The sequence below is a fragment of the Salvelinus namaycush genome, chromosome 8 (assembly GCF_016432855.1).
Source record: "Salvelinus namaycush isolate Seneca chromosome 8, SaNama_1.0, whole genome shotgun sequence".
NCBI lineage: Eukaryota > Metazoa > Chordata > Actinopteri > Salmoniformes > Salmonidae > Salvelinus > Salvelinus namaycush.
The window spans coordinates 29386859-29531037 of record NC_052314.1 but is presented as its reverse complement, the minus strand read 5'-3'; the positions used below and the strand labels follow the sequence as shown (position 1 = coordinate 29531037).

The 144179-nt window shown below is 40.4% G+C and overlaps 1 protein-coding gene across 1 annotated transcript; it reads left to right on the top strand.

Moving 5' to 3' along the window:
- The first annotated feature begins 42661 nt into the window (after positions 1-42661).
- On the top strand, positions 42662-136719 carry LOC120052093 (BMP/retinoic acid-inducible neural-specific protein 3-like). Its single transcript, XM_038998945.1, has 7 exons — positions 42662-42939; positions 85331-85521; positions 85721-85905; positions 101297-101402; positions 101779-102015; positions 113365-113587; positions 135603-136719. Exons 1-7 carry the CDS (start codon positions 42662-42664, stop codon positions 136717-136719), a joined length of 2337 nt encoding a protein of 778 aa, XP_038854873.1.
- The last annotated feature ends 7460 nt before the right edge of the window (positions 136720-144179 follow it).

Here is a 144179-nt window from a genome sequence, read left to right as displayed (position 1 = left end):
TGTTGGATCAGTAAACTGATTGTGTTTTGTTTACTCTTTTTTAACTGGTAAGAGTTCACCTTAGGTTACCAGCATCCTGATATAACATTGCTTATCAGTCTGTGTGTGGTTGTGTGTGTTTGGGCAAGCATTCTGTTCAGAATCATGATCCCAACAACATTGACATCTTGCTGGGTCGTGGATAACGTCCTCCCAACCATCATGATGATATGAGGCTCCATGGCTGATTGTCTAGTTTTACCAAATGGTCAGGTTTTACTGTGCACATCTCCTCGGGCCATGTCAAGGGCATATACATGATGACACAACAACATACAAACCCTTGAGTTGATTGGCTTAGTAGTATTGAGGTACTGTACCAGTACACCTGCATCTGTGTGGTTATGACATTCAGATGGGGGTATGGTTCCTAATATAGTGAGAATACATGGAGGTATAGGGCTATGGTTTCTAATACAGTGGGTTTAGATGGAGACAGTGGGGCAGTATGTCTGCCTGAGGTCGGTAGGCAGTGGAAGGCTGGGCCAGATGCTGTTTGGACACAAACTGACAGGAGATTACATAGCCAGGCTGTAACAGAGCTTTATTCGCCATAGGTCACTGGTAGGATGACTGTACGACAACCCATCAGCTGTCACCAACACTGGGACAGAGATAGGTGGTTATTTGGTTAACACTATTTGGATAGTCCCCAAGTAAAAGATGTTCACCTGTCTTTAAATACCAGGACGTGTGAATAGATGAGTGGTGGAGTCAAGGTTGGGTCCTCCAGAAAGAGTGAAATGTTTTGTATTGCAGGAAAGTTAGCAGTTCTCCTCCGCTTCTACATTCCTAGAGAGGTGATGGACCTAAGTAAGTAATTAAGTAAGAAAACAGATAAGAAGTAATTAAGTGACACACACAAATGGTCAAGTGCTTTGTATTGGATCATGTTGTGTTTATTTTTAAGTCATGAAGATAGATATGATGGATGTCACTTTGTAGTTGAAGTGTCATACCAGTTTTGAAAAACAACAAATCACTTTTTAGATTAGTTAGTCACCCTCACAGTCGTTTAATCACGAGCTTGTTGTTTGTAACACGTGCACAAAGATGCATGATGCTACTAAAGTATATTGATTAAAAATAAATGCCTTGTTTAACCATATGATATACTTTGTCTTTCAATATAAAGAAAGGAGAAGTATGACTCAAACACCCATTAAGCCTAAGCAGTAACAAGTGTATTCTACATAACTTTGTCAGTCGTCAGATAATACATTTGATGTCTAATGACACCCCCAGCTTATAACATACTGATGTGTAGGCTACTTAGATAAAACTAGGTAGACATTGCTTGGGCCTTATTGATTCAAATAATTATTGGTTAGATGTATTACTACCACTACGCTGCTGTTCATTGATTTTCATTACCATCTTTCTATTTATCCTGCTACTGGTCAATATTAATCCTGTTTTACATTTTAGTCATTTAGCAGACACTCTTATACAATGCAATTTACAGTACATGAGCAATTAGGATTAAGTGCCTTGCTCAAGGCCACAGTTTGTTCAACTAGTCAGCTCTGGGATTTGAACCAGTGACCTTTCAGTTACTGGCCCAATGCTCTAACCGCTAGCTACAGTGGGGAGAACAAGTATTTGATACACTGCCGATATTGCAGGTTTTCCTACTTACAAAGCATGTAGAGGTCTGTAATTTTTATCATAGGTACACTTCAGCTGTGAGAGACGGAATCTAAAACAAAAATCCAGAAAATCACATTGTATGATTTTTAAGTAATTCATTAGCATTTTATTGCATGACATAAGTATTTGATACATCAGAAAAGCAGAACTTAATATTTGGTACAGAAACCTTTGTTTGCAATTACAGAGATCATACGTTTCCTCTAGTTCTTGACCAGGTTTGCACACACTGCAGCAGGGATTTTGGCCCACTCCTCCATACAGACCTTCTCCAGATCCTTCAGGTTTCCGGGCTGTCGCTGGGCAATACGGACTTTCAGCTCCCTCCAAAGATTTTCTATTGGGTTCAGGTCTGGAGACTGGCTAGGCCACTCCAGGACCTTGAGATGCTTCTTATGGAGCCACTCCTTAGTTGCCCTGGATGTGTGTTTCGGGTCGTTGTCATGCTGGAAGACCCAGCCACGACCCATCTTAAATGCTCTTACTGAGGGAAGGAGGTTGTTGGCCAAGATCTCGCGATACATGGCCTCATCCATCCTCCCCTCAATACGGTGCAGTCGTCCTGTCCCCTTTGCAGAAAAGCATCCCCAAAGAATGATGTTTCCACCTCCATGCTTCACGGTTTGGATGGTGTTCTTGGGGTTGTACTCATCCTTCTTCTTCCTCCAAACACGGCAAGTGGAGTTTAGACCAAAAAGCTCTATTTTTGTTACCTTTGATAATCTTCGGATGTTTGCACTCACGAGACTCCCAGTTACACAATAAATGTTCTTTTTGTTCGATAAATATTACTTTTATAACAAAAAAACACCATTTGGGTTGCGCGTTATATTCAGAAAACCACATCCTCGTTCCGTTCGACGAAATTTCCAAAAAGTATCCGTAATGTTCGTAGAAACATGTCAAATGTTTTTTATAATCAATCCTCAGGTTGTTTTTAACTTCTTATGGCTGCAAGGGGCAGTATTGAGTAGCCAGTTAAATCGTGCCCATTTCAAACGGCCTCGTACTCAATTCTTGCTCGTACAATATGCATATTATTATTACTATTGGATAGAAAACACTCTCTAGTTTCTAAAACCGTTTGAATTATTTCTCTGAGTGAAACAGAACTCATTCTGCAGCACACTTCCTGACCAGGAAGTGGAATGTCTGAAACCGAGGCTCTCTTCTACTCCCTGCCTATACATGGGCATGACACGTAAGAGTCTACGTGCACTTCATACACCTTCCCCTGGTTGTCAAGAGGCGGTGAGAGAAGAAATTTCGTGTTTATCTTGGTCTGAGGTGGAATTAAAGCTCTTTGTATGACGTGACCGTCCATTTCCTGTTTCTGGAGCGCGCGAGAGGGGACATGGATTTGCCTTCTGTTTAGCTGTCGTTATGGACGACTAACATCTCCGGTTTAGATTTTATTTGATACATGTGACCATATCATCGTAAAGTATGTGTTTTCAATATAGTTTAAAACTTCTTATGGCTGCAAGGCAAAGTGTTGAGTAGCCAGTGAAATCGTGCCCATTTCAAACGGCCTCCTACTCAAATCTTGCTCGTACAATATGGATATTATTATTCTTTTTGGATAGAAAACACTCTCTAGTTTCTAAAACAGTTGGAATTATTTCTCTGAGTGAAACAGAAGTCCTTCTGCAGCACTTTTCCTGACCAGGAAGTGAAATGTCAGAAATCGATGCTCTTTTCAACTTGATGCCTATACATGGTCTTGACACTTAGGAGTCTACTTACACTCCATACGCCTTCCTCTGGGTGTCAAGATGATGTGAGAGAAGAAATTTTGTGTTTATCTTGGTCTGGGGTGGAATACAAGCTCTTTGTATGACGTGACCGTCCACTTCCGGTACTCTGAAGCGCGCGACTTGGAAGTGCGATTGCCTTCTGTTTTGCTGCCGTAATGGATGACTAACATCTCCGGCTCTGATTTTATTTGATACATGTGACCATATCATCGTAATGTATGTTTTTTCAATATAGTTTAATCAGATTATTGACATTTTTTCGGGAGTTTTGCCGTGTTCCGTCCTCTGACTTTGATTACGTTGGAGAGAATTGTGCCACTCGGCTAGTGCCAATGCTAATTGAAGAGGGAAATTTGCCATTCTGAATCCAAACAACGACTCATCTGGACAGAGGACACCTTGTTCAACATTCTGATGAAAGATCAGCAAAAGTAAGACCCGCTTTATGATGTTATTTCATATATCTGTCGTGCATGTGAACTGGTCGTGGGCGCCCAAGTATTTCTGTCTATTGTGGCTATGCTAATATAGCGTTACATTTTGTTTTCGCTGTAAAACATTTAATAAATCGGAAATATTGTTTGGAATCACAAGATGCCTGTCTTTCAATTGCTGCACACTATGAATTTTTCAGAAATGTTTTATGATGAGTAATTAGCTATTTGACGTTGGTGTCTGTAAATATTATGGCTGCTTTCGGTGCAATTTCTGATTGTAGCTGAAATGTAAACTATGGTTTATACATGAAATATGCAAATTTTTCGAACAAAACATATGCTATACAATAAATATGTTATCAGACTGTCATCTGATGAATTTGTTTCTTGGTTAGTGGCTATTTATATCTTTATTTGGTCGAATTTGTGATAGCACCTGATGGAGTAAGAAACTGATGGAGTTAGAAAAGTGGTGTCTTTTGCTAACGTGGTTAGCTAATAGATTTACATATTTTGTCTTCCCTGTAAAACATTTTAAAAATCGGACATGTTGGCTTGATTCACAAGAAGTGTATCTTTCATCTGGTGTCTTGGACTTGTTAATGTGTGAAAGTTAAATATTTAAAAATATATATATTTTGAATTTCGCGCCCTGCACTTGAGCTGGATGTTGTCATAAGTGTACCGATATCGGGCCAGCCAGCCTAACAGGTTAATCAGATTATTGAAATTTTTTCGGGAGTTTTGCCGTGTTCCGTTCTCTGACTTTGTTGACGTTGGAGAGATCCGTGCCACTTGGCAAGTGCCCATGCTAAATCAAGAGGGAAATTTGCCGTTCCAGATAGGACACCTTGTCCAACATTCTGACGGAAGATCACCAAAAGTAAGAAACATTTTATGATGCTATTTCTAATATCTGTCGTGCATGTGAACTGGTCGTGGGCGCCCAAGTGTTTCTGGCTATTGTGGCTACGCTAATATAACGCTATATTGTGTTTTCGCTGTAAAACACTTGATAAATCGGAAATATTGTCTGGAATCACAAGATGCCTGTCTTTCAATTGCTGTACACTATGTATTTTTCAGAAATGTTTTATGATGAGTAATTAGGTATTTGACGTTGGTGTCTGTAAATATTATGGCTGCTTTCGGTGCAATTTCTGATTGTAGCTGAAATGTAAACTATGATTTATACCTGAAATATGCACATTTTTCGAACAAAACATATGCTATACAATAAATATGTTATCAGACTGTCATCTGATGAAGTTGTTTCTTGGTTAGTGGCTATTTATATCTTTATTTGGTCGAATTTGTGATAGCTACTGATGGAGTAAAAAACTGATGGAGTTAGAAAAGTGGTGTCTTTTGCTAACGTGGTTAGCTAATAGATTTACATATTGTGTCTTCCCTGTAAAACATTTTAAAAATCGGACATGTTGGCTGGATTCACAAGATGTGTACCTTTCATATGCTGTATTGGACTTGTTAATGTGTGAAAGTAAAATATTTAAAAAAAATATCTTTTGAATTTCGCGCCCTGCACTTGAGCTGGATGTTGTCATAAGTGTACCGGTGTCGGGCTGCACCCCAAACAGGTTAACATACATAATCGATACTATTTCAACCGGACCATAACCTATTCAATAAAAGAGATAAAGAAAATGGAGAGCTACCCCTCTCGCGCGCAGGAACTAATCAAAGGACACCTGACTAGTTTTGAAAAATCTCTCTCATTTTTTTAAATAAAAGCTTGAATCTATGTCTAAAGCCTGGTCACAGCCTGAGGAAGCCATTGGAAAAGGAATCTGGTTGATACCCCTTTAAATGGAAGAAAGACAGGAAATGAAACACAGATAAAAAAATCACTTCCGGGTTAGATTTCCTCAGGTTTTCGCCTGCAAAATCAGTTTTGTTATACTCACAGACAATATTTTGACAGTTTTGGAAACTTTGGAGTGTTTTCTATCCTAATCTGTAAATGATATGCATATTCTACGATCTGGACCTGAGAAATAGTCCGTTTACCTTTGGAACGTTATTTAAAAAAAATATATAATAATCTGACCCCTAGTGTCAAGAAGTTAAAGAAGAACTAACAGGTCTGTGAGAGCCGGAATTCTTACTGGTTGGTAGGTGATCAAATACTTATGTCATTCAATAAAATGCAAATGAATTACTTAAAAATCATACAATGTGATTTTCTTGATTTTTGTTTTAGATTCCGTCTCTCACAGTTGAAGTGTACCTATGATAAAAAATTACAGACCTCTACATGCTTTGTAAGTAGGAAAACCTGCAAAATCGGCAGTGTATCAAATACTTGTTCTCCCCACTGTACATGATTATTCGTTTATTAGTATGTTACCATTAGTATTTATATATTCCTGCTACAAGTCACTTTTCAGCCCTCTTTACTTATACAGTGCATTCGGAAAGTATTTTGACCCCTTGACTTTCCCCTTTGTTACGTAACAGCCTTATTCTAAAATGGATTAATTGTTTCCCCCCTAAATCTACACACAATACCCCATGACAAAGCAAAAACAGGTTTTTAGAAATGTACTGACACTCTTACACACACACACACCACTTATGCTTCTGCCATACGGTTTGCTATCATTACTTATCCCACTACCAGTCACTTTCTCCTAATCCCTGCCTACATGTACTTATCTCAAATGGTCCAGTATCCCTGCACACTGTAAAACATTTTTTTTTAATTAGTTATACTATTTTGATATTGAATACTACACTATTGGGTAGGGCTTGCAAGTGAACAATCCCTGTACTTGTGCATGTGAAAATTAAAGCTATTATGAATTCAGCTCCTCTCTCTCATACAGCAAGTCAGTTAAACTTTTTTGCTAAGACACAGTCAAAGGATTGTTCAGTGAATTAACCAAACCCCCACCGCAGTAGTGTCAGGTAATGATTTCCCTAATTATTCTTTAATTCAATTTTATATTATATTTCTCTCTGTCGCGCTCTCTCTAAGGCGTTCAGTGCTGATATCTTTCCTTCATGCTCGGCTAGCGTCTGCTCTAGTATATGGCCCTCTCTGTTTCTGCTCTGGTTCATCTATCTATTCTTCCCGTTTGCTTGCCGCAGTGCAACGATATCTTTATTTTAACAAATCTCAGCAAATGTGCCAAGGATGAGCAAACCATCTGCGACTGGGATCCTTGAGAGCTAATATAGCATCATAGAAACTTTAATAAACTCAGTTGAATGTATGGAGGCATGAAGCATACATTAACACACAGAGAGACACAGAGACACAGAGAAAAAGGAACAATCTATACTTTAACAAGCAGTCTGTTTTCCCTCTCCCAAACCATTGTTGGGGGAATTTGCATAGGGCTAGCTGCCAGTGGATTTTCTGAAAGGCACCTCGCAGTGAGAAGAAACAAAACGTGGGGGAAAGAAATAAAGAGAGAATTCGAGTCAGGCTAAGAGAGAGAGAGCTGGAACAGGTGCAAATGTATTGGTCACAGAGGCCAAACAGAGCAGCCAGTGTGGAGCTAGAGGAGGCTGTGGTGTGAGGGGGAAAATAGTTTGTGGTCTGGAAACTGTGGATCCTACTTAGCACCACAAACATCAGTGAGGAGACTGCTGTATTTGGTCAAAGCAGAACCCTGAGCCTGTGTGAGTGGACTGCAAAGTCAGAGAGAGAGACAGAGAGATAGACAGTTTAACAACCCCTTTACAATCAGACATGAAAGCAAAATGTAAACCGCTAGAACTTTCCAGTGGTGTCAGCCCAAGAGAAATGGATGAGTTTGTAGTAATTGTGTGGGCCAGGTTTATTCTTTAAAAAAAATATTATAATAATAACTTTGATACAACAACAGGATATCTGAAAATCTTTAGCCAGGTGTTTGGTGTCTGGCATTGTATACTACAGCTTTAGCTTCAAAGCTCTGTTCAACAGTGCACATCACTTATGATTCTGCTGGGAGTTCAGTGCAGTAAGAATACCTGCACACAGTTAGCCACGCTCAACTCATTCAAGATGGAGACCGCATTATGGAAAACAGTGCCACGGTCCACTCTAGCACCTTTGTTATTGCTTGTGGACAAAACTGAAGTGATCGAGGTGTGTTGAGCAGTGTTCAAAAAAACAAAATCAGTACATATGCTGCTGTTCTATCGCGCGTGCAATTAATGTCAGAGGGAAAAAACAGTGTTCGTTGTCGGCAGTAACTTCTTTGTTGTTGTAATATCCCAAACGAACGTGGCAGTTTCACCGTTAAGGATTCCAGCTTTAAAATGAGATTAAAAATATACTCCTAGTTCCTCAGTCTCTCCCTTCTCTATACTTCTCTCTCAGATCTATGACAAGATTCAAGTTGATGAACCAAGCAGGGTAGCCTTTGTCTTGCAATGCTGCCTGATCTCGTGAGCTTCTATAAATGGAAGCTCACGCGATCAAGCTGCTTTGTGAGGTTAGAGCAGTGTTGTAACTTTACTTTCATTAATCTGATGACTTATTTATCTAAATCAACTAACTATGTTTAATTGTTACCCGATTAAATGAATCATGTAACAATTGACTCGCTAGGATTTGTGGCACCACGAGAGCGGTTGTTTAAATTAAAAGGTTTTTACCTATCACATCCATAAAACAGTCAACGTATTAATCATAACCTCATATCATTCTGAACAGTTGTAACCTTCTGCATCTGCAAAAACCCCAGCCTAACTTATGATTCAGTACTACACAAATTGGTTTAGTTATTTATTTACTAGCTAAGTAAATGATAACACAGATTAAACATACACACTTAATACATTAGAAACAGGTCCCTAGCGGACTGACAATATTGTGGCTTGCTACAAAAGAGATTGAGGGTGAGAGAAAATGAGGGGCAGAGACATAATACGAGAGAGTAGTTTGTAATACATTGCACACAAACTGATGCCCGTTTGGAGTAAGACATCATGAATGTATCAATGTGTTGTCACGGCAGCACAAAGTGAGTGATAAGAAAGCTTGCAGCATGCAGATTTTGTGGAGATGAAAGAGAGATAGAAGCTCATTGAGTTCCTTCTTCAGATTATTTTTGTCTCTGAAATGGGTTGTGTTAAACAAAAAGGGACAGACGGTTTAATACGATGCACACCAAGCTGACAGAAATCTATTTACTGTTACCAGACAACTCTGGAACTTTGTTTCTCCCACTGTTAACTTCATAATTGCAACCAACAACTTGAGCAGGTAAGGCCCAGGCACCATTATTTACAGCTGATGTAAAGTGGAAGATAGGAAGTTAAACGAATGTTAACTGCATGCTAGTTTTAACAAAGTTTAAGACATTTGTCCTTCAGGGATGGTTTCTTATTCGCAAATGAAGTATTGACATTTTGTGATTGGCAATGAAGATACTTTGTTTTGTCTGTCTGTGCGCCTGTGTAATGGGGGAGTTTTATTAGACTATTTGCGTGATGATGACCTTGTTTGAAGACATGTGTTAACCCCCCAAGCTAATGCCTAGGCTTTAGCTCAGGAAACTGATACCATTGTGATACTGGTGAGGTAACACATACAATGGGGTCCAAAGTTATTGACACAATATTGATATTTGAGCTATATTGTACGCTCAGAAAATAAGGGAATTCAATTATTTTGTACTAATACAATTGCTCAAAGACATATTACTTTTAAATAATATTTTCTAATATTTCTAAGTTGGGGTCAAAATTATTAACACTCGTAACGATTCCTATGAATCAAGTAATCAAAAGTTTAGTATTTGGTCCGATATTCCGAGCACACAATGCCTACATCAAGCTTGTGACTCGTTGCAGTTTATTTTGGTTGTGTTCCAGATCATTTTAAGCCCAATAGAAACAGATGGTGCATAATGTATTGTGTCATTTTGGAGCCACTTTTATCGTCAATAAGATTATAGTATATTTCTGAACACTTCTACATTAATGTGAATCCTACCATGATAACAGATAATCCTGAATGAATTGTAAATAATGATGTCTGTAACTTTCTCAAAGGGTCAAAGATCATGCTAATCTCCCCTGTTATTGTTAATGGTGAGAGGATGATCTTTGGCCCTCACTTTCTCATTTATCATTATTCACAATTCATTCAGGATTATCCATTAACTTCTACTTGCACACAATCCCGGAACCGGGAGCACCCCCATCAGTAAAAAAGCTGACCAGCATAGCCTAGCATAGCGTCACAAGTAAATACTAGCATCTAAATATCATTAAATCACAAGTCCAAGACACCAGATGAAAGATACACATCTTGTGAATCCAGCCATCATTTCTGATTTTTAAAATGTTTTACAGGGAAGACACAATATGTATTTCTATTAGCTAACCACGATAGAAAAAGACACAACTTTTTTTTCCCACCATTTTTTTCCTGCATAGGTAGCTATCACAATTTCGACCAAATAAAGATATAAATAGTCACTAACCAAGAAACAACTTCATCAGATGACAGTCTGATAACATATTTATTGTATAGCATATGTTTTGTTAGAAAAATGTGCATATTTCAGGTATAAATCATAGTTTTACATTGCAGCCACCATCACAACTCTCACCAAAGCAACTAGAATAACTACAGAGACCAACGTGAATTACCTAAATACTCATCATAAAACATTTATGAAAAATACACAGCGTACAGCAAATGAAAGACAAAGATCTTGTGAATCCAGCCAATATTTCAGATTTTTTAAGTGTTTTACAGCGAAAACACAATATAGCATTATATTAGCTTACTACAATAGCCAACCACACAACAGCATTGATTCAAGCCAACAATAGCGATAACGAATAAACCAGCAAAAGATATTAATTTTTTCACTAACCTTCTCAAACTTCTTCAGATGACAGTCCTATAACATCATATTACACAATACATATAGAGTTTGTTCGAAAATGTGCATATTTAGCGGCACAAATCGTGGTTATACAATGAGAATAGTAGCCAAGCTGCCAACAAAATGTCGGGAGAAATCTTGGGAGAGGCACCTAATCTAATCATTAACTAATCATAAACTTGACTAAAAACTACAGGTTGGACAGCAAATGAAAGATACATTAGTTCTTAATGCAACCGCTGTGTTCGATTTTTAAAATTAACGTTACTACGACATACAGCGTGCGTTAAAGCGAGACCACACCGAAATTAATGGCGGAATAGGAGTTTTACATTTTTCAACAGAACAACGAATTAACATCATAAATAGTTCTTACTTTTTGATGAGCTTTCATCAGAATCTTGGGCAAGTTGTCCTTTGTCCAAAAGAATCGTTGCTTGGTTGTAGATTGTCGCCTTCAACTTTGGAATTAGCAGTAAACATTAGCCATGTGGCCCAGACGTGCCCAACTCACTATAACGCAGCACAAAGAAATATCCGAAAATCGCAATATACTGATATAAACTGATATAACTCGGTTTAAAATAACAACATTATGATGTCTTTAACACCTATATCGAATATAATCAGAGCCGGATATATCTAAGGGCTATAACGGGAGCTTTCTAGAACGCCATCCTGTGGTCTGTCTTGCGTCATGGCGAATGTTGAAAAGACTGCATCCCACGTTCCAAGACCCTTTATATGGCCTCAGATCTGCCTAGCAACTCCATTCCAATTCTCACTATTTGCTGACATCTAGGGGAAGGCGTATGCAGTGCATGTCGACCAATAGAAGACATGCAAATTAATAAACTGACCCCAGAACAGCCTGCCTGATTTCAGATTTCTCACTTCCTCACAGGAAGTTTGCTCCAACTTGAGTTTTGTTTTACTCACAGATATAATTCAAACGGTTTTAGAAACTAGAGAGTGTTTTCTATCCAATAGTAATAATAATATGCATATTGTACGAGCAAGAATTGAGTACGAGGCAGTTTAATTTGGGAACGAAATTTTTACAAAGTGAAAACAGCACCCCCTATTGAGAAAAGGTTAACTACTTCAACCGAGACAGATGAACTTGTGAATACAATTGTATGTCTCTGTGTCCAGTATGAAGGAAGTTAGAGGTAGTTTTGTGAGCCAATGCTAATGCTAGATGGCAATTGTGCTAGCGCTAGTTAGCAACTTCCATCAAACTGCACGCAGATATAAAAATGGTATCCATGAGTTGGTAAAGTAGATAAAGGGCCTCATTGCCAAAATCTGTAAGTATCCCTTTAAAGCGGCAATCAGCAATAGAAACAATAACAATGAGGCTTCCTGCCCCTGGCACGGTGAAAAGCTGAGGGTTGGGGCTGGAGAATAATATACGTAAAGACAATCGCCTTTATGTGGCCTGATCTGGTGACACTGCAGGAACTTCAGGTAGCAATCAAACAAGAGGTTGAGAGTTCAAATCCCAAGTGAGGTTGAGTTCCAAGTGATGAACATACAACAGCATACTGTCCATTAACACCTTAATTTAGCTGTAAAAATACAGTTACTTGTTGAAGATTTACAGTATTTTCACTGTAACTAGATAAAATCCTCCAGGGGACCATGACACAAACATCTAACAATGCCCCAAAAAAGGTTATTGGGGACATCCCTGGAACAATCCGGGAATTAGACAAAACCTGCAGTGGACCATGACTGTTTAAATTGAATTAATGTCAATTATGCATTTTAAAGTAAAATATTCTCATTTACATTTGACACATGCGTTTTCACATTTTGTCACATGTAGTTTCATGGTATCACATGTAAACATTTTGCATCCCCATGTTGTCACATTTATTTAATGTGCTCAAATGTTGTCACGTGTATTTTTATGGTATCATATATTGCGTCCCATGTTGTCACGTTATCACATTAATGTCACATAAAGTCACATGAGATCACGTGTTTACATGTGTGCTGCCATCCCGTTGGAAGGTAAACAGATTATTTCATTATAGTGGTTAAGATTGACTTTCATTGTGTTCCATGGTGTTTATGGCCCCTAGTGGAGCTTCTGGTACTTAGAAAGACTGCACGAAAACAGGAAGTAGAGTAGTCATTCTACACACAGACAAGCAGCTAAAAACAACGCTACAGTGCAGTTATTTGTTTGTAAGTTCAATTCAAGCATATTGCTAGTGATAATAATATTGTTATTGACAGAATTGATTACTTATCAATGTTAGTTGGTTACATTTACTCACGCAAATTGCCTTCCCTTTCATGTATTGCCGTCAGCTGTATTAGTTTGCTTGTGCATCATGTAAGCGAATTGTAAAACATATTATACTATAGTTTTGTTAATGTTTCTAGTGTAATATGCTTTGTTATTGTACAGAGGTGTTTGCACATTATTAGAGTAATGAAAGGAGTTGGCTAGTTGCTACTCATATGGTAATCATCTATCTGGTTTGGCATCATGCCAAATACATGGTACCTTGGCATGTGCTTTGTATTTATGCAACTTCAACTTGAAATGTATAATGTACAGCTACAGTATATCATTGTGAATTGAAAACTAAAGTATATTATTTTCTGTATTTTGCAGTTTCATAAAAGTCACGCCGTGGGAGTTTTATTGAAGACTCAGTTGTTAGCTATCTGTCTAGTTTTGCATGGGAATGCAATTCCAGGGAAGAATAACATATGTTCACATGTGACATTAATGTGTGTTTCTGTAAGGGTCAAGCCCTTGATGTTACTAATTGCACCAATGCCTACTGTACTCTCGATTTACATTTAACAAGGAGAAAGAAGCCATTTGGATTGTCAGGTTCAGCATATCATCAACATTGTTTTCTATTTTCCAAACCCGTAATCACCTACATATTGTAATTCAGTTAAATGTTCTGCTTAATTGACTAGAGAAGTCTCTGTGTTCCACATAACATATTTTTACTGGTGAGTCAAAATCAGCAGTGTTGGGCTGACTCGGTACAGCCTAACTTTCAAGTCCATGTATGCCTTCCAGTATTAACTGTCTTCAAAAGGAAAGTTGAGTGAATGAATCTAGAGTACCTCACTTTCCTGTCTCAGAGTGCTGAAGATACTGTGAGGGTTCAAACAGTCTTGAAGCCTTCAGCAGGGAACTAGGGTGAACTAGAGTACATGTGCACAATACAATGATTTCACTTCAAACAAAGCTACATTCTGCACAATGAAGCACAGTGGTTTTTGATTAGCATAAAAAGCACAAAAAGGTATTTGATTACTAGAAAGGGAACAACAGATAACAATATTTTTCCAATCAGTAGTGTAGTATTTATCTAATAAATTAATATGATGAATTAATATAAATTAATATGTTAACCTTTCTGCGCACAGATCCCGATTACGGGATCATTTCGCTAAACAACCGCTGAATTGCAGGGCACCAAATTCAAAAATATTACAAAAAATATTTATAATGATGGAATCATAAGTGAAATATACCAAACACAGCTTAGCTTGTTGTTAATCCACCTATCATGTCAGATTTTGAAAATATGCTTTACAGAGAAAGAAATCCAAGCTTTTGTGAGTGTATCAATCAAGCTAGCCCCAAATTAGCATGGTCACGAAAGTCAGAAAAGCAATACAATTAATCGCTTACCTTTGATAATCTTCGGATGGTTGCACTCACGAGACTCCCAGTTACACAATAAATGTTATTTTTGTTCGATAAATATTACTTTTATAACAAAAAAACGCCATTTGGGTTGTGCGTTATGTTGAGAAAACTACAGCCTCGTTCCGGTGCTGAAAGGCAGAAGAAAATTCCCAAACGTATCAGATACAAAAATATTACTACAAATATTTATAATCATGCAATCACAAGTGAAATATACCAAAACACAGCTTAGTTTGTTGTTAATCCACCTATCGTGTCAGATTTTGAAAATAAGCTTTGCAACGAAAGCAATCTAAGCTTTTGTGAGTGTATCAATCAATGCTAGAACAGTTAGCCTTATATTAGCTTGGTTAGCTTGGTAACGAAAGTCAGAAAAGCAATAAAATTAATCGCTTACCTTTGATAATCTTCGGATGTTTGCACTCACGAGACTCCCAGTTACACAACAAATGTTATTTTTGTTCAATAAATATTACTTTTATAACAAAAAAACGCCATTTGGGTTGCGCGTTATGTTGAGAAAACTACAACCTCGTTCCGTTTGACAAAAATTCCAAAAAGTATCCGTAATGGTCGTAGAAACATGTCAAATGTTTTTTATAATCAATCCTCAGGTTGTTTTTAACAAACTTAATCGATAATATTTCAACCGGACCGTAACCTATTCAATAAGAGAGAAAAGGAAAATGGAGAGCTCCCCTCTCGCGCGCAGGAACTATTCAGAGGACACCTGACTACTTTTGAAAAATCTCGTTCATTTTTCAAAATAAAAGCCTGAAACTATGTCTACACCCTGGTCACAGCCTGAGGAAGCCATTGGAAAAGGAATCTGGTTGATACCCCTTTAAATGGAAGAAAGACTGGCCAGGAAACACTGATTTAAAAAAAAATATATCACTTCCGGGTTATATTTCCTCAGGTTTTCGCCTGCAAAATCAGTTTTGTTATACTCACAGACAATATTTTGACAGTTTTGGAAACTTTGGAGTGTTTTCTATCCTAATCTCTAGATTATATGCATATTCTACAATCTGGACCTGAGAAATAGTCTGTTTACCTTGGGAACGTTATTAAAAATATATATATATATATCTGACCCCTAGCGTCAACAAGTTAATAAATTAACATTGGATTTGGAGACCCAGCGATTTAGGTACCCAGACTAGTAAGGAATTAAACGTATTTATACAGTAGAAGTGATACTTTCATAATAACAATCAAGGGAGACCTGCCCTTGAAAAATTCCATAAAGATTGATTATCAAGAAGAGTACAGCAGATGATGAAGATGCCCTAGAGAAGGCTACAGGTCAAACGCCTTAATTTTAACAATAGAAGCTGCCATTGTAAGAGTTTCTGAATATTTTAAGCACATGATGATTTTGACCATAAATAAAGCATTCGGCTGTCCAACACACATCATCTAAACAAAAACAGATAAAGAAATAATGATGGCTATTTCTCTCCCATTTGTCAAACATTACATCAAACTTCATACTCATTATATTGTACATATCAAAGGATCCACTTGCAGTAAACCCCAAACAGTCCCTCTACAGTCATATTCAAAATGATAGGCACCCTTAAAACTTCTTATGGCTGCAAGGGGCAGTATTGAGTAGCCAGTTAAATGGTGCCCATTTCAAACGGCCTCGTACTCAATTCTTGCTCGTACAATATGCATATTATTATTACTATTGGATAGAAAACACTCTCTAGTTTCTAAAACCGTTTGAATTATTTCTCTGAGTGAAACAGAACTCATTCTGCAGCACATTTCCTGACCAGGAAGTGGAATGTCAGAAATCGATGCTCTGTTCAACTTCCTGCCTATACATGGGCATGATACGTAAGAGTCTACGTACACTTCATACACCTTCCCCTGGTTGTCAAGAGGCGGTGAGAGAAGAAATTTCGTGTTTATCTTGGTCTGAGGTGGAATTAAAGCTCTTTGTATGACGTGACCGTCCATTTCCTGTTTCTGGAGCGCGCGAAAGGGGACATGGATTTGCCTTCTGTTTAGCTGTCGTTATGGACGACTAACATCTCCGGTTTAGATTTTATTTGATACATGTGACCATATCATCGTAAAGTATGTTTTTTCAATATAGTTTAATCAGATTATTGAAATTTTTTCGGGAATTTTGCCGTGTTCCGTTCTCTGACTTTGTTGACGTTGGAGAGATGCGTGCCACTTGGCAAGTGCGCATGCTAAATGAAGAGGGAAAGTTGCCGTTATAAATCCAAACAACGACTGTTCTGGACAAAGGACACCTTGTCCAACATTCTGATGGAAGATCAGCAAAAGTAAGAAACATTTTATGATGCTATTTCATATATCTGTCGAAGATGTGAACTGGTCGTCGGCGCCCAAGTGTTTATGGCTATTGTGCTAAGCTAATATAACGCTACATTTTGTTTTCGCTGTAAAACACTTAATAAATCGGAAATATTGGCTGGAATCACAAGATGCCTGTCTTTCATTTGCTGTACACTATGTATTTTTCAGAAATGTTTTATGATGAGTAATTAGGTATTTGACGTTGGTGTCTGTAAGTTTTATGGCTGCTTTCGGTGCAATTTCTGATTGTAGCTGCAATGTAAACTATGATTTATACCTGAAATATGCACATTTTTCTAACAAAACATATGCTATACAATAAATATGTTATCAGACTGTCATCTGATGAAGTTGTTTCTTGGTTAGTGGCTATTTATATCTTTATTTGGTCGAATTTGTGATAGCTACTGATGGAGTAAAAAACTGGTGGAGTAAAAAAAGTGGTGTCTTTTGCTAACGTGGTTAGCTAATAGATTTACATATTGTGTCTTCCCTGTAAAACATTTTAAAAATCGGACATGTTGGCTGGATTCACAAGATGTGTACCTTTCATATGCTGTATTGGACTTGTTAATGTGTGAAAGTTAAATATTTCAAAAAAATATATTTTGAATTTTGCGCCCTGCACTTGACCTGGCTGTTGTCATAAGTGTACCGGCGTCGGGCTGCAGCCATAAGAAGTTAACAAGTCCAATACAGCATATGAAAGATAAACATCTTGTGAATCCAGCCAACATGTCCGATTTTTTAAATGTTTTACAGCGAAAACACCACATATATTTATGTTAGCTCACCACCAAATACAAAAAAGGACAGACATTTTTCACAGCACAGGTAGCATGCACAAAGCCAACCTAACTAACCAAGAACCAACCAAACTAACCAAGAAACAACTTCATCAGATGACAGTCTTATAACATGTTATACAATAAATCTATGTTTTGTTCGAAAAATGTGCATATTTGAGGTATAAATCAGTTTTACATTGCAGCTACCATCACAGCTACCGTCACAAATAGGACCGAAGCAGCCAGAGTAATTACAGACACCAACGTCAAATACCTAAATACTCATCATAAAACATTTCTGAAAAATCGATGGTGTACAGCAAATTAAAGACAAACATCTTATGAATCCAGCCAATATTTCCGATTTTTTAAGTGTTTTACAGCGATAACACAATATAGCATTATATTAGCTAACTACAATAGCCTACCACACTACCGCATTCATTCATCAAGGCACGTTAGCGATAGCAATAGGCACGTTAGCGATAGCGAATAAACCAGCAAAAGATATATAATTTTTGACTAACCTTGATAAGCTTCATCAGATGACAGTCCTATAACATTAGGTTATACATACACTTATGTTTTGTTCGAAAATGTGCATATTTAGAGCTGAAATCAGTGGTTATACATTATGCTAACGTAGCATCTTTTTCCCACAATGTCCGGATATTTTTCTGACACTTTTTCTGACACACATATTCTGACCAAATAACTATTCATAAACATAACTAAAAAATACATGTTGTATAGGAAATGATAGATACACTAGTTCTTAATGCAATCGCCGTGTTAGAATTCTAAAAATAACTTCATTACGATATGCAGTTTACGTTATGGCGAGAGCGTGCCCAAAACCTGGCCGCAAACTACTAGTTCACATGTACGACAGATATATGAAATAACATCATAAAATGGGTCCTACTTTTGCTGATCTTCCATCAGAATGTTGTACAAGGGGTCCTTTGTCCAGAACAATCGTTGTTTGGATTTAGAATGTCCTCTTCTCCAGTCAATTAGCACGGAAAGCTAGCAAAGTGGCGCGAAGCTCTCCTTCCTGAACATACGCAGACAAAGCAACACGCCTAACGTCCCGAAAAAATTTCAATAATCTAATAAAACTATATTGAAAAAACATACTTTATGATGATATTGTCACATGTATCAAATAAAATCAAAGCCGGAGATATTAGTCGTCTATAACGACAGCTGTACAGAAGGCAAAACCAGGTCCCTTCACGCGCTCTCCAGAAAACAGGAAACTGGTGACACGTCATACAAAGAGCTTTTATTCGACCCAAGATCAAGTTATACACTCCATTTCTTCTCTCACTGCCTGTCGACATCTAGTGGAAGACGTATGAAGTGCATGTATACTGATATATATCAAGGACATTTATAGGCAGGCCCTAGAACAGAGCATCGATTTCAGATTTTCCACTTCCTGTCAGGAAGTTTGCTGCAAAATGAGTTCTGTTTTACTCACAGATATAATTCAAACGGTTTTAGAAACTAGAGTGTTTTCTATCCAATAGTAATAATAATATGCATATTGTACGAGCAAGAATTGAGTACGAGGCCGTTTGAAATGGGCACCTTTTATCCGGCTACTCAATACTGCCCCTGCAGCCCAAACAGGTTAAGGTCAACGGCATCATGAACTATTATCCAGTACCAGGACATTTTTGCCCAAAACCTGATTGCCTCTGCCAGGAGGCTGAAACTTGGCCTCAAGGTGATCTTCCAGCAAATAAAGAACCCCAAGCACACATCAAAATCTACAAAAAAGGTTTAATTGACCACAAAATCAACATCAGTTTCTGGACCACATTGAAAACCTGCGGTTTAAATTGAAGAGGGCAGTCCATAAACCCAGACAAAGGATACCAAAGATCTGGAAAGATTCTGCATGGAGGAAGGGTCTAAGACCCCCCCCCCCAATGTGTTCTCCAATCTCATAAAATGTTAGAAAAAGGCTCAGTGTCATTATCCTCATCCTCAGGTATTGAAAGATATTGAAAACAGGGGTGGCAATAAAATTGACCCCTATCAACAACAAAAAAATGTTTTTAATTACTTGATAAACAAAATCTCTATCTCGGGGCAATTCTATTGGTATAAAATAATGTAATTTTCCAATTTGTTTGAGCATACAATATAGCTCTGTATTTGTATTACTTATTTTATACAGTCTTTTTTTGCTCTTCTTTATAAAGTGTGACAATACTTTTGGACCTGACTGTATGTCTGTGCAGCAGCATGACTTCAAAGGCCTATTTTGGGATGTATATTCCTTTCAAGCGTCTGTACTGTAACCACCCAACATTCTGGCTTCACTGAACAAAAGATAAAACACATGGTACTGATCTGAATAAGTACTGACAAAAGCTGTCAAGAATCTGGCTAATTAAAATATCCTCTTTGGTATCTCTTCCCTGATTGCTTGTCACAGAGACACTTCAGTGGTGTTATTGAACAGTCTCAGTCTAAAGTGAATATTCACCTCTTCAAATGACTGCTTGGCAGAGCGTGCGTAGAGGAAATAGTGACACTTTATTGGAGGGTGTGCTTATAAGCTGTTTATCAAGATTATTATGTTATTTATTTGCCATTATTATCAAATAAATGGAAACTGACATTGATATACCAACCGTTTTTAACAAGCCAACTTTCATATCAATGTTATCCTCACTTCACTTGCATTTGCCCAGTGAAATGTTTTCTGCAAACAGCAACTTCTGCAACCCAAACCTATCCAGGCAAGTCCTTGTTATTTTGTTGAGCCACGGCGACCTGGAAAGAAAACCTATGCTTTCTGTCCGTATAATGACTCTACTTTGACACACTTTGATTTTCCTCTGAGATTGCTCTATTTCCAACTGTTCTTTCCATGGTCAATAAGATACAATCTATTAGCAATCAATTGCAAATCGCTTTTGACCTATGAAAAAAAATACCTTGAAGGTTCTCTCCACCATTGCATAGTTATGTCATGTAGAAACTAAACAGTACATGTCACCTTTTCATGCACCAAATAGAAGCAGGTGGACCGGCCATGACCAGAGCGGAACCAGACTTCTGGGTCTTATCCAAAGAAAGTGAAGAATCATAGTGAAGGGTCCAACATCTGTCTTATTATCAAAGGACCCAGTGTCACGGCCGTTGCTGGAAGAAGACCAAGGTGCAGCGTGGTGAGCGTAGAACATAGAAAACAAAACATAGAATACCCACCCCAAATCACACCCTGACCAAACCAAATAGAGACATAAAAAGGCTCTCTAAGGTCAGGGCGTGACAGTCCCCCCCCCCCCCCCCACCCCCCCCAAAGGTGCGGACTCCGGCCGCAAAACCTGAACCTATAGGGGAGGGTCTGGGTGGGCATCTATCCATGGTGTCGGCTCAGGTGCGGGACACAGACCCCGCTCCACCTCTGGCTCACCCCACTTTGGTGGCACCTCTGGTGCGGGGACCCTCGTTGCCGACCCCGGACTGGGGACCCTCTTTGCGGGCCGCGGACTGGGGACCCTCTTAGCTGGCCCCGGACTGGGCACCCTCGTTACGGGCCCCGGACTGGGCACCCTCGCTGCGGGCCCCAGACTGGGCACCCTCGTTGCGGGCCCCGGATGGCACCCTCGTTGCGGGCCCCGGACTGGGCACCCTCGCTGCGGCCCCCGGACTGGGGACCGTCGCTGGAGGCTCCGGACTGGAGAACGTCGCTGGAGGCTCCGGACTGTGAACCGTCGCTGGAGGCTCCGGACTGGAGACCGTCGCTGGAGGCTTCGTGCCATGACTCCTCACTGTAGGCTTCGTGCCATGGATCATCACTGGAGGCTTTGTACCATGGATTATCACTGGAGGCTTCGTGCCATGGATCATCAATGGAGGCATCATGCCATGGATCATCACTGGAGGCTTCGTGCCATGGATCACTGGAGGCTTCGTGCCATGGATCATCACTGGAGGCTTCTTGCCATGGATCATCACCGGAGGCTTCTTTCCATGGATCATCACTGGAGGCTTCTTACCATGGATCATCACTGGAGGCTTTGTGCCATGGATCATCACTGGAGGCTTTGTGCCATGGATCATCACTGGAGTGAGGAGACGTATGGGCAGTCTGGTACGTGGAGCTGCCACAGGGGTCACCAGGCTGGGGAGACATACAGGATGCCTGGTTCTGACAGCAGGCACAGGACTCACCAGGCTGGGGAGACATACTGAAGGCTTGGTTCTTGGCGGAGGCACCGGATACACTGGTCCGTGGAGGCGCACTGGAGGTCTCGAGCGTAGAGCCTGCACAACCCATCCTGGCTGGATGGTTATTTTCGCCCTGCACATGCGGGGCGCTGGCACAGGACACAATGGGCTGTGCAGACGCACCGGAGACACTGTGCGTAGAGCCGGCGCAGGATATACTGGTCTGAGAAGGCGCACTGGAGGTCTGGAGAGCAGGGCTGGCACAACCCGTCCTGGCTGGATGCTCACCCTAGCCCGGCAACTGTGGGGTGCTGGCACAGGATGTACTGGGCTGTGGACGCGCACTGGAGACACCGTGCACTTCACCGCATAACACGGTGCCTGACCAGTATCACGCTCCTCAAAGCAACTATCTTCCTCCAGACTCCAACCCCTCCAAACTCTTTCGTCCCTCTCCACTGCCAACCACTCCTCGCTCGAACGGTCCATGAATTCCTCCTCGGTCTTGGACTCACCCCTCAGCACCGACGCCCACGTCATCTGCCCCCCCCAAAAAAATTGGGGGCTGCCTCTCGGGTTTCCGTCCTGTCCTCTCCTCCTGACCACGCTGCTTGGTCTGTTTGTGGTGGGTAGTTCTGTCACGGCCGTTGCTGGAAGAAGAACAAGGTGCAGCGTGGTGAGCGTACATTTTCCTTTTTATTTCAAAATGTCGCCAACAAAACAGCAAACGAAAAACAACCGTGAAGCTTACAAGGCATTAGTGCCACAAACAAAGTTAACTACCCACAACGAAAGGAGGGAAAAAGGGCTACCTAAGTATGGATCCCAATCAGAGACAACGATAGACAGCTGTCCCTGATTGAGAACCATACCCGGCCAAAACATAGAAATAAAGAACATAGAAAACAAAACATAGAATGCCCACCCCAAATCACACCCTGACCAAACCAAATAGAGACATAAAAAGGCTCTCTAAGGTCAGTGCGTGACACCCAGTGCTACAGAGTTGGCTGTGTTCCTTTGTCATAGTCTGCACACAAACAGGGCTTTGGTGAAAACTGGTGTACTAGGCGTATGGGGATTATGGTGTCAGTTGACACATTCCCTATGGTAGTTTAATATCGATGAGGAAGTAATTGGTGTTATTTCAGAAGATTGGAGAGAAGGCACAACTTTAAGAGAATTCTATTTCTATGAGCTCAACTTTCTGAGAGCTGCTGACAAGTTCGAGAATCAACTCAGTCTTCCACTTCAGCCTGTGAAGAGACTGTGCTATGGGATTTCAGCTCTTCTTTGAACAGCACAGAATCAAGATTCAATATTACCTCTCTTGAACGTCTACAGGAAAGCATCATTTCCTCTTCCCTATCTCGGTGTGGCATGCTCAGTGTCAATCGCATCAATTCAGAGGAATAGCAAAAGTAGGCTAATGTTTGAGACCTGGATTAGCTTTCAAATTAGCTCTGAATAACATAGGCCTGTAGATACACCAAAGTGGTGTGATGATGATATTAACCATAGTCATAATCAATCCCCCTCTCCGCTCACTATTGTCATCATCATAGGGCTAAGCTGTGGCCTACAGAATATAGGAAGCATATACGTTTCTACACACACAACTAGCTAGGCCTGAACATTTGTTCATGTATGTGCTGCTCACATAATCCATCCACCCATGCACTTTATTCCACAGTATTTTTCATAGCATTTGTTTTTTGGCTAGTCGGGAAAGGCCTACCGGCAGCTTCATTTTGACATTGGGTCCTAGCACATCTCAATGTTATCTTACTATTGCATATTCATTACATGTGTTTATATCAACTATAATAATTTCATATTTGGAAATCATATAGTCGTTATTTTAATTTAAAAAATTTAGCCGCCAAAATGTAGTCTTCATCCAAACAGGAAGTGGCAAGCCTAAATTGGGAGATCCAAGGATATTAGTAGAAGAGTTCCCGGGGTTCAAACCAATAGCCTGACATGCTTGGTTTGAACCCAGGAACCCCTCTACTACTATCCTTGGAATCTCCCAACCCAGGTTTACCACTTCCTGATTGGACATACGTGTCAAAGATGGTTTAGTATGAAGCTATGAAGAAACTGCTTCTCCAATAGAAATCCCTGATCACACTTGCAGGCGATGTCATGGCAACGCTGGATAGCTAAAATCATGCGCAGAAACACACCATTGGGTCTAAAGGTCGTCTTGCGCCCAACTGTGCATGTGCAGGTCGTCAAAAGAAAGGCACTCCTTCGATATAGAGTTGTTTTTGACAAAAAGGAAAACGTGTACATTTTTCGCGTTCACAAGTTTGGAGTAATAACATGTTCAACTACTTAAGACATTGGCTCGAATCTAAGTTGTGCTTTTAGATTTAAAAAAAATTAACAACAAAAGAAGAATTTGTCACTTTGACTTCTCAAACCCCAAACCCCGGTACTGTCTGCTGTGTCTGCTTTACAAAGACTTCCCGGAAGTCTAGCGATGTTGGGCCTCTGGTTTTAGAAACTCTGTGAGCACGTTTTAGCGCCAACTAACAATTCTCATTTCAGAACAGGTTGGACATGTTGTGGAATTTTATTTTCATTATAATCATTATAACCTACTTTGACTGATTTATAATATGAATAATGTTATGTCATTTTGAATCTTTTGCAGTTTCAAATGGATTAACAGTTTTGGTTTATGGCAGTAGGGCCTATGGCTAGGCTACATAAGGGTTGGAGTAGCTAAGGTATAACTCCAGAGTCCATATTCTTGTCTATAGAGTTATGTATTGACACAAACTCGATCCAAAGATTGAGGCAGATACTATTTAATGATATAATATAAACATCTTTATTCAAGCAGCTGCATGGGAGATCTCTCTCTAATTTCACAGGGAAGAACTCAAAAATGCAAAGGCATGCAATGCTATTATCTGAGCATAGCACCATAGTAAACAAAAGAGAGAAAACATTTCAACCCTGCAGGCGCGACAGAAAACGCAGAAATAAAAATATAATTCATGCCTTACCTTTGACAAGCTTCTGTTGTTGGCACTCCAATATGTCCCATAAACATCACAAATGGTTCTTTTGTTCGATTAATTCCGTCGATATATGTCCAAAATGTCCATTTATTTGGAGCGTTTGATCCAGAAAAACACCGGTTCCAACTTGCTCAATCGTGACGACAAAATATCTCAAAGGTTACCTGTAAACTTTGCCAAAAAATGTCAAACTACTTATGTAATACAACTTTAGGTATTTTTTAAAGTTAATAATCAATAAAATTGAAGACGGGATGATATGTGTTCAATACAGGATTAAAACGATATGTAGCATGCCTTCTGTTTGATTGAAGCGCATGTCCAGGACACATGGAGTGCCTCGACTTCAAGACGGCCGTATTTCTTCATTACACAATGAAATAACCTCAACCTATTTCTCAGGACTGTTGACATCTAGTGGAAGCCGTAGGAACTGCAAGCAATTTGCTTAGAAATCTGGTTTCCCAACGAAATCTTATTGAAAGGACAGTGACCTCAAAAAAAAAATCTGAATGGTTTGTCCTCGGGGTTTTGCCTGCTAAATAAGTTCTGTTATACTCACAGACATGATTCAAACAGTTTTAGAAACTTCAGAGTGTTTTCTATCCAATACTACTAATAATATGCATATCTTATCTCCTGGGGATGAGTAACTGGCAGTTGAATTTGGGTATGCTTTTCATCCAAACGTGAAAATGCTGCCCCCTACCCTAGAGAAGTTAACTGTTAGCTCAGAATGAGTTTTTCAAAAGTTGCTTTTATGTTACAGAAGCCTCCAGTGACGTACATTGAAACTTGTGGCTTTTTTTTCTCAAAATAACTATGACTTAACGGACACATTTTCAAATACTTGTCAACAAAAACTCAGCAAAAAAAGAAATGTCCTCTCACTGTCAACTGCGTTTATTTTCAGCAAACTTAACATGTGTAAATGGTTCATTGAACAAGCATGGGAAACAGTGTTTAAACCCTTTACAATGAAGATCTGTGAAGTTATTTGGATTTTTACGAATTATCTTTGATAGACAGGGTACTGAAAAATGAACGTTTATTCTTTTGCTGAGTTTATATCACATTTAGGTGTGGGATGTTCACTGTATTACAAGGAACAATAGCAGGTATATTTAGCTCCAGCAGCTGGACTATTCTTTTCACGTTTCAGGTCAGACCCAGATGCAGACAGTGTTGAAGTAACAAAAGTTTATTACTAGTACAGGGGCAGGCAAAATGACAGGTCAAGGGCAGGCAGAGGTCAGTAATCCAGATAGGGTCAACAGGTCCAGAACGGCAGGCAGTCTCAGGGTCAGGGCAGACAGAATGGTCAAAACCGGGAAAAACGCGAAAACAGGAACTAAAACAAACAGGAGCAAGGGGAAAATAGCTGGTAGGTTTCACAAAACAAAACGAACTGGCAACAGACAAACAGAGAACACAGGTATAAATCCACTAGGGATAATGGGCGACACCTGGAGGGGGGTGATGACAAGCACAAAGACAGGTGAAACAGATCAGGGTGTGACAATTCTGTCCATTCACAATTCATCGATGGAAACATGGTGGCTCTCAAAACATCAGAAAGAGCTGGCCACTACTAACCAAGAGATTGTTTTTAAGGAAATTACCTCTGGCCACGATTTACAATTAAAACCAATAAATGAATCTCTTGCACTGCTCACTTCTCAAATGGATACCTACTCAACTACTGCATGTTTTGGAATACAGTCTGCATGTTTTTTGGTACAGGCTTCCTTTTTACTATGTCAATTAAGTTAGTATTGTGGAGTAACTACAATGTTGTTGATCCATTGTAAGTTTTCTCCCAATCACAGCCATTAAACTCTGTAGCTGTTTTAAAGTCACCATTGGCCTCATGTTGGGCTTTTGGTGGGGATTGGGTGAGGAATGACCAATGTGTAGGTTTCCCTGTGGGTCCTTAATTTTGTTTCAAATCCATGAGCTTATTAACACTAAAGATAAAAATCTAATCATTAATAATACCTATTTTCTAACAATGGCTAGCTATTTTCTCTTGGATTTTGAAAGGCCTAAGCTGTCCTATTAAACGTTCCAGCTGTCTTGACATCCTATTAACCTGTCTGGCTCTGGCGTTCCGCTAGCGGAACTCCTCCCACATTCCACTGAAAAGGCAGAGCGCGAAATTCAAAAGATATTTTTTAGAAATATTTAACTTTCACACATTAACAAGTCCAATACAGCAAATGAAAGATACACATCTTGTGAATCCAGTCAACATGTCCGATTTTTAAAATGTTTTACAGCGAAAACACCACATATATTTATGTTGGCTCACCACCAAATACAAAAAAGGACATACATTTTTCACAGCACAGGTAGCAGGCACAAAGCCAACCTAACTAACCAAGAACCAACCAAACTAATCAAGAAACAACTTCATCAGATGACAGTCTTATAACATGTTATACAATAAATCTATGTTTTGTTCGAAAATGTGCATATTTGAGGTATAAATCAGTTTTACATTGCAGCTACCATCACAGCTACCGTCACAAATAGGACCGAAGCAGCCAGAGTAATTACAGACACCAACGTCAAATACCTAAATACTCATCATAAAACATTTCTGAAAAATCGATGGTGTATAGCAAATTAAAGACAAACATCTTGTGAATCCAGCCAATATTTCCGATTTTTTAAGTGTTTTACAGCGAAAACACAATATAGCATTATATTAGCTTACTACAATAGCCTACAACACTACCGCATTCATTCATCAAGGCACGTTAGCGATAGCAATAGGCACGTTAGCGTTAGCGAATAAACCAGCAAAAGATATCAATTTTCACTAACCTTCATAAACCTTCCTCAGATGACAGTCCTATAACATCAGGTTATACATACACTTATGTTTTGTTCGAAAATGTGCATATTTAGAGCTGAAATCAGTGGTTATCCATTATGCTAACGTAGCTTCCTTTTCCCAGAATGTGCGGATATTTCTATTAGACTCTCACCTATTCTGACCAAATAGCTATTCATAAACATTACAAAAAAATACATGTTGTATAGGAAATGATAGATCCATTAGTTCTTAATGCAATCGCAGTGTTAGAATTCTAAAAATATCTTCATTACGACATAAGGCTTATGTTATAGTGAGAGAGTGGCCAAAACCGGGGCGCAAAACTACTAGTATACAGTTCGACAGATATATGAAATAGCATCATAAAATGTTTCTTACTTTTGGTGATCTTCCATCAGAATGTTGCACAAGGGGTCCTTTGTCAAGAACAGTCGTTGTTTGGATTTAGAACATCGTTTTTCCCTCTTGAACTAGCAAGCACACTGGCCAAGTCGCGCGATGCTCTCCTTTCTGAAAAAAGGCACACAACGCAACACGCCTAACGTCCCGAATAAATTTCAAAAATCTAATAAAACTATATTGAAAAAACATACTTTACGATGATATTGTGACATGTATCAAATAAAATCAAAGCCGGAGATAGTAGTCGCCTATAACGACGGCTTTTCAAAAGGCAATTCCAGGTCCATCTGCGCGCTCTCCAGAAAACAGGAAATGGATGACTCGTCGTGCCAAGAGGATATATTCCACCTCAGACCAAGATAAACACTTCATTTTTTCTCTCACATCCTCTTGACATCTAGGGGAAGGTGTATGACGTGCATGTATACTCATACGTGTCATGCCCATTTATAGGCAGGCCCTTGAACAGAGCATAATTTTCAGACTTTCCACTTCCTGGTCAGAAAGTGTGCTGCCAAATGAGTTCTGTTTTACTCACAGACAAAATTCAAACGGTTTTAGAAACTAGAGAGTGTTTTCTATCCAATAGTAATAATAATATGCATATTGTACGAGCAAGAATAGAGTACGAGGCCGTTTAAATTGGGCACGTTTTTCCCCCAAAGTGTAAATAGCGCCCTCTATCCTCATCAGGTTAATGCAATCGCCGTGTTAGAATTCTAAAAATAACTTCATTACGACATCCAGCTTAGGTATAGCGAGAGAGTACCCAAAAGCTGGGCGCAAACGACTAGTACAACATGTTCGACAGATATATGAAATAGCATCATAAAATGGGTCCTACTTTTGCTGATCTTCCATCAGAATGTTGTACAAGGGGTCCTTTGTCGGGAACAATCGTTGTTTGGTTTTAGAACGGCCTTTTTCCCTCTCGATTTAGCAAGCACACTTGCCAAGTGGCGCGAATCTCTCCATCGTCAACAAACTCAGAGAACGGAACACGGCAAAACTCCCGAAAAAATTTCAATAATCTGATTAACCTCTAACACCTCCCAAACCCGGATCCGGGATCCCCCCCATCAAAAAAGCTGACTAGCATAGCCTAGCCTAAAGCCACAGGGATATCATATAATAAAATGTTCATGAAATAACAAGTCCAAGACACCAAATGAAAGATACACATCTTGTGAATCCAGCCATCATTTCTGATTTTTAAAATGTTTTACAGGGAAGACACAATATGTAAATCTATTAGCTAACCACGTTAGCAAAAGACACCACTTTTTTACTCCAGCATTTTTTTACTCCATCAGTAGCTATCACAAATTCGACCAAATAAAGATATAAATAGCCACTAACCAAGAAACAACTTCATCAGATGACAGTCTGATAACATATTTATTGTATAGCATATGTTTTGTTAGAAAAATGTGCATATTTCAGGTATAAATCATAGTTTACCATTGCAGCCACCATCACAACTCTCACCAAAGCGACTAGAATAACTACAGAGAGCAACGTGAATTAGCTAATTACTCATCATAAAACATTTCTTAAAAATACACAGCGTACAGCAGATGAAAGACACAGATCTTGTGAATCCAGCCAATATTTCAGATTTTCTAAGTGTTTTACAGCGAAAACACAATTTAGCATTATATTAGCTTACTACAATAGCAAACATCACAACAGCATTGATTCAAGGCAAAAATAGCGATAACGTATAAACCACGAAAATATATAAATTTTTTCACTAACCTTCTCAGAATTCTTCAGATGACAGTCCTATAACATCATATTACACAATGCATATAGAGTTTGTTCGAAAATGTGCATATTTAGTGGCACAAATCGTGGTTATACAATGAGAAAAGTAGCAAAGCTGCCCAGAAAATGTCAGGAGAAATCTTTGAAGAGGCACCTATTCTAATCAGTAACTATTCCAAAACTTGACTAAAAAATACAGGTTGGACAGCAATTGAAAGACAAATTAGTTCTTAATGCAATCGCTGGGTTACATTTTTAAAATTAACGTTACTTCAAGCATACAGCGTGCGCTAAAGCGAGACGCACCGAAATTCATGGCGGAATTATTATTTGACATTTGTCAACATAAGTACGAATTAACAGCATAAAGACTGCTTACTATTAGCTGAGCTTCCATCAGAATCTTGGGCAAGGTGTCCTTTCTCCAGAACAATCGTCTTTGGGTTGAAAGATGTCCTCTTCTCCTGTCGAAATAGCAGCTAACGATAGCCACCCACTGGAGACGTGTCCAACTCGTGAAAGCGCATGACAAAGAAATCCCAGAAAATCGCAATAAACTGCTATAAACTGCTATAAGTCGGTTTAAATTAACTACCTTATGATGTCTTTAACACCTATAACGAATAAAAACATGACCGGAGATATAGAACTACTAAAACGAAAGCGTTTGCAGGACGCCATTGTGATGTCTTCTTGCGCCAGGCGCACCGTTGAAAAGGACGGTACTTCCGTTCCACGGTCTTATATAAGATCCCAGATTGCGCAATCCACTCCATTCAAATTCTCCCCGCTTACTGACATCTAGAGGAAGACGTATGCAGTGCATGTAGCCGGATGGCTTACATGGGGACTTATAAACTGACCTCAGAACAGGGACCTCGATTTCTGAAATCTCACTCCCTGACAGGAAATGTGCTGCAGAATGAGTTCTGTTTCACTCAGAGAAATAATTCAAACGGTTTTAGAAACTAGAGAGTGTTTTCTATCCAATAGTAATAATAATATGCATATTGTCCGAGCAAGAATTGAGTACGAGGCAGTTTAATTTGGGAACTCATTTTTACAAAGTCGAAATGGCGCCCCCATAGGCTCAAGAAGTTAAACTATATTGAAAAAACATACTTTACGATGATATTGTCACATGTATCAAATAAAATCAAAGCCGGAGATATTAGTCGTCCATAACGACAGCTTATCAGAAGGCAAATCCAGGTCCCTTCTCGCGCTCTCCAGAAAACAGGAAATGGAGGACACGTCATGCCAAGAGCTATTATTCGAGCCCAGATCAAGTTACACACTCAATTTCTTCTCTCACTGCTTGTCGACATCTAGTGGAAGACGTATGAAGTGCATCTAAACTAATAAATATCAAGGACTTTAATAGGCAGCCCCTAGAACAGTGCATCGATTTCAGATCTTCCACTTCCTGTCAGGAAGTTTGCTGCAAAAGGAGTTCTGTTTTACTCACAGATATAATTCAAACGGTTTTAGAAACTAGAGAGTGTTTTCTATCCAATAGTAATAATAATATGCATATTGTACGAGCAAGAATTGAGTACGAGGCCGTTTAAATTGGGTACGATTTTCCCCCAAAGTGAAAACAGCGCCCTCTGTCCTCAACAGGTTAAGAAACCATGTTGATATAGCAAGGCTTCAATAACCATTTGTACAAACTGGCTGCTTTTTCATCAGCCCCAAACAAATCTATAGCTGTAATCATAATGATACAACGGAAACTAAAAATCACCATCTTGGATGAAGGCGAAGACCAAGAAGACAGAATCACTTTCCTTAAATGTATCCATAATAGAAAGAAAATTGCCTTTATTAATGCGTAAGCTCCAAATTCATATGATTCTAAATGTTTTGATTCTCTGAACAGCACATTGTTAGAATTAACTGAATTCCATCTGATTATTACGACAGACATGAATGCCATTTAGGACATGCAGGATAATTCTAATACAACCAACAATCCACACACAACCAAGGCTCTCCATCATATACTCTCTGATTACAACCTCATTGATGCCTGGCGAGCACATAATCCCAGAGCAAAAGAGCACATTTTCAAACAGGTATAAATTATTCTCACGAATCGATTTCTTACTATTATCTACCTCTATTTTCTCTAATCAAGAAAATAGAAATTCGACATATGAGCTTGTCTGACCACCACGCTTACTACTGCCAACTTATAATTTCTGAATCTCCTAAAATAGCCACAAGATGGCTATTCAGCATTTCAGTACAACAAAATCTATTTGAAATTGAACTAAATGAATTCATAATGATCAATAAAAATTCAGTCGATGACCCTAGGAATCGATGGGATGTCAACAAAGTTTTTATAAAAAAATAATACAACAGCATTTGCATCTGCATTTAATAAAATCACAATTAAAGAAGATATCAGGTTTGGAAATTGTGTTAACTATGTTAAAGCATTCTCAACAAACACTCTTTTCAGACCAGGTTCTTACGACACTTTCGAAAGTCAATACAGAATATAATTTATTGATTGAGAGAGAGAGCAGAATTTGACATCCATCGAGTTAGACTCAACCATTACTTCCATGGTAATCATCTCAGTCGTTTACTGGCCAACAAGCTAAGCAGTAATGATCAATTAGCAACTATTGAATCTGAAACAAGGAAATTACTAGCAGAACCCAAATGAATCAAAGATTCTGCCGCTTCTACAAGGAACTGTACATCTCTGATTGTAAATCCACACCAAGCCAGACTAAGTCCTTTCTAAAATAATTAAAAACTCCTCTTCTCTCAACAGAGGAAGCCAACTCGCTGGGAGCCCAAATCTCGTCTCAATGAACTCAAAATGAAATTGAATAGCATGAATAAAGGAAAATCACCTGGATGGGATGGTATTCCCCCTGAGGTCTATTTAACATTGTGGAATCAATTAGGTCCACTATTGCTTAGCCATTCACAAAGGTTAATTTGGGAGAGATGTGAATACTGCACTGATTTTGCATTTATTAAAAAAGGTTGCCAACAAGTCTTCCCACTATCTTTGATAAACACAGATATTAAACTGTTTTCCAAAATATTGTCGTCCCATCTCGAGATTTACTTATCCAAATTGGTCCAAATGGACCAAAGCAGGTTTGTTAAAAAGAGTTTATCAGATAACCTCCATTGACTATTACATATCTTAGATGCAGCTCCTTGGGATGTATTATCTCTCAACGTAGAAAAAGCTTTAAATAGACTAGAATTCTCATATCTCTTTTATTTCAGCTTATGAAACATGGGACCAACACTTTACATGTTGTGTTTACATTTTTGTTCACTGCATTCGGAAAGTATTCAGAACCCTTGACTTTTTCCACATTTTACTACGTTACAACCTTATTCTAAAATTGATTAAATTGTTTTTACCCCCCTAATGACAAAGCAAAATCAGCTTTTTAGAAATGTTTAAAAATATATATATATCACATTTACATAAGTATACAGACCCTTTACTAAGTACTTTGTTGAAATACCTTTGACAGTGATTACAGCCGAGGATTCTTGGGTTGGGGAGTTTCTCCCATTCTTCTCTGCAGATCCCCTCACAAGCTCTGTTAGGTTGGATTGAGAGCGTCGCTGTACAGCTATTTTCAGGTGTCTCCAGAGATGTTTGATCAGTCCGGGCTCTGGCATGGCCACACAAGGACATTCAGACTTGTACCGAACCCACTCCTACGTTGTCTTTGCTGTGTGCTTAGTGTCATATTAGGGAGGTATTTATGTTCTTTATTTTTAATACATTTGCAAAAATCTTTCTATATCTACAGTACCAGTCAAAAGTTTGAACACACCCACTCATTCAAGGGTTTTTCTTTATTTTTACTTTTTCTACATTGTAGAATAAGAGTGAAGACATCAAAACTATGAAATACAAAAAGACTAACTTACATTGGCTGGGGGCATGTCCATAGGCAATTTAGGATCTACTGCAGGGAAAAATATTGCAGTAGATCCTAAATTGCCTATGGACATGCCCCCAGCCAATGTAAGTTAGTATTTTGTACCATTTAGCTAGCTAGTTCCTTAAACCTCTTGACGCTAGGGGTCAGATTATTATTATTTTTTAAAATAACGTTCCCAAGGTAAACTGACTATTTCTCAGGTCCAGATCGTAGAATATGCATATCATTTACAGATTAGGATAGAAAACACTTCAACGTTTCCAAAACTGTCAAAATATTGTCTGTGAGTATAACAAAACTGATTCTGCAGGCGAAAACCTGAGGAAATCTAACCCGGAAGTGATTTTTTTTATTTTTAAATCTGTGTTTCCTGGCCCGTCTTTCTTCCATTTAAAGGGGTATCAACCAGATGCCATGGCTTCCTCAGGCAGTGACCAGGCTTTAGACATAGTTTCAGGCTTTTATTTTGAAAAATGAGCGCGATTTTTCAAAACTAGTCAGGTGTCCTCTGATTAGTTCCTGCGCGCGAGAGGGGTTGCTCTCCATTTTCTTTCTTTCTTTTATTGAATAGGTTACAAACCTGACTCAGTTACACCAGCTCTGTCAGGAGGAATGGGCCAAAAATCACCCAAATTATTGCGGGAAGCTTGTGGAAGACTACCGAAACGTTTGACCCAAGTTAAACAATTTAAAGGCAATGCTACCAAATACTAACTGAGTGCATGTAAACTTCTGACGCACTGGGAATGTGATGAAATAAATAAAAGCTGAAATAAATCATTATCTCTGCTATTATTCTGAAATTTCACATTCTTAAAATAAAGTGGTGATCCTATCTGACCTAAGACAGGGAATTTTTAATAGAATTAAATGTATGGAATTGTGAAAAACTGAGTTTAAATGTATTTGATCAAGGTGTATGTAAACTTCATACTTCAACTGTATCTTCAGACATAAACAGTGACTGTCGTGGCTTTTGAGAGTTATGATGGCTTGCAGTGATGACTCAGAAAATCAATGCATTCAGTTGTACAATTGACCAGGTATCTCCCCCATACCCTGTCCCTATCTTGTTTTTAATCAGCGAAAGAAGTGCTACACCTGATGGAGAGAAACTGTATGACACAGAATGAGTTGCATTATGCGTGCTGTATGGTATGTCACGTCACAATTTTACGTACAGTGTCAGAGGGGTCCATTTTCTTCAATACTATCATTACCATGTCAATCAACGCTAGAATAGAAAAAAAGTTCACACCCCGGATTTTGATGCCAACAAAGTCACTACAGTCCCATTAGTTTTCAATGCAGCCTCATTTGAATGCCCCGGTTGCGCAACTTTGTACGGAATGGGGTTTAGTCAACAGTAGCCAGTTCTAGCTATATTGTCGTCAGAGAAACCCAGCCCTCGCTACAAAAATAAATAGCTAGCAAGCAACACATTGCTTGGTGTAATGATGTGCGCTGTGAGTCAGGAAGCAAGTTTAGGGAGTGAGTGTTTTGCCTACGTGTCCCTAGGCACTCTCATTTGTTGACTTCTGTAATAGAAAAAGCCTTGGTTTCATGCATGTTAACATCAGAAGCCTCCTCCCTAAGTTTGTTTTACTCACTGCTTTAGCACACTCTGCCAACCCCAATGTCCTTGCCGTGTCTGAATCCTGGCTTAGGAGGCCACCAAAAATTCTGAGATTTCCATACCCAACTAAAACATTTTCCAACACGATTGAACTGCCAAAGGGGGAGGAGTTGCAATCTACTCCAGAGATAGCTTGCAAAGTTCTGTCATACTTTCCAGGTCTATGCCCAAACAGTTGGAACCTCTAATTTTAAAAATGAATCTCTCCAAAAATAAGTCTCTCACCGTTGCCGCCTGTTATAGACCCCCCTCGGCTCCCAGCTGTGCCCTGGACACCATATGTGAATTGATTGCCCCTCATCTATCTTCAGAGTTCGTTCTGTTAGGTGACCTAAACTGGGATATGCTTAACACCCCGGCAGTCCTACAAGCTAAGCTAGATGCCCTCAATCTCACACTAATCATCAAGGAACCCACCAGGTACAACCCTAAATCCGTAAACATGGGTACCCTCATAGATATTATCCTGACCAACTTGCCCTCCAAATACACCTCTGCTGTTTTGAATCAGGATCTCAGCGATCACTGCCTCATTGCTTGCATCCGCTATGGGTCCGCGGTCAGACGACCACCCCTCATCACTGTCAAACGCTCCCTAAAACACTTCTGCGAGCAGGCCTTTCTAATTGACCTGGCCCGGGTTTCCTGGAAGGATATTGACCTCATCCCGTCAGTCGAGGATGCCTGGTCGTTCTTTAAAAGTAATTTCCTTACCATCTTAAATAAGCATGCCCCTTTCAAAAAATGTAGAACTAAGAACAGATATAGCCCTTGGTTCACTCCAGACCTGACTGTCCTTGACCAGCACAAAAACATCCTGTGGCGGACTGCAATAGCATCGAATAGTCCCTGCGATACGCAACTGTTCAGGGAAGTCAGGAACCAATACACACAGTCAGTCAGGAAAGAAAAGGTTAGCTTTTTCAAACAGAAACTTGCATCCTGTAGCTCTAACTCCAGAAAGTTCTGGGACACTGTAAAGTCCATGGAGAACAAGAGCACCTCCTACCAGCTGCCCACTGCTCTGAGGCCAGATTGAAGATGTTATGAAAGAGCTGCAAAACCTGGACCCGTACAAATCAGCTGGGCTAGACAATCTGGACCCTCTATTTCTAAAACTATCCGCCGCCATTGTTGCAACCCCTATTACCAGTCTGTTCAACCTATCTTTCGTATCCGTCCGAGATCCCTAAAGATTGGAAAGCTGCCGCGGTCATCCCCCTGTTCAAAGGGGGTGACACTCTAGACCCAAACTGTTATAGACCTATATCTATCCTGCCCTGCCTCTCTAAAGTCTTCGAAAGCCAAGTTAACCTCTAACGCCTCCCAAACCCGGATCCGGGAGCACCCCCATCAGTAGAAAAGCTGACTAGCATAGCCTAGCATAGCGTCACAAGTAAATACTAGCATCTAAATATCATTAAATCACAAGTCCAAGACACCAGATGAAAGATACACATCTTGTGAATCCAGACATCATTTCTGATTTTTAAAATGTTTTACAGGGAAGACACAATATGTAAATCTATTAGCTAACCACGTTAGCAAAAGACACCACTTTTTTTATTCCACCAGTTTTTTACTCCATCAGTAGCTATCACAAATTCGACCAAATAAAGATATAAATAGCCACTAACCAAGAAACAACTTCATCAGATGACAGTCTGATAACATATTTATTGTATAGCATATGTTTTGTTAGAAAAATGTGCATATTTCAGGTATAAATCATAGTTTACCATTGCAGCCACCATCACAACTCCCAACAAAGCGACTAGAATAACTACAGAGAGCAACGTGTATTACCTAATTACTCATCATAAAACATTTCTTAAAAATACACAGCGTACAGAAATTGAAAGACACAGATCTTGTGAATCCAGACAATATTTCAGCGATGTTTTACAGCGAAAACACAATATAGCGTTATATTAGCTTACCACAATAGCCAACATCACACCAGCATTGATTCAAGGCAAAAATAGCGATAACGTATAAACCACCAAAATATATAAATTTTTTCACTAACCTTCTCAGAATTCTTCAGATGACAGTCCTGTAACATCATATTACACAATGCATATAGAGTTTGTTCGAAAATGTGCATATTTAGCGGCACAAATCATGCTTATACAATGAGAATAGTGTCCAAATCCTCAAGCAATCTGTCCGGCGCCATCTTGGAAAGGCACCTATTCTTATCGAAAACTATTCATAAACTTGACTAAAAAAATACAGGTTGGACAGCAATTGAAAGACAAATTAGTTCTTAATGCAATCGCTGAATTACATTTTTAAAATTAACGTTACTGCGCAATACAGCGTGCGATAAAGCAAGGCTACACTGCAAGTAATGGCGTCTTATGCATTTGACTTTTTTCAACAGAACAATGAATTATCAGCATAAATAGTTCTTACTTTTTGATGACCTCTCATCAGAATCTTGGGATAGGTGTCCTTTGTCCAAAATAATCGTTGCTGGGTTGGAGAAAGTCATCTTCCACGTTGCAATTAGCAGTAAACAATAGCATGCGAGAGAGAGATACCCAACTTCCTACAACGCCAGAAAATGAAATACCCGAAAATCGCAATATACTGACATAAACTGATATAACTCGGTTTAAAATAACAAGATTATGATGTCTTTAAAGCCTATATCGAATAAAAATCGAGCCGGATATATCTAGGACCTAAAACAGGAGCTTCTAAAACGACATGCCAAGGTCCTCCCTGCGTCAGAGCGAAGAATCAAAAGAGGGGACACTGTGATTCCAATCAATTTATAGACTTTCGGATCTGCCTAGAGACTCCATTTCAAGGCCCTCTATTCGCTGACACCCAGGGGAAGGCGTATGCAGTGCATCTCAACCAATAGAAGACAGGCAGAGTTATACACAGGTCTGAGAACAGGTTGGAAAATTCTGCATTCTCAACTCCACATAGGGAAATTGCTCTAAGTCCAGTTCTGTTTCACGCACAGACATAATTCAAACGGGTTTAGAAACTAGAGAGTGTTTTCTATCCAATAGTAATAATAATATGCATATTGTACGAGCAAGAATTGAGTACGAGGCAGTTTAATTTGAGAACAAATTTATTACAAAGTGCAAATAGCACCCCCTATTGCCAAGAAGTTAACAAACAGATCACTGACCATTTTGAATACCACCGTACCTTCTCCGCTGTGCAATCCGATTTCTGAGCTGGTCACGGGTGCACCTCAGCCACGCTCAAGGTACTAAACGAAAACATAACCGCCATTGATAATAGACAGTACTGTGCAGCCGTCTTCATCGACCTGGCCAAGGCTTTCAACTCTGTCAATCACAGTATTCTTATCGGTAGACTCAATAGCCTTGGTTTCTCAAATGACTGCCTCGCCTGGTTCACCAACTACTTCGCAGACATAGTTCAGTGTGTCAAATCAGAGGGCCTGTTATCCGGACCTCTGCCATTCTCTATATGGGGGTACCACAGGGTTCAGTTCTCGGGCCGACTCTTTTCTCTGTATATATCAATGATGTCGCTCTTGCTGCGGGTGATTCCCTGATCCACCTCTACGCAGATGACACCATTCTGTATACATCTGGCCCTTCTTTGGACACTGTGTTAACTAACCTCCAAATGAGCTTCAATGCCATACAACACTCCTTCCGTGGCCTCCAATTGCTCTTAAACGCTAGTAAAACCAAATGCATGCTTTTCAACTGTTCGCTGCCCGCACCCGCCTGCCCAACTAGCATCACTACCCTGGACGTTCTGACCTAGAATATGTGGACAACTACACATACCTAGGTGTCTGGCTAGACTGTAAACTCTCCTTCCAGACTCATCAAACATCTCCAATCCAAAATCAAATCTAGAATGGGCTTTCTATTCCGCAACAAAGCCTCCTTCACTCACGCCACCAAACTGACCCTAGTAAAACTGACTATCCTACCGATCCTCGACTTTGGCGATGTCATCTACAAAATAGCTTCCAATACTCTACTCAGCAAACTGGATGCAGTCTATCACAGTGCCATCCGTTTTGTTACCAAAGCCCCTTATACCACCCACCACTTCGACCTGTATGCTCTAGTCGGCTGGCCCTCGCTACATATTCGTTGCCAGACCCACTGGCTCCAGGTCATCTATAAGTCTATGCTAAGTAAAGCTCCTCCTTATCTCAGCTCACTGGTCATGATAACAGCACCCACCCGTAGCACACGCTCCAGCAGGTATATCTCACTGGTCATCCCCAAAGCAAACACCTCCTTTGGCCGCCTTTCCTTCTAGTTTTCGGCTGCCAGTGACTGGAATTAATTGCAAAAATTGCTGAAGCTGAAGACTTATATTTCCCTCACAAACTTTAAACATCAGCTATCTGAGCAGCTAACTGATCGCTGCTGATGTACACTGTCCATCTGTAAATAGCCCACCCAATCTTCCTACCTCATCCCCATACTGTTTTTTTTTTTTTTTTACTTTTCTGCTCTTTTGCACACCAGTATCTCTACTTGCACATCATCATCTGCTCATTTATCACTCCAGTGTTAATCTGCTAAATAGTAATTATTTTGCTACTATGGCCTATTTATTGCCTACCTCCTCACGCCATTTGAACACACTGTATATAGACTTTCTTTTTTATATTGTGTTATTGACTGTACGCTTGTTTAGTCCATGTGTAGCTCTGTGTTGTTGTTTGTGTCGCACTGCTTTGCTTTATCTTGGCCAGGTCGCAGTTGTACATGAGAACTTCTTCTCAACTAGATTACCTGGTTAAATAAAGGTGAAATAAAAATAAATAAGTAAACCTGACAAACCGGCTGAGGCCTGAGAGCATGATGAGCCGGCTGAGACCTCCCCAGTTGCCTCGGTCGAGGCACGGGAACCTGTTCACCAGCTGAGGCATGGGAGCCTAACAATCCCGCTGAGGTATGGAAACCTGTCGGTTCGGACACCCGGACCCGACATCACCTCCAACAAAAAAAAATAAAACACACCCCCTGATGCTTCCCTTTGTTGAGGCGTCATTCTGTAATGATGTGCACTGAGAGTTGTGAAACAAGTTCAGGGAGTGAGTGTTTTAATAAATAAAGACAACATAATACAAAATAAGAAACATGAACAACGCACAGACATGACACAGGAACAGAAACAATGACGCCTGGGGAAGGAACCAAAGGGAGTGACACATATAGGGCAGGTAATCAAGGAGGTGATGGAGTCCAGGTAAGTCGGATGATGCGCAACGTTGGTGACAGGTGTGCACCACAACAAGCAGCCTGGTGACCTAGAGGCCGGAGAGGGAGCACACGTGACACTTGGCAAGCAACATTTACCATTAACTAGTTAGCTTTGGCAATTAAATGATATCTAACACATAGCTACATGTCATTAACTCAGAGCTTTAATATCCAAAACAATTCTTATCTTGGTCAGTCACACTGCATGTTGTGTTGTCAAACTAAAGGAGTAGCTAGCTTACTAGCTGTTTTACCTACTATAGCTCGGTAAAAACGCTTGTTTGCAGGCAGTTGAAGAAAATATCTTCTGATTATATAATCACATAAAAGGCCATTATCCATGAGAAAGATGTTTGGCGCTGACATCTGCAGAATATTCAAAATTGCAATGACTGCTCTGTCAGTTTGAGGTGGCTGGGGGCTTGGCTCAGGAACATTTCAAATTGTGATTGACAGTTCGGGAGAAATTTGTTCTTGGTTCATTTTTCTCTTTTCGAAATAAACATAGCTACTATGTTTCATAAGTGGCCTCAATAGCTGTATAGTAATGTTTTACTTTTGCATGCAAATCCCACTTTGGGAACCTAATGCCAAGGTACCAGATGTCAATAGACTCAACATTACAATTCAGCATGATACATGTGGTGCAAAAATATATTTAATTTACATATATATTTTTATATTTTTACATACAGTGATGTGCTCAAGTTATACATTTAATCAATATATTCTGGACATATATGTAAATATATTTTTAATTCCCCCGCATATATGTACATACAAATTTTCTCTGGGTACTCACATTTTTTGTCTGGGTAAGTACATTGACCATCCGTTCTGTTATACAGCCAGACCTAAACCATGCCTCTCTTATCTCGCTTCAGCCAATGGGGAGTGGAGGAGGCTCGGTTTAGGAATAACTTTCACATTTTAATAGTGCTAGAGAGCAAGCAAGCGAATATCACTCAGATGCATGCCACTACACTGACGGGAGTATAAGAAAGCATTGCACTGACTCGAGTGCACAGTGCTCCAAGTGAGTCTCTCCAATCAAATGTAAAAATCTATTAGAAAAGAGGACCATTTGGCTTTTTTTTGATGAGGAGGAGAAAGCAACCAGGTATTAGCGCTTGCATGCGTTGTTTATTCTATGGAACATCATAAATAACTTATTTTATCCCTGGAAAAACACAAGATTCACCTGCAGAAGGTGAAATTTGTTTTCCTTCGGTGGAACGAGCGACGTGCGCTTGTTCGACTGTCTGGTGCGCTGTGTTGCCTTCTCCTTCCTTTGGATTTTACATCATCGAGGGTACCCACTGGAGGTATGATGCAGTGAGAGGGGGATCCAGCCATTCAGGTAGATGTCGCTCACTTTGCTCATTCATCAACTTTCCGTGGCCTTATAGCGTATGCGCATCTGACCCAGTGAAAATAGATTTTTCTCGTTTGGTCTCCATCTCATGCGCGTTCTCCTGTGCATTGTGCTGATAACAACTTCACCGTCTGGTCTACCAGGGAGACATTGTAACAACTTCAGTGATCAGCTTTGTACAACACAGCTTGCAGAATCAGGTAAACAAGTATTTACTAATGTGTGAAAATACAATAGCCTATTAAATGTAGTCAATTTGACACCTGTGTAGAAAAGGCTATTTACCTAATTATTAGGCTGTGTATTGATGGGAAAACATTGAACATTTACAGTACACATTATACTATAGTATTTAAATTGCATCGTGGTAATTCAGGAGATCATCTTAAAAGGAGATAATTTTAAAAGCCTACTTGATTATTGAAAAATGTCAGGAAGACTACAGTAAAGCAGAAGGTCAAGAAATAACAAGCTCCTGAACCTACAGTATTTCACTAAGATCACACACAAACACACACGCAGTGACAACGTGTTAGCCTCTGTTAAATATTCTCATTCCAACACACACTCATCCCTCTCTCTAACATCTAACCATCCTTTCTGTCTCCATTCTTTCCTCCAGGACACTGGGAGAGAAGTTTGGGGAGAATGAAGAGTCGTCGGGTGCGGGGGAAGCATGAGTGGCCGGTGTATCACTGTTAGACGGGCGGCTCTGATGGTTCTATGGGAGTGTACAACTCTAAGCCTCCTCCAGTGCTGGGTGGTAGTGGCGGCGGCCGCGGGGGCCAGCCGTACTGGGGTTGGGGCCGCTGCAGATGCAGGGGGCTCCAGCAATGCAACGGGGCCCTTTGCCTGGCTCCTGTCTGACAAAGGGCCCTTTCATCACTCCCAGGAGTTTTCTGACTTTACGGAGCGCTACCAGCAAGGATTCACCACCAAATACACGATATACAGGTGAGTCTGGCTGAGGGGATTAATTAAAGATGGCTGCAAGGTTAAGTGATATATGTGTGAGATCATCGAGAGTTTGTTGAGCAGCAAGGTTCAGTGTAAAATTGACACTATGCTTTAGAGATACCTGTAAAGGTGAGATTGCTGCATGTGAGATTGCCAGCATGTTTGTAGTACAAAACAAATTGGTTTAGCCTTGCACCTACCTAAGCTGGCATGTACCTCTAGTTTCAAAATAATGGGAAGGGCGAGGCAGTTTGCAAAGTCTAACAGAGTAGCCTCATATATCGTAGCTCACAACCAGTGGTGTTTATCAATAACATGTACTGCTCTGACTACTGACAAGGTCAGGGGTTGAATACTGGGGTTGTTTGATGTAGTGAGTGCTGTACGCTTTGTCTCCTGTCCATACCCATAGTTTGTAGTTGTTTTTTCCATTCAGGTGCAGGGCGTGTTCATGGGTGTTTGTGCGATGTGTCCCAGGTGCGATTGTGTGTGCGTGTGCCAGGTCATATGAATAGTGTTGAGTGTGATGTTGTTGTGCATGGCATAGCTGGAACAGCATAGTGGATGATACCAGCTGAAGGGTCCTAATTGACACACACTGGTGTTTGGCAGCCGGCTAAGGTGACACGGCCAGGCACAGATGGGGAATGTAACACTGCGCTGGTTACTCTGATCTCTCTGTCTATCTGATCAGTATATTTATCTGTCTGTCTTTCTGTCTCCCTCCCCGTTCTCTGGCTCTGTGTACCTTCCCCAACACACACTCTCTGTCTTACACTCTCACACTCTCATGAATATTCTCCAGTGTTCCAGTGACCTTTTTAAGGTGGGACCAGGGAAAGGGAGTCAAGAGGAGTGTGATAGTGTTAACTCTCCCTCTCGCTCTGTCTCAGTGCCTTACTCCCCCCTGCTGGTGACTCTTAGCGCAGAGAACATTGGTGCCTCTGCCGACTCTGGAAGTGAAAGAGGAATAGTGTCTTAGCATTGCAACACCTCAGTGATTCTCATCCCTTATTGGGGATAAACTCTCCCTTCTCATGTCATAAACATAGTTATTTTAAGATAAGAAGTAGTACAGACTCTGAATTAACCATAGGAGTTGAATATTACTATGTAATATGTGCTTTTACATATTATATTATCTGTCTTTTGTATCCACATTGTTGTGTTGTTATGTTTGTGGTTGAGCCTATATAATGTGAGATAAAGACACCCTGAGTCGGCTAAACCTTTGAATGGAATATTATTGATGACATTCCTCACCCAGTCCAGGGATAGTGTAGTAGCTGTGGGTATTTGTCGAGAGCAGGGATTACTTTGGTGCTGTGACAGATTAGCTTTGTGACTGTCGGCCAAAACATGCCAACTCCTATACCATACAAATGTACAACATTGGTAGAATTAACCAAGAGCTACTGTATTTAATTTCCTTATATTTGTCTACATATCACCACACTTTAATTCGGACCATCCTCTCAGCGGAAAATGACCTTGACTCTGGTTGATCTAAGAAGGGATTGCGTGTAATTGGGGAGTAATTGCTGTTTAATTAGATACACAACCATGTTTGTTAGGAAGAGGCACACAGCCTTGATAAACCCCTACAAGATTGAATCATACACTAAATAGTATTTAATGGGGATATGAATGGTAAATGTAACTCTGCATGCTACCGCCTTTACAAAAAAAACACATGAAAAAATGTACGTGAAAGAAAATGTGGTTCTAGGAGACTCTTAGCGCAGAGAACATTGGTGCCTCTGCTGGTTCTAGGACACGTGATAATATACTATCTTCTTATGTCATTTTCCCAGTCAGACATGTGGTTTTCGGACACAAGTGAAGTTTCATATATTTGTTTTTCATGTTTTTGACTCATAAAAAAAATCCCACAGTGAATTTTTTTCTCTGTTTTTAACACTTCCCGCTACATCTAGTCTTTCATCCAAGGACCAACCCTGCTTAACTTCAGAGGAAAACCAGCAGTGGGATGCAGGGTACTATGTTGCTGGAATTAACGTGCCAAAACTTGCAAAAGGAAAAAGGCAGTGAAATCAAAACCAGGGTAACATAACCAAAGATAGGGAAAATTGCAGGAAAGAGGGTGGCATTTTTCTTATCGCATTATCATAAAAAAATAAAACATAAAATAAAAATAAAATTTGTATCCAGTTAAGAGAAGAAAAAAAATTATATTATTTCCTTGAACTATTTTGTTTCACTATCAGTACTTTGGGGTTTATGTTTTGCTTTCAACATCATTCATTTTGTTTGAAATACTAAGAATTTTGTCATCGACTTCAGAAATCTTGCTTGATATTAATGGCACAAACGTAACTCACTCACTAGAGGATTGCACCATATAATAACACAGTTACTCTATTAAACTATTACTCCTACCACAGTTTCAGTAAAGAGCTAAGATATGTGGCTGGAGAAATGCAACCACTCTCAAATCCATAGACTACGCTATTGGATGCAAGGACTGACCATCCATGATATAAACATTTTAGTTTTAACCATGTTTGTAGGCTGGTTGTTTACATTTACTTTGTTTGCAAACATTGAAGTAAAACAAGCTTATATTTGGGGTTCTGATGGGGTATGAAAGTTTAACTAAACTCATGAGGCATTTATATATTTTTTCTTCAAGAAGCAATGGGTTGATATTATTATCAGCTAATGCCTACCATTGTGATGCAGAGTTGTCATAATGCTTCAGCAATTGTACATTACACCGGGGCGTCAGTAGGCACAATTTAAGTAACCTAATATATGTCCCTTTAACTGCCCTGAATGCTTTTACTGATCCTACAGCTATTGTATGCAGTAATCATGTGCCTAGATGTATACTGTTAGCACTAAGCCGGTGTGCCCTAGGAGGAAGTCCACTGTGAGCAGCTCACCCTGCACTAACATAAAAAACATGAGCACATCTACTGCTGCTGAGCTTCCCAGTAAAGCAATGAAAGCAAGTAAGCATCCCAGAAGAAAAGTGCTCAAAATAGCTCACATTAATATATGTAGCTTAAAAAACAAGGTTCATGAAATCAATAATTTGCTAGTAACAGATGACATTCATATTCTGACTATCTCTGAAACTCACTTAGATAATATCTACTGACAATATAGTGGTGGCAATACAAGGTTATGACATTTATAGAATATATATATATGCCAATGGTGGAGGTGTTGCTGTTTTATATTCAGAACCACATTCCTGTAAAGATTAGAGAGGATCTCATGTCAAATACTGTTGAAGTAATATGGCTACAGGTTAATCTGCCTCACCTAAAGCCCATTCGGGTGGGAAGCTGCTATAGACCAACATGTGCTAACAGTCAGCATCTAGGTAATATGTGTGAAATGCTTTATAATGTGTGTGATATCAACAGAGAGGTATATTTTCTGGGTGATTTAAATATTGATTGGCTTTCATCAAGCTGCCCACTCAAGAAAAAGCTTCAAACTGTAATTAGTGCCTGCAACCTGGTTCAACCTGAACCTGGTTCAACCTGCCTGCAACCTGGTTCAGTCAACCTACCAGGGTAGTTACAAACAGCACAGGAATGAAATCATCAACATGTATTGATCGCATCTTTACTAATGCTGCAGAAATTTGCTTGAAAGCAGTGTCCAGATCCATCGGATGTAGTGATCACAATATAGTAACCATATCTAGGAAAACCAAAGTTTCAAAGGCTGGGCCTAATATAGTGTATAAGAGGTCATACAGTTTTGTAGGCATTCCTATGTTACTAAAGAATATATGTTGGTCCGTGGTGAGTAAAGATGAGCAAACAGGCACTGCACTTGACACATTTATGAAATTGATTATTCCAGTTGCTAATACAGTGCCTTGCAAAAGTATTCAACCCCCTTGGCGTTTTTCCTATTTTGTTGCATTACAACCTGTAATTTAAATGGATTTTAATTTGGATTTCATGTAATGGACATACACAAAAAAAGTCCAAATTGGTCAAGTGAAATGAAAAAAAACTACTTGTTTCAAAACATTCTTAAAAAATAACAAACGGAAAAGTGGTGCGTGCATATGTATTCACCCACTTTGCAATGAAGCTCCTAAATAAGATTTGGTGCAACCAATTGCCTTCAAAAGTCACATAATTAGTTAGATTGTACACAGGTGGACTTTATTTAACCATGATCTGTCACATGATCTCAGTGTATATATACACCTGTTCTGAAAGGCCCCAGTGTTACGCCATGAACTTAGTGAGACGTTTTATTTCTCTATCTGGTTAGGTCAGGGTGTGATTTGGGTGGGTGTGGTTCCCAATCAGAGGCAGCTGTCTATCGTTGTCTCTGATTGGGAATCATACTTAGGCAGCCTTTTTCCCACCTAATGTTGTGGGTAATTATTTATTTTCTGTGTGTGTTTGTGTGCGCCACGGTTGCGTCATGTTCGGTTTCTGTTTACCTGTTTTTTGTGAAGGTTTCACTTCAATAAAAGATGTGGAATTACATGCACGCTGCGCCTTGACTCATCTATGACAGGGAGTTTGAAGACAGCGATCGTGACACCCAGTGTCTGCAACACCACTAAGCAAGGAGCACCACCAAGCAAGTGGCACCATGAAGACCAAGGAGCTCTCCAAACAGGTCGGGGACATAGTTGTGGAGAATTACAGATCAGGGTTGGGTTAAAAAAAATATCAGAAACTTTGAGCATCCCACAGAGCATGATTAAATCCATTATTAAATAATGGAAAGAATATGGCACCACAACAAACCTGCCAAGACAGGACTGCCCAACAAAAGTCACAGTCCAGGCAAGGAGGGTATTAATCAGAGAGGCAACAAAGACACCGACAATAACCCTGAAGGAGCTGCAAAGCTCCACAGCGGAGATGGGAGTATCTGTCCATAAGACAACTTTAAACCGTACACTCCACAGAGCTGGGCTTTACGGAAGAGTGTCCAGAAAAAAATACATTGTTTAAGAAAGAAATAAGCAAACACATTTGGTATTTGTGGGAGATGTGGGCATGTGGGAGACTCCCCAAACATATGGAAGAAGGTACTCTGAGCTTTTTGGCTATGTCTGGCGCAAACGCAACAACTCTCATCACCCCGAGATGACCATCCCCACAATGAAGCATGGTGGTGGCAGCATCATGCTGTGGGGATGTTTTTCATGGTCAGAATTGAAGGAATGATGGATGGCACTAAATACAGAGACATTCTTGAGGGAAACCTTTTTCAGTCTTGCAAAGATTTTAGACTGGGACGGAGGTTCACCTTCCAGCAGGACAATGACCCTAAGCATACTACTAAAGCAACACTCAAGTGGTTTAAGGGGAAACATTTAAATGTCTTGGAATGGTCTAGTCAAAGCCCAGACCTCAATCCAATTGAGAATCTGTAGTATGACTTAAAGATTGCTGTACACCAGTGGATCCCATCCAACTTGAAGGAGCTGGAGCAGTTTTGAAGAATGGGCAAAAATCCCAGTGGCTAGATATGCCAAGTTTATAGAGACACACCTCAAGAGACTTGCAGCTGTAATTGCTGCAAAAGGTAGCTCTACAAAGTATTGACTTTGGGGGGTGAAAAGTTATGCACACTCAAGTTTTATTTTTTTGTATCTTATATCTTGTTTGTTGCACAATAAAAAATATTTTTAATCTTCAAAGTGGAAGGCATGTTGTGTACAAATGATACAAACTCCCCAAAAATCTATTTTAATTCCCGGTTGTAAGGCAACAAAATAGTAAAAATCCCAAGGTGGGTGAATACTTTCGCAAGCCACTGTAAGCATGCAACCATTTAGAAAATGACTGTAAAACTTTTAAATCCCCATGGATTGATGAGGAATTGAAAAATTGTATGTTTGAGAGAGATGAGGCAAAAGGAATGGCATATAAGTCTGGCCGCATAACCGATTGGCAAACGTATTGCAAATTGAGAAATCATGTGACTAAACTGAATAAAAAGAAGAAGAAATTAAACTATGAAACCAAGATAAATGAAATGAAGAATAATTGTATAAAGCTTTGGAGGACCTTCAATGAAATTCCGGGATAAAAGGCTAACTCAGCTCCATCATTCATTGAAACAGATAGCTCATTCATCACAAAACCAACTGATATTGCCAACTACTTTAATGATTTTTTTCATTGGCAGGATTAGCAAATTTAGGCATAACATGCCAGCAACAAATTCTGACACTACACATCCAGGTATATCTGACCAAAGTATGATAGACAAGCATTGTAATTTTAAATTCTGTAATGTTAGTGTGGAAGAGGTGATAAATTATTGTTGTCAATCAACAATGACAAGCCACCGGGGTCTGACAACTTGGATGGAAAATGACTAAGGATAATAGCGGACGATATTGCCACTCCTATTTGCCACATCTTCAATTTAAGCCTACTAGAAGTTGTGTTCGCCCTCAGGCTTGGAGGGAAGCAAAAGTCATTCTGCTACCTAAGAATAGTAAAGCCCTCTTTACTGGCTCAAATAGCCGACCAATCAGCCTGTTACCAACCCTTAGTAAACTTTTGGAAAAAATAGTGTTTGACCAGATACAAAGCTATTTTAAAGTAAACAAATTGACAACAAACTTTCAGCATGCTTATAGAGAAGGACATTCAACAAGCACAGCACTTACACAAATGACTGATGATTGGCTGATTGAAATTAATGATAAAAATATTGTGGGGCTGTTTTGTTAGCCTTCAGTATGGCCTTTGACATTATCGATCATAATCTGCTGCTGGCAAAACGTATGTGTTATGGCTTTACACCTCCTGCTATATTGTGGATAAAGAGTTACCTGTCTAACAGAACACAGAAGGTGTTCTTTAATGGAAGCCTCTCCAACATAATCCAGGTAGAATCAGGAATTCCCCAAGGCAGCTATCTAGGCCCATTACTTTTTTTCAAGCTTTACTAATGAATTGCCACTGGCTTTGAGGAAAGCCAGAGTGTCTATGTATGCGGATGACTCAACACTATACACGTCAGCTACTACAGTGACTGAAATGACTGCAACACTTAACAAAGAGTTGCAGTTAGTTTCAGAGTGTGTGGCAAGGAATAAGTTAGTCCTAATTATTTCTAAAACTAAAATCATTGTATTTGGGCAAATTATTCACTAAACCCTAAACCTCAATTAAATATTGTCATAAATAATGTGGAAATTGAGCAAGTTGAGGTGACTAAACTGCTTGGAGTTACCCTGGATTGCAAACTGTCATGGTCAAAACATATTGATACTACTACATTAGCTAAGATGGGGAGAAGTATGTCTATGATAATGCACTGCTCTACCTTCTTGACAGCACTGTCAATAAGGCAGGTCCTACAGGCCCTAGTTTTGTTGCACCTGGACAGTCGTGTGGTCAGGTGCCACAAAAAAGGACTTTGGAAAATTGCAATTGGTTCCGATCAGGCCAGCACGGCTGGCCCTTGGATGTACACAGAGAGCTAATATTAATAATATGCATGTCAATCTCTGGGCTGAAAGTGGAGGAGAGATTGACTTCATCACTGCTTGTATTCATGAGAAGTGTTGACATGTTGAATGCCCCGAACTGTCTGAACTACTGGCATACAGCTCGGACACCCATGCATACTACTTACAAGACATGCCACAAGAGGTCTCTTTGCAGTCCCCAAGTCCTGAACAGACTATGGAAGGCGCACAGTACTAAATAGAGCCAGAACTACATGGAACTCTATTCCACATCAAGTAACTCATGCAAGCAGGAAAAATAAGATTTAAAAAACAGATTTAAAAAACATCTTATGGAACAGCGGAGACTGTAAAGCAACACACACATAGGTGCATACACACACACACACACATGATAGCATACACACTATACACACATGCACGTGGATTTTGTACTGTATATATGTGGTAGTGGTGGAGTAGGGGCCTGAGGGCACACAGTCTGAATGTATTGTAATGTTTTTAAAATTGTATAAACAGCCGTAATTTTGCTGGACCCCCGTAAGAGTAGCTGCTGCCTTGGCTAATGGGGATCCATAATAAATACAAATACAAAATGTATACGTTTAAAAAAATGTTATGTAGAAACTAAGTATTGCCCCTTTAACAGGCAGTGACCTTCATATAGCAGAACTACACTACAAAAGTATGTGGACACCTGCTCGTCGAACAGCTCATTCCAAAATCATGGGCATTTATATGGAGTTGGTGGCTATAACAGCCCAGTCTTTTGGGAAGGCTTTCCACTAGATGTTGGAACATTGTGGGGACTTGGTTCCATTCAGCCACTCAAGCATTAGTGAGGTTGATCACTGATATTGCTTCCAGAGGCAGTTTGGATCTCGATAGTGAGTGTTGCAACCGAGGACAGATCATTTTTATGCGCTAGGCGCTTCAGCACTCGATGGTCTCGTTCTGTGAGCTTGTGTAGCCTACCATTTCTCTTCTGAGCCGTTGTTGCTCCAATACTTTTCCACTTCACAATAACAACACTTATCGTTGACCAGGGCATCTCTAGCCGGGCAGAAATTTGACGAACTGACTTGTTGGAAAGTTGGCATCCTATGATGGTGCCACGGTGAAAGTCACTGCGTCAGTATGGGCCATTCTACTTACAATGTTTGTCTATGGAGGTTGCATGGCTGTGTGCTTGATTTCATACACCTGTCAGCAATGGGGTGGCTAAAGTAGCCGAATCCACTAATTTGAAGGGGCGTCCACATTTTGGCCATGTAGTGTATGTCTCCATTTGAATCTGATCCATCAACCTGACCCACAAAATGTATTCATTGCACTGTTCTGTGAATGTCCCGCAAAATTGTTCCCTTGTCTCGCATTTGGACATTTTAGATGTGGTCACCCTAATTCTACCAGTGGAAACATTGTTTCTGCCAAATATTAACACCATCTTTTCACATGTGAGGAGAATAACATTATTTCACATTCATATGTGAAAATCACATGTGGAAATGTATATCTGCAATTCCACAGTTTTTTGACATGTAAAATGGCAAATGTGATTTTCACATGTGAAACTGCAATTCAAATGAGGGGAAAACATGTTATTCTCCTCGCCTGTGAAAAGGTGGTGCTAACAGGTGAACTCTTTTTTCACTGTTTTAAATTTAAGCTCGACATGTGAAAACAACTTTTTATTTTTTTATTATGGATGTCCTTCTACGGCAACAGCCACTCCTCATTGCCTATATAATATAATACTATATTGTCTTTCAAGAGGGACATCATTTTCACAGACTCCTTAAAATCACAAAACATTGTCACACATCCAGTTTCCAATCACATCCAGTTTCCAGTCACATAACATTTACTGCTTTAAATGGTTAATATGTAGACTCATGATGTACATGTGAGAGCATGACCTCTTCTCTGCCTCAGGACAGTCACAGTAGCGTGTCCCTGTAGCTCGGGGAGTCGTGACAAGGAGCTCATAGAGCACAGGGCTTATTGTTTCTGACAAGTGCGTGATGGCGGAAGTTATATGGGGCAGAGGTCCGTGGTGGTGTCTCCGCTGCCATGTCCACAGCCATTGCCTGTGTGTGTGTTTGTTTGTGGAGCAGAGGTCCGTGGTAGCGTTTATTCCAGAGCCTGTGCTTTGTGTCGGTGGTGACAGAGCTTTCATTCTCAGGGACAGCTGAGTGAGGAGTGTTGATGGCACACTGATCCAGAAATGTAGCCCATACCATACATTCATTCTTTGTAACAATTAGGTCTTTCATTGCTTTAAACTAGTACCTAGTTCATCTTGATCATGTGTTGTTCCTTATCAATCAATCAATCAAACGTATTTATAAAGCCATTTTTATATCAGCCGATGTCACAAAGTGCTATACAGAAACCCAGCCTAAAACCCCAAACAGCAAGCAATGCAGATGTAGAAGCACGATGGCTCGGAAAAATGTCCTAGAAAGGTAGGAACCTAGGAAGATACCTAAAGAGGAACCAGACTCTGAGTGGTGGCCAGTCCTCTTCTGGCTGTGCCGGGTTGAGATTATAACAGTACATGGCCAAGATGTTCAAATGTTCATAGATGACCAGCATGGTCAAATAATAATAATAATCGCAGTGGTTGTAGAGGGTGCAACAGGTCAGCACCTCAGGAGTAAATGTCAGTTGCCTTTTCATAGCTGAGCATTCAGAGTTAGACAACAGGTGCGGTGGAGAGAGAGAGTCAAAAACAGCAGGTCCGGGACAAGGTAGCACATCTGGTGAACAGGTCAGGGTTCCATAGCCGCAGGCAGAACAGTTGAAACTGGAGCAGCAGCACGACCAGGTGGTCTGGGGACAGCAAGGAGTCATCAGGCCAGGTAGTCCTGGGTGATGGTCCTCTGGGAGGGGAGGAAAAGGGAGAGAGAATTAGATGGAGCATACTTAAATTCACACAGGACACCAGATAAGACAGGAGAAATACTCCAGATAAAACAGACTGACTCTAGCCTCCCGACACATAAACTATTACAGCATAAATACTGAAGGCTGAGACAGGAGGGGTCGGGGGACATTGTTGCCCCGTCCGACGATACCACCGGACAGGGCCAACCAGGCAGGATATAACCCCACCTACTTTGCCAACCACAGCCACCATACCACTAGAGAGATATCTTCAACCACCAACTTACTACCCTGAGACAAGGCTGAGTATAGGCAACAAAGACCTTCCCCACGGCACGAATCCGAGGCGGGCGCCAAACCCGGACAGGAAGATCATGTCAGTGACTCGACCCACTCAAGTGACGCACACTCCTTGGGACGGGTTGGAAGAGCGCCAGTAAGCCAGTGACTCAGCCCGCGTAATAGGATTAGAGGCAGAGAATCCCGGTGCAGAGAGGGGAACCGGCCAGTTAGAGACAGCAAGCATGGTTCGTCGCTCCAGTGCCTTTCCGTTCATCTTCACATCCCTGGGCCAGACTACACTCAATCATAGGACCTACTGAAGAGATGAGTCTTCAATAAAGATTTAAAGGTTGAGACCGAGTCTGCGTTTCTCACATGGATAGGCAGACCATTCCATAAAAATGTTGCTCTAAAGGAGAAAGCCCTGCCTCCAGCTTTTTGCTTAGAAATTAAAGGGACAATTAGGAGGCCTGCGTCTTGTGTCTGTAGCATAAGGTATGTACGCTGGGCACTTGAATGGAGGCACTTGAATTTGAGGTGGAATTTTGACAATTGGCTGCCCCCTCCGGCGCCCCTGATCAGCTACTACACCACCCGCGGCACCCCAGTCACCAGCTCATAGCGTTGCTGCAGTCCCCCCCCCCCCACTCCATTTCCGCTTCTCCCGAAGTTCACTCCACTATCCTTGGTAGCTATGGTGATGTGTGTGCTTATATGGGATTATCCAATTGTGAAACATTAATAAAAATGAATCTGACAAAAAATATATATATTTTTGTGTGTGACAAAGACGATTAGTGATTAAGGCAGTAGCCTAACCTAGCCTGTTAACGTTAGCTGTCTACTACTAGTCGATAAAATTTGAGCTAAAGGTAATCTATGGAGATTTGAAATAATTTGCTACCATGTCTAAGAGACAAAAATGATCAGGAAGCGAATAGTTTAAAAAACTATGAGTAAAGAGGCACAATCTCTAAACCCAAGAAATTCACTGGTGAAATGTATCAGTGTGCAGCAATGTCCATCAGCCTGTCTGGAGAATGACAAGCCTTCTAGGACAGGCCATTCATTTGCCAAGAACGACAAGCCCCTGTTCGCTGATTCTAGCAGCGAAGAGGGCAAACCGGAGGACTCCGAGCCATGCACTTCCACCGATGATGACAGCTCTCTGGCTGGACAAGAACAGGTGGTTGCACCAGGCCTAGCCACACCTTCAAACAATGCCGGCGAAGACCCTACTATCTTGCCAAAATCCTCCAGCCCCTTCTAATTTCCTTAATTTTGTCACAAGAGTCAAATACTTTCTGTGGCACACATCAGAGTCAAATACTTTCTATAGAACAAACTTCACGTCAGGATAGGCAACCAAAATTAAGAATTAATGTATGTGTGTTATATTAAACATAGAGGAGGGAGTAAAATGTAGGCAAGCAATAAACATTTCAGAACAACTTCTAGTTGAATAAGACATGGGAGAGATGACAAATTTTGGCAGAGACATTTATTTATACACTTGAAACAAATAGCCAAACCGAAAACTGCAGACATTACTAGTGCCTCCCCCGCGATCAAACTGCCATAAAAAAAAATGAAACGCAGCCTAACGTGATCATTGACAGCTGCCTTGAAGGACACAAATAAAAAATGGGGGGGTTCTGGCAGGGGGGAGATTTTCAGCACTACACCGGCCCTGTATGTACGGCAGGACCAAATCGGAGAAATAGGTAGGAGCATGCCCATGTAATGCTTTGTAGGTTAGCAGTAAAACCTTGACATCAGCCCTAGCCTTCTCTCTTTCTAGTTACATGGCAAAAATACAGATTGAGGCCTTCAATCAAACTGAGGACAGAGAACTATGTGTGCACCAGACTGGTCAAGGCTTTTTGCATACATGGCTGTGAGATGTAAGTTACACAAAAAAATGTTTTAGGTTGTTTGGATGACCCACTTGCTGAGTTACAGGCATTGGGTCAAAAGTTGGGTTCTTTTCTGTAAATACAGCAAGGTTGGGCTATGGATATTTGACCCACCCAGTGGGTTAATTCTCCCGCCACCAGTGTGTGAAGTCCACCAGAATGCTATTCTAGTTCTAGTTAGTGTGACTGAGGAGTGGAAAGCGGCTAACGTTATTTCGACAGACAAATGGTGTTTTGGCTGACTGAAAACGGTAAGTAAAAAACTTTACTAATTATGAATTTTATTCGGGTTAAATAGGTTGTCTTATCATAATTAGGTTGCTAGCTTACGTTAGCTTGAGAGTTAGATAGTTAACTAATGAGCCATTTTCTATGCTAATGTCTCTGGCTGTGTTAACGTTAGCTAGCTTGCTAAGGTTAGCCTCAAGACCATGCTCGTGTCGCACGTTTACTGAAGTGTTGTGGCAGAATATAACAAATGCACGGCTTTTGACGACATTTGGCTAGCTAGCTAACTATGTCAGTGTTCACTCGATAGCTATGTTACCTAGCTAAGCTAGCTGGCTAGCTATGTTACCTAGCTAGAGTTGACTTATTCTCCATATGGGTTAATTTAACCAAGCTATTTGGCAGGCCTATATCGTGCTTGCATGGTGATTGATTGAGTTAGTTAGAGTTACTGTACTGGTTTTCTGACAGTGGCAGCTGTGAAGTTGAGGAGGATGGATGCAAATTCTGTTAGCTAGCTAACGCTAGTTTACCTTAAATTTGATGTAGCCAAGTTAGTTTAGCTAACTATGTTTCTAACATTAATTTATTTCTGTACTTAAATGCAGAGGTCAAGGCCAATGAATGTTTCCAAAGTTTGAGGGTAAGTAAAACTGAAAAAATCATTTTAGAGAGTGGAGACAGAAGGGGGAAACAGATTTTCATTGACCCTGTGTAAAACAGCATCTACATCTTCCACATTGTCATCGATAACCAATAGTACAACCTTAATGGAAACTTAAAAGACTTAACTTCAACAGAGCCTCTTGCACGGAGCCCAAACCGGTTGCGCGCGTGCGCTATCGTGCATAAATTTATTTTGCCCCCCCCACACCAAACGCGATCACGACACGCAGGTTAAAATATCAAAACAAACTCTGAACCAATGACATTAATTTGGGGACAGGTCGAAAAGCATTAAACATGTATGGCAATTTAGCTAGTTAGCTTGCACTTGCTAGCTAACGTTAATTTGTCCTATTTGGCTAGCTTGCTGTTGCTAGCTAATTTGTCCTGGGATATAAACACTGAGTTGTTATTTTACCTGAAATGCACAAGGACCTCTACTCCGACAATTAATCCACACATAAAACGGCCAACCGAATCGTTTCTAGTCATCTCTCCTCCTTCCAGGCTTTTTCATCGTTTAATTTATATGGTGATCGCATCTAAACTTTCATTGTATTACCACGACTACTGGCAAAACAGTTCGTCTTTCAATCACCCACGTGGGTATAACCAATGAGGAGATGGCACGTGGGTACCTGCTTCTATAAACCAATGAGGAGATGGGAGAGGCAGGATTTGCAGCGCTATCTGCGTCAGAAATAGGAATGAGTTCTATTTTAGCCCTTGGTGTCGCAGACGCTCGTTGGCGTGCGAGCAGTGTGGGTGCAATAATTGAATAACATGGATTTCTACATTTATTTTGCGACGCTCGCGCACGTCTGGTCAGCATGTCAGAACCTTGCAGCCACTTTGGGACTAGATACATTACATGCACAGCTACCCAAGATAGTCTGGCCATTTTACCATACTTGCTTTATTGGTCATTTGCACAAATATTCTTTCACAGTGACCAACCTGACACGCAACACACATATCACAGGCTGGGAGCAGCTCATAAGCACATAGGGGTAAACTGCCTTGCTCAAGGGAACAACAGCAGTAGGTAGTGTAGAGATATTGTAGTTGGTAACTCTCTGGCTGACGGATCACTCCCTGCAGATTTCCCCACAGGCAGCTCAGGGGTTTGAAAAGGGGACTGCCTTTCTAACCTTGAAGCTTTGGGTGCCGCTATTAATTTTGCTCCTTCCTCAAACCCTTGCATTTGTTCAACCAATTGACCTGGCTTATTAACCCTTTCCTCAAAGTATTTAATCTAGAAATGTGTGTGAAACTATCAATTACAATCTCCCCTAGAGGTTAAGTCTAGCGCTGAAGAGCTTTAGGCCGGTAACTGATAGTTCGTTGTTTCGAATCCCGAGCCAGCAAGTTGGAAAAATATGCCGTTCTACCCTTGAGCAAGGCAGTTAACCCCCAACAACAACTGCTCCCTGGACACCGAAGACGTGGATGTCGATTTAAGGCAGCCCCATGCACCTCTGATTGGTCTGCCAGACACATTTCGGTTTAATGCATTCAGTTGTGCAGCTGATTAGGTACCCCCTTCCCTTTTTACCCATTCTTTTGCAGCAGAAGAGATGGACCAGGAAACGCTCTTGCTTTTGGACGATTCAACTATAGCCTGAAGGTAAAGGAGAACATAAAAGCCTTAAACAGTAGCCGGGTCTTGCCAGGTACATATTGAAAGATTTGCTGTGTTTTTTGAAAACTGATTGTTAGAAGGAATTTATAATTCATTGAATACTTTGTGCTCACAATAGTCAAATGTGAGAGATGGCAGCCCAGATGACCAAGTGGCTGAACAACATCTGGCTGGCAAACCAGGTTGCGGAGTACATGAAGGAGATTCCGATCCAGAGGGCTCAGTGGAAAAGACAGAATGGGGCCAAGACAGTCGAGATTGTCCAGGAGTATCCACGTCTGCTGGATACTACAGGCATGGTGCGTTCTTTTTTTTAACAAAAACATTAGATTTAAATCTTAATCTGTTTGCTGTGATTAACTAGCCTGGCTGACACCGCCCACGTGACTCACAGCGCAGGGAGAGCTGTGACTAGTGATGCACCGATATGGCATTTCTGGCCAATACCGTTATCCAATATTTTCCTTGCCAAAAAAACGATACCAATAACCGATATTTAACTTTTTTGGCTCCTTTTAAGCATTTGAGTACAGTTAAATAGTTAACACACACACACACATGGATGCAGTGTTCTAAGGCACTGCATCCCCAGTGCAAGAGGTGTCCCTACAGTCCCAGGTTCGAATCCAAGCTCTATCACATCCGGCCGTGATTGGGAGTCCCATAGGGCACAATTGGCCCAGCGTCGTCTGGGTTTGGCCTGGGCAGGCCGTCATTGTAAATAAGAATTTGTTCTTAACTGACTTGCCTAGTTAAATAAAGGTTACACACACACAAACACACACCACACTAACCCAAAAATTATTTTGTTGCCATTTACGTATGCCCGCATTACCAGTAAAGCATAATCAAAAACAATTTTTCACTTACTTGCTGTGCTGTTTCGTTGTTCATTTCTTCAGTCATTTCATTCTCAACCAGGATTTCTATGGTACGCCTTTTGGGTCTTTGCGTGTCAAAAAAGATATGTGTCAAATAAGCTTGAAGACCAATCAGGATCTGATTATGACTGCACATCACATAATAATTTAACGCGTTCATACATTTTTTACATAGTTATTACACTTTCACTCGTATTTCATATGTTACACCGATTCATTGATACGTATGCTGTGATGTTGGTAAAGTTCTCGCGCACCAACAGTGCTGGTCATTAAAAAAAAAGCTAGCTAGCTCATGGATGCAAACAATGTTCTTCCCCAAAAACATAGCAAAACAACATCAGTTTCAGTAGCTATAGTTAGCTAGCTAACTGTATAGCTAGGTGTCATCATCTAAAATAACCCTAATTTATAAGACGGTTCTTATTTGATTAATGGTGGTCGGACCCATCTGTGAAGCTAGCCACAATAAGGATTAGCCACAATAGTGGACGTTGCGGTTAGCCTTCAAAATAAAAGTATGGCATAATTCTACTATTTGTATTCATTTGCATCCCTGTCAATTACATACTTTTATTTTAATGTAATATTTTATAATAATTTGTAAATGGTTTTTATTGGTTCTCTCAAATGTTTTTTTATTTTCTCTGGTTTGAGTCCTGTCATTGTTTGGATTTGGGCTGTGTGTGGCTGTGGGTGTTTGAGTGAGAAAGACACAGAGGAGAGCCAACCATTAAAAGCACAGCCCCCTTCATTATCAACGCAGTGTGCCGACAACATCAAAGAGCCTTTTTGCCATTAAATTCCCATGAACCGAATACAAAAACAAATAAGTTAAATGGGTTTCCAACACATTTTCAACTCTACTGATGGTTTTGTCACAAGCTGGTCTTAACACATGCGCTCTAGCCATCGTCTCGCACATACAGTGGGGGTAGTCTATCTACATTATGAGATTCTTCTGGATAAAAGTGATTTATTATTTGTATTTGTCAAACGGCATCCAAGCATCAATCATCAAATCACCAGAATAAGACCCTTAATATTTATTGGAAATCACCTTGCACATTCAACTTGAACATCACCATCCTGTGAAGTTCATCATCATTTATTTAATCTAGCCTAATAAACTGCATGCTTTCCCGAGTCATAGTGAGAGGATCACACAACATATCATTGCTTGACTCCAAGTTTATTTCGATATGATGGTTATTATATTAATATTTGCGCATAAAGGAGTTTAAAAAAATGTATCCACCATGTCTAATGAACAAATTGTCTGTAGGCATTTATAAAATTGTACTGGCATTTCAGTCCGGTCATACATTTTTTTATTGCATTAGGTACTTCATGAAATGATTGGCTGGAAACGTGGTTAGTGTTGTGTAAATGAACCTATGAGCCCCAGCCCCAAATTAATGGAAGATGTAGGCATAAAAAAGGGATCTGGTGTTGATTAATGTAAATCTCTATAAAATATACAAAATAAATTGTGTATGTGTGATAGCATTGTCAGTGTGCCTCCATGCTTTGCATAAGTCCTCAAATTCTAAAATCAATTGATTTCTCTGACAGGTTGGAACCAACATGGTTGAGACCAACATGGTTGAGTACCTGCACCAGGTGGAGGTGACCAGACCCTAACCATTTGTGTTGGTTTATTGGGGACTGCTCACAGATGTTTACAGTCATTAGTGAACCGGCATTGGAGCAAGGTACTGTACACTGCTTGGGGCACTAGATGTGTGCTTCAAGTCCTATTATGTGATTGATATCAACTTTGCCACTGCCCTATTATGGGAATTCCTACAGACCACGGTGTATCAGCTGCCAGGAACAGAATCCCCTGCAGTAAGACTGTAGGGAGAATGTCTTTTTTCCACTGAACAATAGTGGATAAGTATCTGCTCTTGTATATAGTGTGAGAAGTGACAGGAGGAAGCACAGCCCTCTGGCTGATGTGCTCCTGTGAATTAATAGATCGATGGACGGGCCATGAATGTCTCATTCCAATGTTAATATGCTCTTAAGGCACTATTTATAGCTCTGTTAAATTGACTTTTAGTTTGTTTAGTGCATTTGTGCCTGATTTTTGCCTACAGTACTGTATGTGGCTCATTTATTCAACTACTGAAGTGTGTTCTGGTACGCTTTCATTCTATCACAACAATTTGTTTTTTAAGTACGTACAAATGTTACATTTTGTGGATTTTGAAAAGTGCTTTATGAATGAAATACAGTTAAATAATGAGTTGTTAGTCCATGTTCTTAGAGTGACCTTCAAATGTAATATTTGACACTTGTTCTGTGTAACAATGTTTTAACTCAACTCAAATGTAGACCATTATTGTATGGCAAAATAGCATGGTGTGTGTGCTGTCACCTAAAATTGCCGAAGTGTGTCAGTGAATCTCTATGGATTAGCTCTGGCACTGTCTGAGAGACAGATCTGTGTTAATACCACTTAAAACAGACAGTGTCACTTTGCAATCTGAGAAAAACAATCTGAGTATGCACATCAAGTTCAACGGAGGTTTAGTCTGATGTTTAGACTGTTTGCTTCATTAAATAATATAAATACATTTTAATCAATCCTATCTTCTGAAATAATACATATTTAGACAATAGGGCCTTGTTTCAATGTACCATTTAAAAAGTGAATATATTCTTGTACATTTTCTGACGTCATGTAATTTCTGAAATACAGGCAATACAATGTTGAATTTCAATTAATTAATTTCTATTTTGATTGTGTGTGTAGGAAAGGGAGGGGTGGGATGTTAGAGAGGCAAATATGAAAGCAAAATTAAAATTAGAATGACACTGAAAATAACCCAAGGCTTACATAAATTACACAGCTGCTGGGCAATCCCCCAACCTAATGTGCTGGGTTTATGTCACAACCCAATACACTGGGTTGCAATATAGTCCAATTTACCCAGCAGTTGGGCCAAGTGCTCAACCCAAGGCACTGGGTTAGAAGCAAAACCCAAACCCGCTCGGTTGAATTAACCCAATGTTGCATTTGTCCAATATTGACACAGCGCTGGGTTGTCGAAATTACCCAAATTAGGTTATTTTTAACCCAGCATTTTTTTGAGTAATAATAATTCATTTTGGAAAAATAATATGAATTGCCATATTAGGCGTAACTCCAATCTCTACTTTTTTTAAGATGCCAAAATCAGTAATTGTTTTCAGTATCCTAATTTTCTTTTGTTTTTCTTATTGTTTCAGTGCATGCGTTCAACAAGCATTGGAAGAATGACTTCTCCAAAGTTCAATCAAAACGGAATTGTTCTGAACTGGGTTTGATTTAGTTTTTGTTTTAATTATTACAATTGTGTTAATTATCTTTTAAACTTCCATTGGTTAATCTATTGCTCAGTTATCACTTGACTCATGTAAATAATTGTCACGTTCCTGACCTGTTTTCTGTTGTTTTTGTATGTGTTTAGTTGGTCAGGGCGTGAGTTGGGGTGGGCATTCTATGTTTTGTGTTTCTATGTTTAGGTCGTTGGTAATTAGCCTTATATGGTTCTCAATCAGGGACAGGTGTTTGACGTTTCCTCTGATTGAGAACCATATAAAGGTAGGCTGTTCACACTGTTTGTTTGTGGGTGGTTGTCTTCCGTGTCTGTATGTTTGTTCGTACCACACGGGACTGTAGCGTTTGGTCGTTCGTTTGTTGTAGTCTGTACCTGTTCCTGCGTTCTTCGTGTTATATGTAAGTTCTCATGTTTAGGTCAGTCTACGTTCGTTTTGTTATTTTGTAATCATTCCAAGTGTTTGTTTTCGTGTTCGTTTTCGGCAGTTAATAAATTCATTATGTTTTCAAAACCCGCTGCATTTTGGTCTGATCACTACTCCTCCTCTTCGGAAGAAGAGCCTTTTATTTAGCCTTGTAGTCTATAATTATTATTTTTAGATTGTGTGGATGGCATGAGTTGCATGGTAACGTATAGCTTGATAGCTCTTTTGGTGTGTGCATGCAATTTGGTGACTGGGGGTAGTGTAATTTTCATATTGCAGGCTGGCTGGTAGCTGGAAGTACAGTTGAAGTTGGAAGTTTACATACACCTTAGCCAAATACATTTCAGCTCCGTTTTTCTCAATTCCTGACATTTAAAAATTCCCTGTCTTAGGTCAGTTAGGATCACCACTTTATTTTAAGAATGTGAAATGTCAGAATAATAGGAGAGAATTATTTATTTCAGCTTTTATTTCTTTCATCACATTCCCAGTGTGACAGAAGTTTACATATACTCAATTAGTATTTGTTAGCATTGCTGTTAAATTGTTTAACTTGAGTCAAACGTTTCAGGTAGCCTTCCACAAGCTTCCCACAATAAATTGGGTGAATTTTGGCCCATTCCTCCTGACAGAGCTGGTGTAACTGAGTCAGGTTTGTAGGCCTCCTTGCTCGCACATGCTTTTTCAGTTCTGCCCACAAATTTTCTAGAGGATTAAGGTCAGGGCTTTGTGATGGCCACTCCAATACCTTGACATTGATGTCCTTAAGCCATTTGCCACTTTGTAAGTATTGTAACAACCCTGGGTTTATAAGCGCGGAAATCGACTCTGCCGCACGAGCATGCTTTTGCGGCACAGTCGAGAGCGCGCTGGACTTCGGGCTGGAAGGTCGAGGGTTCGAGACCTGCTCCCTGCTGTTTCATTACATTGGTGTCAGAAGTGATCGGACCTTGCATCCACGACAGTGCGTGTGCTTGGCCGGTGAGCGCGTTCCTGTAAGACGTAGAGTCGCAAGCTAGTGCGAGGACGCGCTCCTTGAAAGGAGGGAGTAGTGTAACGACCCTGGGTTTATTAGCGCGGAAATCGACTCTGCCGCACGAGCATGAGCATGCACCACAGTCGATAGCGCGCTGGACTTCGGGCTGGAAGGTCAAGGGTTCGAGACCTGCTCCCTGTTGTTTCATTACAGTATGCTTGGGGTCATTGTCCACTTGGAAGACCCATTTGCGACCCAGCTTTAACTTCCTGACTGATGTCTTGAGATGTTGCTTCAATATATCCACAATTTTCCTTTCTCATGATGCCATCTATTTTGTGAAGTGCACCAGTCCCTCCTGCAGCAAAGCATCCCCACAACATGATGCTGCCACCCCCGTCCTTCACGGTTGGGATGGTGGTCTTCAGCTTTTAAGCCTCCCCCTTTTTCCTCCAAACATAATGGTCATTATGGCCAAACAGTTCTATTTTTGTTTCATCAAACCAGAGGACATTTCTCCAAAAAGTATGATCTTTGTCCCCGTGTGCAGTTGCAAACCGTAGTCTGGCTTTTTTATGGCGGTTTTGGAGCAGTGGCTTCTTCCTTGTTGAACGGCCTTTCAGGTTATGTCGATATAGGACTCGTTTTACTGTGGATATAGATACTTTTGTACCTGTTTCCACCAGCATCTTCACAAGGTCCTTTGCTGTTGTTCTGGGATTTATTTGCACTTTTCGCACCAAAGTACGTTTATCTCTAGGAGACAGAACGCGTCTCCTTCCTGAGCGGTATGACCGCTGCGTGGTCCCATGGTGTTTATGCTTGCGCACTATTGTTTGTACAGATGTACGTGGTACCTTCAGGCATTTGGAAATTGATCCCAAGGATGAACCAGACTTGGAAGGTCTTGTCGGATTTCTTTTGATTTTCCCATGATGTCAAGCAAAGAGCCACTGAGTTTGAAGGTAGGCCTTGAAATACATCCACAGGTACACCTCCAATCGACTCAAATGATGTCAGTTAGCCTATCAGAAGCTTCTAAAGCCATGACATAATTTTCTGGATTTTTCCAAGCTGTTTAAATGCACCGTCAACTTAGTGTATGTAAACTTCTGACCCACTGGTATTGTGATACAGTGAATTATAAGTGAAATAATCTGTCTGTAAACAATTTTGGAAAAAATGACTTGCTCAAAGTAGATGTCCTAACCGACTTGGCTAAACTATAGTTGGTTAACAAGCAATTTGTGGAGTCGTTGAAAAACAAGTTTTAATGACTCCAACCTAAGTGTATGTTAACTTCCGACTTCATCTGTAGCTTTATTGGGAAGGTACAGGTGTAAATCCTGCAATTTCTGTTTCCTAAATATTAAAGCATTTTTTACTCGTGCAATTATACATAGAAATGTGGCAAACTACTGTTTTGCTTGTGGGATAGAGTGCCCTTGCACCAAAGCATCACTACTTGTTAAATCACCCCGATCTCATTCTGCAATTTGGGTGACTCATTTGTTTGTGGACACTGAGGTTTGAGAGCAAGCACTCCTTCTTCAAGGAGTGTGCCAGAAAACGTGTCAGAGCCACCAGTTACTCCAATCTTACTTAAGCAGCAGCCAATTGTTTCCACATAGCATTGAAGTTGTTGGTGTCATGAATTAATTTGAGGAGCAATTATATAACAACGCCATTCAGGGAGCTGTACATTCAGAAGGGTTCACAAAGCAAAGCACTGCAGAGGTGTCTAAAATTGTATACAAAGTAAAAACATACACTGAAGGCCATGTTGTAATTGGAGAAAATGATGACGGATACACATTTGGAAAGATCTCAATGATTCTGGTCACAGAATCACAGGTTCCTTTAATTGTTGGGGTGTATCAGTCTGTGTCACTGGTCGATCTGGGGGTTCATTTTATACCAGATTCTCTGATTAATTATGTGTGTGTTAATAAAGATAGTCTTAGTAATTATTAACCACTAACAGTTTATAAAGTGTCAGGTTTCTCTATTGTTTCCCTGGATCACTCAGTGTGTTCTCCTTAAACCAGTGTAGGCATGGAGGGTCTTCAAGATGCAATTAAACACCAATTGCTCGAGTTGGAGACAGAGATGGTGAGATCTTTGTTAGAGCATCTGAGGGCAAGTGTTGGAGTCGAGAATATTAACGACCTTGAATATGTTCAGCCGGAGAACATAAAATACCATTTGACGCCAATATAGTGCCGGGAATTGCTTCAGTCCTTCAACCAAAGAGGTGAGATCTTGATTGATAAATGTAACATATTTATGTAATTGTTATGAAAAAAGGTGTTATTTAGAACCTAAAATGGTTATTTGGCTGTCCCCATAAGAGAACCCTTTGAAGATCACTTTTTGATTCCAGGTACATGTATAACCCTTTTCATTCCAGGTAGAACCCTTTCCACAGAGGGTTCTACATGGAACCCAAAGGGTTCTGCTTGGAACCCAAAAGGGTTCTCCTATAGGGACAGCCAAAGAACCCTTTTTTCTAAGAGAGTACACACACACACACACAAGGTTAAAAATGTTCTGTAAATAGTTAGTTTGTTTGCCCTCAAAATAAATGGTTTATGCTATGAGGTAGCGAGGCATATGCAATAAAAGGGATGGAAATTACAAAAATACATAAATGTACAAAAATATACAAATGTTTCTGTAAATTGTTTGTCCTCTTGTGCTGGTATGGAGTGCAGCGCATAGCCTAACAGTTTATTTCTTTGTATTTTTTAAAAGAAAATTAAGATTGGATAGGATCTGTAACAATGGATAGGACACTTATTCTTTTCACCAAGTTATTGCTCTGCGACCACTTCAATACTCTTGATTGACAGCCACTTGAATCAAGCTCTCCTGAACAAGGGTAAGAGAATTGTCAACTTTTTTAAAAGCCAAAAGCCCAAGTTGAGAAGAGCGATCCAGTGCCTGCTGAATGAAATCGACAGTTAAATAAAAGGCAGCCACTGCTGCCATTCTTTTGTTGATGACCCACTTCAACGAGAAGGACGAATCTCTGTTCCTCTTGGCAAATGTAAGGAAATGTTTTTATACTTATAAAGTTTATATGATTAACGGTTTTTATACTGCACTATTACACATTATTTGAATATTTTTTATATGTATGTTTTGTGATTTTAGGTCACTGTGAATCGGGTTGATGTCGAATCGCAAATTCCTTAGCCAGACACAACAAGGCTGATCATGCTTGGTAATACATTTATTTGATTTAAGGTGGAACAGAATATAGTATCTATAGTATTGTGGTACCTATCTAGAGATGTCTAGTAAGTGTACACTAACACCCTTACTTTTGTGAATTATAGTATGCTCTATTTGGGTTCCACAAAATGGATGGTGTCGATCAAGGGGAGAGTGGTCTGTGTTTTGGACAGTGAGACCAACTTTGCTGCTGCCCTCTGTGCTCTTCAGCACTTTCTATGTTTTTAACATAGAATACCAGGAGTCGGCCTCTGCACCCTTGGAGCTGATACAGAGGTAAGAATTGAACGTTCACTGATCCAGCACTTACTTTTAGCATTTATTAGTTAGATTGCAATTATATTTCTTAGTGTTATTTTTTCAATGCCTCAACTGATTTAATATATTCTATGTTGGGTTGTGCAGGTTCCTGGTTCGAATATACCCTGAAGGAACCAAATGCACGGCGAAAGCAGGAGTGAGCCGCAAGACCGGAAAGGTTGTTCAGAGGAAGCCATTGCCAATTGATCCACATGTTACACGCTTTCTCGCAGACCTGAAGGAGTTTGAGTGGAAAAACTCCAACATGTAAGTACACAAACACACACCTGATGAACACAAACTTTATTTGTCATCTGCCTTTTTACCCAGCGAGTAATAGTAGTAGTATTGATAGTAGTAGTGATAGCAATAGTAGTAGTAGTGATAGTAGTAGAGATAGTAATAGCAATCTCTCTCTTTATATTCTTTATATTTCCATGTTTATCCTAGTTGACGTATCAGACCTACGGAGGATCAGAGTTTCAAAGATTAGGGTGATAATCTGCACGCCAACAAGATTTATTCAAGACTTTTTTGCATCTCTCATTCTCTCAGAAATCCTGCCATGCAGGTTGGGTCAGCAAATGATCTGCTTGCGCTCTCCCGGAGCATGTGTTGGCTTGCGGTAGGTAGCGTGCTTCTCTGGCTCCAGTCTAGCCCTGCTTGCTCCTCTCTATCCATCCTTCTCTCTCAAAGACAGGCAGGCAAGCAGTTCTTGTTATAGTTTTTTTGTAAAAATGTCTCCCTGTTGAACTGTTTTCCTATTTTTCATTGATCTGTTTAGATCTTTTTTTTCTTACATAATCCTGTATTTTCAAAAATGACCTATTCTGATGTCTTGGTTTGTGTATGGTGAAGTACATTATTGGCCAGTATTTGTCAATGTTCTTATCACTGTATCTCTCTGTCTCTCTCTCCCCTACTATCTGGAGTTGTAATGTTGCTCTTTTCAAATGTTGTTCCTTGTGGTTAAAGTGCAATTCATGTCATGAATTTGAATAAATATATATATGTACATGTTTTTTTGTGTTTTTTTTTACAATATTACATTTCAGGGAGCTGTCTTAAAAGGCAATCTGCAATGCTGCTTAGTACTGTAAAATAATTGTATATTACTGTAGGTATTTCCCTGTAAATTTACAGCATTATACTGGCACCACAGTTGCCAGTTTAATACTGTAATTTTGCTTTACAGCAGTGATGCTGTAATATAGTTTCCAGCATGATTTTCCTTACTGTAAAACATATTACAGCATCCCTGCTGTAACTTTACAGCATGGATGCAGTAATATGTTATGTTACCTCATCCCTATGTGTAAAATAGTAAATAATGGTTATTTGTCGTAAATTATTGGATTGTCATGAGGAGTAAAACAAGGCTGGCTATCTGCGGTCTCCATATCTCATTTTTATGGCCATTAAAATGCTAGCTATTAAAATCAGATCCAACATGAACGTCAAGGAGGGTTTCCAAATAAAAATAATCTAGGGCTTCCAAATAAAAGTGTCAATGTATGCCGAAGACTTTCACATTTCCTCTTAAATCTGCAATCTGGATCCCTGCACAGTCTCATTGAAGATCTAGATCACTTCTCCAGCCTCTATTGGATCGTTAAATGAGAAAACTTTTACAATACCCTGTAGTTTACCAATACAATTGGCTAATGGTGAAGTAGACATACTTGGTTTTTATATCCCTAAAGATATAAAGTATCTTACCACAACAAATTTCAATGCAAAGTTAGCAAACATTTACAAGATCCTGCAACCATGGAGCGGTAGATGCCTTTCTTTTGATTAAAAAATCACCCTGATTAACTCTTTAGTCCTATCACAGTTTAGTTTTTTACTTATGGCGCTGCTTACTCCAGACAACTCTTTTCTTAAATCATATGAGCAAAAAATATAAAATTTAATTTGGAACGCTAAGCTAGACAAAATTAAACGTGCCTATTTAAATATTGAATATGAGTTTGGGGGATTGAAATGATTCAATATTAAAACATTGAACCTCTCACGGAAAGCTTCACTCATACATAAATTATACTTAAACCTAAATTGTTTCTCTAGTAGATTACTAGGAAAGGCTCATCCTTTGTTCAAATATTGCCTCTTTGCCTTTATACAGATGACAATTTCAAATTTTCGGTTAATTGAAAATTAAACCTTGTTCAAAGTATGACCCTTTCTTAAACAAGCCTTGCAAATGTGGTTACAGAAAGACAGGTTGCAAACTAGCTCGACAGAGATTTTCGATGTACCGATTCCATGGCACATGGCGTATGAACTGATACACAAAAAAATGCTTTATTCAATGCTTCGAGTTTTGCAATTTAAAAAGAATGTTATATATATATATATATATATATATGACATTCAAAAATCTCAGCTATGCAGATTTTGCTGCAAAGAGACAATCATTAGATAATTTATTCTGGTATTGCGCCCATGTAGCTTGTTTCTGGTCACAGGTTCAGGAATGGGTAAAAACCACAACATTCATTTAAAATTAACCCTACAAATAGAAGTATTGGGCGTTTTGGAAAGGCATAGTCAACAATATAATAATACTCAGAAAAAAAATATGAATCTTTAATTTACAATCTGTGGATACTATGCGATTATAAAAGTTCCAAATTCTTGAAAGACATCACAGCACAGTTGAAAAATGTATAGAGGGTGGTCTTCGGAGATAGGTTGAATGGGATTAATAAACTCATGACCAGTAATAGTTATTCATGAAAACACTATAATATACACTGAGTACCTCTATGTAAAATGTGTGTAAAATGTATATGTAACAGAAAAGTAATTTTTCTCCTCCGAAGAGGGGGGACAAAAGGTGAAAATGCACATGTGAAAGTTGCTCTAGGTCACGTGATGAGGTCAAATGGTCAAGACGTTGGCTTCTCAAGTTAGAGACCTGAGTGCTAATCCCGCCGGTTACAAAAGCACACGTGAAATGTATAATATCAGTCATGTAAGAAATTACAGTAACGTAAAAAATGTAATGTGATAAATCCATGTGAAAGTTCACACGTGTCTGAAAACCACATCTGAAAACCACGTGTTTTCCCATGTGACATTTTTCAAGTGTCCACAAAACACGTGTCTGAATATTATTTTATTTATCAGTGTGCAAAATTTCCACATGATTTTGTATTCGTATTTATTAGGGATCACACACTTCCTGGGGTCCAAACACATTAAGGCACTTACATCACAAATAAAACAAAAAATAAAACAGTACATCATAAAACATTATTACACCACTAAATATCTACAATACAAAATGTATAATACCAAGATACAACAATATTACAATGTACGTGTGTGTAGAGTGCGTCTGCTAGCGTGTGAGCATATGTGTGTGTCTGTACCTGTGTGTGTTTGTCTCTTTGCCTTTACACACTGTTCCATAAAGTGTATTTTTTATCAGTTTTTTTATCTGATTCTACTGCTTTCATCAGTTACCTGATGTGGAATAGAGTTCCATGTAGTCGTGGCTCTATGTAGTACTGTGCGCCTCCCATAGCTAATGAAGAGACCTCTGGTTGCATGTCTTGTGGGGTACGCTTGGGTGTCCGAGCTGTGTGCTATTAGTTTAAACAGACTGCTCGGTGAATTCAGCTTGTCAACACTACTGACGAAGTAAATCTCTCTTCCACTTTGAGCCATGAGAGATTGACATGCATATTATTAATGTTAGCTCTCTGTGTACATTTAATAGCTAGCCGAGCTGCCGTGTTCTGAATCAATTGTCATTTTCCTAAGTCCCTCATTGTGGCACCTGACCACACGACTGAATAGTAGTCCAGGTGCGACAAAACTAGGGCCTGTAGGACCTGCCCTGTTGATAGTGTTTTTAAGAAGGCAGAGCAGTGCTCTATTATGAACAGACTTATCCACATCTTAGCTACTGTTGTATCAACATGTTTTGACCATGACAGTTTACAATCCAGGGTTACTCCAAGCAGTTTAGTCACCTTAACTTGCTCAATTTCCACATTATGCATTACAATATTTAATTGAGATAGAAGGTTAAGTGAATGACTTGTGCCCTATGCATGCTTTTAGTTTTTTAAATATTTAGGACTAACTCATTCCTTGCCACCCATTCTGAAATGAACTGCAGAACATTGTTAAGTGTGGCAGTCATTTCAGTCGCTGTTGTAGCTGACGTGTATAGTGTTGAGTCATCCGCATACATAGACACACTAAACCTTCACCCCAGTGTCAGGTCCTGAGCGCTCTGGAGCAGGGATCAAGGATCTCTCTGTACTTGGCTCCGTTCATCTTTCTCTCAATCCTAACTAGTCTCCCAGTCCCTGATGCTGAAAAGCATCCCCACAGCGTGATGCTGCCACCATCATGCTTCACCATAGGGATGGTGCCAGGTTTCCTCCAGACGCGATGCTTGGCATTCAGGCCAAATAGTTCAATCTTGTTTTCATCAGACCAGAGAATCTCATGGTTTGAGAGTCTTTAGGTTCCTTTTGGCAAACTCCAAGCGGGCTGTCATGTGCCTTTTACTGAGGAGTGGCTTCCGTCTGGCCACTCTACCATAAAGACCTGATTGGTGGAGTGCTGCAGAGATGGTTGTCCTTCTGGAAGGTTCTCCCATCTCCACAGAATAACTCCAGAGCTCTGTCAGAGTAACCATCGGGTTCTTTGTCACCTCCTTGACCAAGGCCCTTGTCCCCCGATTGCTCAGTTTGGCCGGGTGGCCAGCTCTAGGAAGAGTCTTGGTGGTTCCAAACTTCTTCCATTTAAGAATGATGGAGGCCTCTATGGTCTTGGGGACCTTCAATGCTGCAGAAATGTTTGGCACCCTTCTCCAGATCTGTGCCTCAAAACAATCCTAACTCGGAGGTCTACGGACAATTCCTTCGACCTCATGGCTTGGTTTTTGCTGTGACGTGCACTGTCAACTGTGCCTTTCCAAATCATGTCCAATCAATTGAATTTGCCACAGGTGTACTCCAATCAAGCTGTAGCAACATCTCAAGGAAGATCAATGGAAACAGGATGCACCTGAGCGCTCATAGAATGGGTCTGAATAGTTATGTAAATAAGTTATTTGCAACAATTTCTAAAAACCTGTTTTTGCTTTGTCATTATAGGCTATTGTGTGTAGATTTCTGAGTTATTTTTTATTTAATCTGTTTTAGAAGTTTGTATCGCAACAAAGTGTGAAAAAAGTAAAACGTCTGAAAACTTTCCGTAAGCACTGTATGTAAATAACGTATTTGTCTATCATTGTTTATACATTTGCAAAATCTTCTGAAAACTTGTTTTCGCATTGTCATTATGGGGTATTGTGTGTAGATTGATAAAACAAAATGTATAATCTATTTTAGAATAAGCCTGTACAGTGCCTTGCAAAAGTATTCACCCTCCTTGGCGTTTTTCCTATTATGTTACATTACAACCTGTAATTTAAATGGCTTTTTATTTGGATTTCATGTAATGGACACACACCAAATAGTCCAGATTGGTGAAGTAAAATGAAAAGAATTACTTGTTAAAAAAATAATAATACGTAAAAGTGGTGCGTGCCTATGTATTCACCCCCTTTGATATGAAGCCCCTAAATAAGATCTGGTGCGACCAATTACCTTAATTAGTTAAATAAAGTTTACCCATGTGCAATCTAAGTGTCACATGATCTCAGTATATATACACCAGTTCTGAAAGGTCCCAGAGTCTGCAACACCACTAAGCAAGGAGCACCACCAAGCAAGTGGCACCAGGAAGACCAAGGAGCTCTCCAAACAGGTCAAGGACAAAGTTGCGGAGGAGTACAGATCAGGGTTGGGTTACAAAAAAATATCAGAAACTTTGAACATCCCACGGAGCACCATTAAATCCATTATTAAAAAATCTAAAGAATATGGCACCACAACAAACCTGCCAAGAGAGGCCCGCCCACCAAAAATCACGAACCAGGCAAGGAGGGCATTAATCAGAGGCAACAAAGAGACCAAAGATAACCCTGAAGGAGCTGCAAAGCTCCACAGCGGTGATTGGAGTATCTGACCATAGGACCACTTTAAGCCGCGCACTCCACAGAGCTGGGCGTTATGGAAGAGTGTCCAGAAAAAAAGCCATTGCTTAAAGAAAGAAATAAGCAAACACGTTTGGTGTTCGCCAAAAGGCATGTGGGAGACTCTCCAAACATATGGAAGAAGGTACTCTGGTCAGATGAGACTAAAATAGAGCTTTTTGGCCATCAAGGAAAACGCTATGTCTGGCGCAAAGCCAACACCTCTCATTACCCCGAGAATGCCATTCCCACAGTGAAGCATGGTGGTGGCAGCATGATGCTGTGGGGATGTTTTTCATCGGCAGGGACTGAGAAACTGGTCAGAATTGAAGGAATGATGGATGGCACTAAATACAGGGAAATTCGTGAGGGAAACCTGTTTCAGTCTTCCAGAGATTTGGGACTGGGACGGAGGTTCACCTTCCAGCAGGACAATGACCCTAAGCATACTGCTAAAGCAACACTCAAGTGGGTTAAGGGGAAACATTCAAATGTATTGAATGGCCTAGTCAAAGCCCAGACCTCAACCCAATTGAGAATCTGTGGTATGACTTAAAGATTGCTGTACACCAGCGGAACCCATCCAACTTGAAGGAGCTGGAGCAGTTTTACCTTGAAGAATGGGCAAATATCCCAGTAGCTAGATGTGCCAAGCTTATAGAGACCTATCCCAAGAGACTAGCATCTGTTATTGCTGCAAAAGATGGGGGGGGGGGGGGGTGAATAGTTGTGCACTCTCAAATGTCCAGCTTTTTTGTCTTATTTCTTGTTTGTTTCACAATAAAAAATATTTTGCATCTTCAAAGTGGTATGCATGTTGTGTAAATCAAATGATTCAAACCCCCAAAAAATCTATTTTAATTCCAGGTTGTAAGGCAACAAAATAGGAACAATGCCAAGGGGGGTGAATACTTTCGCAAGCCACTGTAACTGAACACATGTGGATAGTCAAGGGGTCTGAATACTTTACGAATGCACTGTAGGTTTTTACATTAGCAGACTATGATGTGTAATTTCAGAAGCCACACTGAAGTCTAACAAGACATCTTCCACAATCTTTTTAACAGCATATCATCTGTCATTTCTGTAAGTGCTGTGCTTGTTGAATATCTATCCCTATAAGCGTGCTGAAAGTGTGTTATCAGTTTGTTTATTGTAAAATAGCATTGTATCTGGTAAAACAATTTTTTTTCTAAAAGTGTACTAAGGGTTGGTAAAAGGCTGGATGGTTAACTATTTGAGCCAGTAAAGGGGGCTTTACAATTCTTGGGTAGCGGAATGACTTTTGCTTTCCTCCAGGCCTTAGGGCACATTCCTTCTAGTCGGCTTAGATTGAAGATATGGCAAATAGAAGTGGCAATATAGTCCTCTATTATCCTCAGTCATTTTCCTTTCAAGTTGTCAGAACCCGGTGGCTTGTCATTGTTGATAGACAACAATAATTGTTTCACATCTTCCACTCTCATTTTATGGAATTCAAAATGACAATGCTTCTCTTTCCTAATTTGGTCAGTTATAGTTGGATGTGTCGACGTTTGTTGCTGTCATGTTTTCCTGAAATTTGCCAATCTTGCCAATTATTTTTTATTTTAAATAGTTGGCAATATGAATGGGTTTTGTGATGAAAGAGCCATCTGATTCAATGAATGATGGAGCTGAGTTTGCCTTTTTTTTTTTTATGTCATTAAAGTGCTCCAAAGCTTTTTGCTAACATTCTTTATATAATTTATCTTTGTTTCATATGACAATTTCTTCTTCTTTTTATTCAGTTTAGTCACATGATTTCTCAATTTGCAGTATGTTTGCCAATCAGTTCTACAGCCAGACGTATTTTCCATTCCCTTTGCCTCATCCCTCTCAACTATACATTTGTTCAATTCCTCATCAATCCAAGGGGATTTAATAGTTTTTAGTCATTTTCTTAATGGGTGCATGCTTATTAGTAACTGGAATAAGCAATTTCATGAATGTGTCAAGTGCAGTGTCTGGTTGCTCCTCATTACCAGTGGTGAGAAAAGTACTGAGTTTTCATACTTCAGTAAAAGTAAAGATACCTTATTAGAAAATGACTCAAGTTAAAGTGAAAGTAACCCAGTAGAAGTCTAAAAGTATTTGGTTTTAAATATACTTAAGTATCAGAAGTACATGTAATTGCTCAAATATCAAAAGTAAAAGTGTAAATCATTTCATATTCGTTATATTAAGCAAACCAGACGGCACCATTTTCTTGTGTTTTTTCAATTTACGCATCCCCAGAGGCACACTCCAACACTCAGACATAACTTACAAACAAAACATTTGTGTTTGTGAGTCTGCCAGATTGTAGGAAGGAGTGAATTGGACCATTTTCCTGTCCTGCCAAGGATTAAAAATGTAACGAGTACTTTTGGGTGTCAGGGAAAATGTATGGAGTAAAAAGTACATTAGTTTCTTTAGGAATGTAGTGAAGTAAAAATAAAAGTAGTCCAAAATATAAATAGTAAAGTAAAGTACAGATACCCCCCCAAAAATACTTAAATAGTCTTTTCACTTAACAACTTTTACACCACTGCTCATTACATACCACAGACCAGCAAATATTCTTTACACCATCAACATTGGAATCATTACAAAACGTATTGTATGTGCTCATACACTATATTAATTAGGCCCAGCCTTTGGAACTTTGGTTTTCCTAGATATGGCTACTAAACTCAGAAAAAAAAGAAACGTCCCTTTTTCAGGACCCTGTCTTTCAAAGATAAGTCGTAAAAATCCAAACTTTGAAAACTTAGGACACTAAAGAGGCCTTTCTACTGACTCTGAAAAACACCAAAAGAAAGATGCCCAGGGTCCCTGCTCATTTGCGTGAACGTGCCTTAGGCATGCTGCAAGGAGGCATGAGGACTGCAGATGTGGCCAGGGCCATAAATTGCAATGTCCGTACTGTGAGACGCCTAAGACAGCGCTACAGGGAGACAGGACTGACAGCTGATCATCCTCGCAGTGGCAGACCACGTGTAACAACACCTGCCCAGGATCGGTACATCGGAACATCACACCTGCGGGACAGGTACAGGATGGCAACAACAACTGCCCAAGTTACACCAGGAACGCACAATCACTCCATCGGTGCTCAGACTGTCTGCAATAGGCTGAGAGAGGCTGGACTGAGGAATTGTAGGCCTGTTGTAAGGCAGGTCCTCACCAGACATCACCGGCAACAACGTCGCCTATGGGCACAAACCCACTGTCGCTGGACAAGACAGGACTGGCAAAAAGTGCTCTTCACTGACGATTCACAGTTTTATCTCACCAGGGGTGATGGTCGGATTCGCATTTATCATCGAAGGAATGAGCGTTACACCGAGACCTGATCGATTTGGAGGTGGAGGGTCCGTCATGGTCTGGGGCGGTGTGTCACAGCATCATCAGACTGAGCTTGTGGTCATTGCAGGCAATCTCAACGCTGTGCGTTACAGGAAGACATCCTCCTCCCTCATGTGGTACCCTTCCTGCAGGCTCATCCTGACATGACCCTCCACCATGACAATGCCACCAGCACCGGATCCCAATCCCATTGAGCACATCTGGGACCTGTTGGATCGGCGGGTGAGGGCTAGGGCCATTCCCCCCGGAAATGTCCGGAAACTTGCAGGTGCCTTGGTGGAAGAGTAGGGTAACATCTCACAGCAAGAACTGAGGAGATGCACTGCAGTACTTAATGCAGCTGGTGGCCACACCAGATAGGGACAGTTACTTTTGATCCCCCCCCCTTTGTTCAGGAACACGTTATTCCATTTCTGTTAGTCACATGTCTGTGGAACTTGTTCAGTTTATGTCTCAGTTGTTGAATCTTGTTATGTTCATACAAATATTTACACATGTTAAGGTTTCTGAAAATAAATGCAGTTGACAGTGAGAGGACGTTTCTTTTTTTGTTGAGTTTATATTGTGATCACTACATCCAATGGATCTCGATACTGCTATAAAGCATATTTCTGTAGCATTAGTAGTGATATGTCATGACTGGCCTGTTCGGGTCAGGTTACCGTGGACCATACTACAAGAGACATATCTCACACCCACCAGAGGGGGAGAGATCGAGAAGTATGGTGGGCGGTTTTATGACACCTCACGCCCATTGTAAATCTTAAGGCAGCAGACAAAATCCTTTGTCCTCTCAGTTTGGAGGAATGGAATGTAATGGGCCTATGGAGAACCTACCTCAGAACAGTAACATGCAATAAATGGACTTTGGGACAATATGTTTTCCCAGTCAAAATGGTAGTAATGACGGTAGATGGAATATGAAAATGAATGTAGTTTTTGTTATGTTATTAAAAGTTAAATGACGATATTATAACAAAAACATTGTAACTTGACGAGTTTTCACAATATGTACCTGATGTTTGCATAATGTACGTTGTGTGGAAAATGTCCAGATCAAAGATAATGTTTTTATAAAGATGAAATGTGAAGTTAGTTGTCTAAATTGGATCTGAGTAAAATCCAGACCTTGCCTTAAAGGATGAAACGCCCATTTCTGACCCGAGCGTCTAAATCATGTGAGTTAAGAATTAACATTATAACTAGGTGACCAGGAGCTGCAGCCAAGGTCCAATTAGTTGTAAACCCAAAACGCAAAACGAGGTTGAAGAAGACAAAGGAACCTTTTAACAATCTATGCTATGGATGAGTAGCTGTGTCTAAGAGGGTTATTAATTGAAGCAGGACCTCCGGGTTACCACTCTCCAAGGAATCCCAGTTACACACACGGTTACAGTGCTTTCATTCTCATGCTGGCACCACCTATATGGCTGATTAGCCATCCTCAGAAGACCACTCTTTCAGAACAAGAGCGAGGAAACAGACCACTAAGAGAAAGGACACCGACATCGTGTGGACAATCAGAGAGTTACACCTGTTAACAACAGAAGTGTTGCCATCAGAGGAGAAGTGGGAACTTGGTCCACTGATACCCCATCGGAGACCTTCGACACTTAATTACATCATTATATTCTTACCCATAAGAGTGGCAGTTCGGGGCAAGGTTAGGGTTAAACTAAGCATAGTTTACAAATGTACCCAAGTGTGCTTTTCTATCGTGCACTCTTTCTCTCTCTTTTGAAATACCCATTTTGTGTAACACATGTCATATTGTGTTGGCCCGCTAGTGACCTGTTTCATTGTACTAAGTTCTAATCAATAGCCAAGACTGTGTGTTTGTGTATTTGTATCTTATACTATAATTTTAGCTTGTTAGTAAATAAATAATGAACTCAATTGGTGTGGTACAGACTTATTTAGTGGGACTCGGTTTTGTGCAGAATCCCAGATTATGCGACGTTTAGGATGAGACTCTAGAGGAAATTAATTAATTAGCGACTGTTGTGAAATCGATATTCTGATCTTCTTTGAGTTAATTTGGGAAATAGAAACTCAATAAAACCAAACTTTCCCATGGTGCGCCAGGTTACTGAGTTAATAATTACCTGATTCATTTAATCACTTAATTATCAACAGTTAATCATCCGATGAACAGCAGTCGTCACATTAATCAGTCCAACATCACAACAGATATTATCAACATGATGATTTAATTCCTGTGCTGTTTGTAACTACCCTGGTAGGTTGACTGATAACCTGAACCAGGTTGCAGGCACTTGTTACAGTTTGAAGCTTTTTCTTGAGTGGACAGCTTGATGAAAGCCAGTCAATATTGAAATCATCCAGAAAATATACCTCTCTGTTAATCCCACATACTTTATCAAGCATTTCACACATATTACCTAGATGCTGACTGTTAGCACTTGGTGGTCTAGAGGAGCTTCCATAAGAATGGGCTTTAGGTAAGGCAGATTAACCTGTAGCCATATCACTTCAACAGTATTTAACATGAAATCTTCTCTAAGCTTTACAGGAATCTGGTTCTGAATATAGACTGCAACACAGCCCCCATCGGCATTTCTTTATTTTCTGTAGATGTTATAACCATGTTTTGCTACCACTGTATAATCAAAGGTATTATCTAAGTGAGTTTCAAAGATAGTCAGAATATGAATGAAATCTGTTACAAGGAAGTTATTGATTTCATGAACCTTGTTTCTTAGGCTACATGTGTGGGCTATTTTTTGCACTTCTCTGGGATGCTTAATTCATTAAAAATCCTACAATGTGATTTTCTGGATTTTTTTTTCTCATTTTGTCTGTCATAGTTGAAGTGTACCTATGATGAAAATTACAGGCCTCTCTCATCTTTTTAAGTGGGAGAACTTGCACAATTGGTGGCTGACTAAATACTTTTTTGCCCCACTGTATACACACACAATGACCTGGGTTCAAAACTATTTCAGGTATTTCAATTACTTTTCAATACATTTGAAAGCAAGTATTAAGATAAGCTTTATTTGAAAGAAAAGTAGTTGAATATTGGAATGTTTTTCAAAATACAATTTGTAAAGTATTGGCATGTATTTACAATTACTTCAAATACATATCGTTGGAAATATTTTAAAGACAGTATTTTCAAATAAATATTTGGTATACACTACCGTTCAAAAGTTTGGGGTCACTTAGAAATGTTCTTCTTTTTGAAAGAAAAGCACATTTTTGGTCCATTAAAATAACATCAAATTGATGAGAAATACAGTGTAGTCATTGTTAATGTTGTAAATGACTATTGGAGCTGGAAACGTATGATTTGTAATGAAATATCTACATAGGCGTACAGAGGCCCATTTTCAGCAACCATCACTCCTGTGTTACAATGGCACGTTGTGTAAGCTAATCCAAGTTTATCATTTTAAAAGGCTAATTGATCATTAGAAAACCCTTTTGCAATTATGTTAGAACAGCTGAAAAAGGTTGTCCTGATTAAAGAAGCAATACAACTGGCCTTCTTTAGACTTGTTGAGTATCTGGAGCATCAGCATTTATGGGTTCGATTTCAGGCACAAAATGGCCAGAAACAAAGCACTTTCTTCTGAAACTTGTCAGTCTATTCTTGTTCTGAGAAATGAAGGCTATTCCATGTGAGAAATTGCCAAGAAACTGAAGATCTCGTCCAACGCTGTGTACTACTCCATTCACAGAACAGCGCAAACTGTCTCTAACCAGAATAGAAAGAGGAGTGGGAGGCTCCGGTGCACAACTGAGCAAGAGGACAGGTACATTAGAGTGTCTAGTTTGAGAAACAGGCGCCTCACAAGTCCTCAACTGGAAGCTTCATTAAATAGTACCCACAAAACACCAGTCTCAACGTCAACAGTGAAGAGGCGACTCCAGGATGCTGGCCTTCTAGGCAGAGTTGCAAAGAAAAAGCCAATTAAAAGAAAAGATTAAGATGGGCAAAAGAACACAGACACTGGACAGAGATATGGCTTTTTCTTTGCAACTCTGCCTAGAAGGCCAGCATCCCGGAGTCGCCTCTTCACTGTTGACGTTGAGACTTGTTTTGCGGGTACTATTTAATGAAGCTGAGGTTCTCCTCAATGTCCTTGTTGTTTGGAGTACATGCAGCCAAGCTTAGTTGTTCCGTAAAACTAAACAGTGTGTCCAATCAACTTTTACTTTGCTTTTGGTGGGGGATCATCCTGTGTTGTGCTAGTGAACTTTGTGGCAAGATCGATGATATCTGCAGTAAGGGCAGCCTTCTCGGTGGCATTGCACCATGGCAGTTTAAATTGTGGATCCAAGACTGAGGCAATCTGGTATGGGTTCTTCTGCTCATAAACAGTCCGGCGCTTATCAACAGCTTCTTTTGACAAGCTTTTCATTGTACCTGGTAGAGCAATTGGTGAGATGTTTAGTCAGTCCTCTGCATAGGAATGATAATGTTGGCTATGATGATGTTGGATCCTTGCTCACACAATCTGTGGCAACATCAAAGGGGTTAGGATGTCCACAGCATCAGCAATGATATACTTCTCATGCATGGATAGCTTGGTGACAGGCAGTGTGTCAAACATTTTCAGTTGATAATTCTACCTTGTGACAGTGGCTGGTTGCAGACAATTCTCCCCTTCAAGGAGATCCTGTGCAAATGTTGACTTGCGTTAGTGGGAGACAATGTTAACGTTTTTGGAAATGGCTTTCATAAGGTTATATACAGATTGAAGGCAATCTTTAATGGTGAGCAGTATTGTGTGAGTATAGCAACGTTCATGCTGTGAAAAGTGAACGTCATCAAGGTCAATGGAACTTACAGGTTGCAGACCTTCCTCCTCTTCATCACCAGTATCCTATTTTTTTTGAGGATGTGTCATCTTCAAAATTAGCAAAAGAAGCAACCATGTACTTATAGAATTTTAAATAAATATTGTATTTTTAGTCCAACTTTGAGAGCAGAGTATTTGAGGGTATTTGAAATATGTTTTGGGAAACTATGTTTGAAAGGGTTTCAAATAGTTCCCCAGGAGAGTCTTAAAAAGTATTTTTGGTAGACTATTTGGTTTTTACAAATAACCATTCAAATATTAAAAGAAAATAAATTGTTTTGGGCTATGTATTTGAAAATACTCAAATACGTATTTTAAATAACTAATACTAAATACACATGTATTTGAACCTAGGTCTGACACTCACACACACACTAGTTGGAACCCCTGTCGCTCACATACTGCCAGGGGCCAGTGGTGGAATTGCCCAGCTAACCCGCCTGTATGTGTGTGTGTGTGTGTCCTTGCTAACCTGCAGCGGAATCCATAACTGTCCATCAGAAATCCCCAGAAGCTTTGTGTCGATTACGGTTAAGCTCTCCTCCACTCCCTCGCTCCTTTATTCCCTTGTTCCCTCTCCCCCCCTCCCTTTCTCCCCCTCAGCTTAGTGGAAGGAGTACCAGTAATGGCCCCTCGTTATAGAGAAATCCGTCATGAAACAGGCCCTAATGAACTGATTCCTGTTGGCTACTTTATTTTTTCACTTGTTTTTTCCTCTGGGGAAATTCTCATTGGTGAGATTTTGATTGACAGTAAGCACGGAGTCCTGGGGATAGTTCTCTCCAGAAATACATGAGTGTTGCTGTGTGTGCGTGAGTGTATATCTGCGTGCATATCTGCTTATTGTAAATTCCATGACAGAACACCCAGTGTAATGGCAGTGTGTAACATCACATCAGCATGCGTGCCTACACAGCACATATGAGATCAGAATTTTTACACTCACAGTGTTTTAATATTGTAGTTTGTAAAGCTTTATTTGCATATTTTCCAGCATGCCTTTCAAGTGAATGTGAGAGATACCCACCCATGACTACGTTTGTAAGTGACAGAGACATGGTTGTTGCATTCAATACTTTCTATTCCTGAAGCCTTTACCAAGTGACTGCTGCCTAAGTGAATGTGTTTGAATTAAAAGTAAACCCTTATGACTATACAGTATATTTTGAAAGTATTCAGACCCCTTCACCTTTCCCACATTTTGTTACATTATAGCCTTATTCTAAAATGTATTAAAATGTTTTCCTCATCAATCTACACACAATACCCCATAATGAGAAAGCATAAACAGGATTTTAGACATTTCTGAAAATGTATTCCCAATAAAATCAGAATCACCTTATTTACATAAGTATTCAGACCCTTTGCTAAAGTGAGCTCAGGTGCAACCTGTTTCCATTGATCATCCTTGAGATGTTTCAAAAACTTGATTGGAGTCCACCTGGGGTAAATTCAATTGATTGGGCATGATATGGAAAGGCACACACCTGTCTATGTCAAGTTCCACAGTTGACAGTGTATGTCAGAGCAAAAACCAAGCCATGAGGTTGAAGGAATTGTCCGTAGAGTTGCACTTCTTCCCTCATATGGGTCTCAGTCACCTGGGGTCCAGAGAGGGGAGAAGTCAAACGTGTCTATCACATGTCCCTGGTGCTATGCAGAATATCAGATAGAGAAGAGGACAGGAGGGAACATTGTCTTCATATGTGAATGTGTCTTTACCTATTTTAAATCATGTGAAGGGATGGCGTGATTAATGGGGAACCAATTACTTGTGTCCACAATGTTTGTGTGCCAGTCACTCCCTCCTTTGGCCTTGGGGAAGGTAAGGCCTGACACAAGATGTGTGGGGTAGTGTCTGGAACAATTGTAGGTAATCTCTGATTTACAATTGTACGTCATCCTATACCTAGTGTATGACCCAGAGACTCAGTGTCCTCAGGACTTTACATTTGATTTATGCCATAGAATGAGTTGGTGTTTCTGTACTGTGAAGTACAAGGGATGAGATCAGAGCCTTGTGTTAGGGGCCAAACTTTGTACAATAAGAACAGTCTTCATAACAAATGCTATCTGGCTGGGGGATACTCCTTTCTCATATATCAAGTCTCACCTTGTGACCCATTCCATGCATCTGTTGTTTGTCATGTAGACCAAGATGGTGTATCTTTGATATAAAATATATGTTTTGTTGTTTGTATCAGAGCTGCTCGCCACAACACTTCGGAGTGTTGAGTCGACCAGCCTCAATATTGTGGAAGCAATTGCTCTATGCTCCCTTATTAATAAGGTTTGAATAAAGTAATATCCTGATTGGTGATTGACCTTGTCTCTCCTCATTATTGATTAGAATTTCCACGACAATATACAATCCATGTCTCAATTGTCTCAATTCTTCTTTAACCTGTCTCCTCCCCATCATCTACTCTGATTGAAGTGGATTTAACAAGTGACATCAATATGAGATCATAACTTTCACCTGGATTCACCTGGTCAGTCTATGTCATGGAAGGAACTGTTCTTAATATTTTGTATACTCTGTCCCACAACCTGTATTCAAAATGACTGCTATTGTGAAGGACTTGACAAAAAAGACTACATAAACCATCTAAATTGTAACAACCATCTCAGTAACAGGTGCAATTACAGATTGGATTAGTTTAGTTCAAATAATCAATCAATGTTTATGCAGAAACACAGATATTAAAATACATTTCTAAAAATCAACCTGCAACAAAGCATTTTGGGAAAATGTGAACAAGGCCCCTTCCATGTCTTTTTTACTCAGGGTTAATGGAAATTAACTCAACACAGTTGAGTAACAACACCACACAGTGTTGATTCAGAAGTGATTCATTTAACACTTCATTTATTCACCACATGTGGTGTCAATTGCAATCCCACCGGTGTTAAAGCTGCAATATGTAACTTTTTAGGCGACCTGACCAAATTCACATAGAAATGTGAGTTATAGATATAGTATCCTTGCTGTGGTGGAACACTCGCAACATGGACTGCTTATAATGGAATAATACACCTCAGCAGCACTCATTTCTGACAGCTTTACAATTATCCTTTCTTTCCATAACAGGCCTGACCACTAAACCCTGGTTATTATGGGCTATTTGAGCCACATGGTAATCTAGATAAAGACCGTTGGAGCCCTGCACTGCCAGCATGGATATCAAGACCCTTTATCCTCATCAGAGGGTCTTAGCCTCTACAGAGGACCCTTGAGAGCAGCTCATCAGCACAGTGTGTGTGTGTGTGTGTGTGTGTGCTTGCTCCCTTTGAGCAGAATGTCTTCCCCAGTGATTACAAACCAGTCCAGCCGCAGGGCATCACAAGTCACTCTACACAACCGAGTTTACACCATTGTGTAAAAAAGTGTTGGGGAAGGTCAGTGTTTTCACGATAGGCACAGAGCAATTATCAAAACACATTGAAAACAGCATGGCACCATTAATCTTTTAGGAAATGGCACATAAAGATCCAAATGTCACCGGAGTTGCTGTGCAGACATGATATTTTCCACCCAGCATGGCCTGAATCTGAATATGAGTCTTCTAATGCAGCCCAAGCTGTGTCGTTCTGTCCACTCTGCAATTGGAACAGTATAATCCTATGTTGTATTCTTCTTTCAATACTCAGAGCACAGATAGACATTGGCCTCATCCTGGGGCGGGGCCAGGGCCTCTGCAGACCTTTAGAAGGTCCACTCTTCATTTTGGCAGAGGGCACTGGGGTTGTGGGCTGGGTCTGGCTGTAACATGCTCTTGAGCCCTTTTTCTCTCTCTTCACTATGACTATGATAGAGGGTGTTTGCTAATGGAGTGTGCCCTGCCAGTGTGTGTGTGTGTGTGCATCCCTGCCTGTGAGTTTGTTTGTGTGTGTGTGTGTGCGTACTAATGTTTGTGTGTGACATTGCAGGGAGTTTGGCCGCTGGAAGGTGAACAGCCTGGCTCTAGAGAGACATGATAACAATGGTCTGGCTCTGCCTCTGGACCCCGAGTTCCTTCAGACCATAAGGCACCTGGGCAGACGGCCCAGCCTCAGCTCTATCACAGACAGCATCATCAGGAAGTACGGAACACACTTCCTACTCTCAGCCACCCTGGGGGGTAAGAATAATAAACCTTTTATTTATTGGTGTAATGATTGGAAGGCCTATTTCTTTCCACTCAATCTGTATGCTCCTGATTCTCAGCTTCAGAAACATATTCTCTCTGTGCTGTATAGGTGTTGTGTTGGATGTGGACTATTCCCGGCCCAGTTCTCAGTGCATATTCTGCGCCTTTCTGTGCCCTTGTTTGTGTTTAGGGGAGGAGTCGTTAATGATCTTTGTGGACAAGCGGAGGTTGAGTAGGACAGTGGAGGCAAGCGAGGCCAACGGTACGGCCGTAACTCTGGAGGCACTCCACCAGCTGGCTGCATCCTACTTCATCGACAGGGAAGGCACCTTGCGCAAGCTGCACCACATCCAAATAGCATCTACAGCCATCAAGGTAACCATACAATGGTTAGAATAAACCTAGCAGTTTTGCTTTATAGTTCCATCTGTGATGTGTGCTGTAGTTGTGTCTGTTGGCGCCAGGATGAACGTTTCCTAAATAGCAGGATGTGTGTTTGATATAAATATCATCAATCCATTTTGTCTTTCATTCACAGAGCCCTCTAGCTGGGATCATCATTATTTCTGAATAATGAGTCTGATCGGCTGAGTTTGCCCTTTGCACAGCAGGACGTTTGGCAGTTTCCATGTGAGCCTGTGATATACACTGCTCAAAAAAATAAAGGGAACACTAAAATAACACATCCTAGATCTGAATGAATGAAATATTCTTATTAAATACTTTTTTCTTTACATAGTTGAATGTGCTGACAACAAAATCACACAAAAATTATCAATGGAAATCAAATTTATCAACCCATGGAGGTCTGGATTTGGAGTCACACTCAAAATTAAAGTGTAAAACCACACTACAGGCTGATCCAACTTTGATGTAATGTCCTTAAAACAAGTCAAAATGAGGCTCAGTAGTGTGTGTGGCCTCCACGTGCCTGTATGACCTCCCTACAACCCCTGGGCATGCTCCTGATGAGGTGGCGGATGGTCTCCTGAGGGATCTCCTCCCAGACCTGGACTAAAGCATCCGCCAACTCCTGGACAGTCTGTGGTGCAACGTGGCGTTGGTGGATGGAGCGAGACATGATGTCCCAGATGTGCTCAATTGGATTCAGGTCTGAGGAACGGGCGGGCCAGTCCATAGCATCAATGCCTTCCTCTTGCAGGAACTGCTGACACACTCCAGCCACATGAGGTCTAGCATTGTCTTGCATTAGGAGGAACCCAGGGCCAACCGCACCAGCATATGGTCTCACAAGGGGTCTGAGGATCTCATCTCGGTACCTAATGGCAGTCAGGCTACCTCTGGCGAGCACATGGAGGGCTGTGCAGCACCCCAAAGAAATGCCACCCCACACCATGACTGACCCACTGCCAAACCGGTCATGCTGGAGGATGTTGCAGGCAGCAGAACGTTCTCCACGGCGTCTCCAGACTCTGTCACGTCTGTCACATGTGCTCAGTGTGAACCTGCTTTCATCTGTGAAGAGCACAGGGTGCCAGTGGCGAATTTGCCAATCTTGGTGTTCTCTGGCAAATGCCAAACGTCCTGCACGGTGTTGGGCTGTAAGCACAACCCCCACCTGTGGACGTCGGGCCCTCATACCACCCTCATGGAGTCTGTTTCTGACCATTTGAGCAGACACATGCACATTTGTGGCCTGCTGGAGGTCATTTTGCAGGGCTCTGGCAGTGCTCCTCCTGCTCCTCCTTGCACAAAGGCGGAGGTAGCGGTCCTGCTGCTGGGTTGTTGCCCTCTTACGGCCTCCTCCACGTTTCCTGATGTACTGGCCTGTCTCCTGGTAGCGCCTCCATGCTCTGTACACTACGCTGACAGACACAGCAAACCTTCTTGCCACAGCTCGCATTGATGTGCCATCCTGGATGAGCTGCACTACCTGAGCCACTTGTGTGGGTTGTAGACTCCATCTCATGCTACCACTAGAGTGAAAGCACCGCCAGTTTGGTCACTTTAAAAGTGACCAAAACATCAGCCAGGAAGCATAGGAACTGAGAAGTGGTCTGTGGTCACCACCTGCAGAACCACTCCTTTATTGGGGGTGTCTTGCTAATTGCCTATAATTTTCACCTGTTGTCTATTCCATTTGCACAACAGTATGTGAAATTTATTGGCAATCAGTGTTGCTTCCTAAGTGGACAGTTTGATTTCACAGAAGTGTGATTGACTTGGAGTTACATTGTGTTATGGCTGCAGTCCCGATATCGGGACTGATATGACAACAGCCAGTCCAAGTGCAGGGCGCCAAATCTCATAATTAAAATTCCTCAGACATTCATGTGTCTTATATCATTTTAAAGTGTTAATCCCACCAAAGTGTCCGATTTCAAATAGGCTTTTCAGCGAAAGCACTACAAACGATTATGTTAGGTCACCACAAAACCAAAAATAATCACAGCCATTTTCCCAGCTAAAGATAGCTTCACAAAAACCAGAATAGAGATAAAATGAATCACTAACCTTCGATTATTTTCATCAGATGACACTCATAGGACTTCATGTTACACAATACATGCATGTTTTGTTTGATTAAGTTCATATTTATATAAAAAAATCTGAGTTTACATTGAGGCTACAAGATTCACTAAATGCAAAAACATCAAGTGACTTTGCATAGCCCATCGTTTCAACATGAATACATGAATACTCATAAATATAGATGATAATACAAGTTATACACATTGAATTATAGACATACCTCTCCTTAATGCAACCGCTATGTCAGATTTCAAAAAAACTTTACGTAAAAATAATTGCACGCTATAATCTGAGACGGCACTCAATAGTAGCATACCACAGCTGCAAAGATGGCGTCACTATAAACAATAAAATACATGATAAATATTCAATTACCTTTGATGATGTAGATCAGAAAGCACACCAGGAATCCCAGGTCCACAATAAATGTTTGTTTTGTTCGAAAAAATCCGTTATTTATGTCCAAATACCTTCTTTTGTTAGCGCGTCTGGTTTACATATCCAAACGCTAATTCTGGTCAGTGTTATATCGGACAAAAACTTCAAAATGTGATATTACCGGTTGAAGAAACATTTCAAACTAAGTACTGAATCAATCATTAGGATGTTTTTAACACGTAGCTTCAATAAAGTACCAACCGGAGTATTCCTTCTTGTCTGCGTGAGCAATGGAACGTCAGTGCCTTGCATGAAGAAAAGGCATGATCAGGGCATGGCTGCTTGATGGACACCTGACTGATTCTGCTCTCATTCTCTCCCACAACATCATAGAAGTCTCATTGGAATTTCTATTGATTGCTGACATCTAGTGGAACCCCTAGGCAGTGCAACATCAGTCATAACTCAATTTGATTTCTTAAGGGACTCTGATGAATACAGACAAGCTCAGATTTCTGACTTCCTGTTTTGATTTCAACTCAGGATTTTGCCTGCCATTATGAGTTCTGTCAATCTCACAGACATAATTCAAACAGTTTTAGAAACTTTAGAGTGTTTTCTATCCAATACTAATAATAATATGCAAATATTAGGAACTATGACTGAGGAGCAGGCCGTTTGAAATGGGCACCTTTCATCCAAGCTACTCAATACTGCCCCTTCAGCCATAAGAAGTTAAGTGTTCCCTTTATTTTTTTGAGCAGTGTATTTACATGTACCTATGACAATGACAGGATTATCAATGAGGAATTTCCCTTGCACAGGCACCTTGTATTAGAGCGGTGTTTCCCAAATGGTAGTTTTAGACGAGCTGGTGAGCCATCCCAGCTAATTTAAGTTTCTTTAAGTCATTGTATAAAACTACACTGCTGGACTGTTTTGCTCATAATGAGGCTTTGGGAACCACTGTGACGGTCGTCCCTAACAGAATTACACAGCTGAGTGTTGATTCTTAACATTATCTGAGATTAATTAAAAACTCACTTGCTGTTTGTAAGCGTCCTTCCATTTATCATTGACTCATCCCAGTGCTATCCCAACATGGGCAACCACAGATAGATAAGACATAGTCATTCAATTGAATTGGCAAAATGACATATCATGGCTGCGTTGGAAGTGTCCTCGTGGACAAAGTGTTGCTAAAATCCTCTGATTAAGATGAATGGAGCAGAAGTCCTCGGAGTTGCATTTGTTGGGAGGCAGTTTCAGGTGACTGTTGTGAAATATTCACAGCATCAGCAGGCTTTAATTCCGGCCATGGATTTCTACCTCACTAAGATGAAGACGGATGGCAAGACAAAAGCGTCTCAGAGAGAGCACCGGACAATGGCTTTTAGAGATTTTCAAGAGGAGAAAACGCTGTAGCTACTGTATTTCATTTTGTAAAGTTTTAATGTAGCTTTATTTAACCAGGTAGGCCAGTTGAGAACAAGTTCTCATTTATAACTGCGACCTGGCCAAGATAAAGCAAAGCAGTGCGACAAAAACAACAACACAGAGTTCCACATGGGATTAACAAATGTGCAGTCAATAACACAATAGAAAAGTCTATGTGCAAACGTACTAAGATTAGGGAGGTAAGGCAATAAATAGGCCATAGAGCCGAAATAATTACAATTTAGCATTAACACTGGAGTGATAGATGTGCAGATGGTGACGTGCAAGTAGAGATGCTGGGGTGCAAAAGAACAACAACAAATAATAACAATATGGGGATGAGGTAGTTGGGTGTGCTATTTACAGATGGGCTGTGTATAGGTACAATGACTGGTAAGCTGCTCTGACAGCTGATGCTTAAAGTTAGAGAGGGAGATATGTCTCCAACTTCAGTGATTTTTACAATTCGTTCCAGTCAAGTAGAGAACTGGCAGTAGAGAACTGGAAGGAAAGGCGGCCAAATGGTGTGTTGGCTTTGGGGTTGACCAGTGAAATATACCTGCTGGAGCGCGTGCTACGTGTGGGTGTTGCTATGGTGACCAGTGAGCTGAGATAAGGCGGGGCTTTACCTAGATGACCTGGAGCCAGTGGGTTTGGCGACGAATATGTAGTGAGGGCCAGCCAACAAGAGCATACAGGTTGCAGTGGTGGGTAGTATATGGGGCTTTGGTGACTAAACAGATGGCACTGTGATAGACTACATCCAATTTGCTGAGTAGAGTGTTGGAGGCTGTTTTGTAAATGACATCGCCGAAGTCAAGGATCGGTAGGATAGTCAGTTTTATGAGGGTACGTTTGGCAGAATGAGTGAAGGAGGCTTTGTTGCGAAATAGGAAGCCGATTCTAGATTTAATTTTGGATTGGAGATGCCTAATGTGAGTCTGGAAGGAGAGTTTACAGTCTAACCAGACACCTAGGTATGTGTAGTTGTCCACATATGCTAAGTCAGAACCGTCCAGAGTAGAGTTCGACCGATTAATCGTAATGGCTGATTAATTAGGTCCGATTTCAAGTTTTCATAACGATCGGAAATTGGTAATTTTGGATGCCGATTTTGCCAATATTTTTTTTTTTTTTACACCTTTATTTAACTAGGCAAGTCAGTTAAGAACACATTCTTATTTTCAATGACGGCCTAGGAACGGTGGGTTACCTGCCTTGTTCAGGGGCAGAATGACAGATTTTTACCTTGTCAGCTCAGGGATTCAATCTTGCAACCTTACGGTTAACTAGTCCAACGCTCTAACCACCTGCCTCACGAGGAGCCCGCCTGTTACGCAAATGCAGTAAGAAGCCAAGGTAAGTTGCTAGCTAGCATTAACTTCTCTGCGCTACGGATCCCTTTTACGGGATAACTTTCCTAAACAACCGCTAGAATTGCAAGGCGCCAAATGCAAAAATCTTACAACAAATATTTATAATCATGCAATCACAAGTGAAATATACCAAAACACAGTTTAGCTTGTTGTTAATCCACCTATCGTGTCAGATTTTGAAAATATACTTTACAGCGAAAGAAATCCAAGCTTTTGTGAGTGTAGCAATCAATGCTAGAACAGCTAGCCCCAAATTAGCATGGTCACGAAAGTCAGAAAAGCAATAAAATTAATCACTTACCTTAGATAATCTTCAGATGTTTGCACTCACGAGACTCCCAGTTACACAATAAATGTTATTTTTGTTCGATAAATATTACTTTTATAACAAAAAACGCCATTTGGGTTGCGCGTTATGTTGAGAAAACTACAGCCTCGTTCCGGTCCTGAAAGGAAGAACAAAATTCCCAAACGTTTCAGATTAAAAAATATTACAAAAAATAGTTATAATCATGCAATCATAAGTGAAATGTACCAAAACACAGCTTAGCTTGTTGGCAGTTAGCCTTATATTAGCTTGGTTAGCATGGTCACGAAAGTCAGAAAAGCAATCAAATTAATCGCTTACCTTAGATAATCTTCGGATGTTTGCACTCACGAGACTCCTAGTTACACAACAAATGTTATTTTTGTTCGATAAATATTACTTTTATCACAAAAAAAACGCCATTTGGGTTGCACGTTATGTTCAGAAAACCAAAGCCTTGTTCCGTTCAACAAATTCCAAAAAGTATCCGTAATGGTCGTAGAAACATGTCAAATGTTTTTTTATAATCAATCCTCAGGTTGTTTTTAACAAACATAATCGATAATATTTCAGCCGGACCATAACCTATTCATTAAAAGACAAACAGAAAATGGAGAGCTCCTCTCCTGCGTGCAGGAACAATTCGGAGGACACCTGACTAGTTTTGAAAAAATCTCGTTCATTTTTCAAAATAAAAGCCTGAAACTATGTCTAAAGCCTGGTCACAGCCTGAGGAAGCCATTGGAAAAGGAATCTGGTTGATACCCCTTTAAATGGAAGAAAGACGGTCCAGGAAACACAGATTAAAAAGAAAAAATATCACTTCCGGGTTATATTTTCTCAGGTTTTCGTCTGCAGAATACGTTTTGTTATACTCACAGACAATATTTTGACAATTTTGGAAACTTTGGAGTGTTTTCTATCCTAATCTGTAAATTATATGCATATTCTACGATCTGGGCCAGAGAAAATGTCCGTTTACCTTGGGAACGATATTTTAAGAAAAAAAAAAATTCTGACCCCTAGCGTCAAGAGGTTAAATTTATCTTATAAAAACAATCAATCAATCAATCATAATCACTAGTTATAACTACACATGGTTGATGATATTACTAGTTTAGCTCGTCCTGCGTTGCATATAATCGATGCAGTGCGCATTCGCGAAAAAGGACTGTCGTTGCTCCAACGTGTACCTAACCATAAACATCAATGCCTTTCTTAAAATCAATACACAGAAGTATATATTTTTAACCCTGAATATTTAGCTAAAAGAAATCCAGGTTAGCAGGCAATATTAACCAGGTGAAATTGTGTCGACCATGACCTAAGGCTCGTATTTCTGTGTGTTATTATGTTATAATTAAGTCTGATTTGATAGAGCAGTCTGACTGAGCGATGGTAGGCACCACTTTCGTGCGTTTTGCCAGCAGCACTTCGCAATGCTTCAAGCATTGCGCTGTTTATGACTTCAAGCCTATCAACTCCCGAGATTAGGCTGGTGTAACCGATGTGAAATGGCTAGCTAGTTAGCGGGGTGCGCGCTAATAGCGTTTCAAACGTCACTCGCTCTGAGACTTGGAGTAGTTGTTCCCCTTGCTCTGCATGGGTAACGCTGCTTCGAGGGTGGCTGTTGTCGATGTGTTCCTGGTTTGAGCCCAGGTAGTGGCGAGGAGAGGGATGGAAGCTATACTGTTACACTGGCAATACTAAAGTGCCTATAAGAACATCCAATAGTCAAAGGTATATGAAATACAAATGGTATAGAGAGAAATAGTCCTATAATTCTTATAATAACTACAACCTAAAACTTCTTACCTGGGAATATTGAAGACTCATGTTAAGAGGAACCACCAGCTTACATATGTTCTCATGTTCTGAGCAAGAAACTTAAACGTTAGCTTTCTTACATGGCACATATTGCACTTTTACTTTCTTCTCCAACACTTTGTTTTTGCATTATTTGAACCAAATTTAACATGTTTCATTATTTTTTTGAGGCTAAATTGATTTTATTGATGTATTTTATTAAGTTCAAATAAGTGTTCATTCAGTATTGTTGTAATTGTCATTATTACAAAAAAAAAAGTTTTTAAATCGGCCGATTAATCGGTATCGGCATTTTTTGGTCCTCCAATAATCGGTATCGGCGTTGAAAAATCATAATCGGTCGACCTCTAGTCCAGAGTAGTGATGCTAGTCGGGCGGGTGGTTGCGGGCAGCAATCGGTTGAAGAGCATGTATTTAGTTTTACTAGCATTTAAAAGCAGTTGGAGGCCACGGAAGGAGTGTTGTATGGCATTGAAACTTGTTTGTAGGTTTGTTAACACAGTGTCCAAAGAAGGGCATACAGAATGGTGTCGTCTGCGTAGAGGTGGATCAGAGAATCACCAGCAGCAAGAGCGACATCATTGATATATACAGAGAAAAGAGTCAGCCCAAGAATTGAACCCTGTGGCACCCCCATAGAGACTGCCAGAGGTCCGGACAACAGGCCCTCCGATTTGACACACTGAACTCTATCTGAGAAGTAGTTGGTGAACCAGGTGAGGCAGTCATTTGATTAACTAAGGCTATTGAGTCTGCCGATAAGAATGCGGTGATTGACAGAGTTGAAAGCCTTGGCCAGGTCGATGAAGACGGCTGCACAGTACTGTCTTTTATCGATGGCAGTTATGATATCGTTTAGGACCTTGAGCTTGGCTGAGTTGCACACATGACCAGCTCGGAAACCAGATTGCATAGTGGAGAAGGTACGGTTTGGGTCTAGAGTCTCTCCCCTTTGAACAGGGGGATGACCGCGGCAGCTTTCCAATCTTTGGGGATCTCAGATGATACGAAAGAGAGGTTGAACAGGCTAGTATTTCTTTTTAAATATATATGTATTTTTACATTTTTTTTTATATAAAAAAATATATATACTTGGACCCTCTAATAGGTATTGCAATGGTTAATTTTAGAAGGAGAGGGTCCAGATTGTCTAGCCCAGCTGATTTGTAGGGATACAGATTTTGCAGCTCTTTCAGAAAATCAGCTGTCTGGATTTGGGTGAAGGATAACCGGGGGGGGGGGGCTTGGGCAAGTTTCTGTGGGGGGAGCTGTTGGCCAGGGTAGGGGTAGCCAGGTGGAAAGCATGGCCAGCCATAAGAAAAATGCTTTCTGAAATTATCGTAGATTTATCGGTGGTGCCAGTGTTTCCTTGCCTCAGTGCAGTGGGCAGCTGGGAGGAGGTGCTCTTATTCTCCAGTGTCCCAAAACTTTTTGGAAGTGTAACACACCAGGTAAAAAATAAAGGGAATGGGAAAATGAAATAGATGAAGAGAGGAGGGGAAGTGGTATCTCTACAATTACGCATGAGAGATGAATCATCGGTTCCATTTCAATAATTTCTTCGAGAGCTCACCCCATTTGTCAGACATTTGGGTATGAGTTAATGTGTCTCACGCTGTCCGTAATAAATGGTGCTTTAACCTACCAGTGAGCATGGAACACTAACAGGAAACACTAAAAGCACCAGGTGGACATAAATCAGGTGGTTTAAGTTTGATTTACAACTCTGGTCAATTTCTACTGAGGTTTATTACAATTAGCCTGAAAAACAACTAGCCATCACTGTGAGAAAGGACAGAGGAGTGTTTTTCACCCAATCTTCTGGTCTGCTGGGATGTGGTGTTCAGTCATTCATGTCCTGTTATGGTTCATTTGTAGGAGAATTGACAGAATTTGTTAGGCTGAGCTTTGGAACGCAAGATAAATCTAGTGAGAAATGACAGTAGCAGCAGTTCAAGATGTAGAACGGATTTGATGGGAAAACTGTAGCTATTTGAATATGTAAATGATAGAATAACACTAGTTTGCCAAGATAGTCAGAACACATCATCAAATACATAAAGAAAGGTATTATGATCATCAGACAAATTACTGTCATCACTGAATGATGGAACAACATCATTTACTTTAAGATTTATTTTACTTTAAGATTTTGCTTGTTGTCTAGACTAGCCCAGACCAGGGATGGGCAACTACAGTCCTCGGGGACAGATTGTAACTTCCTCCCATCCCTAGCAAACACAGCTGATTAAACTAATTGCATTCTAAACTGAAGATCATGATTAGTTGATTATTGGTGTCAGGTGTGTAAGCTAGTGCTGGGACAAAAGTGACACCAATCAGGACTCCGGGGACTGGAGTTGTCCACACCTGGCCTAGACCATACTTAGCGGCAGATGGCAAAGAGATGGTCTGATTGGCCCGTCTGTATTTGTTAAGGCTTGTGATTCAATTTCAGATTGAACCGTATAGAGCCAAGGGGTTCAAATGGGTTTATGCTGATCAAACTTACTCGTTTTTCCTTTTTTTCACTTTACTTTTTCAAAAATCTAACTTCACAGACATATAAAGAACCATCTGAAGATATGTTACTGACTGATTTTTGACAAAAATGTCACATAGAACCTTATAGTGTCAAGGTCTCGATGTCCTCCCCCTCAAGAAAAAGGTACCCTTGGATGCAAAAACAAGAGTAACTTTGTTATTTTCTATCAAGGTCATAGAATCTTGGAACTTTACAAATTTAGATAAAGGTATGAGCTGTAGCCAGCTTCGCTTACCGTTAAACCTTTCTGGGTTGTCAGTCAACCTTCTCAATCGCAAGCTGTGAGTAAACTTGAACTTTAACCAGCTCAGTTTACTCTCTGCAACGTTGTCTGGTCAGAGCACCTGAATCATTAAGCTCTGAGAGAAGGGAAGCGCTCAATCGCTCCATTACAGTTACTAGTAAAGTTCATAAAAAATAGCTAGCAATGCTAATGTTAGCTAACAAAAATGCAGTGGTACCCTCAATCTTGGTTAGCTGGCTAAATTTTTACTGCATGTAAAGTCAATCTGGCGACATCACAATCATGACAAAATGTTTTCCTACTAATTATTTGCCTTTTGAAATGTTATCATGTTTCAAAGCCAAATCCAAGTTGCTTTGAAGTAGGCTAGCCATAGCTTGTTAAGGTAGCTAGCTAACGTCAGCTATGCTAGCGATGATAGTGTAAGCCAGGAAAACAGTGGTTTTAAAACATCTGGCCGGAATCCTCAAAGAATGTCTCAACAATCATAAACACATCTAGGATGTAAATGGGGATATGCAGCATTGACTAAGGCTATGCCCCAGTGATTAAAAACAGGCCGATTCTTTGGCGCTGTGAAAGAAGCAATTTCCAAAGAATCGCCGTTCCTTATGAAACATTACTGGCATTCCATATTTTTCTAAACAGGTTGGAGTACAGGCCTCTTAATACTCATTGTTATTCAAATACATGACATCTCTGGTTCATTTACTGGCATTTTATGCTGCTTTTGTGGAACTATCCATTGGTTGAATTAACAAAAGGCATGATTCTTTCAGTTTCAATGGCTCTGCCTTAGTGGTAGTATAATAATATTAACGCTTGCATTTAGAAAAGAATTGAGCTTCCAAGACACTTGAGGCAATGCACCATGCATATTAAAATATGAAAGGGTTGATACTGCATTACTTTTGAGCACTTTCGCCGTTCTCCCTTAAAACCATTAGCTATTCCCAAACACTAACCGCTAGTTAGACTTTTAAACAAGTCCCCAGTGGCAGATTCTTTGGCTGAGGCACTTTAACTTCTTCTGGCTGCAAGCCCGAGGCCGGCCACAATATGACAACAGCCACTTCAAGTGCAGGGCGCGAAATTCAAAATATATTTTTTTGAAATATTTAACTTTCACACATTAACAAGTCCAATACAGCAAATGAAAGGTACACATCTTGTGAATCCAGCCAACATGTCCGATTTTTAAAATGTTTTACAGCGAAAACAGCACGTATATTTATGTTAGCTCACCACCAAATACAAAAAAGGACAGACATTTTTCACAGCACAGGTAGCATGCACAAAGCCAACCTAACTAACCAAGAACCAGACAGGCATCTTGTGATTCCAGACAATATTTCCGATTTCTTAAGTGTTTTACAGCGAAAACACAATATAGCGTTATATTAGCTTACCACAATAGCCAGAAACACAAGCCATTTCCCAGCAGCAAAAGTTAGCGATCGTAACAAACCAGCAAAAGATATATACTTTTTGACTAACCTTGATATGCTTCATCAGATGACAGTCCTATAACATCAGGTTATACATACACTTATGTTTTGTTCGAAAATGTGCATATTTAGAGCTGAAATCAGTGGTTATACATTGTGCTAACGTAGCTACTTTTTCCCACAACGTCCGGATATTTTTCTGACACTTTTTCTGACACACATATTCTGACCAAATAGCTATTCATAAACATAACTAAAAAATACATGTTGTATAGGAAATGATAGATACACTAGTTCTTAATGCAATCGCCGTGTTAGAATTCTAAAAATAACTTCATTACGACATAAGGCTTACGTTATGGCGAGCGAGTGCCCAAAACCTGGGCGCAAAACTAATAGTACACAGTTCGACAGATATATGAAATAGCATCATAAAATGGGTCCTACTTTTGATGAGCTTCCATCAGAATGTTGTACAAGAGGTCCTTTGTCAAGAAAAATCGTTGTTTGGATTTAGAACGTCTTTTTTCCCTCTTGAATTAGCAAGCGCACTAGCCAAGTGGCGCGAAGCTCTCCTTCCTGAACAAAGGCACACAACGCAACACGCCTAACGTCCCGAATAAATTTCAAGAGTCTAATAAAACTATATTGAAAAAACATACTTTACGATGATATTGTCACATGTATCAAATAAAATCAAAGCCGGAGATAGTAGTCGCCTATAACGACAGCTTTTCAGAAGGCAATTCCAGGTCCAACCTCGCGCTTTCCAGAAAACAGGAAATGGGTGACACGTCATTCCAAGAGGATTTATTCCACCTCAGACCAAGATAAACACTCCATTTCTTCTCTCACTGCCTCTTGACATCTAGGGGAAGGTGTATGATGTGCATGTATACTAATACGTATCATGCCCATTTATAGGCAGGACCTAGAACAGAGCATCGATTTCAGATTTTCCACTTCCTGGTCAGGAAGTTTGTGCCAAATGAGTTCTGTTTTACTCACAGATATAATTCAAACGGTTTTAGAAACTAGAGAGTGTTTTCTATCCAATAGTAATAATAATATGCATATTGTACGAGCAAGAATTGAGTACGAGGCCTTTTGAAATGGGCACCTTTTATCCGGCTACTCAATACTGCCCCTGCAGCCCAAACAGGTTAAGACATCCTTGCCTGAATCAGAGGAAGAATGCATGCTTCATGAGGAGTGAGTGACAGAATGCTGGTGCTGACTAATAGTACTGTATGATGATGCATACTAGACACATCCCCTCCCAGGGCTGGCCCTAGCCTTTTGAGGGCCCTAAGCGAGATTTGGTTGGGGACCCCTCCAGCTCATGGGAAAAACATTTTAATGGCTCTACTCTTGATTATTTTCCCCTCTCCAGAGTAAGAAAAAGTTAATTTGCTGCAATATGACAATTTTTTTCCATGGGGCGTACAGATAATATTGTATAACTTAATATTTTAAAGCAAGTTTTCTGCAATTTTACTATTTTCATAGGGTGGAGAGAAAGTTTAGCAATTTTATAACTAATTTCATATAATTCTACTCCTTTTGCGTTGGGGTGGAGAGAAATGTGCAGTTTTACAGCTAATTTCCTGAAATTCTACACATTTTGCCATGACTTATGCCATGTTAATATGATATCTTACTGAGAGTGACTAACAAAATCAATTGGGGCCTCCACGGGGTTCATGCCCTTCGTGCCCGGTTGGTAATTCGGCCATGATTACTACAAGTTCAGATAGCTGGCTAGATTAATTTACCAATCTAAAAAAAATATTTGGACATGGGCTAATTGACAACTGCTGATGCACAACCACATTTTTAAATTGTACCTTGTGTATTCTACTATTCTAATTCTCAACAGTAAGTAGAGACCTCAAATAAGTTTTGTTTTTTTGCCGGCCCCCTAATGACCACTTATGTCGCTCATACCTGGGGCCGGACCTGTCCCCTCCTAATCACATAACCAAGCAACACAAACTAATTATTACAGGAAAGCCTTTAAGAGCAATCACCAGACCCATTAATTGTAGCTGTTAGAATTTCTGATAGTCAGCGTGATTTAATTGCACTTGATTATGGCATATTAATACAATCCTCCCTCTCTCCACCCACTCTCCCCATCTCCAATCCATCTCATTTAAATGTTTCAATTTGTATTCAGGCAATTTCCCAGTTAATGACAGCGCACAAAGCCCCCGTAAGTTACTGTCCATACTGAAATATACAAATCACTGTTTAGAGTATTTTTTTTTTCTAAATCAATTTCTTATAGAAACGACTAAGTGTGCACATGCTCTGCTCCGCTGGGTCCTTGTTGCAGATGGTCTCATTGCTATGCATTGAAAACCCAGCTTTAGATTTGCATTCGGTCAATTTTCCCTTTAAGTTGGACATCTGTCTGTGTTAGAAATTAATCTGCCCATCCCTGTAGACACATTTGGGATTTTAATTAACTGTGTCGAAGCATCAATAAAAAAATAATGGAAATGCTGGCGATGGGCCTGCTAAAGTTTTCCCCCTCTTTCTCCCACCCTCGCTTTGTCTCGTTCTCTCTTTCTCACACACTCACTCTTTCTCTCCCCCGCTCCTCCGTTTCAAAGTAACTCAAACCTCAATGTTGAGTGAAAATTTTTATGAACATCTTGTGATTGTCATATAATGAATATCTGCTACTTATATCATGGATAAGGTTGGTCATGGTTCTGGTGTCTTAATGCTTTGAAGGATAGAGACCTTTTGACACAGTTCAGTTTATTTTATTTTTCTTTCTCGTGTCTCACCCTTCCCTATGTTTTTTTCCCAGTGACCTTAAAGTAGGTGTCAAAGAAATCCGACTGTTCTGCCCACAGAGAGAAAGGAAAAGTGTGTTCTTTCTGCTGGATGTACAGTATAATCACAGTTACTCATTAATCTACACTGGCAATGTAGTTACTTTTAAGGAGCCACTGTGGTGGAAGGGGAGAACAACTTTTAAGTGACAGGGAGGGAGATGGATAAGCCTGCAGGCTGCCAGTTGTCTTGGGAGGATGGCAGAGGAACCTTGATATACGGGAGCTTTAAATCAGCCTTTTGTCAATGATGATTGAGCTGTGATTGTTCACAATCTAACCGCCCACTCAGAGAACAGAGATCCTGTCTTCCAGGTTTGTCAGCGTGAATCTCGTGATTTCTTTTCTTTCTTCCCTTTGTCTCCGAAAATGTTTTGTTTTTTTGTATTTTTGTTGTTGTTGGAGAATCCACATTATCTCCCCTGTGTCAGATGACAGGGATTTTGGGTTGCATTGCTACTGTATGTCATCACGTTCTCTGAGTAGACAAACCTACTCTACACCTTTTAAGCTTCTTCGTGTACCATACTTTTTGGATATAATCTCACGTGGCCTCTGAGTTTTCATATAACAGACTATACTAAATGTCAAAACGCACAACCTTGGTGTTGCGTCATACATCAAATAACTGAACTACTGTATCTAGACTACTTGTAATGTTTGTAGATGTGAACATTTAAATGTGTCTGAATAAGGTAATATATTTAGTCCTGTGGAAGGGCAGATGGGAGAATGTGAGTGTACTATTAGTTGTTCATCTCATTCCACATGACATTCAACTCTGCATGCCTGCATTTTTAATGACTTTAGTGGCTCTCTCACAGTGCAGTGGATTATTGCCATGTGCCTCTGTCTTTCCCTTTAGGTGACCGAAACAAGGACAGGCCCTCTTGGATGCAGTAACTATGACAACCTGGACTCAGTCAGCTCTGTTCTGGTTCAGAGCCCTGAAAACAAGATTAATCTGCAAGGTCGGCCATCCAGAATTGAACACACCCAGACATTCTGATGGAATTGTCACAGTTTCTATTTTCTGCCAAGCATTAGACGAGGCACCAGTGTCAGAAGGAATTTAGCTTCAATCTGTGTTTCAGTCTGGCATTGGAAACCGAACCACTGGATTCCAAAGTGAATCACAGGGATTTATAGACATGTATGAACAAGCCAGTGGAAATGTATATATAAAGTGACTAGAAAGTACCCCCTTCTGTCCTATATAAACTTACTGTAGAAATGTTATAGTTACTACAGTATTTGAGTCTAGTTAATATTACAGTAATTTGTTTTGTAGTTTATACAGTATTTGACAATACTGGGTAAACAGTACCATATCCTCTCCTCTGCCAGGTCTCCAGACCATCCTACCAGAGTACCTGAGGGCTAGGTTTGTCCAGGCGGCTCTGAACTACATTGGCTGTAATGAGGAGGGTCAGTTTGTGTGCCGGAACAATGACTGTTGGTGCCGCTGCAGCCCAGGCTTCCCCCAGTGTAACTGCCCCGACGTGGACCTGAGGGCCATGGAGGCCAGCCTAATGCACATCAGGGACACCTGGAACATGGCCAACCAGGACTTTGAGGAGTCAGGTAGGGAGCATGAGATTGACGATACACTCAGAGTATAGAAAGAGTTTGTAACATTAAAGATACTTGCACACAGAGCCAAGAACTGTAGGTAGGCCACAGAACATTACACAACACAGAGACAGAATGTGACATCTGCTGTCTGCCTTTGACAAGAGATATGGGTTCATGTCTACACTGAGTGTTCAAAATAATAGAAACACCTTCCTAATATTGAGTTGCACCCCCTTTTGCCCTCAGAACAGCCTCAATTTCAAGACTAAAGGCTGGTTCATACTACGTCTATCGACTTGCTTGTAGACAGTTGTTGCAGTTACATCATTAACATTCTATTGTTGTCTGACATCAGACTTGTCGTCGTTATGAAAAAGTATAAACACAAATGACACACTGCATGGCATCAGTCTGGTGGTCCAAAATAGCATAACTGGTGTATTTATACACCAATAAATCCATCAGTTTCAAAATGTATTTAGTATATGTGACCGACAGGCTCAAATCGGTCTTATGTAGCAAAATGTTCAATAGTTTTTTTTACATTGGATAAAAGTAGACTCAGAGCTACAAAATTGTATATCATACACTACATGAGGAACAATGGGTAAGTAATTCTGCTTTGAAAGTCGATAAACTTGTAAACTCAGTTTTGAGAAAATGGCCTTTGAATTAATGTTTTGGTACTACTACTGGAGAACCCTTTGTCTACAACCATTCAGCATCATTCACACGCTCTTAAGCTTTAGCCCCACCCATCTCTTTACATGTTGATCCGAGCGTTCTGTACTAACAGCAGTCAAGCACCCAAGCAAATTTGCTAGCTATTTCCAGACAGAAATGAGGGAACAGCTCACTGAACATTACTCGCCCTAGTAGAGCTGGTTAGGCTGTTACGTTATCCAGAGCGTTGGTGACTGCAACTGTGCTGTCAGATTGTCCGTCAGTAAATTATGAGCGTTTCTCGGAGGGTTAAGAGCGCACTTGACGCTCTGGTGAATAATTAGGGTTGATCCGAACGTTCTGATCTCACAAAAGCAGTCAAGCACCCAAGGTAACTGGCTAACATTGGCTAGCTTGCTTGCTACTTCCAGACACAAATGAAAGAACACCCCACTGACTATTTTAGTCACCCTAGCAGAGCTGGTTAGGCTGTTCATGTTATCCAGAGCATTGGTGATTGTAACTGTGCTGCTGGAAACAGTTGTATTAGGCTTTTTTTGTCTACGTTTACTGTCACCGGCCATATTCAACGGGTGTTCGTAAATTAATCAGTTATTCTGCGCTCTGGCACACACAGACGAGTGCTCTGAAACAGGAGTAGATGGCCAGACTGGATTTACGACCTCACCCGAAATGGTTACTTGCATAGTGAAGTATTTTGTTAAGAAATGTAGCTAGCTAGCTAGATAAACAATGAACCATAATCCCATGACGTTACCACCCTCTATGAATTTGTGGTTAGCTAACCAACCAGGTTCAATGTTAGCTAGCTAACATTAGGCCATAACTAGCCAAGCAAATGGCTCTGAGATATGAATAATAAGATCATACATGTAACATTTGCTTGCGAGCGAGCCAGCCAGCTAACGCTAGCTAGCTAACAGTACACTTTAACTTTAAATGAAACCACTTGTCAAAATTAGAAACGTGTAATATCTGAAAATGTAGCTAGCTAGACTATCTTACCCATATACATTATTGATGGACGCGTTTCCTGTTGGATGTCATGCTTGCCCTTAGTTTGAAGATGTAATCCGGAGACAGTTTTTTTCTCAATCCCCTTAGCTATCATACTTGAATTCCACTGATTTCAAAACTCGGTCCTCCAGAAAGTGGAGAGCAACATTTATGCAGTTTTACTACGCAAAACATTTTATTTTTTTTAAAGCTGCGTTAGACAGGATTACCTAGACATACTGACCAGCTCAAATATATAGAAGTGTGCTATATGGCAGCCAAATCCAAACTAATCTCTCAGAATATCCAGCCTACTCATTATCTCAGCCAATCATGGCTAGTGGGAAGGTTGCTCACTTTTTCTGTGGCTAAACCAACTAGGCTCGTATTTTAACAATTGTATTCATATTTACAGATGGCATACAAGTTTGTTATTAAGGCACATGGAAGTTCACAGGTTCGATTAGGCATTTCTGGCAAAAAACGCATTCTGGGTTAGGGTTAACCCCAAAAAACGCAAATAGTTCAGGTTCAAACGGCTCTCCTGTGAAGTAGTGACATACACCTAGTTTCCTGAAACGGGTCACATACAGTTGAAGTCGGAAGTTTACATACACCTTAGCCAAATACATTTAAACTCAGTTTTTCACAATTCCTGACATTTAATCAGAGTAAAAATTCCCTTTCTAGGTCAGTTGGGATCACCACTTTATTTTAAGAATGTGAAATGTCAGAATAATAGTAGAGAGAATGATTTATTTCAGCTTTTATTTATTTATTTCACATTCCCTGTGGGTCAGAAGTTTATATACACTCAATTAGTATTTGGTAGCATTGCCTTTAACCTGTCTGGGGTTAAAGGCAACCGGGGTTCCGCTAGCGGAACTCCTCCCACATTCCACTGAAAAGGCAGAGCGCGAAATTCAAAAAATATTTTTGAGAAATATTTAACTTTCACACATTAACAAGTCCAATACAGCAAATGAAAGATACACATCTTGTGAATCCAGTCAACATGTCCGATTTTTAAAATGTTTTACAGCGAAAACACCACATATATTTATGTTAGCTCACCACCAAATACAAAAAAGGACAGACATTTTTCACAGCACAGGTAGCATGCACAAAGTCAACCTAACTAAACAAGAACCAACCAAGAAACAACTTCATCAGATGACAGTCTTATAACATGTTATACAATAAATCTATGTTTTGTTCGAAAAATTTGCATATTTGAGGTATAAATCAGTTTTACATTGCAGCTACCATCACAGCTACCGTCAGAAATAGCACCGAAGCAGCCAGAGTAATTACAGACACCAACGTCAAATACCTAAATACTCATCATAAAACATTTCTGAAAAATCGATGGTGTACAGCAAATTAAAGACAAACATCTTGTGAATCCAGCCAATATTTCCGATTTTTTAAGTGTTTTACAGCGAAAACACAATATAGCATTATATTAGCTTACTACAATAGCCTACCACACTACCGCATTCATTCATCAAGGCACGTTAGCGATAGCAATAGGCACGTTAGCGATAGCGAATAAACCAGCAAAATATATTAATTTTCACTAACCTTCATAAACCTTCATCAGATGACAGTCCTATAACATCAGGTTATACATACACTTATGTTTTGTTCGAAAATGTGCATATTTAGAGCTGAAATCAGTGGTTATACATTGTGCTAACGTAGCATCTTTTTCCCAGAATGTGCGGATATTTTTATGACACTCAACTATTCTGACCAAATAACTATTCATAAACGTTACTAGAAAATACATGTTGTATAGGAAATGATAGATACACTAGTTCTTAATGCAATCGCCGTGTTAGAATTCTAAAAATAACTTCATTACGACATCCAGCTTGGTTATAGCGAGAGCGTGCCCAAAATCTGGGCGCAAACTAATATTTCACATGTTCGACAGATATATGAAATAGCATCATAAAATGGGTCCTACTTTTGATGATCTTCCATCAGAATGTTGTACAAGGGGTCCTTTGTCCAGAACAATCGTTGTTTGGTTTTAGAATGTCCTCTTCTCCAGTCAATTAGCACGGAAAGCTAGCAAAGTAGCGCAAAGCTCTCCTTCCTGAACAAAGGCACACAACGCAACACGCCTAACGTCCCGAATAAATTTCAATAATCTAATAAAACTATATTGAAAAAACATACTTTACGATGATATTGTCACATGTATCAAATAAAATCAAAGCCGGAGATATTAGTCGTCTATAACGACAGCTTTTCAGAAGGCAATACCAGGTCCCTTCTCCACTTCATTTTCATTTTCCACTTCCTGTCAGGAAGTTTGTGCCAAATGAGTTCTGTTTTACTCACAGATATAATTCAAACGGTTTTAGAAACTAGAGAGTGTTTTCTATCCAATAGTAATAATAATATGCATATTGTACGAGCAAGAATTGAGTACGAGGCGTGCCTTAAAGCGTGCCTTAAAGCGAGACCGCACGGAAATTAATGGCGAATTATGCATTTTACATTTTTCAACAGAACAACGAATTAACAGCATAAATAGTTCTTACTTTTTGATGTGCTTCCATCAGAATCTTGGGAAAGTTGTCCTTTGTCCAAAAGAATCCTTGCTCGGTTGTAGAATGTAGTCTTCAACGTTGCAATTAGCAGTAAACATTAGCCATGTGGGCCAGACATCACCAACTCCCTAGAACGCAACACTAATAAATATCTGAAAATCGCAATATACTGACATAAACTGATATAACTTGGTTTAAAATAACAACATTATGATGTCTTTAACAGCTATATCGAATAAAAACAGAGCCGGATATATCTAAGAGCTATAACCGGAGCTTTCTACTACGACATGCCAAGGTCCTTCCTGCGTCAGAGCGAAGTGAAGAAAGACAGGACCCTTCGTTCCCAAGCTATTTATAACCTCTCAGATCTGCCTAGAGACTCCATTTCAAATCTCACTATTCGCTGACATCCAGGGGAAGGCGTATGCAGTGCATCTCAACCAATAGAAGACAGGCAAATTAATAAACTGACCTGGGAACAGCTTGCATAATTCTGCATTCTCACATCCTCATAGGAAAAATGCTCTAACTCGAGTTCTGTTTTACCCACAGATATAATTCAAACGGTTTTAGAAACTAGAGTGTTTTCTATCCAATAGTAATAATAATATGCATATTGTACGAGCAAGAATTGAGTACGAGGCAGTTTAACCTGTTAGGCGGGCTGTCCCGACATCGGTACACTTATGACAACATCCAGCTCAAGTGCAGGGCGCGAAATTCAAAATCTATTTTTTTTTAAATATTTAACTTTCACACATTAACAAGTCCAATACAGCATTTGAAAGATAAACATCTTGTCAATCCAGCCAACATGTCCGATTTTTTAAATGTTTTACAGAGAAAACACCACATATATTTATGTTAGCTCACCACCAAATAAAAAAGAGGACAGACATTTTTCACAGCACAAGTAGGATGCAAGTAGCATGCACAAGCCAACCTAACTAACCTAGAACCAACCTAAATAACCTAGAAAAAACTACCTCAGATGACAGTCCTATAACATGTTACACAATAAATCTATGTTTTGTTCAAAAAATGTGCATATTTTAGCTATAAATCAGTTTTACATTACTGCTACCATCATAGCTACAGTCAGAAATCGCACGGGAGTAGCCAGAGAAAATACAGACACCAACGTCAACTACTAATTACACATCATAAAACATTTCAGAAAAATATATGGTGGATAGCTAATGAAAGACAAAGATCTTGTGAATAGAGCCAATATTTCCGATTTTTGAAGTGTTTTACAGCGAAAACACAATATATCGTTATATTAGCTTACTACATTAGCTAGCACACAGCAGCATTGATTCTAGTCAAACGGTAGCATAGCACAGTTCGACAGATATATGAAAAAGCATCCCAAATTGGGTCCTTATCTTTGTTGATCTTCCATCAGAATGTTCTCCAAGGGGTCCTTTGTTCAGAAACGTCTTTATTTCGATCCAGAACGAACGATTTCCCTCTTGAATTAGCAAGCACAGTGGCAGTGCGACGCTAACCTCTCCATCTTGACAAAATTCTTGCGTCGCATCACGTCTAAAGTCCAGAATAAATTTCAATAATATAATTAAACTATATTGAAAAAACATACTTTAGGATGATATTGTGACATGTATCAAATAAAATCGAAGCCGGAGATCATATTCACCTTTAACGAGCGTTTTCCAGGAGCCGAGTCCAGGTCCTACTTCGTGCCCAGAAAAAAAAATAAAGTGCGCAAGTCTCACTCCAAGAGGTTGTGTTCAATCCCTGGACGAGATATTCAAGTCCTTTCTGCTCTCACTTCCGCATGACACCCAGGGGAAGGCGTATGACGTGTTTCTACAGTCCTAAGTGACATGCCCTTTTATAGACAAGGTCTTGAAGAGAGACATCGATTTTGGAAATCTCACTTCCGGATAGGAAATGGGCTGTAAAAATAGTTCTGTTCCACTTAGAGAAATAATTCAAACGTTTTTAGAAACTAGAGACTGTTTTCTATCCAATAGTAGTAATAATATGCATATTGTAAGAGCAAAAATTGATTAAGAGGCCGTTTGAAAATGTGCACATATTTTCCAGTTTTTTCAATACGCCCCCTGCAGCCATAAGAAGTTAATTTGGGAACGAAATTATTACAAAGTGCAAACAGCACCCCCTATTGAGAAGAAGTTTTAACTTCCTGACTGATGTTGCTTCAATATATCCACATAATTTTCCTTTCTCATGAAGCCATCTATTTTGTGAAATGCACCAGTCCCTCCTGCAGCAAAGCACCCTCACAACATGATGCTGCCAACCCCGTGCTTCACAGTTGGGATGCTGTTCTTCAGCTTTTTGTTTCATCAGACGAGAGTACATTTCTACAAAAAGTACGATCTTTGTCCCCTTGTGCAGTTGCAAACCATAGTCTGGCTTTTTTATGGCGGTTTTGGAACAGTGGCTTCTTCCTTGCTGAGTGGCCTTTCAGGTTACGTCGATATAGGACTCGTTTTAATGTGGCTATAGATACTTTTGTACCCGTTTCCTCCATCTTCACGAGGTCCTTTGCTGTTGTTCTGGGGTTGATTTGCACTTTCGCACCAAAGTACTTTCATCTCTAGGAGACAGAACGCGTCTCTTTCCTGAGCGGTATGACAGCTGTGTGGTCCCATTGTGTTTATACTTGCGTTCTATTGTTTGTACAGATGAACGTGGTACCTTCATGGGTTTGGAAATTGCTCCCAAGGATGAACCAGACTTGTGTAAGGCTACAATGTTTTTTCTGAGGTCTTAGCTGATTTCTTTTGATTTTCCCATGATGTCAAGCATAGAGCCACTGAGTTTGAAGGTAGGCCTTGAAATAGATCCACAGGTACACCTCCAATTGACTCAAATTATGTCAATTCCATCAGAAGCTTCTGAAGCCATGACATCATTTTCTGGAATTTTCCAAGCTGTTTAAAGGCACAGTCAACTTAATGTATGTAAACTTCTGACCCACTGGAATTGTGATACAGTGAAATGATCTGTCTGTAAACAATTGTTGGAAAAATTACTTGTCATGCACAAAGTAGATGTCCAAACCGACTTGACAAAACTATAGTTTGTTAACAAGAAATTTGTGGAGGGGTTGAAACACTTAGGTTGGAGTCATTAAAACTAGTTTGTGTGAACTTCCGACTTCAACTGTATGTCAATCTAGGAATCCAGGCAACTAAAAGTAACTTTCTAAATAATGTCTTAGTTCGTTTGTAGCTGGTTGGATAGCTAACTAATGTTAAGTGTTCTGGCTAGCCAGCTCAAATAATGACCATATTGTAGCTGACAACGTCTTAACGTGAATTAGAAACGTATAATATCTGAAAATGTTGCTCGCTAGACTCTTACCAGTATACATGGATGAGCACTTCTACGTCTCTGTCACAGATGTCATGCTCCCCCTTAGTTTGAAGATGTAATCCAGATACAGGTGTTTTATACATCAGCCTTCTGTGTGTTCTCTCTTCAACTCCCTCTGCATATTTGCAATAAATCTCCAGAATTTTCCTAATCTCCTTAGTTATCATACTCCGCTTACACCGATTTAAAAACTCAGTGCACTTCTTCTGTGACAACAACATTGTTCATTGCTGTTCCAGAAAACTCTACAATGTCTGGTTCAAATAAATGTTTTTACTTAACCTCTAACACCTCCCAAACCCGGATCCGGGATCCCCCCCATCACAAAAGCTGACTAGCATAGCCTAGCCTAAAGCCACAGGGATATCATATAATAAAATGTTCATGAAATCACAAGTCCAAGACACCAAATGAAAGATACACCTCTTGTGAATAAAGCCATCATTTCTGATTTTTAAAATGTTTTACAGGGAAGACAAAATATGTAAATCTATTAGCTAACCACGTTAGCAAAAGACACCACTATTCTTACTCCACCATTTTCTTACTGCATCAGTAGCTATCACAAATTCGACCAAATAAAGATATAAATAGCCACTAACCAAGAAACAACCTCATCAGATGACAGTCTGATAACATATTTATTGTATAGCATAGGTTTTGTTAGAAAAATGTGCATATTTCAGGTATAAATCATAGTTTACCATTGCAGCCCCCATCACAACTCTCACCAAAGCGACTAGAATAACTACAGAGACCATCGTGTATTAGCTAATTACTCATCATAAAACATTTCTTAAAAATACACAGCATGCAGCAGATGAAAGACACAGATCTTGTGAATCAAGACAATATTTCAGATTTTCTAAGTGTTTTACAGCGAAAACACAATATAGCGTTATATTAGCTTAGCACAATAGCCAACGTCACAATAGCTCACATTAGCATTGATTCAAGGCAAAAAGAGCGATAACGTTACCACCACCAAAATATTTATAATTTTTTCACTAACCTTCTCAGAATTCTTCAGATGACAGTCCTGTAACATCATATTACAACATACATATAGAGTTTGTTCGAAATGTGCATATTTAACGACACTAATTGTGCTTATACAATGAGAAAAGTTGCCAAGCTCCCCAGAAAATGTCGGGCGCCATATTGGAGAGTCACCTAGTCTAATCGATAAATAATCATAAACTTGACTAAAAAATACAGGGTGGACAGCAATTGAAAGACAAATTAGTTCTTAATGCAATCGCTGAATTACATTTTTAAAATTAACGTTGCTGCGCAATACAGGGTGCAAGACACGGTGCGATGACGCTATGCTACACGGCCAATAATGGCGTCATATGCCTTTTACTTTTTCAACAGAACAACGATTTATCAGCATAAATAGTTCTTACTATTAGCTGAACTCCCATCAGAATCTTGGTAAAGGTGTCCGTTGGCCAAAAGAATCGTTGCTGGGTTGGAGAATGTTTCCTTTGACGTTGCAATTAGCATTACACCATGGCATTCGAGAGAGAGATTCCCAAATAAATACAACGTCACAAAATGAAATGCCCGAAAATCGCAAAATACTGACATAAACTGGTATAAATCGGTTTAGAATAACAAGATTATGATGTCTTTAAAGCCTATAGTGAATAAAAATAGAGCCGGATATATCTAGTTTCTAAAACCAGAACTTCTAAAAAGACATGCCAAGTCCCTTTCTGCGTCAGGGCGAAGTTCCAAAAGGTTGGTCACCTCAGTTCCAACCAATTTATAGACTTTCTGATCTGCGTAGAGACTCCATTTGAAGGCCCTCTATTCGCTGACACCCAGGGGAAGGCGTATGCAGTGCATCTCAACCAATAGAAGACAGGCAAAGTTAAAGACAGATCTCAGAGCAGATGATACAATTTGCCATTCTCACACAGACATAGGAAAAGTGCTCTAAGTCCAGTTCTCTTTCACTTACAGACATAATTCCAACGGTTTTAGAAACTAGAGAGTGTTTTCTATCCAATACTAATAATAATATGCATATTGTACGAGCAAGAATTGAGTACGAGGCAGTTTAATTTGGAGACGCATTTGTGCTATGTCGAAATGGCACCCCCCTAGTGGCAAGAAGTTAAATCATCGTCTGACTCATTTTCAGAGTCAGATAGAGTAAGCATGGCATGATCGTCTTCCAGAAATTGGAGAGCATTAGCAACACATTTGTAGTTCTTCGTGATATCCTTCTAAAAATAGTTGTTAGAAAGGATTACCTACACATACTGAGCAGCTCATGTTCTAGACAGAAGCGTGATCCATTATCTCAGCCAATCATGGCTAGCGGGAAGGTTCTTAATTTTTTCTCTGGTTAAACCAACTAGGCTTGTAATTTAACCATTTTATTGTTAAGGCACATGAATGTTCACGTGTTCCAGAAGGCATTTCACCCCAAAAATGCATTTTGAAAAAATTATATGTTTACGTTCAAATGCCTCTCCTGTGAAGTAGTGACGTGCGACATAAGCCTAGTTTCCTGAAACAAGTCACATATCTTGAACGACTTTTGCAACAATCAGGACTACAAGTGGACTAGTACAACAACTTTAAAGGAAAATTCCACCCCAAAACAATATTTTTGTATTTGTTGACATAGTCCTGAAAGGTTTCGCTTGTCAGCAATCAAGTTTTCAAGATATGTAACTTTCAAAATACAGAAACCATCCCCATATGAAGCGTTTTGCATCATATGCACAATAACTGTTTGTCGGGAGTTTCATGAAAGGGGTTTCCATGGCTGAGCAGTTAGGGCTGTGCCTCTTAGTTCCAGTAAAGAGAAATCTTAACTCTACAGCATGCAATGACATTCTAGATGATTCTGTGCTTCCAACTTTGTCGCAACAGTTTGGGTAAAGCCCTTTCCTGTTTCCTGGACAAAGCGAGGTCCCTACATAAATGGTTTGTCAATATCGGTGTGGAATAACTTGACTGGCCTGACCTTAACCCCATCCACCACCTTTGGGATGAATTGGAATGCCGACTACGAGCCAGGCCTAATCACCCAACATCAGTGCCCGACCTCACTAATGCTCTTGTGGCTGAATGGAAGCAAGTCCCCATAGCAATGTTCCAATATCTAGTGGAAGGCTTCCCTGAAGAGTGGAGGCTGCAGCAAAAGGGGGACCAACTCCATATTAATGCCCATGATTTTGGAATGAGATGTTCAAGAAGCAGGTGTCCACATACTTTTGGTCATGTAGTGTATTATAAAATGGCTAATCTGAGAACGAATGCCTATTGTAATCAGATATAAATCAACACCACTGTTAATTGTAAATATCACAGTCACTTATTAGATTAGGTTGGATTGATTGAATGGCTATTGATATCTCTGAAAATATTTTGGTTAATTCCTGTTATGCCCCTATTCACTCATTAAACCGGATGCCCTGACGCAAGGTAACATTTTCAGTTTCTGTTTGGCCTCCACACAGAGATGAGCTTGATCTGCTAGGAGCTGACATTTCATACACAAACCCACATTTAGTTCAGCCTCTCTCCATTAGCATATGCGTCACATAGTATCACTTCCAGTTTCCCCCACGGTGGCCCAGCAAACCAATTCCCATGTGCCATCTCCCTAAAGTGATCCGTTTGACTATGAGCCAGAATTAACAGAATCATATAAAGTACTAAGCGGAGCAGAACTGCGATGGAGCATTAAACCTCTTCACACCTGTCTGCCTTTCAGAGGAGTTCCAGAACTTTGTACGGAGACTCCCGACATTCTACGCCCTCAACACATCTGCCATCCAGTACTTCTGGAAAATGGAGCCTGCCGTCCATCAGCGCTACAGACAGCTAGAGCTCAGCAGCAGACAGCTTATCGCCAAATCCAGACGGATCGTCGACAAACTCTTCACCCTCAGCAAGAGGTGTCGGACACAGCTGACAGTCATTGTGCTGAGAAAGAGGTGAGAACATGTTATGATAAACAGTCCCTGTGAGGAGTGGATGTTTAGTCATAATGTCTGTTCAGATGGACATACAGAAAGTACTGTAAGGAGATCTGAAAAAAATACAATCGATCATTGGGAAAGTATTGATTTTTTGTGCAATCAGTAGAAATGTGACAAATTGAGTTTCAAGGCCCTCGTAAGACATCATAGTAAAATAGGATGTATTGCAAAAGGAAATAGTAAAATGGTGGTGTACTGGGTGTTACATTCCCCAATAAGAAACCAAAAATAGTGACCCAACAGAAAAATGGAACTAACAAATGAGCCACTGACAACCAAAAGAAAACAGGTGGGGTTTTAAAAGGGGTTCTGAAAGGCAACCATAGGGGTGCTGGCCAAGCGAAATCGAGTAGGGTCTTAACACCCACCATGGATGCCCACTAGATTCCCTTAATAGACAAAGTAAAGGAAAAGAAAACCCCCACCAACTTACGGTAGGGTGTAAAAACAAACATAGAGCAAACCAAACAGGGGAGACACAAGCACTGGGCAGAAAGGGTCCATAATCAGGGGATATCTTTACATGACACATTTTTGATATTCTATAGAATACAGACCATTTCCAATGCATATTTTTGGATATGCACTATGTCCTGAGAATTTCAGAATCCAGATGTGCCTTTTAGACATGTATGCTATTGGGATTACTCTGAATATCACACATGGACTCATATATCCTGAACCTATTTTCTCTCATGTTGACAAATACTGACTGTATACATTGCATATCTGTGTTTTCTCAGCACATTCAAGATATGAAACTATATTGATTCAAGATATGCTTCTCTTGGCTGTCCATATGCAAATTTTTATATGCTGAAAATAAAGAGGATTTCAGAGGCATTACTGAGTTTTCACCACATACTCAATCATTTGACAAATATTAAACCCATATTTTTCTTTCATGCACAAATCACTTTTGGATTCCCTCTGGATTTCTGTATATACTGACCTTAGGCCTACATAGTATATTTTCTCAGCACATACAATGCATAGGCTCTTGACTGAGGTCCATATCAGGATCTTGATATGAATTTTGATATGCTCAATAGGGACAATTTCTGATGCTTATTTGAGTTTTGAGGATATGCTCAATAATTTGACAAATATTAAATCCATATAATTCTTTCAGACACAAGCTATACTTTTAAAGGCACCTTTTTAGCTTGCGGATTGCAAGCTAAAAAGCACTGTAACTGGTAGCCTAGCAACAAGAATCACTTATTTTCAGAGTTTCAACTGTCATTTTTGAATCTGGGTGCCACATGAGTGTGTAAATGGTGTATGGTTGACAACTGGAGAAACAAAGACTTGAGAAGCTGTTCAGAAAATACTTCAAAGAAGTTAACGCTAAATTGAGTAGCTAATTTGAGTTGTTTTATTTATCTTAGTAACTAGAATCAATAACGTTGGTTAATTTAGCCGGCAGCCAGTAGGGCTAGCTAGATTCATAGAGGAATAAAAGCTAATTGGTCATCTAGCTAGTAAAGAATTACAGATTATTTTTACCCCCTATCAAGCCTCAAGGTGACAGCTAAAGTTTTAAAAGGTTTAGGCATATTTTGTATTACTGGTTAATATAAGCTGTCTAGCTAACTAACTTAGCTAGCTAACTAGCAACTTGGCTAGCTAGCTAGTTAGTTTTCTCATCATGAATGTAGCAGCTAGAGTAACTAAATTATACAGTTCCAGTCAAAAATGTGACACCTACTCACTCCAGGGTTTTTAGTGAAAACATCAAAACTATGAAATACAACATTTGTTATCATGTAGTAACCAAAAAAGTATTTAACAAACCCAAATATATTTTATATTTGAGCTTCTTCAAAGTAGCAACCCTTTGCCTTGACAGCTTTCCACACTCTTGGCGTTCTCTCAACCAGCTTCATGAGGTGGTCACCTGGAATGCATTTAAATTAACAGGTGTGCCTTGTTAAAAGTGAATTGTGAAATTTCTTTCCTTAATGCGTTTGAGCCAGTTGTGTTGTGACAAGGTAGGGTTGGTGTACAGAAGATACCCTTATTTTGTAAAATACCAAGTCCATATTATGGAAGGAACAGTTCAAATAAGCAAAGAGAAACGACAGTCCATCATTACTTTACGATATGAAGGTCAGTCAATACGGAACATTTCAAGAACTTTGAAAGGTTCTACACCTGCATTGCTTGCTGTTTGTTTTTTTTAGCTGGGATTCTGTACAGCACTTTGTGACATCAGCTGAAGTTAAAAGGGCTTTATAAATACATTTGATTTATTCTGACAGTGCAGTCGCAAAAACCATCAAACATTATGATGAAACTAGCTCTCATGAGGACCACCACAGGAAAGGAAGACGCAGAGTTACCTCTGCTGCAGAGGATAAGTTCATTAGAGTTAACTGCACCTCAGATTGCAGCCCAAATGAATGCTTCACAGAGTTCAAGTAACAGACACATCTCAACATCAACTGTTCAGAGGAGACTGCGTGAATCAGGCATTCATGGTCGATTGCTGCAAAGAAACCACTACTAAAGGACACAAATAATAATAAGAGACTTGCTAGGGCTAAGAAACACGAGCAATGGACATTAGATCCACAGATGATACAATCTCTATTGCACTCAACACTACCCTTTCCACCTGGACAAAAGGAACACCTATGTGAGAATGCTATTAATTGACTACAGCTCAGCGTTCAGCACCATAGTGCCCTCAAAGCTCATCAATAAGCTAAGGACAATGGGACTAAACACCTTCCTCCGCAACTGGATCCTGGACTTCCTGACGGGCCGCCCCCAGGTGGTAAGGGTAGGTAACATCACATCCGCCACGCTGATCCTCAACACAGTGGCCCCTCAGGGGTGTGTGCTCAGTCCCCTCCTGTACTCCCTGTTCACTCTTGACTGCACGGCCAGGCACGACTCTCAACACCATTAAGTTTGCTGATGACACAACAGTGGTAGGCCTGATCACCGACAACAACGAGACAGCCGATAGGGAGGTCAGAGACCTGGCCGTGTGGTGCCAGGACAACAACCTCTCCCTCAACGTGATCAAGACAAAGGAGATGATTGTGGAGTACAGGAAAAAAAGAACAGAGCACACCCCCATTCTCATCGACGGGGCTGCATTGGAGCAGGTTGAGAGCTTCAAGTTTCTTGGTGTCAACATCACCAACAAACTAACATGGTCCAAGCACACCAAGACAGTTGTGAAGAGGGCACGACAAAACCTATTGCCAGGAGACTGAAGAGCTTTGGCATGGGTCCTCAAATGCTTCTCCAGCTGCACCATTGAGAGCATCGTGACTGGTTGCATTACTGCCTGGTATGGCAACTGCTCGGCCTCCGACCACAAGGCACTACAGAGGTTAGTGCGAAAGGCCCAGTACATCACTGGGGCCAAGCTTCCTGCCATCCATGACCTCTATACCAGGCAGGGTGTCAGAGGAAGGCCCTAAAAGTTGTCAAAGACTCCAGCCACCCTGTTGTCTCTGCTACCGAATTGCAAGCGGTACTGGAACACCAAATCTAGGTCCAAGAGGCTTCTAAACAGCTTCTACCTCCAAGCCAAAAGACTCCTGAACATCTAATCGAATGGCTACCCAGACTATTTGCATTGCCCCCCCCCCCCCCTCTTTTACGCCGCTGCTACTCTGTTACCATCTATGCATAGTCACTTTAACTTTACCTACATGTACATATTACCTAACTAGCCAGTGCTCCCGCACATTGACTCTGTACCGGTACCCCCTGTATATAGTCTCGCTATTGTTATTTTAATGCTGCTCTTTAATTACTTGTTACTTTTATTTCTTATTCTTAGCTGGGGGGTTTTAAACTGCATTGTTGGTTAGGGGCTCGTAAGTAAGCATTTCACTGTAAGGAAAACACCAGTTGTATTCGGCGCATGCGACTAATACAATTTGATTTAGACTTCAAAATTCAAAAGGCACTCGCACATCTGAGCAATCCTTTTTGCAGGTGCATGGGAACAGTTGAACAAGATGAAGGAAAAAGTAAACCGCGCACTGCTCTTGATACTATCAAGAGCAGTGTGCGGTTTCCTTTTTCCTTTGATTTGATTTAGACTGAAATCTGTCCTATGGTCTGAGTCCAAATCTGAGATTTTTGGTTCCAACTGCCGTGTCTTTGTGAGACGCAGAGCAGTTGAACGAATTATTTCTGCATGTGTGGTTCCCACCGTGATGCATGGAGGATGAGGTGTGATGATATGGTGGTGCTTTGCTGGTGACACTGTTGGTGATTTATTTAGAATTCAAGTTACAGTTAACCAGAATGGCTACCACAGCATTCTGCAGCGATACGCCATCCCATCTGGTTTTAGCTTAGTGGGACTATCATTTGCTTTTCAACAGGACAATGACCCAACACCCCCCCAGGCTGTGTAAGGGCTATTTGACCAAGAAGGAGAGTAATGGAGTGCTGCATCAGATGGCCTGGCCTCCACAATCACCCGACCTCATCCCAATTGAGATGGTTTGGGATGACTTGGATTGCGGAGTGAAGGAAAAGCAGCCAACAAGTGCCCAGCATGTGAGAACTCCTTCAAGACTGTTGGAAAAGCATTCCAGATGAAGCTGGTTAAGAGAATAACAAGAGTGTGCAAAGCTGTCATCAAGGAAAAAACACTTTTGGTTACTACATGATTCCATATGTGTTATTTCATAGTTTTGATGTCTTCACTATTATTCTACAATGTAGAAAATAGTAAAGTAAAGAAAAACCCTTGAATGAGTATTTGTCCAAACCTTTGAAGTCTTTGCAAGCAAAAGGATCTTGCTTCCTGATCTGAAAATCGAAAACTATTCTTCTGTTGCTGATTCCACGTTGTTCACGTTCAACATTCAAAAGGATCAGTGTCAAATTAGATTAAACACAGAGCACAGTAGTTGTAAAATAATATATTCAACTTGTAAAAGAGCACAGATTGTACAGTATAAGCTACGTGTGTGTGTGTGTGTGTGTGTGTGTGTGTGTGTGTGTGTGTGTGTGTGTGTGTGTGTGTGTGTGTGTGTGTGTGTGTGTGTGTGTGTGTGTGTGTGTGTGTGTGTGTGTGTGTGTGTGTGTGTGTGTGTGAGAGAGAGAGTTAGTGTCCTAGGATCCCTGTAGCTGGTTCCTCCTCTCTGATTTCACATTTCCCCAGCACTCAGTGAGGTGGCTGACATATACACACACAGCGACCTGGGTTCAAATACTATTTCAGGTATTTCAATTACTTTTCAATAAATTTGAAAACAAGTATTAAGATGAGCTTTATTTGAAAGAAAACAATTTGTAAAGTATTGGTATGTATTTACAATTACTTCAAATACATATCGTTGGAAATATTTTAAAGGCAGTATTTTCAAATAAATATTTGGTATACACTACCATTCAAAAGTTTGGGGTCACTTAGAAATGTCCTTGTTTTTGAAAGAAAAGCACATTTTTGGTCCATTAAAATAACATCAAATTGATGAGAAATACAGTGTAGACATTGTTAATGTTGTAAATGACTATTGGAGCTGGAAACGTATGATTTGTAATGAAATATCTACATAGGCGTACAGAGGCCCATTTTCAGCAACCATCACTCCTGTGTTACAATGGCACGTTGTGTTAGCTAATCCAAGTTTATCATTTTAAAAGGCTAATTGATCATTATTTATTTTTTTAGCAATTTATGTTAGCACAGCTGAAAACTGTTGTCCTGAAAGAAGCAATAAAACTGGCCTTTAGACTAGTTGACTATCTGGAGCATCAGCATTTGTGGGTTCGATTACAGGCTCAAAATGGCCAGAAACATAACTTTCTTCTGAAACTCGTCAGTCTATTCTTGTTCTGAGAAATGAAGGCTATTCCATGCGAGAAATTGCCAAAAAACTGAAGATCTCGTACAACGCTGTGTACTACTCCCTTCACAGAACAGTGCAAAACTGTCTCTAACCAGAATAGAAAGAGGAGTGGGAGGCCCCAGTGCACAACTGATCAAGAAAACAAGTATATTTGTGTCTAGTTTGAGAAACAGACGCCTCACAAGTCCTCATCTGGAAGCTTCATTAAATTGTTTCCGCAAAACACCAGTCTCAATGTCAACAGTGAAGAGGCGACTCCGGGATACCGGCCTTCTAAGCAGAGTTCCTCTGTCCAGTGTCTGTGTTCTTTGGCCCATCTAAATCTTTTCTTTTTATTGATCAGTCTGAGATGGCTTTTTCTTTGTAACTCTGCCTAGAAGGCCAGCATCCCGGATTCGCCTCTTCACTGTTGACGTAAGAAAGAGACAAGTTTTGTTAACGTGGGGGGAAGTGGTGACTGGCTTTCAAAAGTTGGTGCTGTACAACGTGACCGGTCGGGAGTAGGCTACTAAGTGACTGCGAGTGAAGAGCAAAATAATCCTAACATTGATTTATCAAGACCAGTCCCCTTAGTCTTGACAAGCAGCATGAAACTGTGCTGAAATAGTTGACCACACGTGGGTAGGCTATTGCTTCAAATCCTATTATAACAATTGGATGACTTTGGGTGTTCCAGTAAGCAACACTTTTTTGCTTTCATTAGCCTACTTTATTCTTAAAAGAACTCCCGCACAGAGAAGAGAAAGGAGCCTTAAATAATTAAACAATAAAGCGATTGAATTCACAAAAGCATTTGACAGTTTTTAATATTGGCCATCAACCAAAAACACTGTACCATGGTTAAAAAAAAAGATGTATATGTTTATTAGGCTACTGTGCAGTCTGACAAGTACACATAGCCTACAGTACATACTGTAGTGAACATGGGAAAGTGCCTAATTCTTTACCTAAGGGAGAGCAGGCCATGTCTAGACTTTCTCGGTGACCTCATTAACTCTGTCTTTAATGCTTTTTCGGGTTGCATCAGTCATGGACAGAAACTTCTGAGACACAGTTTTAATGATGAACACCCGGAGGTTCACTGGTAAGCCACATTTGCCTCAGTGTCCATTCGTTGTATCTCTCTTTGTTTACACATCCTTGGAACAGCATAACGGTCTAGACAGCATTTGCTGTGCCTGGTGAGCAGTTCATTAAGTTCTGTTGTCAGAAGAGCAATGGAAATGTTAGGGTGAACTGACTAGTCTCAACACTAGTAAGACTCTTGTTGCCTACGGTAGACCTACAGTATATCTAAAATTATTTTTTAATCTCTACATGTAGGTCTCCTGATTTTAAACCCGATCAAACTTCTTTGGCATCAACTGAAAACATTAATCTGTAACTCTGCCAAGCCTACAAGCAAAGATGAACTGGTGAAGGCCATCAAGATGTTTTTACTTGAGAAATTGACGATACAATAATGCAAATATATTGATTATCTCCGCAAGGTTTTACCCGTGGTCATTGAGCTGGGGGGAAGTGCAACTAAAATGTAGTTGAAATAAACACAATAGATTGCAAGTTTGGGGGATTTTCACACCTACAGTAGCCGGGCTATTGAATTATAATTTTGAAAATAAATCAATGTATGAAGAGTCTATTGTCCTGCTAATAGCCCATCCTGTAAACATTGTTTGCATGATGTGCTACACCTGCTACAGTACACTTGTGAAAAAAAAGTGTTTGTAAACATGTTTTCAAAATGCCTCCAGCTGTCCATCAGTACTGTAAATAAAAACACAGCATCTAAAACAAAAATGCACATAATGCTTGTTTACTTTCTTCATTGTCACAAATAACTGAACACACAACATGAGCAGATCATTTTTCGTTACGGCAAATCTGGTATGTGAGAATATCTAAGGGGCTTTTATATAATAATGCAGGGTTAATTATAATAATAATCGTTGGATAACAGATCGGCTCTCGGAACTCATTAAGAGGCGGCTTCTATCTTCAATATAATAATTCATTCAGAAGGTTAACCCTCCTGCTGTGTTCTGGTCGAATTGGCCGATTTACAAGTTCTCTCTGAAAAATGTAGTTAATTTAATCGGATTGTCATAATGTTCCATGACTTTGTCCACATAGGGCATCTGAACACACAAAATACATTTTGATGATTTTCATAAAATTGTGGGTGTTTTATTTAACTTTTGTGGTGTTCCCGGTCAAAAATGACCTGTCATTAGAAATTAATGGGTGAGACTACAATTAGTGTATAAAATTGAGTTCAGGTACATGCCCAGTCATCGGATGGACACACTTGATCTCCCAGACCCCCACATGCATGTTTGAGCACACTCACTCCCCTTCTTGGCTTCATGGCAACCCCCACGGGAACCTTTCCCCAATAGAATCCTTCCCCCACGGGAACCACACCTGTTGGCATCCCCTCCCAGACCCTCACATGCATGCGTGTTTGAGCACAAACACACACACCTCACTCCCCTTCTTGGCTTCCATGGCAACTCCCACAGGAACCTTTCCCCACTATAATCTTTCCCCCATGGGAACCACACTTGTTGGCATTCTCACAAACAATCGTAACATTGTTTCAATAATATATAGAACTTTTGTCGCAGCTCTGGTATATAAAGCTTTTTTGAGGCCTTGTTCACAATTAATTCTATGGCAGCACAATAACCAAACAATATACTGTATGTGAGGCTCTTGATCATATCTTTGATCATGACATTGGTGAAGAGAGAGGCCAGGAACCTGACAGTGAAGATGCGTTAGAGGAGGAAGTGTCAGAAGTTGAAGACAACACAGAATATGATCCAGACCAAGAGACAACCGATGTGGAACAATCCAGTGATGAGTAAGAGGGCCCTGCTGAGGTTGTTGTTACATTCCGGTCAAAGAATGGTAATTTGTCCTGGTCTTCATCCCCACCTGAGAAAAGAGGTCGGATGTCGGCTGAAAATGTGATCAGGGTGACCCCAGGGCCAACGAGATACACCATATCCCGGGTTGATGACACAAAATCTTGTCAATATATATTTTTTAAAGTCATTGTTAAACTTTGACACAAAGTAGTCTGTGATAAATAGCACAATATGTTTCATCTGAGTATTTGTTATAGTCCATACATTGTGCTTTTGTTACTCAAAACGAGTTGTATGAGCTCAGGTCAATGAGGCCTACAGCCCATAAATAGCAAATAGAAGTTCAAAACTTGTAATGTTCAAAAGAACTTAAGTTGATAATATCTAAAACAAAGATAAAAAAAAAAGATTTTAAAGATTTTAAAAAATAATATCACTTCCGGGTTAGATTTTCTCAGGTTTTCGCCTGCAGAATCAGTTTTGTTATACACACAGACAATATTTTGACAGTTCTGGAAACTTTGGAGTGTTTTCTATCCTAATCTGTAAATTATATGCATATTCTACGATCTGGACCTGAGAAATAATCTGTTTACCTTGGGAACGTTATTTAAAAAAATATTTATATAATCTGACCCCTAGCGTCAAGAGGTTAATAAAATATATTTTATTCCTTAAGTAAACAAAATACAATTAACAATGATGTGTGTAGTCAGTAATTAGTAGTGTAAGTGAGTGTTTGCGTGCATAAATGTGATAATGAGGGGTGTTGAAAGGTGCCAAAGTAAACAACCAAAACGGCCACAAAAATGCCTCAACCAAAATCTATCAGTGTCTTTATGGAGAGAGTCTCCCGAATGGGGAAGAGGTGTATTTATCCCGGGACACACCCGACTCCAGGTGTGTTCCAATTCGCCGACGACCCTCCCAGCTCCGTCCACCAACATCCTATTAAGGAAAACAAGAGCAAAGAGAAAGTTGGCAGACAGAGTGGGAGGGTCGTCACTCCCACCCCCCCCCCTCATAAAACCGGGGACCAACAAGGACCCCGGAACACCATACCAGTCACACAAACAAAATACTACCCTGGATCCGAATAGAAGACCCCCCCCCTGCATCTCAAATGACCCAGCCTGCATCCCAAATCCATGAGGGGGGGTACGTGTTCACACTTCCACTTGCCCCAGCCAACCTCATCCTCCCCAGACCTCAGCAACCTTTGCACACAGGAAGCAACCTTTAAGAGGAAAGAAGAAAACGAGACCAGAAGGGAACAGACAGGAGCGATAGAACAGGACAATACCAAACAAAATAACTGGTCAGTCACGTGGACATTCAGGAACAGGGTGCACGAGAGCACGTCAGCAACAACATTATTAGTCCCATCCGGTTTACTGACCAAGATACATGGAGAAGCCCAACTGGAGAAAGGAGGCTCTGCTCTATCACTCTTCAGCATGTACCTGACCTCAACATACAGACAACGCAGTTTCTCTGAAGAAACTATATAGAACCGCTGACGAATTGGGTCAGCATCTCCAACGTCAATATCATGTTCTATTACGTTTGTACATGTAGGTGTATCAGCAAACACATTTGGAAATCTCAGAATCAGGCCGACCCTCAAAAGGTAGATGAGTGAGAAGGCTGTCTGAAATATCCAGTGTCTCTGAATTTTTCAATCTACCCTGCAGTATGCAATCGTCGGGACCAGGAACATAGTCCTCTCCATGCACGGACCTAGCATGACAAGGTCCCTGCGAAATAACGGTATCGGCCAAAAGAACAGGTTTACCGTCCTCTGTAGACTCCCCCTGTTCGACCTCAGAGGAACGTGCATAATAGGGTTTTAACAGATTTACATGGCACAGTTGGTGTGCTTTTTGCCGTTCTGGAGTGGCAACTAGATAGTTTTGCTTAGTGCACTGGCACACAACCGTATATGGACCTTGAAACTTGGCTTGAAAAGGAGAACCAACAATTGGCAGCAGAGCAAGAACCTGGTCACCTGGACTAAAGTGACGAGGCTCAGTTCGCCGATCAAATATGCCCTTCATCCTTTCCTGTGAAGATAGCTTCTCTTTAGCCATTTCCCCAGTGGCGTACAGGCATCACCAGAAATCACACACATCAGATAACAGGGACTGAGGGGGCTCGGGAGACTTCCAGTCATCCTGGAGAACAGATAGAAGTCCACACACCCTATGTCCAAACACAAGGTAATTTGGACTGAAACCCGTGCCCTCCTGTGAAACCTCCCTAGCGGCTAACAGTAACCAAGGCAACCCCTCCTCCCAATCCTTATCTCTAGACAAATTGTGTTTAATATGGAGCTGTTGGAGAACCTGACCAAACAGATTAGAGGTGAAATTAGATCCTTGATCACTCTGAATGACCTTAGGGACTCCAAACAGTGAGATCAACTGAGTCAAAGCTTTTAGCACAGACTTAGTGGTGATAGACCGGAGAGGATAGGCAGCAAGAAACCTAGTGGTCTGACATCAGTGAACAGGTAACTAATACCCTGTTTAGAACGAGGCAGAGGACCAACACAGTCAATAATCAGATACTCAAAAGGTTGGCTGAGTACAGGAATAGGAAACAGTGGTACCGGCTTAATAGCTTGATTAGGTTTACCAGTTAATTGACAGGTGTGACACGTTTTAATGAACTCAGAAACATCCCTCTTTAACCTAGGCCAAAAAATGTCTTAATATGCGATTGTAGGTTTTCCTCACACCCATATGTCCAGCAACGTTCTTATGGGAAGTTGTCAACACCAACTCATTGGTGCGCATTTGGAAAAATGATGCGCACTGCTGCAGAGGATAAGTTACCAGCCTCAGAAATTGCAGCCCAAATATATGCTTCACAGAGTTCAAGTAACAAATACACTTAACATCAACTGTTCAGAGGAGACTGTGTGAATCAGGCCTTCATAGTCGAATTGCTGCAAAGAAACCACCAATAATAAGAAGAGACTTGCTTAGGCCAAGAAACACAAGCAATGGACATTAGACTGGTGGAAATCTGTCCTTTGGTCTGATGAGTCCAAATTTGAGATGTTTAGACATCCTGGAAAAAATGTATTGGGGCAGAGATACCAGAAGACATGTGGCAATATTTCAAGATTTAGGATGTAAAAAATGAACCCAGAATTGGACCCTATATCTATTAGGTGCTATTGGGCTCCCGCTATGACATCATATGTTTTGGGATTGTCCATCTTTATCCCCTTTTTTGTTCCCCATTTTCAAAACTTTATGCAGCGTCTGCGTTCGACCAATTGACTACAACCCATACACCGTCATATTTGGAATAACCCCAGGGAACAATGTCACAACTAATCTATCAGACACGATAGTATTCACATTCACATCTCTGTTAGCCCGCTGACTCATCCTTTTTTAATAGAAATCTGCTTCCCCAACCTCCCATTCACAATGGGTGAGAGACGTTTTATCTCTCCTTAAATTAGAGAAAATTAGGTTCACCACCCAAGGCACTACTGAAAAAAGTAAAAGGTGTGGCAGCCTTTCACATCACATGTAATGAGATCCACATCTCTGGCTATTGAGTGACTAGATATTCAAGGTCAGGCACCTACAGGTGTAGGACTACACACAAACTATGAGTGAATAACATAAATAAACTCTCTACACAGTTATTTGTGAGCTTGAGGATGTGGACAAAAAAGTATGATTGTGTATATACTGTATCATGTATAATATGTATGACTAGTTGTATATTATGTATTGCCTGTAGTGGGGTCTTTTATGGTTCTAAATCCATCAGTCTAAACTAACTATTAGTATTATTATGTTTTTTATTAATTTATTATTTTCTATATTTACAATAAGTGCAATGACACAAGGATTTTAACTGGGGGAAATTATGAAATCGCAAAGGACCAAGATTAATTTAAGGTCATCCCACCCTCCAGAGTAGGAGAGGTGTGTATTATTTGTAATTAAAAAAAATAAAGGACAATTGTTCAATATGTGAAAAATCTGTCGATGTGCCCTTGAGCAAGGCACTTAAGCCTAATTGCTCCTGAAAGTCTGGATAAGATTGTATGCTAAGTGACGTGAAAGTAAAACATCCAGGCTATCTAAGAAATCCACTTGAGTATCCCATTTGTGCCTGAATACACTCTGGTGTATTGTGAATGTCCCAGTCGGAAAATTGCTGCCTCATGTCCCCATGTTCATGTTCAGACGTACACACTGTTAATAGGTGAGGGGAGATAAATTATGTACAGTACTCTGCATATTGCTTTGACAGTTCTGCACTGGTGTTTTCTGTTTCTTATGTTCAAAATAGTTCAAAGGCAATCAATCAGAACATTGGATAGCTGCTCCAATTTCACCAACCCGCTTTGTCGGGTAAAACTGCTGTGCTTGTGTTTTTTTCTCTTCATTTTCTTCTAAATGTGTTTTAGAAATGGTTTCACTTGGCAAAATCAGCACGTATTTCTTCGTTAACAATCATAGAGAACTGATTAATAAATAGGAAACTATTTCATACATTAGATATACTGTGAAAGCCTTTATTTTAATGGTGTGTCCTGTTTACTTGTCCTAGTTTATGGAGAATGTATTTTCTTCATACATGAAGAGAAAACGGTAGTTAGATTGATACTCTATAAATAAATAAAAGGGTCGTGGCATGGCCATTTGATTCTCATAAGCTGTGCAAATACTGCCACAGAAAACTAGGTCTCCTAGTACTACTGCTATTGTGGCTGTAACACAGAAGGGATCTTGTTCAAGTCTGACAGATTTGTCTGAATGGGTTTCAGTATAACAATTCAAGCTGCTTCCTGCCCCTTCCATTTCCATTCTAGGTTTTCTTCTCAACCTATTGTTGTTTCCCCCCTATTGTTTCATGGAGGCAATTTATAAAGTAAATCCAGTTAGTCACAGAGAATTGTGTGACAGAGCAGAGACAAAGTAGCATCCCCGGTCTCGGGCATTAGGTGTTTGTGTAAAGCGCTAACAGACCGACAGCTACATGTAACACCTCTTCAGTTGCCACCCACCTCCTCTCTCACCTCATCTCTCTTGGCAACACTACCCATGTGGGTGACAACACCAGGCCCAGTAGAAAACCCCCCGAATCGAATAAAAATAAAACATTTTTCTTCGATAGAAATGTTTCTGCAGCTATAATTTCATTTGATTAGCGTACACGGCAAAATGTCTTATGGCATCTATAATAGGGTATTCATATCAAATCAAATTGATTTATATAGCCCTTCTTACATCAGCTGATATATCAAAGTGCTGTACAGAAACCCAGCCTAAAACCTCAAACAGCAAGCAATGCAGGTGTAGAAGCACGGTGGCTAGGAAAAACTCCCTAGAAAGGCCAAAACCTAGGAAGAAACCTAGAGAGGAACCAGGCTATGAGGGGTGGCCAGTCCTCTTCTGGCTGTGCCGGGTGGAGATTATAACAGAACATGGCCAAGCTGTTCAAATGTTCATAAATGTCCAGCATGGTCAAATAATAGTCATCACAGTGAACAGGTCAGAGTTCTATAGCCGCAGGCAAAACAGTTGAACATGGAGCAGCAGCACGGCCAGGTGGACTGGGAACAACAAGTAGTCATCATGCCAGGTAGTCATGAGGCATGGTCCTAGGCCTCAGGTCCTCCGAGAGAAAGAAAGAAAGAGAATTAGAGAGAGCATACTTTAGTTCACACAGGACACCGGATAATACAGGAGAAATACTCCCGATATAACAGACTGACCCTTGCCCCCGACACATAAACTACTGCAGCATAAAAACCGGAGGCTGATACAGGAGGTCAGGAGACACTGTGGCCCCATCCGATGATACCCCCGGACAGGGCCAAACTGGCAGGATATAACCCCACCCACTTTGACAAATCACAGCCCCCACACCACTAGAGGGATATCTCCAACCACCAACGTACCATCCTGAGACAAGGCCGAGTATAGCCCACAAAGATCTCCGCCACGGCACAACCCAAGGGAGGGCGCCAACCCAGACAGGAAGACCTTGTCAGTGACTCAACCCACTCAAGTGACGCACCCCTCCTAGGGACGGCATTGAAGAGCACCAGTAAGCCAGTGATTCAGCCTCTGAATAGGGTTAGAGGCGGAGAATCCCAGTGGAGAGAGGGGAACTGGCCAGGCAGAGACAGCAAGGGCGGTTCGTTGCTCCAGTGCCTTTCTGTTGACCTTCACACTCCTGGGCCAGACTACACTCAATCATAGGACCTACTGATGAGATGAGTCTTCAATAAAGACTTAAAGGTTGAGACCGAGTCTGCGTCTCTCACATGGGTAGGCAGACCATTCCATAAAAATGGAGCTCTATAGGAGAAAGCCCTGCCTCCAGCTGTTTGGTTAGAAATTCTAGGGACAATTAGGAGGCCTGCGACCGTAGTGTACGTGTAGGTATGTACGGCAGGACCAAATCGGAAAGATAGGTAGGAGCAATCCCATGTAATGCTTTGTAGGTTAGCAGTAAAACCTTGAAATCAGCCCTTGCCTTAACAGGATGCCAGTGTAGGGAGGCTAGCACTGGAGTAATATGATCAAATTGTTTGGTTCTAGTCAGGATTCTAGCAGCCATATTTAGCACTAACTGAAATGTATTTAGTGCTTTACCCGGGTAGCCGGAAAGTAGAGCATTGCAGTAGTCTAACCTAGAAGTAACAAAAGCATGGATACATTTTTTCTACATCATTTTTGGACAGAAGATTTTTGATTTTTGCAATGTTACGTAAATGAAAAAAATCTGTCCTTGAAACAGTCTTGATATGTTCGTCAAAAGAGAGATCAGGGTCCAGAGTAATGCCGAGGTCCTTCACAGTTTTATTTGAGACGACTGTACAACCATCAAGATTAATTGTCAGATTCAACAGAAGATCTCTTTGTTTCTTGGGACCTAGAACAAGCATCTCTGTTTTGTCCGAGTTTAAAAGTAGAACGTTTGCAGCCATCCACTTCGTTATGTCTGAAACACAGGCTTCCAGCGAGGGCAATTTTGGGGCTTAACCATGTTTCATTGAAATGTACAGCTGTGTGTCATCTGCATAGCAGTGAAAGTTAACATTATGTTTTCGAATGACATCCACAAGAGGTAAAATATATATAGTGAAAACAATAGTGGTCCTAAAACGGAACCTTGAGGAACACCGAAATTTACAGTTGATTTGTCAGAGGAGAAACCATTCGCAGAGACAAACTGATATCTTTCCGACAGATAAGATCTAAACCAGGCCAGAACTTGTCCGTGTAGACCAATTTGGGTTTCCAATCTCTCCAAAAGAATGTGGTGATCGATGGTATCAAAAGCAGCACTAAGGTCTAGGAGCACGAGGACAGATGCAGAGCCTCGGGTTTGACGCAATGAATAGGTAATTTACCACCTTTACAAGTACAGTCTCAGTGCTATGATGGGGTCTAAAAGCAGACTGAAGTTTTTTGTATACATTGTTTGTCTTCAGGAAGGCAGTGAGTTGCTGCGCAACAGCTTTGTCAAAATGTTTTGATTGGAATGGGAGATTCGATATAGGCCGATAGTTTTTTTATATTTTGAGTCAAGGTTTGGCTTTTTCAAGAGAGGCTTTATTACTGCCACTTTTAATGAGTTTGGTACACATCCGGTGGATAGAGAGCTGTTTATTATGTTCAACATAGGAGGGCCAAGCACAGGAAGCAGCTCTTTCAGAAGTTTAGTTGGAATAGGGTCCAGTATTCAGCTTGAAGGTTTAGAGTCCATGATTATTTTCATCATTGTGTCAAGAGATATAGTACTACAACACTTGAGTGTCTCCCTTGATCCTAGGTTCTGGCAGAATTGTGCAGACTCAGGACAACTGAGCTTTACAGGAATATGCAGATTTAAAGAGGAGTCCGTAATTTGCTTTCTAATGATCATGATATTTTATTCAAAGAAGTTCATGAACTTATTACTGCTGAAGTGAAAGCCATCCTCTCTTGGGGAATGCTGCTTTTTAGTTAGCTTTGCGACAGTATAAAAAAGAAATGTCGGATTGTTCTTATTTTCCTCAATTAACTTCTTCTGGCTGCAAGCCCGACGTCGGTACACTTATGACAACAGCCAGCTCAAGTGCAGGGCGCGAAATTCAAAATATATATTTTTTTAAATATTTAACTTTCACACATTAACAAGTCCAATACAGCATATGAAAGGTACACATCTTGTGAATCCAGCCAACATGTCCGATTTTTTTAAATGTTTTACAGCGAAAACACCACGTATATTTATGTTAGCTCACCACCAAATACAAAAAAGGACAGACATTTTTCACAGCACAGGTAGCATGCACAAAGCCAACCTAACTAACCAAGAACCAACCAAACTAACCAACAAACAACTTCATCAGATGACAGTCTTATAACATGTTATTCAATAAATCTATGTTTTGTTCGAAAAATTTGCATATTTCAGGTATAAATCATAGTTTACATTGCAGCTACAATCAGAAATTGCACCGAAAGCAGACAGAATAATTACAGACACCAACGCCAAATAACTAAATACTCATCATAAAACATTTCTGAAAAATACATGGTGTACAGCAGATGAAAGACAGGCATCTTGTGATTCCAGACAATATTTCCGATTTATCAAGTGTTTTACAGCGAAAACACAATATAGCGTTATATTAGCTTACCACAATAGCCAAAAACACAAGCAATTTCCCAGTAGCAAAAGTAAGCGATCGTAACAAACAAGCAAAAGATATATAATTTTTGACTAACCTCGATTTTCTTCCTCAGATGACAGTCCTATAACATCAGGTTATACATACACTTATGTTTTGTTCGAAAATGTGCATATTTAGAGCTGAAATCAATGGTTATACATTCTGCTAACTTAGCTACTTTTTCCCACAACGCCCGGATTTTTTTCGGACACTTTTTCTGACACACATATTCTGACCAAATAGCTATTCATAAACATAACTAAAACATACATGTTGTATAGGAAATTATAGATCCATTAGTTCTTAATGAAATCGCAGTGTTAGAATTCTAAAAAATGACTTCATTACGATATGCAGTTTACGTTATGGCGAGAGCGTGCCCAAAACCTGGCCGCAAACTAATAGTTCACATGTACGACAGATATATGAAATAACATCATAAAATGGGTCCTACTTTTGCTGATCTTCCATCAGAATGTTGTACAAGGGGTCCTTTGTCCAGAACAATCGTTGTTCGGTTTTAGAACGGCCTTTTTCCCTCTCGATTTAGCAAGCACACTTGCCAAGTGGCGCGAATCTCTCCATCGTCAACAAACTCAGAGAACGGAACACGGCAAAACTCCCGAAAAAATTTCAATAATCTGATTAAACTATATTGAAAAAACATACTTTACGATGATATTGTCACATGTATCAAATAAAATCAAAGCCGGAGATATTAGTCGTCCATAACGACAGCTTATCAAAAGGCAAATCCAGGTCCCTTCTCGCGCTCTCCAGAAAACAGGAAACTGGTGACACGTCATGCCAAGAGCTATTATTCGACCCCAGATCAAGTTACACACTCAATTTCTTCTCTCACTGCTTGTCGACATCTAGTGGAAGACGTATGAAGGGCATCTAAACTAATAAATATCAAGGACTTTAATAGGCAGGCCCTAGAACAGTGCATCGATTTCAGATTTTCCACTTCCTGTCAGGAAGTTTGCTGCAAAAGGAGTTCTGTTTTACTCACAGATATAATTCAAACGGTTTTAGAAACTAGAGAGTGTTTTCTATCCAATAGTAATAATAATATGCATATTGTACGAGCAAGAATTGAGTAGGAGGCCGTTTAAATTGGGCACGATTTTCCCCCAAAGTGAAAACAGCGCCCTCTGTCCTCAACAGGTTTTAAACAGCTTGGAAAATTCCAGAAAATTATGTCATGGCTTTAGGAGCTTCTGATAGGCTATTTGACATCATTTGAGTCAATTGGAGGTGTACCTGTGGATGTATTTCAAGGCCTACCTTCAAACTCAGTGCCTCTTTGCTTGACATCATAAGAAAATCTAAAGATATCAGCCAATATCTCAGAAAGAAAATGGTAGACCTCCACAAGTCTGGTTAATTCTTGGGAGCAATTTCCAAATGCCTGGAGGTACCACGTTCATCTGTACAAACAATAGTACGCAAGTATAAACACCTTGGGACCACGCAGCTGTCAAACCGCTCAGGAAGGAGATGCGTTCTGTCTCCTAGAGATGAACGTACTTTGGTGCGAAAAGTGCAAATTAATCCCAGAACAACAGCAAATGACCTTCTGAAGATACTGGAGGAAACGGGTACAAAAGTATCTATATCCACAGTAAAACGAGTCCTATATCGACATAAGCTGAAAGGCCACTCAGCAAGGAAGAAGCCACTGCTCCAAAACCACCATAAAAAAGCCAGACTACGGTTTGCAACTGCACATGGGGACAAAGATCGTACTTTTTGGAGAAATGTCCTCTGGTCTGATGAAACAAAAATAGAACTGATTGGCCATAATGACCATCGTTATGTTAGGAGGAAAAAGGGGGAGGCTTGCAAGCCGGAGAACACCATCCCAACTGTGAAAAAAGGGGGTGGCAGCATCATGTTGTGGGGTGCTTTGCTACGGGAGGGACTGGTGCACTTCACAAAATAGATGGCATCATGAGACAAGGAAAATTATGTGGATATATTGAAGCAACATCTCAAGACATCAGTCAGGAAGTTAAAGCTTGGTCGCAAATGGGTCTTCCAAGTGGACAATGACCCCAAGCATACTTCCAAAGTTGTGGCAAAATGGCTTAAGGACAACAAAGTCAAGGTATTGGAGTGGCCATCACAAAGCCCTGACCTCAATCCTATAGACAATTTGTGGGCGGAACTGAAAAAGCGTGTGCGAGCAAGGAGGCCTACAAACCTGACTCAGTTACACCAGCTCTGTCAGGTGAATTTTGACCCATTCCTCCTAACTTATTGTGGGAAGCTTGTGGAAGGCTACCTGAAACGTTTGACCCAAGTTAAACAATTTAAAGGCAATGCTACCAAATACTAATTGAGTGTATGTAAACTTTTGACCCACTTGGAATGTGATGAAAGGAATAAAAGCTGAAATAAAGAATTCTCTCTACTATTATTCTGACATTTCACATTCTTAAAATAAAGTGGTGATCCTATCTGACCTAAGACAGGGAATTTTCAGGAATTGTGAAAACTGAGTTTAAATGTATTTGGCTAAGGTGTATGTAAACTTCCGACTTGAACTGTATATATAACATCACTAAAATCTGATACCGCCAGTAATGTACATCGTACCAGCTCCTTCCTGGCCTCCAAAGAAAAACAAGCCTCATGCCGGTAATAAAAACCTATTCTCAGCTTGAGCTTCCTTATCAAGTTCTCCACATAAACAATGAAGCTCAGCTTGTCATCAACCCACACACCCAATTATTTTTACACTTTGACTTGCTCTAAAATATGTCCAGCCAATGTAGCAATGACATTAGTAACATGACTGGTTTTTGAAAATACCATGCATTTTGTTTTACCCAAATTCAGAACCAGCTTCAAATCATACAGATTCTGTTGTATGATGTTAAATGCTCTTTGGGCATTTTCAAAAGCTAAAGATAAACTACTAACACTTGAATAGAGAACAATATAATCTGCATAAAAATGAACATCCGCTGTTTCAATATGATCTCCAATGTGGTTGATATACAAAATTAATAACAGTGGGCCCAAAATAGAACCTTGCGGAACACCTGAGCACACCTCTATGTACTCAGATTTACAACCATCCACCATTACACATTGTGTACGATTTGTCAGGTAATTTATAAACCAATCTAGAACATGACCAGTAATTCCACAACATTTTATAATTTGCACTAACACAGCATGGTCCACGGTGTCAAATGCCTTTGACAATCAATAAAGACAGACACACAATGTAACTTCTTGTCAAGAGCACAGTGGATGTCATTTAAAACATTCAATGTTGCTGAAACAGTGCTGTGGACAGACCTAAAGCCTGATTGCATTCAATTTAAGATGTTGTTTTCAGCTGCCTACTAACTAAGGACTCTAGTACCTTTGACAGTACTAACAATTTTGATAAGGGTCAATTACGAAGGATCTCCACCTTTCAGGAGAGGCAGTACAAAAGCAGATGCCAAAACTTGGGGATTTCCTTAACATCAAGTGTAAGGTTAAAAATACATGTTAAGGGGGAGCAATGATGTCTGCAGCTAGGTGTAGGAAACGGGGGTCTAGATCATCAGGGCCAGGGGATTTTTTTTTCTATCAATTTCTTTCAGGCCTTTACGCACTTCTGAAACAGAGAAGGATGAAAAGGAGAACCTTAGCAAAGGAGTGCTAGGTAATACGGGGCTCAGTTATACCTTTGACCTTTTCAAATAAACTGCCTGCATCTAGAAAATGCTGATTTAAGGTTTTCAGAATGGAGGTTCTCTCAGTTACAATCTCTGTGTCTACCAACAATTGTTTGGGAAGCTTTGTATCTTTTTGCACTACAAACTTTTCACTACTTGCCAAAATGTGGATGGATTATTGAAATTATCCAAAGTAGATTTCAGGTCTGCTTTCAATTTTCAGATCATAGCTACAACCATATTTCGAAGACGTTGAAAAGCCATCCAATCATCTGCTGAACCAGACCCTCTTGCTTTAGCCCACATTGCATTTCATTCCCTTATGATTTTACCAAGTTCCTCAGTAAACCAAGGGTTCTCTCTGCCCTTAATCCTGCATTTTTTTAAAGGGGCATGACTATTGCATATGTAGAAAATAGTAAAAATAAAGAAAAACCATTGAATGAGTATGTGTGTCCAAACTTTTGACTGGTACTGTACCTACGTAGATACTGCATTTATCATTGTTTTATGTCTCATGTGGGGTTGGGAAAATACTGTGACACCCTGCTTGCGTACATATGAAGTTAACACTCTTTGACAACCCACTGACATGGCCAGACATAAATACTGCAGGGGGATAATTTATATATTGTTATTTCTTCAGGAAAATACAGCTATAGGATGACATGAACCTATGGGAGATGAAACTATTTATTGGGTAATATGTGGTTATTCTAGTGAACCTGATATCATAGTGGAGATAGTATTCCCAGAACTGCAAAGTGCACTATACAGTGTATGGCCATACTAAGTGCATTTCCCCAAAAATAAAATAATAATATACTGTCTGGAAGGTGATCTGTATTTGTGTTTGAGTGTGTTTTGCAGGTCCTTCAGCTACTGGCTGAACTACATCCTGTCCATCATGTACTGCAGTGAGAACAACTACATAGGTTCCTACCTGGAGGAGACAAGGAGCTGCTCTTGCCCCTACGACCATCCATCCTGCCAGGGTGTCATCCCTTGCACTGTGGGCGATGGCTCTTTCTGCGCCTCCTGCTCCTATGACAACCGCTCCCGCTGTGCCAGCTGCAACCCCGGGTACATGCTCAGCCAGGGGGTCTGCCGCAATGAGGTCCCAGACTCCACGGACCACTACATCGGCTTCGAGACGGACCTGCAGGACCTGGAGCTGAGATACCTGCTGCAGAAGAAAGACAGCCGTATTAGCATCCATGGGATCTTCGTCAGCAACGACGTCCGACTCAACAACTGGTTTGACCCGTCGTGGAGGAAGAGGATGCTGTTGACACTGAAGAGCAACAAGTACAAGTCCAATCACGTCCACATGCTACTGGGGATGACCCTGCAGATCTGCCTAACTAGGAACAGCTCCCTGGAACCAGTGCTGTCTGTCTACATCAACCCCTTCGGGGGAAGTCACTCTGAGAGCTGGAGCATGCCCATAGACCAGAACAGCTATCCTGATTGGGAGAGGACTAAACTAAACATTCCCCTGGACTGTTACAACTGGACATTGACTTTGGGTAACAAGTGGAAAACTTTTTTTGAGACTGTCCACTTCTACCTGCGGAGCAGGATCAGGGCTCCGTTGCCCCAAGGGAACGGCTCGGTGTACTACGAACCTTTCGAGTTTCTGGAGCCCGGTAAGAACCTGGGCTACATGAAAATAAATAGCATCCAGGTGTTCGGCTATAGTATGCATTTTGACCCGGAAGCAATCCAGGACCTGATTCTGCAGCTGGACTACCCGTACACTCAGGGATCGCAGGACTCAGCCCTGCTGCAGCTGCTGGAGATCAGGGACCGGGTCAACAGACTGTCCCCTCCCGGACCTCAGCTCCTGGACCTGTTCTCCTGTCTCCTGCGCCACCGCCTCAAATTATCCACCACAGATGTTGTCCGAATACAGGCAGCGTTGCAGGCTTTCTCTGCCAAACAGCCGAACTCCATGGAATACGAAACAACCAAATTATGTAGCTAATAAGGTGCCAGTGTCCAGATACAAAGATGCTTGTGCTGCTATCACACTGACCTGATTACAGTTAAGAGCAATTTTGGAAGGCACTGAGGGACATTTTGGTTATGATCTCAAGAGATATGCATTTGGATTAATGTAAAATTATACGTTTCTGGAAATGTGTAGTGTCATAGACACACAAGGGGGCTTCACCATGTTCACTTTGCCTTTTTACATAATAACAATAAAACTCAGACTTTCTGACCATTATCAATATCAAAAGATTTATCATCACTGATATGTTGCCCATGTGCTGAAATCCGTAAATTGCACAGATCTCAATAATCACTTACAATGTGATGCTTTTGCTGATAATGAAGTGTTATCTCGACAGTGTGTTTGGTTTGACACCAGTATGGCTTTAGGTCCTTCACTTTGTTATTAAACATACACCATGTTTTTATACTCACACTCTTCAGTTTAATCCTACCCCACCCCATGTTCAGAGCTACATGAATCACTATGGAAATCAACTGTTCCTTGTTTTACATTTTTTTCATATATTTAAACAGTACTTCAGACGTACAGAAATAAAACACCATAAATGCAATGGCTAGTATGTTATGTTACATGTAATTACATTTTTTATAATGCAGTTGTTTGTGAACAGTCACTAAGCAATGTCGATATGTTGTATAACATTCTGAATTTGTTAATTCACTAAATAAAAGTCATTTTTATGTCCTGTCTGTAAATAGTGTAGATATTCCATCTAGTGTCTATTTTTATCAGAAATAATCTATTACTTAAATCCATCTCAAATGCATATTTTATCTTTAGTTCATTAATCTAGATGGTATCATATTTGGTGCAAATCGAACAAAATTAGACATACTAGTACTGTTAGTTGTTCCCAGATCCTGTCAATTAGTACCAAATCACTAAATGACAGTGTTAAATGGAAGTGTGTCAGTTAAGATTATAGTTAAATCTTAATCTCTTCTCTAAGGACGACAAGCTTCACGCAAACCACATAAAATATAATTAAGATGTTCCATTCATTCATTCATTTAGCGCATCGAGAGGATTTCTTATCCCATATTTTAGGACCAGGACAGACAGATATTCCATGAAATGTTGCCTTATGTGAATCTTTTCAATTAATCTGTGTAAAAGATTTAGACAAAGCTACATTGCCAGACAACAGTATAATACATTAAAGTCACAACAGACCCTAGAGCATCACTTGCTCCAGTGTTTGCCATTAAATGCCAGGTGACTTGTTCTTAGACTAATGACTTTATCCCTTGGATATCCTTGAAAACAATCCAGCCAATGCATTACGTGAGAAAAAAGTGTAAAATACTAAGAGAGGCAGCTTGGTAAGTTTTCTATAATTTATGATAGCCAGAGTGGGGGCATTTATTAGTTATTGATATACTTTATTCTCTTCATTCTGGCTGTCATTATTTAGTACCTTTTCAGAATGATGGGGAGCATTTGGTATGAATCTAAGGAATATTAGGTGCAAATCCAGTTCAGAAAAAGAAAATACTGAGCTTAATTGGAATGTCTGATGAGATAACAGTGAAACAAAAGTGGCATGGATACACTTGAAATGTGAGTTGTAGGACTATTATTTGTATTTGTTTCAATTACATGGGTGGGTGCAGGTATATGTTATGTTTGGCTATTAGTGAGACATGGCCATCCCTAATTAAATCCCATCACTCATTCTAGTGGTTTGCATAGTTGTCAGGGCAGCAGCAGGCTATACTGCGCAGAAAATTGCTTCACCAAAGGTCAGCCAGGTCTGTGAAATCTAGTTTCCAGTGACAAACCGAGAATAACCCAGCTTTGGCCCTCTCTGTCTCTTCCATTTCCATTGATGGATGGCGGCTGGCGGAAGAGAGACAGGCAGCGTATCAAAGCTCATTATCTCAGGTGTTTTTCTCACTAGCTGGTAGTCTCTTGTAATCTGTAGACTTGTATGTTTTACTCTGGGTCCTGGAATAAAGGTATTCAGCTGAGAGGCCTCACCGAGAGAAAGCTTTTGGTTGTCCCAACAGCGGGCCTGATGGGAGTCAAGTGTTTACATCCTGGTTTAGATCTACCAACCATAGCTGAGCTCTAGCTCCATCACTCAGAATGACAACTGTAGGCAATGACACAAACATTCTAGAGCACTTGCTCAGACACAGGCAAGGAAGAAGGAGGACAATAATAAATAGAAAACAGGGGTGGCCAAACCTCCTGCCGAAGAGCTACTGTGTTGCTTTAACAAATCTGACTCCCCTTACAAAAATGAATTTGTTGCTGCCACAAAATATTACCAAAAGTTTGCCACTAGTGTTGAATCTGCAGCAAACATTTGGCAACAATAATATGTATTGACACTAGTGGGAAAACAGTTTGCCAGAGTTTTTTTTCTTGCAGACAATTCTCCCATGATTCAATTTAAATTTGTGGCAAACCTGTGGCAACAAGTTAAGACCAGTAACCGTTGATGCTCAATCAAGGGGATTAGAAACATCTGTTAAAAAATGGAAACCTAGCTACCTACCAAAGTTGTCCGGTGAGTGTCTAATTTATGAATTAAACTTCCAAATAAACATTTAAATTGTATTAGCTAAATGATGCCTAGTTAGCAATGCAATGTTTTATGGGATAGAGTGAAACACATTTTGTTGATACCAGTTTCAATCTGTCAGCTCCACTGACTGACTGGCTAGTGCTTCCTTCCCCTACCCGTGATGTTGGAAGAGGCTGTATTGGGAGGATGATGCATCAACACCCTGGAAATATGTTTGTGGTGCACTCACTCATAACACTGAGTGATAAATGAGTATATCGTCTTCAAGATTGAGAAGGTAAGTAAATACATGACCATGCTCGTGACGCTAGCTTACTGAAGTGTTGTAATAGAATATAACTAGCTAAATGTGTTTTTTTTGTTGATATTTGGCTAGTTAACTATGTCAGTGTCTGTAACGGTAGCTAGCTAACTTAGCTAGTTTAGTCGGACACTGTTTCACTCGTTAGCTACATTAGCTAAATTAGCTGGCTAGCTAGCTACGTTACCATATCCAGATTTTACTTATTCTCCATCTGGGTTCATAGTACCCGCAAAACACCAGTCTCAACGTCAACAGTGAAGAGGGGACTCCGGGTTTCTGGCCTTCCTGGCAGAGCTGCAGAGAAAAAGTCATATCTCAGACTGGCCAATAAAAATAAAATATTAAGATGGGCAAAAGAACACCGACACTGGACAGAGGAACTCTGCCTAGAAGGCCAGCATCCCAGAGTCACCTCTTCACTGTTGACGTTCACTGCGACCTATACGCTCTCGTTGGCTGGCCCTCGCTTCATACTCGTCGCCAAACCCACTGGCTCCAGGTCATCTACAAGACCCTGCTAGGTAAAGTCCCCCCTTATCTCAGCTCGCAGGTGATCATAGCAGCACCCACCTGTAGCACCGCTCCAGCAGGTATATCTCTCTGGTCACCCCCAAAACCAATTCTTCCTTTGGCCGCCTCTGCTGCCAATGACTGGAACGAACTACAAAAATCTCTGAAACTGGAAACACTTATCTCCCTCACTAGCTTTAAGCACCAGCTGTCAGAGCAGCTCACAGATTACTGCACCTGTACATAGCCCATCTATAATTTAGCCCAAACAACTACCTCTTTCCCTACTGTATTTATTTATTTTGCTCCTTTGCACCCCATTATTTCTATCTCTACTTTGCACATTCTTCCACTACAAATCTACCATTCCAGTGTTTTTACTTGCTATATTGTATTTACTTCGCCACCATGGCCTTTTTTGCCTTCACCTCCCTTATCTCACCTCACTTGCTCACATTGTATATAGACTTATTTGTCTACTGTATTATTGACTGTATGTTTGTTTTACTCCATGTGTAACTCTGTTGTATGTGTCGAACTGCTTTGCTTTATCTTGGCCAGGTCGCAATTGTAAATGAGAACTTGTTCTCAACTTGCCTACCTAGTTAAATAAAGGTGAAAAAAAAACAAAAAAACATTACATTACTCCAGGAAAAACTACGGGCGAGACAAAAACATTATCTCTGTTATTTCTCCAGACATGTGCTTCCTTTTCTTTCCCTCTCCCTTGTCCACCTTTTTCTCAACATCACAGTGCACCCTCTTGCCTAACCTACTTACGCCTGCCAAAACACCCTTGGTCTGTCGAAATAACATTAGCTTTTTCCCACTCGTCAGTCGCACTAGCTAGAACTTGAATACTTGCAAATATTCTGGTGGACTTAACGGGCTAATGGCGGGAGAATAAACCCACTGGCTGGGTCAAATTTCCATAGCCCAAACTTAATAACCCAGCACCAACATATCACTGTCTACCCCAAGACATTTTTTACTCAAAACTTAACTCATAGTTCTAGTAAATCAACTCAAACTCAACTGAAGTCATAAGTACGTTAAGTAGTAAGAACATCCAAGTCCAGACACTACTTCTATCGGTGTTGTTTGGTTCTAAAGTTAGTTATAAAACAATCTTTTTTTTTATGGGGTAACTGCTATTGTGTGTTCTTGTGAAAAGCTCTACTACTGTTTGTTACAGTGATGAACCCAAGCCAGGGCCCACCTGTACTAGGGTGTTGTGAATACTGTGCTGCTTTCCCTTCTTCTATACCACATTCAAAGTGGTGTCAAAGCTTACAGAGAGTAGTTGCATGGCTGTAGCAGTATTTAAATGGGACAGTGAAAACAGGAAGGTGAAATACATTACTCCAGGAAAAACTACGGGCGAGACAAAAACATTATCTCTGTTATTTCTCCAGACATGTGCTTCCTTTTCTTTCTCTCCCTTGTCTACCTTTTTCTCAACATTACAGTGCACCCTCTTGCCCAACCTACTTATGCCTGCCGGAAAAAGTATATTCCCGAGTGTATCTATTCCAATTGCTCATGATAGGGAAAACACAGTCTTGCTTCTGGGACCATAAAAGCTCATAAAAAAAGCCCCAGTCATGCTCCGAGGTTGCCAACCTCAATCTATGATGGCTCATTTTGACCGTCTTCTCCAGAGTCGCAGCACACAAACACTGGGGGCTTGGCCATGTTGCCCAGGCAATTATCAAAGTCCTCTCTCCCAGCCATAACTGCTCGCCCTTCACCGCTCCACACCGGGTGTCTCCAACGCCACTTCAGGGCAAGATGCAATTAAGGCGGACACCCCAGTTCAACTTAACATGGAAAACTAATGCAGTGGCAACATGTAGAGACTGAGCTACCATAAGTGTTATGACTTGTTTGTGCATCTATTTGTGAAAGCATTTCTGCAGGCCGGGCTCTCAAGAAATCCCTTGCTGTGAAGTGTATGAAGTGCTCAGACACATGAGGAGATGGGATGAGATTGTCTTAATCGTGACAAAGACCGGGAGGAGAGGTGTTCTGTTATAGTTCTGTAATATTAACCACAGGACATACTCTAATCCAAGGCAATGAGCAGCAGTTGAATAATAGTTTGAGAGTAGAGCCTCACTCTCCCTCACTGAGGCACTGGAAAGGAAGCTCAACATACAGGAAAAGTAATTGTTTATTTTGTATAACAATGCTTCTCAGCGAGGTAAACATTCGAGAAGTGGGTACAGCGGGTGCCTCGCAGAGCTTCTGAGAGTTATTGGCATTCACAAACACCCTCTCATTTGTCCCCACTCAAAATTGTCATTTTTTTCAGAGACTCCTGTATTTCTGTGTGATTGGCACGGTGCGCTGGAAGGGGTTGCTACGGTTTGCCAAACAGAATAAAAATCTTGATGCTTGTCACTTGCACCCCTGTAGTATCTGACCCCTAGCCCTCTTTCTCCAGGGTGTTTCCTCATTTAGGATAAGTTTTCACTCATGGATCTCTTTCCTTCTTTCTTTCTCTCCCTCAACCACCTGATTTAGGGCACATCCTCATTATGTGCATCCTGATTCCTGCCACGGCTAATGAGGAGAGGGACTGGAGCAGCAAAGTTTGAGCGTTTAGATTAATGGGAGTAGTACAGCAGTGAAATTTGGGAATAGTGTGTACTCTAGTCTCCCGAGCTGTTCATTACTGTGGATATATGACATTTTAGAACAGGGAGCTGAGTCGCTGCCTAATGATACAGTGGGATAAACACTGGGGACAGGTTGGCTCGGTCAGAACTGGAGACACCTATGGAGGTTTCTGCCAGAGGGAACGGCAACAAAGACGGCATTATGTAGAGTTGATCCTGTCCCATGTTTTTATTAATTGATAAAGAACACATTTGTACTGTAGAGCCTTAATTAGAGGTACTGAAGAATAAAAGATGTCAAGTTAGGAAACCTGTATAGTCATACAAATATATACAGTTGGGAGAACAAGTATTTGACACACTGCCGATTTTGCAGGTTTTCCTACTTACAAAGCATGTAGAGGTCTGTAATTTTTATCATAGGTACAGTTCAACTGTGAGAGACGGAATCTAAAACAAAAATCCAGAAAATCACATTGTATGATTTTTAAGTAATTCATTTGCATTTTATTGCATGACATAAGTATTTGATACATCAGAAAAGCAGAACTTAATATTTGGTACAGAAACATTTGTTTGCAATTACAGAGATCATACGTTTCCTGTAGTTCTTGACCAGGTTTGCACACACTGCAGCAGGGATTTTGGCCCACTCCTCCATACAGACCTTCTCCAGATCCTTCAGGTTTCGGGGCTGTCGCTGGGCAATACGGACTTTCAGCTCCCTCCAAAGATTTTCTATTGGGTTCAGGTCTGGAGACTGGCTAGGCCAGTCCAGGACCTTGAGATGCTTCTTACGGAGCCACTCCTTAGTTGCCCTGGCTGTGTGTTTCGGGTCGTTGTCATGCTGGAAGACCCAGCCACGACCCATCTTCAATGCTCTTACTGAGGGAAGGAGGTTGTTTTGTTGCTTTTGGGGTTAATGTTGAAAAGTGTTGATCAACTCTGGAACTTAACAGCATAAACAACAAACCCTCTCTGATTTGAAGCAGACATCAAATGGAGATCAAATTTGAGCTGTATTGAGTCAGCGAAATCCGTTTCAAAATGACTAAACCCAAACCTATTTTGGTGTCTAAATATGCTGTCTAAACACAGTATTTATCACATCACAAAACATTCCACCCTTTAGTATTGCTGAGCCACTGCACATCTGCAGTCCAATAACCTAGGCCTATCCATCCTCTCAGAACCCCAGCCCTCAAGACGGAGACAAATTATCCTTTGATTTGAAATTGACCATTTAATTAAATACCTGCATTCCTAACAAAGACTCCCCCTCTCCTCCCCTACTGTTGTCTCTCTATTAGCGACGGGGGACATAGCAGCGAGCCGAGCTGTACGTAGGATGTGGAGGTTGGCTGAGTGATTAACTAAACCTTGGGGCTGACAGGACTGCTATCCCCAGAGGGGGCCCCAGTTAGACTAATGTGGTTCTCTGTTTAACAAGGCTGGA

Excerpts from the sequence above, each read along its gene's own strand:
- LOC120052093 (XM_038998945.1), top strand. The coding sequence starts at position 42,662 with ATGAGTGGCCGGTGTATCACTGTTAGACGGGCGGCTCTGATGGTTCTA. Across the intron at positions 85,522-85,720 it reads ACTCTCAGCCACCCTGGGGG|GGGAGGAGTCGTTAATGATC; the intron begins GTAAGAATAATA and ends GTTTGTGTTTAG. Across the intron at positions 102,016-113,364 it reads CCAGGACTTTGAGGAGTCAG|AGGAGTTCCAGAACTTTGTA; the intron begins GTAGGGAGCATG and ends TCTGCCTTTCAG.